The sequence below is a fragment of the Natrix helvetica genome (genome assembly GCF_964273705.1).
Source record: "Natrix helvetica genome assembly, chromosome: 1".
In the NCBI taxonomy this organism is placed as follows: Eukaryota; Metazoa; Chordata; class Lepidosauria; order Squamata; family Natricidae; genus Natrix; species Natrix helvetica.
The window spans coordinates 75,369,163-75,487,151 of record NC_138548.1 but is presented as its reverse complement, the minus strand read 5'-3'; the positions used below and the strand labels follow the sequence as shown (position 1 = coordinate 75,487,151).

The 117,989-nt window shown below is 41.3% G+C and overlaps 7 protein-coding genes across 7 annotated transcripts; all 7 read right to left on the bottom strand.

Annotated features, from left to right (window-relative positions):
* Positions 1–28,008: 28,008 nt before the first annotated feature.
* LOC309384359 (synaptojanin-2-binding protein-like) lies at positions 28,009–43,212 on the bottom strand. Its single transcript, XM_081937781.1, has 4 exons — positions 43,003–43,212; positions 36,443–36,579; positions 34,569–34,664; positions 28,009–30,472 (listed from the first exon to the last, which is right to left on the bottom strand). The coding sequence occupies exons 1-4, from the start codon at positions 43,064–43,066 to the stop codon at positions 30,326–30,328; spliced, it is 444 nt and encodes a 147-aa protein (XP_081793907.1). The 5' UTR covers positions 43,067–43,212; the 3' UTR covers positions 28,009–30,325.
* Positions 43,213–49,395: 6,183 nt separating this feature from the next.
* On the bottom strand, positions 49,396–51,021 carry LOC309387907 (disintegrin and metalloproteinase domain-containing protein 20-like; the record flags this gene model as incomplete). Its single annotated transcript, XM_081944830.1, has 1 exon — positions 49,396–51,021. One exon carries the CDS (start codon positions 51,019–51,021, stop codon positions 49,396–49,398), a length of 1,626 nt encoding a protein of 541 aa, XP_081800956.1.
* Positions 51,022–54,935: 3,914 nt separating this feature from the next.
* Positions 54,936–57,062, bottom strand: LOC309387835 (disintegrin and metalloproteinase domain-containing protein 20-like; the record flags this gene model as incomplete). Its single annotated transcript, XM_081944714.1, has 1 exon — positions 54,936–57,062. One exon carries the CDS (start codon positions 57,060–57,062, stop codon positions 54,936–54,938), a length of 2,127 nt encoding a protein of 708 aa, XP_081800840.1.
* Positions 57,063–66,071: 9,009 nt separating this feature from the next.
* Positions 66,072–90,592, bottom strand: LOC309387780 (disintegrin and metalloproteinase domain-containing protein 20-like; the record flags this gene model as incomplete). Its single annotated transcript, XM_081944587.1, has 3 exons — positions 66,072–66,095; positions 72,723–72,918; positions 88,584–90,592. The coding sequence occupies 3 exons, from the start codon at positions 90,590–90,592 to the stop codon at positions 66,072–66,074; spliced, it is 2,229 nt and encodes a 742-aa protein (XP_081800713.1).
* LOC309384042 (disintegrin and metalloproteinase domain-containing protein 20-like) lies at positions 82,900–84,934 on the bottom strand (the record flags this gene model as incomplete). Its single annotated transcript, XM_081937201.1, has 2 exons — positions 82,900–82,994; positions 83,080–84,934. The coding sequence occupies 2 exons, from the start codon at positions 84,932–84,934 to the stop codon at positions 82,900–82,902; spliced, it is 1,950 nt and encodes a 649-aa protein (XP_081793327.1).
* A 13,061-nt stretch (positions 90,593–103,653) lies between the features above and the next one.
* On the bottom strand, positions 103,654–105,843 carry LOC309387718 (disintegrin and metalloproteinase domain-containing protein 20-like; the record flags this gene model as incomplete). The annotated part of the gene is made up of 1 exon (XM_081944445.1): positions 103,654–105,843. One exon carries the CDS (start codon positions 105,841–105,843, stop codon positions 103,654–103,656), a length of 2,190 nt encoding a protein of 729 aa, XP_081800571.1.
* Positions 105,844–114,748: 8,905 nt separating this feature from the next.
* On the bottom strand, positions 114,749–116,845 carry LOC309383739 (disintegrin and metalloproteinase domain-containing protein 20-like; the record flags this gene model as incomplete). The annotated part of the gene is made up of 1 exon (XM_081936578.1): positions 114,749–116,845. The coding sequence occupies one exon, from the start codon at positions 116,843–116,845 to the stop codon at positions 114,749–114,751; it is 2,097 nt and encodes a 698-aa protein (XP_081792704.1).
* Positions 116,846–117,989: the final 1,144 nt, after the last annotated feature.

Genomic DNA, 117,989 nt, shown 5'->3' with positions numbered 1-117,989 from the left:
TCGGTTTATTTGAAACTTAGTTAATGATTTTATGCACTCTCATTTACACATTTTCTATGTTATTTTGAATTAGCATAGAGAATTAATAACTAATATATCCAGTACAGGACTGGATAATTAATCCAAATGCATACCCTATATATTTAAGCTACCAGAGCATGCTTCAAGTGCATTCATATACAGGTGTTTATATGTGCAACAAACAAGCATTTGTAAGCTTCCTCCATGTCATCTGCTGAATTAAATTTTTAAAAGTAGCTCCACTTTCTTTGATAACTCAATAAGAAAACCTCCAGCAATTGTATTGGAGATGACTTGAATCCCAAACTGCTAACATTCTAGTTCGATACAATTCTCTCTTCCAGCCCCATCCATTAAAAAAGAATAATCTCCTTTTAGGGGAAATCTGATTTCTATAAATCCATAAATTTGTTTTCTGCTTCTCATTCATTTTACTAATATACTATGTTTTGTTACTAGGTTTATGGTAAACGCATAAAATGATATCAGGATCACAGCTATATGTAAAATGTTACTGGAAAATTAGGAAGTTAGCTCATCCCTACATGCATCCTGCTCTCTTGATTTCACAATGGAAGGATTCCGCCACTCTTCTGAAAATCACCACATATACTTAAGCTGAGCATTTTTGGGGGGCATTTTCTAAGGACGCCAACCATAATCTGGTACAATGCAGATAGGTTTTAAATGGGGAAAAAGATTACATGTACTGAAAGTTCATTGAAGCAGATTTCATGGAGAAATGAGTGTGAAAGGCTAAAGAGAAAGTATATAACATTTCCCAGCAAGCCTGAAGACTGGAAAAATCTATCTCTTCAGAGGGTCTTGTATCAGAACAACAACATGTACTATCAGGATATATCTAGAAATAAAAGACCTGGCCACAGGTTCTATCAGCAAAATAAGTTCATTGTTGGAAGCAAATAATTACCATCCAGATTTAGATTTTCATTCATAAACTGGAAAAAATAAGAAATGTGATTGAACAAATAAAAACAAATTATATTTGGAAGATTTAATGTAAGGAGCCACCACAGTCTTTACCAAACCAATTATTGCCACTACATTTTTCCCATTTTAAACCAGCATGGGTTCTTTTCATCCAGCTGACCAACTTCTTAAAATTACACTGCAGGGAAAATGGAAGAAAACATAAAATATTAGGTTTATATTAAATGCTTTTTGAACTTGTCAGAATTATTTTCATAGATTTGGTTGGGTTGGGTTGGGTGTAGCAAAGAGCACAATGAGGGAATGCATCGGGCAGGAATAAAAAGAGGGCAACTGTTCTGTTGTGAAAAACTATAAATTAAATCAGTGGGCTACATGGCCTCCCAGAGCGGCACGCCATATTTCTAGAAAGGTCACAGTAAGTTTATAAGCTTTAACTGCCAGGCTTATGATCAATTTGTCATAATCCTCATACTTGATTCTCTGTGCTAATTTTGCATAAATATTGTAAATTATTGCAATTTACAATAAGTAACATTATTAACACTGTGTTTTGAGAACTTTTCAGATACATCTTTCTTATCACTTCAGCACTCACTGGGCTTTTTGCAAGATGTAAAATGAAAGAATCACCCCGTTAATTTTAAGTGTTATTAATAACTACAGATCTATATATTTGATTGTTGTGCTTGCTGTCCAAAGACCATCATAGATGTTTGATTTGAACCACTCCTATTATGAGTGTCTTCTTTAAAAAAAAAGGATATTGTAGCATTCTACAATTTATTCAAAGCTAGTTTAATAAAGGGGGAGTTAAAGCACAAGAATAGTAACATGTTAAAATTAGTTAGCTTATGTTAGCGTATGGTTGTTAAATATTTATACCCTGTATTTTGCTCTGGGAGGTTGGGGGGAGGGAGGGAGGGAGGGAAGAGGGGTAGGGATGGGGGAAGAGGGAAAGGTAAGGAGGTAATAATTGTAAAGCTTATTAAAAATTTTAAGAATAAATTTTTTTTAAAAAAGGATATTGAAGTATCAAAATTTCAAGGGCTTCACTTGAAGGCTGTTTGTCTTAAAGGTGGCTTTTCTTAACTTAGCTCACTTTAGGAAAGAAATTTCTTCCCTTTGCCTAATTTTGCTCACTTTTGGTTCATCCATATTACAAGAATATTTCCATCTATTTAGATTAGCTTCAGACACAGCCTTAAGTGCTGTTATAATGTTACTTCTACTGTGTTAGTCTTTCCAAAACATTGTAAATTGCCTTGTGAGAAATTGATTCAAAATGCAGGATATAAAAAATTGTACTACTGTTAACTAATAAACAATGAATAGTTGTGTTTGGTTCCTTCCAAAGATAATAATGGAAGTTCAGTGCATCTTTGAATTAAAGTTTATGTCCTGAAAGAACATCCTTCTTTTGGAGCCAATGAATAAGTGTATTGTTGATGAACTGGAACTATCTGAAGCATGAGAGGTGAATGAAATGGAAGCACTTTATGTAAGTAGCTGATGAAAATTCCGAGGATTGAAATGCATCTAAATTTAGTTAAATCTAATTAAATGATCAACATAGTCTAACATCAACCTGAGGATTTTTAATATAACACTGTACAACCTAAGTCCACATTTGTCAAAAGTTTTTTCTCTTCCTTCTTGAAGACCCCTACTCTAATTCTGACTTGAGGCAAAAGTTTTGTTAAAAGAGGTAGCTCAGTTCTCTGTTATTAGTTTCCAATGTCCATTCTGGTCAAATTCAATTCAATCAGTTTTAATCAGGAACAAAGGTGTACTTAGCTCATGACATTAATCTCATGTCTTTGCTACTCTAATTGTTAACCATTTTTGAAAGAAAGGAAATCTTATTCCCCAGAGCACATTCTTCATCTAATTTTAAATATTCCCCATAACTATTGAAGTTCGCATCTACCTAGAAACTCTCAGACTTAGTCATTCTATAAGCTTAAAAGAAAGAAGGAGTGGGGGAGACATGATAGCAGTGTTCCAATATCTCAGGGGTTGCCACAAAGAAGAGGGAGTCAAACTATTCTCCGAGGCACCTGAGGGTAGAACAAGAAGCAATGGGTGGAAACTAATCAAGGAGAGAAGCAACTTAGAACTGAGGAGAAATTTCCTGACAGTTAGAACAATTAATCAGTGGAACAGCTTGCCTCCAGAAGTTGTGAATGCCCCAACACTGGAAGTCTTTAAGAAGATGTTGGATAGCCATTTGTCTGAAACGGTATAGGGTTTCCTGCCTAGGCAGGGGGTTGGACTAGAAGACCTCCAAGGTCCCTTCCAACTCTACTATTGTATTGTATTATACCTTGCAGCTGGACACAGCTTTCAAAATGAGAAAAGTGTGGCAAAGCAAATATTCATGTATTTATTTCTATATTTAAAGCATTTTTAATCACATTTGATCACAATTCTTGCCGTGCGATTTCTGAACAGAAAACTGAAGGAGAAAATGAAAAAACAACAACCCGACACCAATTTAGGGGCAGAAATCCATTCCCTTCTTCTCATTGCCATGCAATTCATCTAGAAAGAACTCCAGGCCATTATCTTTGAACACATTTGCATAAATCTCCCCTTTCCCCCTGTTTACAGTGTCTTTATTCATAGTATCTAAAGACATCTAGAGAAGATTTAATATATTATTCCATAAATGTTTTTGTCACTGTTTCATACAAGTAATCCTCTCATTTAGCAACTGCCTTATTTAGTTAGTTACAGTGGTGATGAAAAAAGTAACCTTATGACAAATCCTGATATTTATGACCTTTGGAGATCGGTAAAGCAAAAGAGGTGGGGACACAGTGGCTCAGTGGCTAAGACGCTGAGCTTGTCGATGAGAAAGGCCGGCAGCTCAGCAGTTTGAATCCCTAGTGCCACGTAACGGAGTGAGTTCCTGTTACTTGTCCCAGCTTCTGCCAACCTAGCAATTCAATTCAATTTATTTGATTTCTAGACCGCCCCCTCTCCCCAAAGGGACTCGGGGCGGTGAGCAGTTCGAAAGCATGTAAAAATGCAAATAGAAAAAATAGGAACCACCTTTGGTGGAAAGATAACAGCATTCTGTGCGCTTTAGCGCTTAGTCATGCAGGCCACATGACCATGGAGATGTCTTTGGACAGCGCTGGCTCTTCAGCTTTGAAATGGAGATGAGCACCGCCCCCTAGAGTTGAGAATGACTAGCACATATGTGCAAGGGGAACCTTTACCTTTACCTGTTTAAAGCAAAGGAAAGCTGAAGGTTCCTAATCATCCAGATAGAGTTGTCTGGAAGGTGACTAATGGCAACTGGGCTTCTTTTCTTGTTGGTTTGAAATGTTTTGCTGCTTATCCAAGTAGCTTCTTCTGTCTGACTTAGAGTTAACAGAAAAACCTGATCATTCCTTTCACAGCCAGGGTATCAAAGAAGCTAACATGGATAAATTTGGAAAGCATCCCATTGTTGTGTTCTTCAAACCCACCAACACACTGAGACAGAGTCCTCAACTTATGTTGTTACCACTCATTGGAGCAAGGACATTACATTCTATGGGCCACTTTTGGGGGCTTTAGCTATCCCTATTTCTTTATAGTGGGATTTATGGTAACAATAAAATTGTCCTAATAATATTAAATGTTTGTATGCCTCCCAGACGTTTTAAGCCTCAAAATCAAGACCATAAGAAATATAAGAAGAGTAATGCAGTTTATGAAGATCAGAGCAGTGAAGAGTGTTTAGAGCTCTAAACACTTTAAAGCAAGCAGCCTTTACACCAGTGCTTCTCAACCTTGGCCCACCTGAAGATGCGTGGACTTCAACTCCCAGAATTCCCCAGCCATCTCTGCTCTGCTGGCTGGGGGATTCTGGGAGTTGAAGTCCACGCATCTTCAGGTGACCAAGGTTGAGACGCACTGCTTTACACAAAAGTGTGGCCCAGCACAGGAGAAGGAACAGCACAGGACCAGAATCAGCAGTATACCTTCATTTAAAAAAAAAAAAAGGTCACTCTTCTGAGGACAAAAATATTCTTATTTGGGGCAGGGACCATAGATGCTTTGGGAGAGGAGTGAAGGAATCAGTTTATGCCAAAGTGAAAAATTCTTCCCTCAGTAGAGATGGAAGCCTCAGACACAGCCTGTACCTCATTTTTTATGCTTCTCTTTCATCAGTTCCCAGGAAGATTAAAATCACTTTGCAGATTCACAAGGGAGGCCACACTTAGTATAAAGGATTTAGGGGTTGGGAGATTTACATCCCAGCGACACTTTACCTACTCATCTAACCAACCTATCCAGATTAGGTGAGAAATGAAAGCTTCCTAGAAGACATATAGCGCCCCCCCCCCATCCCTCCCTTAACCAACTTGCTCAGACTGAGGAAGCTACTTGGATAAGTAGCAAAATATTTAGAACCAAAAGAAACACCCAGTTGCCATGACTCAACTTCCAGACAAAGCTGAAGGAAGCTTATTAGCACAGTTGTGATTTCACTTAGTGACTGCTCCGCTTAATGACTGGGCTATGGTTGCTAAATAAGGATTAACTGTATTACACTACTAATATTGTTAAAATAGTCCAATCTCATCTATATGAAGGAATGTGGTTATATATGAGTCTAATTTAAGTACAGTTAGTCCTCAACTTATGTTGTTACCACTCATTGGAGCAAGGACATTACATTCTATGGGCCACTTTTGGGGGCTTTAGCTATCCCTATTTCTTTATAGTGAGATTTATGGTAACAATAAAATTGTCCTAATAATATTAAATGTTTGTATGCCTCCCAGACATTTTAAGCCTCAAAATCAAGACCATTGGGCTACATGCAATATACAATTAATACTCTAGAGCCGTGATGGCGAACCTATGGCATGCATGCCACAGGTGGCCCGCAGAGTCCTCTCTGCGCGTGTGCCAACCGTTACATCTGCCCAGCTCCACCATGCATGTGCATGTGCCTCTCGTCAGCCAGATGGTCTTTGGGTCTGCTGCGCATGCATGGGGGGGGGCACATGCAAAGGATGCATGCACACATGCGCAGGGGCGATGGACGGGGATGCTCGCATTGCATTTTGAGGGCTCGCACATATGCCCCGCACCCAACTTGCCCATTTTTGGCTTTCAGGTTGGTGCAGAAGGTTTTCCAGGCCCAAAATGGGATATGGGGGGGGGGGCGCGTCAAGCAGCATGCCTGTGCCCTGTGTTGGCTTCCAGGTTGATGCAAGAGAACTTCCAGGCCCAAAATGGGGTGGGGGAGGTACATGCACCCCCCCAGCACCCCATGTTGGCTTCTAGGTTGGTGCAGGAGGCCTTCCAGGCCCAAAACAGAGTGCAGGGGGGTCACACATGCATGCGCAGGGGGTCATGTATGCCTATGTGGGGGCAGGGCACATGCATGGGGGGTTGGGGCATGTAGGTTCACCTTGGGTGTCGGCACAGGCGTCCATGCACAGGCATGCATTTGGCATGCTATGACAAAAAGATTACCCATCACTGTTCTAGAGGACAATTTCCGACCAATTCCCATGGTGGGGGGTTTTAATGAAAGAATAGGAGGTGATAAGCACACAGTAGCAGAATAGTTGAAACTTAATATTGATGGCTTTTTCCTTATACCTTGAAGGACTCTAAAAGTAATCTTGCAAGGCTGAAACCCTCAAAGTTTACTATAAAAGCAGATTTTTTTTAAAAAAAATTGAATGACTCTTGCCCCAAGATTCATCCAGTAATTTTACCTACTTATCAACAAATGGGACAATAATTGACTATTTGTGTGCCCCTTTTGCTAAAATAGGAAAATTATTATGAGGCCGTAGTGACCCCCAATCTATCACATTCCAATAAATTGGCTTTGAAGATAGTGGAATGTTGAAAATAAATAATGACCACATACTTGCATTAAAAATTTCAGGCAAAAAATAAAATTAAATTAAATGGTCCGTTAATTTAACTGATAGTAAGTATTGGTGCAATACTTCATCTGGCAGATATTCAGTTTAAATTGATTAATGTGGTTCCAACTTCTCTAATTATCCTGAACTCCAACTTGTCAAGCAGTGCCTTCTGAAGCAAATGAATTTCTCCACTCCTCCTTGCATCAGTTGGCCTACGTTTTGATCCTATCATGTGCATGCCTTTAGTTTATGCCCAAAGTTTCTTTTATATTCAAATAATGCAAGCAATAATCTATTATTTAAAAACAGGATACTGGGTGTCTTTGACACCCACCTGCAAAAATTATTTAAATGACCAGAAAATAAAATTCCCCTGATATACACGTAATATCCTGCCCCATACATCCCTTCAGCCGATTCGCTCTCACAGAGAGGGACTCCTCTGGGTGCCGTCCACTAGGCAATGCCAGGGGGCGACGCCCAGGAGTAGGGCCTTCTCTGTGATGGGCCCGACCCTCTGGAATGACCTCCCCCCGGACATCAGAACTACCATCGACCTCCGCTCCTTCCGTAAGAAGCTTAAAACCCACCTGTTCAATTTAGCCGGCCTGGCCTAATCCCAATTTTAGTCCCTCAAGTCTACATTTTTAAATATTTAGGGGTACACTTTTTAGCTGATTTTAACTTTTATTATTCTGTACAGCTGAATTTAGGTTTAATTCACTTTTAAGGGTATTTTAAGGGTATTTATCTTTTGTATCTGGTTTTTAATGAGATGCCTGTACACCGCCCCGAGTCCCTTCGGGGAGAGGGGGCGGTCTATAAATCTTGAAATAAATAAAATAAATAAAAACAAAACTGAGTTTGAACATAATTTGAAATGGGTTGCAGTGCCATCCCCCCAAGAGGCACTTACAAGACTATAGTTCAGCAAATGGCATCAGGAACTAGAGAGGGCCAATTTCTCAATAACCCATCTAATATGTGCCTCTGCCCTTGCTCCAAGGAAATTGTAGAAGATTTTATCAATTATTTATTGTATTGTCATATTTCTACTTTCGAACAATGAAAGCTTCTGGAACCCCTCTTGATAAGAAGAGGTTTTGGCTTGATTCATAGAAAATTGAATATCTAATTAATTTAGACAAGGAGAAATTAGCAGTGGAAATTAGCAAGCTTTGCATAGGCTGCTACTAAACAGAAATAATATTTTGTCAAAATTTACTATTTTTTTAAATATTTAAATTGCTGTAATGACACTGTTTTAAAGTTTTATGGGTTTCTGTACATTTTAATGCATTTTATGAATGCTTGACCATTTTTATGCAGGTTTAATCTTATTTGTTACAAGCAGTGTCAACACAATACATAAATTGATTGCTGCTCCAATATTCATGCTCTGATGTGGTGTATGCCATAATCTGCCAGCAATGGCCTATTATTCCATCTTTAATGTTATCAAATCTCTAGGAGATAAGATGTAATCTGACATCAGAAATGCCAAAACTCAGTAAGGAAATGCTTCAGTTCTCCAGAACAGTCTGTCACTACCTCAAAGTAACAAGAAACTAGAAATACTAATTTTAGTATGAAACGGTGGTGTTAAAATTCATTAGAAAATTGAACATCATTTCTCGCCCTCACAGAATAATAATAAAAAAGCTACCAGCATTTCATTTCACTACATGTATTAATTAGCTCCTCAGTGCAAGAAAGCTTTCTTAATTTCAGCAGTCACAATAGAATTACAAAGTGTAAGGGTTGGCAGGAAACTCTGAAACCATAAAGATTTCACCTCTTGCCCAGGTTTCAAGTCACTTTTTATGACCCTGTAATCCCTTAATTTGGGGTAGAGTTGAGATAACTGGATGGACCTGAGCAGTTACTGGGTGGATGCCCTTCCTGACGCTACATGGAGCTCACAGCAAATCTTTTTTTCTTTCTGCTCTAGGAGAGAAATGTCTCCTGTTATCAAGGATTGAACTCTCAACCTTCTGAGTGGGAGGTGAGTGTCTTCACCACTAGCTAGGCCACTATGTCGCTCACCTCTTGCCCAGGTAAACTGCACAAAAACATATGGTAGGTCCAGAAGTGATTCTGGAGAAATGTAAAGATTACCTGTGAAAAAGTCCTAAAACACCATGTAGGAAATGGATCTCTAAATTCAAAACTTTAAATAAGAGTGAGAATAGTGAGGAAAGACTCAGAAAGACAACAAGTTTCCCAAGAAAAGTGTCACAGGAAATTGGTAAATTCAAAAATAAAATAGAAGTGGTTCTATGTGAAAATAAGCGAACAGTATACTTCGCATGCAGAAGTTCATATATAGGTAAGGGGATGTTCTGTCCCGTGATTCTAATGAATATGCAGACACAGGCTTGGCTGTCTGCCACGACTAATTACGGAGATAAAGCCACCCCTTGGCTAGAACATTATCTTCAAGAAACCAAGATTAGACTTACGGAATGCTTTCTCAACGGCTAGTAAAATGGACTGTTGTTTCCTGCAAAGATTCCCCTCCCGTCGCTCCACCTATAAACTCTTTGGGAGGGGCCACAACCATAACCAGCTGTCCCTATTTCCTTCTATGACGCATTCTCCACAGCTGCTCCCTTCTCTTCTCAGCTCTACGCACACGCACATCAGGGACAACCTCCCTCTATTCCTCCTCACTGCTCCCTGACTCAGATGCCACCTGGTGGCCAACAGACCTCTCTAGTTCCTGCTCTGACTCCAAACACCCTCCAGAGTCTTCCTCATCCTCCAGAGCAGTCCCATAATGGTCATCGCTGTCAGAGTCTACCAACAGCTCAGCTGACCGCTGCTGGGCCACAACAGGGGAAGACTATTTATTTATTCTGATATTATCCATGCAAAAATTGACCAAGAACCAAATATTCAGGCTAATCAATTACCTTTAAGAGAATATTGACATTTTCATATAAACATATACTGAAAATTGAATAAAATCAATTTTACTGGGGTCTCAGTGACAGAAAATCAAATGTAAGAAGTCATTTAAGCAATAACTCACAACTGCTTTAAAGCAGTGCCAAGTTCAATACATTTTAGAAATCAGTCTGGTCGTATAAAAGTTGCTGAAAGCATTTTGATTTTTTTTCCTCATCAAAATGGCTATGACAGAGCCATGACAGATGAGGCATCCTGCCCTGTTGAAGAAAACATTGTCATGTAAAAGAAGTTTAAATGCTCTTCATTTGGATATGTGCCAAGTCTTGGATCTTTTTGTAAGGCATACTGACTGGGGCATGCTGGGAGTTGAAGTCCACTTATCTTAAAGTTGCCAAGGTTGAGAACCACTGTCATAAGGCATATGTTCCTCTTCCTGGATCTTTCCTTCAAGCTGGAATGAAGCCCTTCAAGTCATTATTATAGTTATTTTCAAGGTACTTCCCATTGCCTGGACAATTTTCATTCATTCATTCATTCATTCAATTTTTAAGACCATCCATTCACAAAACTCTGGGCAGCTTACACGAGGATTAAAAAATATCAAAATAGAAAACTAGAAAATCAAAACAGCAAAGCAAGCTTGCTGGAGAAAGATAGATCTTGTACAATGTTCTAGGTATGCCAATTGCCACAACCCAGTGCCTCTGGAGTGCATGTACTACAGTCTTTGGGTGTATTTTATAATAATGTAATCTGGGTTTTTTGTAACTATCAATGTTTTATTTCCTACCTTGTGTTATTGTAAAATATGTGGATTTGTGGTGAGTAATAAATCTAATAACATTCCAATGGGATATATTTTTAACACTTAAGTTGAAGTCATATCCCTTCCACATAATCTAGAAAGTGTGGAAAATTTCAGGTTTTGGAATATATGGTAAATGCCTATCGGCATGTGTATATACAGGTAGTCTTCAATTTATGACCACAATTGAGCCCAACATTTATGTTGCTAAGCAAGACTGTTGTTAAGTGAATTTGTCAGATTTTACAACCTTTGTTGGCCCAGTTGGTAAGTGAATCAAGTTAGTAATACCGTTAAGTTAATAACACGGTTAATTTAATAATACGGTTGAGTTAGTAAAACGGTTAAGTGAATCTTGTTTTCACACTGACTTTGCTTGTCAGAAAGTTGCAAAAGGTGATCCCATGACCCTGGGACCGTCATGAATACGAGTCAGTTGCCAAGCATCTGAAATTTGATCACATGACCATATGGATGATGCAACCGTCATGTGAAAAATAATCATATCACTTTTTTCAGTGCCATTATAACTTAGAACCATCACTAAGCAAACTGTTTTAAGTCAAGGACTACCTGTATTGGGTGCATATGTAAGAAAGCAGAAACATAAGGGAAATTTCTCAGGTAGTCAAAAGAGAAGCAGATGGCAATATTTGTAGGCAGGTTGAAGCTGTACAAAGTCACCAACACATAAACTCTAGCCATGTATTCCTGTAAATCCCATGGCATTTATTCCCTAGGAAATGTTAGTTGTTGCCACCAAGGAAAGCCAAGACTGAGGCGGCCTTAGTTTTGTCAGGAGTTGGTCTACATCTAATGATGACATACTATTAGTGGATGTTGTGGTACACCTCTTTAAGTGAATAATAATGAAGCCTGCAATTAAAGCATGCAGCTGGAACTGAGAACTGATTGGATTTGAATGGGAAAGCAGAATTTCCCCTTGAGTGCGCCTTGTGCTCAAACCAGCTGAAGCATCTCTAACGCAGAGGAGCACAAAAAAAGAAAGTGTGACTGATCTTCCATGGTCTCAATAAGCTCCATCACCATTGCCCAGTCTGGTATTCTGCAAGTGGCTGGCATACTGTCACGTGGGAAATACAATGGCATTCTGGAATTTAAATATGGCAAGGCAGCCTTTGCCCAAAAGGAAAACAATCCTTTAAATGTCATTGGTTCCAGAAAGTGACAGCCTTAAATAATAAGGTCAGAGCAGATCCTCCCATTAAGAGAAACACTGTACAGGCATGTCATTTTCTTAACACAATGTGGAAAGGTTTGTCTTTACCTTCTCTTTTTGATGTTTTTCATTTTTCCAATTCAGCCCACCACCCTGGCATTTCCTGATAATCTCCCATCCAAGTACTAATTGGGTCTGGCATTCTTGGTCTTTTCCAGATCAGTCGAAGTATACTACATGCTCTCAGCTGCAGAAATAGCTCTATCAAACTTAGGGCTGCCTCTTTAATTGAGCTTGATGTGTAATGACTTCATAATATGCATCTTTATATAGTACTGTGCAAAAGTTTTAGGCAGGTGTGAAAAAATGCTGTAAACAAAGAATGCTTTCAGACATATAAATAATGATTGTTTATTTTTGTCAATTTTCAAAATGCAAAGTGAGCAAACAAAAGAAAAATCTAAATCAAATCAATATTTGGTGTGACCACCTTTTGCCTTCAAACCAGCATCAATTCTCATAGGTACACTTGCACAAAGTCAGGGATTTTGCAGGATTATAGTCAGGTGTATGATCAACCAATTACACCAAACAGGTGCTAATGATCACCAATGTCACACGTAGGTTGAAACCCAGTCATGAACTGAAACAGAAACAGCTGTGTAGGAGGCATAAAACTGGGTGAGGAACAGCTAAACTCTGCTCCCTAGGTGAGGTTGTGAAAGACAGTTTCATGTCATGGCAAGATTGAGCACAGCAACAAGACACAAGGTAGTTATACTGCATCAACAAGGTCTCTCCCAGACAAAGATTTCAAAGCAGACTGGGTTTTTTTCAGGAGTATCTTCAGACATATCAAACGCAAGCATACAGGGGCCGACAGGAGGAGTGCTGATTGAACCGTCCTGATTCAGAGGAAAGTTTGATGGGAACTCAGACCAGTTAGCCCTATTCCTTGACTCAGCTGAGGCCCACCTGGAATGCTATGGACACCTCTACTCATCCCCCGGAGCCATAGTGAATACTATCGCAGAGGGACTAGAGGGAGAAGCAAGGAAATGGCTAGCAGCCCTCCACAAGAGGAGAGCCCCCCAACTGCAAGGTGTAGATGACTTCCTACGACTGCTAGAGGCCAGATTTGAGGAGGTGGAGGAGGACTTGTATGTGGAAGATGAGCTCAGCGACCTAAAGCAAAGGGGCCACCCCATCAAAGAGCACATCCACAAATTTAGGAGAGTCATTGGAAGGCTACCCCCTTTACCAGAGCGTCTGTTAGTGTATTTTGTCAGAACAAGTCTGGACCAGCACATTGCCCATGTAACTGCCTACCGCGACATTCCAAAGCGACTCTCTGAGTCGGTTATGAGTAGCAATAAAAGTCAACAGCGGGCTGCATGCCAATGACCTGAGAAAGCAATCGGACACAAAAGAGAGAGGTCAACTTGACCTGAAACCACCCAGCCGATGGGGAACCACAGCACCACAGCGGGCCCTGAAACCAGCCCTCCTTCAAAGTCCACTGAAATGGTACAGATGCAAGGGGATGGGTCATATGGCATCTGTCTGCTCGACCCCAACCCTGATGCCTAGGCCAGAGCTACTACCCAGGGCACGATGGGAACGCGGCCACAAACGGGCTACCCACACATCCCAGAAGGCTTTCCCGGCTGCAGAGGTCCCTCCCCAACAAGATGAAAGGGGGGGGAACCAAGACAACAATGACCAGTCACCAGAATCCTTTGACAGTGATGACGAGGGCAAAAATGACCCAATAGTGAGAGGACCAATTTGCCCTTTCCTTTTTCCAATATGCCTCACAGCCCCAAAGACAGGAAGCCAGGGGGATTCTCAAGCCCTAATAGACTCAGGCTGCACTAGATGCTTGATCAACCTGACCACAGTCCTGAAACTGGGGATCAAAGCAAAACAACTGGCCCACCCAATCTGGTTCAAACGGGTCTCGAATGGGGGGAGCCTATGCCACCTACCTGACCGAACCAGTGAGACTAAAGCTACTGGATCACTGGGAAGTAATTTGATTCATAATAGCCCCCAAAATGACAGATGCAGTCATACTGGGACTCTCCTGGCTAGACAAGTGGTGGCAAGGGGGTACCCACAGGTTTTAGATAGAAAAGAGGCCCCAACCCCTTTTCCACCAGCAAGCAGAAGACCACCCAAGCAGGGAACCCCTCAAAAGAGCATACCAGAACATCTGGGAGCCACATCCGACGAAACCCCAGAGACCGAACAGATCCCAGGGAAATATCAGGACCTCACAAAAGTATTAAGCAAGACAGAATGCAACAGTCTACCCCCCCCCCCCCCACTGTGAAGCAGACTGTGCCATCGAAATCATCCCTGGGGCAAAACTACCCAAACCCAAGCTGTATGCCATGATGCCCCGGGAAATGCACGAAATACACAAATACATAGACAAAAATCTAGCACAAGGGTTCATCGAGCCAGCCAAGCCACGGGTTGCAGCGCCAGTCCTCTTCAAAGAGAAAAAAGATGGAACTATGAGACTGTGTGTGAACTTTCGAGGGATAAATGCTGTGTGTGTACACAACCTATACCAGTGATGGCGAACCTATGACATGCGTGCCACAGGTGGCATGCAGAGCCATTTGTCAGGGCATGTGAGGCACATGCGCGTGCTGGCCAGCTGAGTTCATCCTTTTTTAAAACCATTTTTCACCTCCCCAGGCTCCAGAGCCTGGGGAGGGTGAAAAGACCCCCCCGCCCCTCCTGGAGGCCCTCCGGAGGCTTCATGAACTTCCCTGAAGCCTCTGGAGCGCAAAAAATCGGCCCTACAGGCAAACTGGAAGTTCAGGAACGGACTTCCAGTTTGCTCGGAGGGTTGTTTTGACTGCTCCGGAGGCTTCAGGGAAGCCTCTTCAAGGTCTCTGAAGCCTTTGGAGCACTTAAAACGACCCTCTGAGCAAACTGGAAGTGACTTCTGGTTTGCTTGGAGGGTCATTTTGACTGCTTCGGAGGCTTCAGGAAAGCCTCCTGAAGGTCCCTGAAGCCTCCGGAGGGCTTCCGGGGGAGGCTGTTTTCACCCTCCCCAGGCTCCTATAAAGCCTCTGGAGCCTGGGGAGAGCGAAAAAAGCATGCAAAAGTGGGGGGGGGGTCGCGCTTGTAGTGCACGTATGAGCACTGGTAGGGTAGCGCATTGCATTATGGGTGTGGCACGCCTGCACACGACCCCCCTGCGCTCCTCCCACTTATGGCATGTGAGCCAAAAAAGGTTCGCAATCGCTGACCTATACCTTCTCCCCATCATGAAAGATATGCTACCTCACTTTGCCAAGGGAAAAGTCTTCACCAAATTAGACCTCAGAGAGGCATACTACCGAATACGGATTAGGGAAGGAGATGAGTGGAAAACAACATTCAACTGCCCCCTAGGGAGCTTCCAATTCAAAGTGATGCCTTTCGGACTACAGGGAGCCCCAGCAGTCTTCATGCAGTTAATAAATGAGGTGCTGCATGAGCACCTCTACAAGGGGGTCGTCATCTACCTGGATGACATCCTCATCTACACTGAGACTATGGACGACCACATACCCCTGGTCTGCCAAGTACTGGAAAAACTTCTGGCAGTCAACCTCTGCGTCAAGCTATCAAAATGTGAATTCCACCATGAGTGACTAGACTACCTAGGCTACCGAGTGTCAAATGAGGGAATAGAGATGGACCCAGCCAAAGTGCAAGCTGTCCTAAGCTGGCAACCCCCTCGCACCCACAGACAGCTACAAAGCTTCCTAGGGTTCGCGAACTTCTATAGGCAATTCATCCCCTCCTTTGTGAAGATCGCCAAACCCTTGACAGATCTCTGAAGACAGGGAACCCAGGAACAAAACCTTGCCCGGGACAACCTCTACAGTGGGACCTAAGCTGCCAAAAAGTATTTGAGACACTAAAAGAAATGTTTGCAAAGGAACCAGTGCTGAAGCATCCTGACCCCGAGCAACCCTTATTGATCCAAGCAGATGCCAGCGACATGGCAGTGGGAGCAGTGCTACTCCAAAGAAACAATCAAGGAAACCTACAACCCTGTGCCTACACCTCCCGCAAGCTCACAGACACAGAGAGATGATGGGCCGCATGGGAAAAGGAGGCTTTCGCAGTGAGATGGGTGCTGCTAACCTGGAGACACCTGTTGGAAGGGGACCAGAAACCGTTCAAAGTATGGACTGACCATAAGAATCTGGAGGCTCTTAGGACCCGGAAGCTATCACCCAAACAAGTCTTATGGGCTCAATATTTCAACCGCTTTGTCTTCATACTAAAACACATTCCAGAGCAGAGGAACTTTCTAGCTGATGCCCTGTCCCGCATGCCCCAGTACAAATGTGAACGGGAGCAGGTGGTGGACGCCATCATTCCCTCTACCCAAATAGCTGCCCAAGTGACCACCAGATGACAATGCTGGGAACGGCACGACCAACCAGCAGGCGACCTAACCACGAGACTCAAAACTGAACTGCTAGCAGACCCTTGATTCCAAAACAACCAACACATCTTGACAAAAACAGATGACCTTGCATGGAAGGGGATGAAACTCTATGCCCCGGAATCCCTACACACCCTAATTCTCCAGAGGAGCCATGATGCCAAACCAGCAGGCCACTTTGGATTCCTAAAGATGTTACACTTAGCCCAGAGGCAGTTCTGGTGGCCCAAAATAAAGAAAGATGTGGACAGTTACATGAAAAGTTGCACCATCTGTGCCACAATGAAGAGGCGACCAGGAACCACTCCCCCCCAGAGCCAACGAGGTCATGAGAGAGATCGCAATGGACTTTATAGTAGAGTTGCCAAAAAGTGATTTGGACTGTAATAGACCTGTTCTCCAAACAGGCACACTTCATACCCTGCAGCGGACTACCCTCAGCTCACAAGCTGGCCAAACTGTTCCTGAAGAACATCTACTGCCTGCATGGAGTACCTTGAATAATTATCTCAGACAGAGGGGCCCAGTTCACAGCTAAGTTCTGGAGGGAGTTCCTGCGGTCCATTGGGTCATCCCAAGGCCTTAGCTTGGCTTTTCACCCAAGCACCAATGGGGGGGGGGCAGAGAGACTGAATGCTATGGTAGAGCAGTACCTGAGGTGCTATGTGAACTATCAGTAGTCCAATTGGGGAGACCTTCTGACCTTTGCTGAGGTTGCATACAATAATGCTGTTCACAGCAGCACAGGACTAACACCGTTCAAAGTAGTGAGCGCCATGGACTTTGTCCCAATGCCTGAGTATCCAAGGGATCCCCCTTCCTCAGTCAGCTTGACTGACTGGATGTCAATGCTAAAAGCAGCCTGGGAGAATGTGAAAAAAGCTCTAGCTAAAGCAGCACAAACTTATAAGAAACAGGCAGATAAACACCGAGCTCTGCAACGACCATTCCTGGTGGGAGGGAAGGTTTACCGCTCCACAAAATATTTGAGGTTAAGACTCCCTAGCAAGAAACTGGGACCAAAGTTTGTGGGACCATTCCCCATTGTAAAGATCATCAACCCAGTCTCAGTGCAACTGAAACTGCCCCGGCTGCGAGGGGAGGTACACCCAGTATTCCATAGTAGCATCTTAAAACCCGTGGTCAGATCCACTCTGAGACCACTGCCCTGGGAGCCCCCAGGCCCTGTGGTCATAGGGGGCCAAACCCATTATGAGGTGCAACACATCCTTGATTCAAGGTGGCACAGGAGGCAACTCCAGTACTTAATTAAGTGGAAGGGCTATCCCTTGTGAGAGGCATCTTGTGTAAAGAGTAGAAATATCCAGGCTGATCGCCTTATAGAGAGATTCCATGAAAAAAAATCCAAACAAGCCTGGGGGGAGGACGCAGACTTGAATCCCATACTGCTACTCAAATTGTTTTTGCTTGCACAGATTGCCTTTGAAAAATGAGGGGAGCTGGATGTCAACTCTCTGTGTTGACATTCCATGCAGAGCAGCTGTGGAGCCAGATCTCAGATTACAGTAGCTGGGTTGAAATGAATGAAGCTATTGGATAACATGATTTATGACAGGATGAAGGGAGGACAGAAACACGGGCAAAGTTCAAAAGCAGATAAAGAAAGCAAAAAAGATGACTGCGAATAAGAAATGCCTAATGAAGAATGCCTAATGAAGCTGTTAATAAATCACTGCTTTTTGTATTACAATATTGGGTCGTTTATTATGAAGCAGGCATCGTTAGGGTACTTTACAGATATGCTGTCCAAGCTCTTTTGAAGAAGCACAAAGAAACCAGCAAAGTTGAGGATCGTAGATGCAGTGGTCGGCCAATGAAACTTAGTGCAGCAGATGAAAGACACATCAAGCTTATTACTCTTCGAAATCGGAAGATGTCCAGCAGTGCCATCAGCTCAGAACTGGCAGAAATCAGTGGGACCCAGGTACACCCATCTACTGTCCAGAGAAGTCTGGCCAGAAGTGGTCTTCATGGAAGAGCTGCAAGGGAACAAGGCCAAGTGACTAACGTATGCACGAAAACATAGGAACTGGGGTGCAGAAAAATGGCAGCAGGTGCTCTGGACTGATGAGTCAAAATTTGAAATATTGGGCTGTAGCAGAAGGCAGTTTGTTCGTCGAAGGGCTGGAGAGCGGTACAATAATGAGTGTCTGCAGGCAACAGTGAAGCATGGTGGAGGTTTCTTGAACATTTGGGGCTGCATTTCTGCAAATGGAGTTGGAGATTTGGTCAGGATTAATGATGTTCTCAATGCTGAGAAATACAGGCAGATACTTAACCATCATGCAATACCATCAGGAAGGCATATGATTGGTCCCTAATTTATTCTGCAGCAGGACAACGACCCCAAGCATACAGCCAGTCATTAAGAACTATCTTCAGCATAAAGAAGAACAAGAAGTACTGGAAGTGATGGCATGGCCCCCACAGAGCCCTGATCTCAACATCATCGAGTTTGTCTGGGATTACCTGAAGAGACAGAAGGATGTGAGAAAGCCTACATCCACAGAAGATCTGTGGTTAGTTCTCCAAGATGTTTGGAACAACCTACCAGCTGAGTTCCTTCAAAAACTGTGTGCAAGTGTACCTAGAAGAATTGCTGCTGTTTTGAAGGCAAAGGGTGGTCACACCAAATATTGATTTGATTTCGATTTTTCTTTTGTTCGCTCACTTTGCATTTTGAAAATTGACAAAAATAAACAATCATTATTTATATTCCTGAAAGCATTCTTTCTTTACAGCATTTTTTCACACCTGCCTACAACTTTTGCACAGTAATATATATATATATATATATATATATATATATATATATATATATATATATATATATATATATATATATATATATATATATATATATATATATATATATATATATATATATATATATATATATATATATATATATATAATGTACTGACATAGATAGAAGGAGCAACCATGGGATCACCCCTCTCACCCGTCATTGCAAACGTATACATGGAACATTTTGAAACTAACACCTTAGCTGAATCTGAGCACAAACACAAACTCTGGCTTAGATATGTTGATGACACTTTTGTGATTTGGTCACATGGGAAAGAAGAACTGGACAACTTCCTCACACATCTCAACAGCCTACACCCCAAAATACAATTCACTATGGAAATAGAAGCAAACAACCAACTTCCCTTTCTGGACGTCCTAATCTACAAAAAACCCAATGGCTCCTTAGGACACACCATCTACCGGGAAAAAAAAACACCAACTGCTACTTAAACGCACAATCCCATCACCACCCTGCACAGATCAACTCTGTAGCCAAGACCCTCATCTCCAGAACCAAACGCCTAACTGGCAAAGACCACCTGAAAACTGAATTACACACTCTCACAAACGTATTAATCTCCAACGGATTCCAAAGAAAAACAATTACCAACCTAATCCAAAGGGAGACTCCCCCCAAAAACCGAGACACAGAACAGGACAACGGCATCACCTTCCTCCCTTACATCAAAGGCACCACAGATAAAATCAGCAAAATTATCCACAAACACAATATCAAGACAGCCTTCAACACTGACCAAAAAATAGCCAACATCTTAAGAAACCCCAAAGACAAAATCCAGTTAGAAAATCAAGGAGTCTACGAAATACCATGCAAAATCTGCCCTGCAACATACATAGGACAAAGAACAGGAGAATAAATGCACGCATCGCAAAACACAAGAATGCAGTAAGAAAAAAAGAAAAAACTTCCTCCCTTTTCGAGCGCCTTAAAGCTACAAACGGCAAGGGCCTCAATCAGCAGAATGAGTAGATCCTTTCTCATGGGCCAATCAATTCAGCCATAGGTTGCCACTCAGTTCCAACAGGTGTCTTTTGGCATGACCTTGGTTCACATGGCAGCTGGTAGATGTTTTGACTAGCAGCTGAGGCACCCTATTCCTAAGTTCCCCCATCCCTCCCCCCCATGAAGGGCAACCAAGAAACAAAGCGGGAGTAAGCAGGAGAAAGAATGGTTTCAGTTGAAGTTGTTTTATAGGTTGATACAAAGGCTGGTGCACTTGAAAGGTTCGGATGAAAAAGGGTACTTATACTCAACTGAAGGAATCTGAACCTCTCCCCGAATAACTTAGCTTTAACATGGGGGGGGGGGGACTCTTAGGTTCATTGAAAACTATGGCAAGGAGGGTCTGGAGCATCATGTTCAATGTAAAATAACTTTTCTTTCAGGTAATTAGGGCAGTCTCTCAAAAGATCCGTGCATGGGACATACAGTAGGTGGCCTTTACAGAGCAAAATCAATACTCAGTAACAAACAAAAAACTTTTCCTGATGATTGTTGGGTCACTTCAGTAACAGGCATCTGGCTGCCAACATTTGTCATCTATGAGCAGCATGTCAGGCCTGTAGTTATGTTCCTTTTAGGATCTTTGGCCTGCCCCACTTTCTATTATTTCCCTGTGCTGTTTCATTAGTGCAGTAGTTGGGAGGGGGGAATAGAAAGGAGAAGAATTGTGGAATGTGTTGTTGTCATTCTTTTCTAGAAGCCCAAGGCCATCTTTTGTCTCCGCACCTCAACACCTGACCGGAAGCAGCTGGGTGGAGATGCCAGCGTGACCGAAGAAGATTGGACCATGTGATGGATTTATGGGTGTGGGGATAAGATCATGAACTTTCAACTGGGTGGAATCCCAGGAAGTTTTCAGATTTGGGATTCCACAGTTCGTTGCCAACATGTCTGTCTTATTAAATTGGAACTTTAAGGATAGCTCTGCCTTGGACTCTGATTTAATTTTGCATGATATTTGGAACGCTGACACAGCATCTCCAAGTGCTCCTCAAAGGAAAGTCGCTATTTGAATGTATTTCTTTAGTCTAAAGAGAAAACCCTTTGACAAATGATTGAAAAACAACAACCCAGAAGGTAGACTATATTAAATTTTAAAAAAACATGCCTAAGAATTGCTGTATCCAAAAGCAGAGGTAAATATAGAAAATCCTGCAAGCTGTGGTCCTAATCCTTTAAGGGAAATATTCTCAAGCTTTCCAACACCCCCACTCTTTAAAATGATAAACTATTAATCCTTGTGATATACAGTACAATACAATACAATAGCAGAGTTGGAAGGGACCTTGGAGGTCTTCTAGTCCAACCCCCTGCCTAGGCAGGAAACCCCATACCGTTTCAGACAAATGGCTATCCAACATCTTCTTAAAGACTTCCAGTGTTGGGGCATTCACAACTTCTGGAGGCAAGCTGTTCCACTGATTAATTGTTCTAACTGTCAGGAAATTTCTCCTCAGTTCTAAGTTGCTTCTCTCCTTGATTAGTTCCCACCCATTGCTTCTTGTTCTACCCTCAGGTGTCTTGGAGAATAGTTTGACTCCCTCTTCTTTGTGATATATAACTATATAATTAGAATACTGTTCGCTTCACCTGACATCTCCTCCTCTGCCACACTTTCTCTCTTCCATCAGCATGAAGAGTAAAATCCTGGAGAAAATAAAACTGGAAACCCTGAACTCTTATTCAACACAGTCTTTGCTGCTTGCCACAATGTATTCTGCAAAATGCTGTGTCCAACTTCAACACTAGGTACTGTGTTCAAGTTAACCTCACAGAATGGATTGTAGCTATTTCTGACAGGAAATTTTGGATGAGTGGAAAGCTGTGATACATGATCCAGAGCCAACTTGTGGTAGCTGAAAGCAATGTGACAGGACTCCGCCTTCGTTATCTGCTCACAATCCCACAAAGACTCATGACCCACAGTTAGAAAACCCTAATTTAAGCCATGCATGATTCCACTATAAAGAGGCCATAGTCTCATTGTCTGACAGAGCATCCAACATAAAGTCCACCTGGATTTTTATGTTTTGGTCTTTTATTAACTGATCAGGTGGGAAGGTAAAATTACACATCTTATATTTCTTTTCTTTGAGTCAGTGTTTATGACTTCTGGTAACTGGAAAAGTCCCTGCAGTTTTCTTGGTAAGATTTCAGAAATGATTTGCCATTGTCTCCTTCCTAAGTCTTAAGAGATAGTAACTGATCCAAGATTATCCAGCTGGTTTCATGTCTAAAGTGGGACTAGGACTCATTATCTCTAGGCTCATGCCTTAAACCCAATGATCAAACTGACTCTTGCCATTTACGTCTTGGCAGTACTTCATGCAATGTGTAGATCTTCCGCCTGAATGTCTATAGTAGCTTCAGTCCTAATCAATACAATACTGTTTTTGTTTTTCTGTTAATACCTGAAGATGAACAGCCATCCTGGGAGTAATCATTTTGTTTTGCCCCAAAAGAGAGTGGTAAAAATTAGCAAATTGATGCATATTAAAGAAATTAAACTAGTAAAGGAGTTAGATTTATTAAGCAGTACGTACTCTTTGGGTTTAAAGTCAAGTAATTCATGTGTCAAGGCTCTGACTAACAAACCTAAGCAAATCAGAACCCTGAGACATAGCTCATTCTCAAAGGTCTTCTTTATTGAGTACATCATATTGGCACAGCTTCAATGGAAAACCAATTCTAAATCTTCCCCACGGTTTAGGTATAATTAAACTATGAAGTAACCCCATCCCCAATGGTCACAGATGATGTTGGCCAATTGTGTTAATTGGTGGGCTCTCCAGGAATTCCTTCTCCCACCTTATCTGTTTCCAATAGATGACCTTGGTTCTTACGGGATAGCTCTTTGTTGTGCCTAGTTAACCTTTCCAACCGCCCCTTCCTTTCCCTTTCTGTGTGAAAACTGAGAAACAGAAAAATGGCTGCGGCCAGATTCGGTTTGAAGTTGACAGTAATCCTGAACGTTTATGGTAGCTTCAGTCCTAATCAATACAATACTGTTTTTGTTTTTCTGTTAACACCTGAAGATGAACAGCCATCCTGGTAGAGTATTCATTTTGTTTTGCCCCAAAAGAGAGTGGTAAAAATTAGTAAATTGATGCATAATAAAGAAATTAAACCAGTAAAGGTGCAGAGTTAGATTTATTAAGCAGTACCTACTCTTTGGGTTTAAATTCAGGTAATTCATTTTTCTTCCACCTTTTAAAAGTATTTAAACTGTTTTCCTTAGAAGCTGCCTCGTTCTCATGCTTGCAATAAAATTGCCACTGTTGTCCTGTCTCTAGGCCCTAATTTATTACCTTTGCCTCCATTTCTTGATAATTCTTTACAATATGCCTTTTCTGAACCTACTAAAGTTACTGCTGCCAGTACAATATCGTAGTTATTGAGGCCACTTTAGCAGACAAAACAAAATAATAGAAGAGTAGCTGGTGCAATCCCGTTCCAAACACTATTCCGTTGCTACAGTATATTGATTGCCATTTGGATGCTGTAATGGGTCTGAATACCTTAGAGCTCCAAATGATTATCACAAATTAGGGTAAGAAACGGTTTAACCTTCTTTGCAGGCTGTAAAATGTAGTCTTTCAAACCACTGTTTTCAGCCACAGCCCTGATTCTTTGCATTAGGTTTACCGAAACTCTTCTATGAGATTTCACTGTTCTTTGAAATAGAGGCATGGCCTGATCTGTTCTTGGAATATTTTCATTTCACTTCATCCATTGCTTCCCATTGCACTGGGAACACTGCAGCTGCATTGCAGTAAGAGTAACTGGGACATATTTACTGCAAGTGTCTTCATGGTAAAAGGAAGATTTCAACAACAGAGATCTGGATTCCTTCAAAATTTATTTTTTAAGGCAATAAAAATATTTATTTATATACAGTTCTCATTTTCTCATTGCCAATCATTATTATCCCCTTATTTAATCCAGACTCCCAACTCTGCTCTCTTACCCAAAACTAGAGAATTAAAAAAGAAATTCCAGGCAGACATCCTTCATTACTTCCTATATGTTAATGTCAGGTGCAAGGGAGGACATCCAAAATACAGCAATTTTATTCCATTTTATTTACTCTAGTCATTATTCCTCATAGCTGATGCTACAGGAAAAATGTACAATCAGGAATCAAATTTTCTGCCTTCTCGTTTCCAAACCTTTCTGAAAATGTGCACGAGTTCTGTTCCCTATGGCCATCTGTCTGGTAAACTCGCAAGAGCCTCCTAAAGGCTAGGCATGCAATTCTTTTGACAAAAAATGGGCCCATTTTTGCGAAAAATGGGCTGGTTTTTGCTCATCCCCCCCCCCCCCGAGCACTCTACAAGCCTCCTAAAGGCTATTCATGCCTCTTTAAAAAAAACAATGGGTCATTTTTGGGAAAAATTGGCCGTTTTGGGGAGGTCTTCAGAGTGCAAAAACTTTTTTTTAAATTTGCCTCTTCAAAACCTTGGTGCATCTTATACTCCGGTGCATCTTATACTCCGAAAAATACGGTAGTGTACATTCAAAGTACAATAAAGTTGTTCTAAGAGTTTCGGATTCGATACTTAAATATTCATGTATTTCCAAAGCGAGATAAATTTCAGTTCTTGTTATGCCTGTTTCACCTGAAAGGGAAGCAGGAAGGTAAAGGTGGAGAACCTTGTCAGCTCTCAGTCAAAGCTATCATGGCCGGTATCAGAGTTGCAAATCTTCTGATGGCCAGAGTGTTGGGAGCATAAAGCGATCGGAATAAGTCAAGGATATAACAGAGTAAGCTAAGATTTTTGTGGGTTTGGGACTGGAGCATTTGGAAGAGATTCTTACTTTTAAGTGTATTTGAGGTGTTGCGTTTCACTGTTCAGACACTCCCTTAAAATGGTAGGAAAGATTTTTGACACAAGTAGTCCTCAACCTACAACCACAATTGAGGTCAAAATCTCTGTTGCTAAGTGAGACATTTGTTAAGTGAGTTTTGCTCCGCTTTATGATATTTCTTGCCACAGTTGTTAAATGAATCACTGCAGTTAATAACACAGTTGTTAAGTGAATCCAGCTTCCCCCTAGAGAGTGCACTTACAGTCCTTGGTGGCAGACATCCCCATTTCTTTGAATATCCCACTCCCATGTTATTTGTTTAGACCAAACTGTTGTGACTAATATATTTCGTTACTAATACAACTTGTTTTGTCCCTAGGCGAAAGTCCCTTGTTTGCTGAACAAGTTCAGCAGCCTACCAGTTCCCACTATCGAATTGAAATGTTTGGGACCCAGCACAAAATGTTGCAATGTATCTCTTATTCTTCAGATGAACGTTTCGTTTCAGAGCCAGAACATTTGGTCTGCAGGGAACTTCTAAGCAGGAAAAGACTGAGAAAGATCTTTGCCCATTAAAAATTTTAATTTGAAAAGCAGTGGCATCTTCAGCGCCTAATTTCTTTAGTCTGCATTTATTCATCGCCACTCTATTCTCTAATCTTCAGCAACGTTGGAAAATGAGTAAGGCCCCACCCTCAAATTGATCCCAGTTTATCAAACTATGGGATGGCCAACAGGGCACAGTAGAATCTTTGCTTTCAGTAAGGATAAAGAATTTTCCAACATATGTGTGTATTTTACAAGTATGGCCAACAACCCCCCCCCCCCCGCAAAAACCCTTCCTTAGAGATGCACTCGCTACTTCCCAATCCTAAATTTGGTGTATGCAGATAATGTTCATTAATTTCAATAGAATTTTCTTCCAAACATTTGCTGGAATTTCAGAAATTACTACTGGGTCCTAGGTTTATGAATTATCAAATATTTTCCCCATCATTATATTGAAGGAAATATTCCCTGCTCATTTATTTTTGTCTATGCTAGACCTTTCTGATGAATGTGCAGCAAATTCAATATCTGAACTGAAGAATGAAAGCATCTAATAATTCCGGGATCGTGGTCTTTTTCCCTGTCAATCTTCAAATTGCATTTCGCTTTCTTGAGTTCCATTCAAACAAGCGTTTTCAAAAAGGAATCTGCTTTTCAAGGGGTGTGTGCAGGGGTAGGCTGCTATAGGTTCATCCGGGTTCAGGAGAACCTGTAGCTAATGTTATGGCTAGTTTGGAGAACCTCCAAATCCCACGTCTGGCCCCATCCACCCCTCCGCTCCCAGGAGTCTCCACATGACCTGTTTGGATGCGAGGTACTGTGCGTCTTATACACTGAATACAGCATTTTTTGCCTCCCGAAACCCCGCCCCTTCACCAAAATGGCCGTGCAGAGCCTCTAGGAAGGTTTTAGAGAGCTCCTGGGGGCTGGGGAGGGAAGAAACGAGCAAAAAATGGGCCTTTTTTTGCACAATTTTAACCCCCCCTCCCGTCCCCAGGAGCACTCTATAAGCTTCCTAAAGGCTATCCATGCCCTTTTTAAACGAAAAATGGGCCCATTTTCACAAAAAACGATCTGTTTTTTGCTCATTTTTGTCCCCCTCCCCCCCAGGAGCACTCTGCAAGCCCCTAAAGGCTATTCATGCCTTTTTTGGGGGGAAATGGGCCCGTGTTTGCGAAAAACAGGTTGTTTTTTGGAGGTTTGCAGAGTGCAAAAACTTTTTTTAAAAATTTGCCTCTTCAAAATCTTGGTGCATCTTATACTCTGGTGCGTCTTATACTCCGAAAAATATGGTACATGCAGGGCACACATGGAGGCTCAGGGAGTGGGGGGGGGGAAAGGCCTCCTGGAAGTTCCTGGGGGAGGCAGTTTTTGCCCTATCAGAGGCTTGAGGAAAGGTTCCGGAGCCTGGGGAAAGTGAAAACGCCCCCCGCCCCCCAGCCAAGGTGCAGGAGGCTGACTAGGTCATGCCCACTCAGCAACCAGACAGAGAACCCGTTGCTGAAATTTTTGAAGCCCACCCCTGGGTGCATGTGTGAACATTCGCAGCAACAAACTGATTTGGCAAAACCGATCCTGGATACAAAGAGTTTTATATGAAAAGCAGGTTCAACGAACGATGGGACCGAAATCAATTCATTCACCAGATACTACATGTGAGCAGGTTTCTACTAAAGGAGCCATTTTCAGAATGATTCAAGGTAACTGTAATCTAAGACAATTAAAGGACAGGATCTACCTGTTCGTATCAAAAGCAAGAATTTTTTAAAATGTCAGCATCACAGCTGCTCCTATTGGTGGAATCAGACCCCAAATCTTTTGATTTAATCCTTAACATAGGAAAAACATTGGCAGTTGTTATCTAGCATTAACTGTGAAAGAAAGTATGAACCATTTGAATGTCAAATACAAAGTTGTGTACTTAAGGGGGAGGTAGTTGGTGCAACTTTGAGAGCAGAAAAGGAAAGCGTAGAAGTACGCATGTTTTCATATAAGTGGCTAGTGCAGGATTTCTAAATCTGGAGAAGTTTGGAGGGTTTCTTAAAATGTTTTTCTTAGGACTGTGACATCCATCTGGCTACTGAAACCTTTTTGTGGGGAGGTGATTTCTGTGGCTAGACAGAAGAAAATTGTTTGACCACTGAATTTTGGCAGGATGTCTGGAGGGCTGCTAGAAAGGAAATTCATGATTTACACATGCCCTGAACATTGCACATCTTTACATTGTGAGAAGTGCCGGGTTTTTTTTCCACAACTGGAGCAAAGGGATCTGGGAATTTTTACACTCAGCAAAGCTAAGGCAATATAACTAGAAAGCACGGTGTCCTTCTGCAAATAGAAATTCAGAAACAAGTTCCAAAGTGCAAAAATAACTCAATGCCACACACAATTCATTTCTTGTATTTTAGACTTCTGGCTACCACGGGAATTTACAGTGCATCTCCCATGTTGAACAATATAATGCTCCCTAGTATATTGGTAAAACAACAGCACTTCACAAAAGTATACTGTAGAGGAAAAGCAGGTGAAAAATGCAGAAATTAGGCAGAGAAACTGTCCACTCCACAAAGGAATATTTGATCATGGTTTTATTGCAATACATTTAGGGAAAAAGCTCTACTTGAATATGATGCTTTATAGACAGCACTTGAAGCCAGTAAAATTCTGTGACCGTAACCAAATTAGTTTGACCTAATAAATATAGTCACTGACTTACAACTATTTGTTTAGTGGCGACTTGAAGTTATAACAGCACTGAAAAAAGTCACTTGTGACCGATCATCACACTTACAATTCTTATAGCATCCCAGGAGGGTCACATGATTTCATTTTCAACCTTCTCTGGATTCTGATAAGCAAAGTCAAAGGATGAAGTCAGGTTCGCTTAAGGGCGATTCACTTAAAACGTGGCAAAAAAAAAAAAGGTTATAAAATCAGACATGACTCACTTAAGAACACCTTGGTAACAGACATTCCGATCCCTATTGTGATCATAAGTTGAGGATTATCTGTATTACAGAAGATCCACAATACTATAATACTTCCTTGCACATTAAAAGCCTCTGTTATCAGAGTTCCCAGTTTGCACATGTCCACAAAATTATACTGTTGTGATTGTGCTGTACTTGTGGAAATTGTCTTTTCAGTCATAACAATCCTAATAATCCCACGCAATTGGAGAGGTTTCACTGGTGTGGCCAGAGTCCTCATTACTGGAATAGGGCTCCCAATAAGGAATGACAATTTTATATCTCAAGAAAGGCTGGGCACATTCCAGATGAATGTAACTGGAGGGAGGATAGGGATAGAAAGGGGAAAATATGACAGGCAGGCACCAGCATATCTCAAGCATTCTCCTGTACAGAAGTGTTAAGAAATTTAAAAAGTTGAAAAAAAAACCCCACCATTCAGGACAGATTAAAGTTTCAAGAGGTACTGCACATACAATTTTTGGCATTATGCGTTTCTCACACATTTATTTCCTTTTCAAAGTACAAAAACCGATTCCGTTTTAGAATAAAATCAATGATAGTTTAAGGAGTTTAAATCATTCAACTCTGTGATACAGTCAACATACAAGGGTTTGCCATCTAGAAAGTGAAGGCATTGTAGCTTTTCTTTCAACCACCTTGTCGTTTCACAGACTTTTGCTTATATAAACACTGCTGCCTTGTTGCATGGATAGAGAATTCCATACATGTAGTTTACACTCTCCAAACAAAATGAAACAAAATACCTATCATGAACACATATTGCTTTTCACTGGAAAGAGCTAACTGGCACTTTAGCAATTTAAGAAAAAAAATATGTTTCACTACCCAATATGAAACAAGTTATATGGAAGGAAACTCTGCAAGAGTCTACTTTCCAATAACAGCTTTCAACCCATAGATAAAAACAATGCATTCTACCCAATTGTTCAAAATAAACCATCATTTGTGCACAATACTTGAAATTATCTCTTCTTAAAGAGTACAAAGAGACAATATGTCATCTTTCCATGCTCAGATTTGAGGAAATGTTTTGTCTTTTCAGCTAGAGAACCACTACAAAAATACAATTATGTTTAGCCATAATTTAAATGATGTTTAGCCTGCCCTGCCAAAATATTCTACTTGTTAACGAAAGATGTTTTCATTATCACTTTCATCTTTCTTTACTAAGGACAATATTCTTTGGAGAAAACTTAGGGGACAAAAATAAATCTGTATTTTTTTTAAAAAACTCAATACCCTTTTCAATTTCAGACTTGATTCTGCGTCTGAAATCTACAAAGCTCCTTTCGATCAGGCTAACCTGCTTTCTTGCATTTTCAAGGACATTTCACTCCACCTGAGACCCAACCCTCTCCACATCAAAGCATAACTATGCTGCAATGGCTCCGGATGTTCTCTTCATGTTTCAGAAGCAGTTTCGCAAGTGGCAAAACAGATAGTTGTCTCATCTCATCTGCCAGGGGACATAACATACAAGCTTTGCCCCGTTGATTAGCTACATGTGAAAAAATGTTGAGCACAGGAAAACTCACATGATAAAAATTAAATCAGAGAAGACCGGACCAATTTTCTTCAGGGTCAGTGGTCAGATTGTCCAGCTCATCAGTTTTCAGATTCTAAGTGTATGAAATTTGAAACTCACTAAGCAGCCAAAATATTTAGTGTTCTCCAGCCTTTCCCAAAGTGATCCTCACCAGGTTGGAAATAATGGGAGTTGTAATTCAACACCATCTGAAAGGCACCAGGTTGGGGAAGGCTGCACTGACCAATGATTCTCTATTACTCCTCTCCCTATGTCAGTCCAGAATAAGATTGCTGATTTCTTCTGCTTAAATTATTTTACAAATATATATGTTTTCCCAGACACCAAGATCTTTGGAAAATGATGCTCATCACGCCCGCTGTCGATATCGAAGGAAGCCCCATAATAGAGCTGCTGCTGCTGCTATGGCCAACCCTGGCACCAAAATCATAGCCAAAGGAACGCCTCCTGGATCTCCATCTCCTCGGTGGCTTGAGGGGCCATTCTGGGGCAGTAGCTGCAATCAAGAGGAGAGGAAAGGCATTAGCAGTTGAATCAAAGGAGGAGGTGGTTCAACTTTCTAAGGAAGTTTAGAAAATCAAGGATGACTTATGTCTTCAAGCTGGCAAAATTGAAAATTCTCTTCCGAGGACATAATCAGCCAAGCTACTTTTGAAATCTAGTGCATATCCTAATGGGATAAGTGGGATTCCCATGTTGTACTTGAGAAAAAGAGAGAGGCCTTTAGGGAATTACATTTCACCTTGGCTTTATGGAAAATTTAAAAAGATCTCCTTTTCACACCCACCCTATTGAAGAAAGCTCTAACCACCATTTTGATCAATCATTTGCATTTGCAATCACACCAAAGCAAGCAAACAAACAAAGGTTATTGCAATCTTTGAACAGAATCAAATAAAACTCCACTACATGCAACAACAGATGTCCACGTCTATATAATCTCTCTCTCTCTCCTGAAAATGTTTCCAATAAAACTATAAGGATAAGTCCAGGCAGTTGCTAATTCAAAAGTAGCGATCTTTCTTTCTCTCAACGTTAATGAAACCAACCTAAATGGAGATTTTGCTATGGCACACTGTTACAGATAATCCACAACACTTTGCCATTTGGTAGATTACTTTAAGGTCTCCATTTGCTATACATAAAATTTATCAAAATGCCCAGGGATACTTTACAGTACATAACCCATACACAAGAGTACATCAACTTCCCAGACTGCTCTTGTTCAAATGTGTGGGACTACGAAAGTTATTTGCATTCCCAACAAATCTAAAGAACATATCATTGAGGAGATCTGACACATGCCGCTCACATTCAACTTCTGCTACTTATCTGTTATGTTTCTCCCTAGTTTCTCTTCTCTACCTCTTGCCAAACTTACATTACAAGTATCCAAATTTCTCCACACTGTGGATTTTACTTGGAGGGGCTACATGGCAGCAGCAACAGTTCAAATAAGTTTTTTTTTCCAGCATGGTGCTCTTCTTATACAATACACTGCAATTCCCCAAATCCCTCAGTCATTTGGCCTTGAGGATGGGAAAAATAGTAATAGTTTGTTCATCCCAATCTGGAGGGCACCAACTTGGAAAACAGTAGTTTCTAGTAGAGATGTTTAAAATCAATATTTATGAGGCGGGGCCTGACGTCGCTACAACATGACATGCAATCTTGGGGCTCCAGGATTGCTGTCGATTTCTCTGTTGCTGGACGATCCTTTTGGATCTAAACCATTCTGAAGGAATGGTGATAGAGAAGGGCACATCCTGCTGATCTCAGGGGCATTGCAAAGCCTCTGATTGATCCAGGAAAAAGCTCTCTTTGTCGGTTACAATAGAAGCAGCCAAAATAGCTGTAGAAGGTTGGGACACACCCCTGAAACGGAAGCAAAATAGGACAGTGTGTCGAAATGGTGAGAATTTTCCTTATTATTAGAGAAAACTCAAAAGACTTAGAGTTAAAATAAAATTGAAGACAGAAGGAAGCAAGCGGCAAATTAACCCTGGTTTAAAACTATCGTGTTATCTTTTTCACTTTAATTTTGTTTGTTTCCTACGGATGGACTTTTTACAAATGCCTCTTACTTTTAAACTGGACTGGTCTTTTTTTCCCCTTCTTCCTCTATACTTTTTCCATTTTTTGTATTTGTTGATTAAAAGTTTCTTTCCTCACAAGGCTCAGCCGGATCGTAATCTTTAAACATTTTTTTTCTTCTCTTCCGGAGTTTGGAGCTTAGAAAGAGAGGCAAAAACAGAGGGAAAGGATGTAACACTGCCATCTAGAGGCAAGAGGCTTGGCAATATCTGATGATACAAAGCTATTGGCTTTGTTTACTGAAAGGGTCAGTGGAAAATGTCTTGTTTATACAGATGTTTCTTTGAAGGAAAGAGAAAGCTTTGACCTGAAAAACTTTGCTGAATTTGTTTGAAACCTAGCAAAACCCTTGGATGTTTTAGTAGCAGTGTTTATAACCTGGAAAAATGGCCCAATCCGAAGAAGAAAAGGGACTAACATTGTAAAGAATTATGCTAGAAATTCAAAAAGTCTTAATAATCTCAGAGAGAATTGAAAAGAGACTTGAAATTATAGATCAAAATACAGAAAGTACGGAGGGAAGAGTTGAGAATGCTTATAAAACAACAATGAAATTTGAGGACAGAGTTCAAAAAACCACAGAGACATATGAAAGTGATAAGAAAATTGTTGACACTGACAGCAAATCGAGAGTGGAGGGAAATGATAAGTGCGAAATATGGAAAGGAGTGATCGCTGAACTGGAACTCTATCTCAGATGTCAAAATATAGATGAAGAAAGGGGGGGGAAATTTGGCAGAAACAATGAGAATAATTTCGGCAGAAGCACCAGCGACAACAAAAGTCAAGCTGACGAAAGGAACAGATAGAACAGTGATGGCGAACCTATGGCACGCGTGCCACAGGTGGCACACGGAGCCATTTGTCAGGGCACGAGAGGCGCTGCCCTGTCAGCTGGCGACCGTGCATGCGCGTGCTGGCCAGCTGAGTTCACCCTTTTTAAAGCCATTTTTTGTCCTTCCCAGGCTCCAGAGGCTTTATAGGAGCCTGGGGAGGGGGAAAAGAGCCTCCCCCGCCCCCCTCCGGAGGCCCCCCGGAGGCTTCAGGGACCGTCCGGAGGCTTCCCTGAAGCCTTCGGAATGCTTAAAACGACCCACTTCCGGTTTGCTCGGAGGGTCGTTTTAAGCGTTTCTGAAGGCTTCAGGGAAGCCTCCGGACGGTCACTGAAGCCTCCGGAGGGCCTCCGGGGGGGCGGGGAGTTTTTTTTTCGCCCTCCCCAGGCTCCTATAAAGCCTCAGGAGCCTGGGAAGGGCGAAAAAAGCATGTAAAAATGGGGGGGAGTGCCTGTAGTGCGCGCATGCGCACTGGGGGGGTCACACATTGCATTATGGGTGCAGTACGCCTGCACACGACCTCCCTGCCCTCCCCCAACTTGTGGCACACGAGCCAAAAAGATTCGCCATTGCTGAGATAGAGGGTTTCGAATCTTTATAAGACATGCAATGAATAACAAGTTGTCAAGAGAAGTCCACATAAGATTTATCAAGAAAACACTTAGAATACAGATTCTACAAATGGCAAGAGATATTGGACTGCACTATTTCTGGAAGGATACAGGATGATGAAATGAAATGTCACAATAAAATTTAGTTAAATGTAGTTAAATTTTGAGTACTATGTATAAGACAAAGTAATAATAGCTATAGTCAAATAAATGATCAATAATGATAATAAAGCATTTATATATACTAGATTGATAATATGAAATTTTATACAAACGGTAAGTGAGGAGGATGGAGATGATGTTGAAAAACCTTTTTATAAAAGATAAACAATTCTATATAGAATAGAATATAAAGATGCCATATCATTGGATGATTTCAGGATGATGTAATGAAATGCCTTAATATAAATTTACTTCAAATTTAATATGTTTCATATAAAAAGAATGTAATAATAGCTATGCTTAATGGATGTTTAACAATTGTACCAATTTGTATACATGTATATTAGATTGATACTAATAATGGGAAAAAACATGGAATTGAAAATTATTAGAGAATGTTATCAATGCTAAAATAATAGAAAGAATAGGACATAAAAAATTCTTTATTATTTGATATATTGAAGATAATATAATGAATCATTATAATATAAATGGATACATATTTAAAATACCTTGTTTAAAATAGAGAAACAATAGTGATAATCAAACAAATGAAGTATAATAATAATGTATACAAAGATATTTGATTGACAATATGTGAATTTTGATAAAGCTCAAGTGATGACTATGGAAAGGACGCAGAAAGACCTTGTAACCAATCGACCCACTGTATGCAGTTGAAGAGGTTTCTATGTCATATGTTTTGTGTGTTTGTGTTTGTTTGAAAATAAACATTTTATTAAAAAATAAAATAAAATCAATATTTATGTTCCTCATCCAAATCATGCCAACCCAACTGTCTGGTGTAGCTTGGAATTTCCCTGAAGTAAATACTTTGAAGCACCTTGGAGAAGTTCTACCAAGCAAAAACTAAGAAAGAGAGCCTACCTACCCTGTGCTGAATCTTTAATGATACATTGTCTCCAGCTGTCCTGAAAAGTTCCACAACATTCTTGTGTAGCATGTTCTTCAACTCCTTATCATTAACCTGAAAAAAAAAACACTTGTAAAGCCAATTAGGCACTCACCATAAAAGTGCCTGGATCCAAACCATCATTAAAGAACAAAACCCTAATTAGAATGAATAATTCAACTCCATTAGTTAGAATACAATAATTAGTACAGACCGTTTAAGTAACACATTCCAAGTGTTTTAAGGGCTCCAGTTTTTCCCTTATATTTTCATTAACTGCCCGTTTTTCATTAACTTCATTTATAGAATATATTCTGTACATAGAACAGTATAAACCAGAACGGTACCTAAGTATTTAAGAGCATGAGCTAGTATAGAATGCCATCAACTTCAAAGAACTGTAGACATAATGCTGTAAAATAAAGGCAGGTAATTTGTGATTCTTGTAGCTTCTTTTTGTAGCCTTTGGACCTTCTAGTGATGTATACTGAAAACTGATAGCAGCACCCTATCATTATGATAGAGATTACACTTCAATTTTTGCATGTCTCCCAACGTAAACATAGTAAAGAAAAACAACAAAGAAAATCCCAATTCCCTGCAAAAATTCAATCCCACCTACACGTGTGACAGTGGTGGGTTGTAGGCGGTGTGCCCCGGTACGCGCGTACCTGTGCCTGCCAGGAGCACCGGGTACCGTTCCGGTACGGTGCTCCAGAGGGCCCACCCGCCGTTCTGACCTGTATTTGAGCTCTTCCGCGCCTGCGCACGGAACGTAAGGCGCCTGCGCAACATTCTGCCGAGCAGCTGGAGCATCGTGGAGCATTACAGAAAGTAAGAACGCAGTGCGCGTTCATGTGGTGGATGCCAGGCCCCGTTGCACTGTACCGCTTTCAACAGGATCCGGAACCCACCACTGATGTGTGAGATAATTGCAGCCCTTGCAATATTCAAATTAATCCTTCCCTGAATTGCCCACACTCTAATATAAAAAGGACATGATAGATGACTCTTCCTTCAAGCTCTAAATATTTGCTAAAAAACCTCCACATCTGTAAAAGCTGTAGGTTCCTACAATTCAATTAGCACAAGTTTCACAGGATGAAGTACTATGTGCCCATTTCAAAGGAGAACAGTTATACTTGCAAAGAGAAAAGCAGTCCTCAAAGGAAGGGTACATATTTTTCATGGACCAAAGGCCATATATAGCTGTTGATTGGTATGCGAGGACCGCTATACCAAAACACAGACAGTGCGGCCAAGAAAAAGAAATGGCAATAGCATTTAAACTTATATACCACTTCACATTGCATTATGGTACTCTGAGCGGTTTACAAATATCAGCATATTGAGCCGGTCAGAATCGAATTCCTGGCTGTAGATAAAATTAGCTTCCAATACCACTGTGCTATCATGGCATAATACTTAAAATACAGTTAAAGTCTCTGGCAGCATATATTCCATGTGACTTTCTTTCAAGAAAAAGCACAACTAATTACTAAGGTTAATTCTCGTAAACCTGCTAGTCAGACAAGTCACATGACAGGATGGATTTGATCACACCTTTGGACAGAAGACAAATTATTCTTTTCCGTTATTTCTCAACCATTCTGGCTGGGGAATTCTGGGAGTTGGCGTCCACACATCTTAAAGCCGCTAAAGTTGAGAAACACTGCTCTATGCATTTAGGGTTGAGGCAAACACATATTGTGGCTGTGTTAAAGCCTGCCCAGATGTTGTAAGTGTTGCTTTCTTCATCATTCCCATCATACCAATATTAGTTAGAAAAGACCCGTATTAGATTGGGTAAATCTGCATATATAATGGAGTGATGTATCCATTGAAGTATTTACTGTTAAAATCTTGTCTCCTTCCTGAAGGCGGCCATCAAGTGCAGCAGCTCCATTTTCTTTGATCCGGCTAACGTAGATGCCGCTGTCATTGGCAATATACTGCTGATCAGTCCCGCCAATGATATTAAATCCCAAGCCTAAGGAAAAGATCAAAAAGAAAAAGGTTTTTAAAAAATTGAGATCACTCCCCAGCCCAAAACTAGTAAGAAAGAAAAAACTCCAAACAATGCAAACCATTCCTTTCAATTGTAATAAAGCTTCTGGAACCAAAGTAAATAGCAACTGGCAACTATGCATATTTGGTTTTTACTTTCAATACTGTTAATTTTCATTAGCAACAGGGCACAGTCTGAATGGCAGCACTCAGCATGCCCTAGCTGATCCTGCAGGCTAAATTATACTATGTATAGGGCACGGAATGGGCAATTTGCCACGGCCAACTCACCTTGGCCAATTTGTCATGGCTAACTTGCCACAGGCAATTCACCATGGCCAATTCGCCGCAAGACAACTCATCATGGCCAACTTGCCGTGGAACAATTTGCTGCAGAACAATTCAATAATTCAATTGTTATTATTTTAATTTTTGTCACTCATATCTTATTTTGTTCCTCCTCTGGCATACTTTCTTGAATTATTATATTCCATCATTTATTTGATATTAGTGTAAGTCTTGTTCCAAGGCAAATTGTCCCATGGGGAGTTGGCCATGTCAAGTTATCCTGCAGTGAGTTGGCTGTAGTGAGGTGTCCCCCAAACTGACGGCCGGCAGGCCAGATGTGTTACAGGCAGGCCTAACCCACCCCAGCTCCACGAAGTGACGTCCTAGACCCTACAGTGAAATTCGAAAAATTAGAATATGGTTCAAAAGTTCATTTATTTCAGTAATGCAACTTAAAAGGTGAAACTAATATATGAGATAAGACTCATTACATGCAAAGCAAGATAGTTCAAGCCGTGATTTGTCATAATTGTGATGATTATGGCGTGTAGCTCATGAAAACCCCAAATCCACAATCTCAGAAAATTAGAATATTACATGCAATCAATAAAACAAGGATTGTACATAGAACAATATCGGACCTCTGAAAAGTATAACTGCTAAAAGCACCAAAACTTGGTTCAATGACTGTGGGATTAGTGTACTTGATTGGCCAGCAAACACGTCTGACCTGAACCCCATAGAGAATCTATGGGGCATTGCCAAGAGAAAGATGAGACACATGAAACCAAATAATGCAGAAGAGCTGAAGCCTGCTATTGAAGCATCCTGGTCTTCCATAACACCTCAGCAGTGCCACAGGCTGATAGCTTCCATGCCACGCCGCATTGAGACAGTAATTGCTGCAAAAGAGGCCCAAACCAAGTACTGAGAACATATGCATGCTTATACTTTTCAGAGGTCCGATATTGTTCTATGTACAATCCTTGTTTTATTGATTGCATGTAATATTCTAATTTTCTGAGATGGTGGATTTGGGGTTTTTATGAGCTATACGCCATAATCATCACAATTAAGACAAATCACGGCTTGAACTATCTTGCTTTGCATGTAATGAATCTTATCTCATATATTAGTTTCACCTTTTAAGTTGCATTACTGAAATAAATGAACTTTTGCACGATATTCTAATTTTTCGAGTTTCACCTGTATAAGGCAATACTAAGCTAAATGGTTGCTTCAGATTCAAGTTGTGAGATATGAGATACAAGTTGCGTGCCATTTATCTGATTTAACTTTAGTAAACTAATAAAATTTCTATAAAGACGTAAAGCATTGGAAAAATATTTTTCACCTAATGAAGAATACATTATGGTTACAGATAATTTTTGTAGTGATTTGGTTTTAATAGTTGTGATTTTAATATTTTTTATTGTACATTGATGATGTTTTATCTTTTGGTCATGAGCTGCCCAGAGTTTGATACAAGATGGGCAAATATATATTTTGCAATAGTGGCGAATATCTGTAGCTCGGATATAGGATGAGAGTGAAAGTTCATTCCCTGAGTTTGTGGATTGGTTTCCAAACGTTTCATTACCAGCTACACATCTTCAGTGGAGCTTAGGGGATGTCAGTGTTTTTCTGTTTATAAAGGCCTCAGGTGTGGGTATATCAAGTGAGGGTCTTGTGATGGGTCAGCTGTGCATCTTCAGTGAGTCTTGTGATGGGTATGATACACTGGTGGGTTTCAAAAAAATTTAGAACCTCTTCTGTAGGTGTGGTGTGCTTTGTGGGAGTGGCTTGCCAGCCATGTGATGAGGTAGGAGTGGCTTGCCAGACATGTGACCGAGTGGGAGTGGCTTGGCAGTCATGTGACTAGGTGGGCGTGGTCAACTTGTAAAATGTGGTTAAATTCACTTAACAACGCTCTTGCTTAGCAACCAAAATGTTGGCTCAGAAACTCTGGCATTTGAAGCACGCAAGTCTTAAAGCTGTCAAGTTACAAAGCCCTTGCACCCCTAACCCTTTAGAAAAAAAACCCCACGGGTGTTCAAACTTGACAGCTTTAAGACTTGTGGACTTCAACTCCCAGAATTCCAGCTCTCGCTCTTCATCTTGATGATGTTCAGACGGGTGGGGGGAGGGAGTTGGAACCGGTTCTAAACAGCACTGTAGATTTTTGGAACCTCTTCTATAGAACTGGCAGGAACCCATCCCTGGTCTGATATATGTTTTAAATAAATAGATATCTAAAGGCAATGAATACACAAGGTAAAGATGACCAAAGAATGCAGCAATGATGTACTTGCAACAGCCTTGTGAAGAAGGAAAGCGGAGTCATACAGGTGGAAGATATTTGTCCCAAGTAAAAATTGTTAAATGAATTCATATTATTTGGAGTAAAAACAAAGTCTAGCCATTTTTGCCTATTATAAAACTAGAGAAATTGGGAACAATACGGTTGAATTCAGTAGGGAGAAATCATGTTACTGCCATCACAGACTAAACATTCACTTTTAAGACTGCAACACATCAGGTATTCTTTCTACTGGTCACAATGGATTAAAATTTATATTCTTGCATACCTTTAATCTAGGAAATGCTTTAATCTGGGGCAGTAGTATCAAATGACCTCCCCTTTTTTGAGATGGGATATACAATTTTCACTCACCTCTCTTTCTCCTCCCAATAATTTCACTGCTTTATTAACTTCATAATAACCAAAACAATATTCAGCATATATAGACTCCTAACACACATTGAATTAAAAGAGATTAAAATAATCATAAAAACATATGCAGGGATGAAGGCCCTCATTTAGACATTATAAGGCACATATTTATTTCTGGACTAGGATCTGACTAATGCTTGATATTCCACTAGGTGTCACTAATATCCAATAGGGCCTTCATGTATCCCTATTTTTAAACTATAGCTTGCACTTTTAAGATTTTGTTTTTTGTTATTTAGTGGCTACCTTTTTAAACAAAAAACAAAAAAATCATGAATTCTGATAGAGTAAGTGGAATGTTGATATTGAACTTAGCAATTTTGGAAATGCATGGATTGGAATGTAGGTATAAATATATTTAATATAAACATAAATACTGCCATCCCATAGTTTATTACAGAATGAATGAATCAAATTACCCAGACTGCAAAGTAAGAATCCAGCAAAAGTACAAAATTAAAAACTACAGCAACTCCATAATTCATGGTTGGGTTTCCCTTGCGTGTGCTTTTCATCCAAACAAGGATTAAACTGAATTTTTTAAAAAAATATTTGCCCTTTAATTAGAGGATATAATCCCAAGAATGTCTTTATTTCTTCTCTTGCCATGTCAATTCTTTTAACAAAGAAACCTAGAGTGATCCACTTGGAACATAAGAGGGAATACTTGGGAATACTTGGCAGCACAGTGTTAATGAGATCCGAGGGAGAATTTCACTATTGACTTCAAAATGTGTGGAATAGTAATAATATCAAACTTTTTACTCTAAAGGAGTAAACAACAGTATCAAGCATAAGCCATCAGACACAAACTTTTTTTAAAAAAAACCAAAAATCTGAATAGATTAAGCATCACATATATTTTCTTCAAACCTCTGTACGCACAGAGAAAAATAAATGAGTTTTTTCTACAATCAATGACACATTTTTGCTTCAACAAACTTGGAATAGGGCAGACAGGAATCATCTGTTTTTCATGAGAATCATCCATAAGTAGAGTATGAGTAATATATCACTTGAAGAAATGCAACTGTGAAACTGGATTGAGCCTAGAATAAGTCCAGGATGCTATTCTATAAACTGTTCTCACTGGTCAAGTTTTGGAAGCTTCCGAGTGTGGTAATTTTACAACATCTGGAAGACCACAAATTGTTCTACCTTAAACCAGTCCGGCTTGAATCTTGTTGTAATCTCCAGTGTGAAAATCAGATTATATGCTGAGATTCAGATAAAATTCTCTTTCCCACATTTTCTGCATAACCAGTATCTCCCAACCTTCCATTTGCCTTTATAGTGTAAATCCTGTATGCCTACTTTGGAGTAGGCATACTCCAAGTTTAATGGGAACTGTAGAAGCTTCTTGGATGGGAATCGAAATGTCTTCAAGGAAAAACAAGAAAGTCCAGTTGCCTCTTGAAAAAGCACCTTTGGGACAACTATGACCTGGATATCTGAGAATCTCCATAGACAAGTTTAATAGGAATTGTCTATGGAGATTCTCAGTCATCCAGGTTGTCCCAATGGTACTTTTTCAAAAGGCAAATGGCCTTTGTTTTTCCTTGAAGATGTTTTCCTTCTCATCCAAGAACCTTCTTCAGTTCTGACTGAATGGTGTAGGAAGGAAGGATTTATATTTATATAGTGTGCAGCCGCTGCCAAAAAAGCCAATGCAAACCTAAGTTGCATTAACAGAGGGATTAGATCAGGTAAATCACTAATACCACTCTATAAAGCCTTAGTAAGACCACACCTAGAATACTGAATCTAGTTTTGGTCACCACACTATAAAAAAAATGTTGAAACTCTAGAAAGAATGCAGAGAAGAGCAACAAAGACGATTAGGGAACTGGAGGCTAAAACATAGGAAGAACAGTTACAGCAACTGGGCATGGCTAGGCTAGTGAAGCGAAGGACCAGGGGAGACATGATAGTAGTGTTCCAGTATTTGATGGGCTCCCATGGAGAGGAGGGGGCCAAGTTATTGTCCAAAGCACCTGAAGGTCAGATAAGGAATAATGGATGGAAACTAATCAAGGAGAGATTCAAGGAGAGAAATAAAGATAACTTTTCTGACAGAGAGAACAATCAACCAATGGAACAGCTTGCCTTCATCACTGGAGGCTTTCAAAAAGAGACTGGACTGCCATCTGTCAGAAATGATGTAGGGTCTCCTGCTTTCTTAGGGGGTTGTACTAGATGACTTACAAGGTCCCTTCCAATTCTGTTATTCTATATTCCTTGCAGTCATCCAGTTTATTAAGTGTTCCATACAGTGCCACAGCCTCAATATGGCCTCCATCACCCCTAAAAAGCCCTATATTTTCATTTTATTTATTATAATTTGTCAAACCGAAACAAAAACAGGAATCATATAAAAAGGGGGCGTGCATCAGCGTGCCTACCATCCCTGTCCTACTGTTCCCATTTACAATACAATACAATACAATAGTAGAGTTGGAAGGGACCTTGGAGGTCTTCTAGTCCAACCCCCTGCCTAGGCAGGAAACCCTATACTGTTTCAGACAGATGGCTATCCAACATCTTCTTAAAGATTTCCAGTGTTGGAGCATTCACAACTTCTGGAGGCAAGCTGTTCCACTGATGAGTTGTTCTGTCAGGAAATTTCTCCTCAGTTCTAAGTTGCTTCTCTCCTTGATTAGTTTCCACCCATTGCTTCTTGTTCTACCTTCAGGTGCCTTGGAGAAGTATGTACAGGTATATGTTTCTGTACTCATTTCATGTGTTTATGGCTATGTTTTGCTTATTTATATCCATTTATGTGTGCCACATTTTCATGGGTCCATACATTTCATGTATCACTATGTCCATACTGATACTTGTTTCCTTGTACTTGTTGAGAATAAATAAAAGAAATAAAAAGAAATAAAATAAAAATACAATGACAGGGATGTTAGTGCACTTATGCACGCCCCCTCTAAGGACCTCTTAAGTACGAAGTGAGGTCCATTTTTGCATACAACTTTCACAAAGCAAAACAAAAACAAAAAACACCCCAACTCCACAGAGTTCGGTTTGTTTCTTGAAGATTAAAGTCTTTAAAAGTAACCCTGCAGCGCTTGGCTAGAGGGGCTTCCTTTCCTGTGCCGAGGATCCGAAGCAGTCCTGAAAGCTACAGGACTCTTCCCTCTCTTTTCAGGAGAGCAAAAGGGCCAAAGGACGAGAGAGAGAGAGAGAGAGAGAGAGAGAGGAACTGCTGCTAAGCGGCGTGGCTTCCCCGGGGTTTCCCCTTTTCCCCGCCACGAAAAAATCGAGCCTGGCGCTCGCCTGCCCCAGAGCCCAGCCGCAGCCGGAGCACCAGGCGGCGAGGGCAGCCGCTTTGGGGGAAGCTCCCGGGGCTGCCCCCACCCCCGCAGATTCTTATACCTGAAGGTCCTCGGGTGAGATGGATCACTTCCTCCGACAGCAGATAGTCCACCCCTCCGTTCATGCTGCGCTCTCCTGCGGAGTCTTTGCCCCCGGCGCCCTCTCGCTCCGCCAGGCGAGCGCTTGAAGGTGAACCCAGCCAAGCCAAAGTCGAGGAGAGGGAGGCGGCTAGAGCGGCGGAGGGGCGGCCGCGGCACTTTCACTTTCATCAGCTTCGCAACCGGAAGAACGAGGGCGGCCCGCTAAGAATTCTGGGGCTTGTGGTCCTCTCCTTGCAGAGGCGGCTAGCCCAGCCGGTTTTACTGGAGGGGGGGGGGGGGGCAGCGCGGTTATCACTATCACATATTGGCTGCCTCCTAATGCGGTAGTTATTATTTAGTGCCGTCTTCTACACAACTGTATTTTAATTATAGTGTTTGAATTGCTTTGCATCTTCTTCCAAAATGGCTTATTTTTGCATATTATGATAGTGAATTTGATAGTAACAGAATACCCTACTCTGCCAGGCTTGAAATTTTGGGCTTGGGCAACCTAGAACTAATTAAGCCGCTTATGGTCGGATTTAAACGTAGTACACAAAATTATCCGCTACAACGTCTTACCGGTCAATGACCACTTCAGCTTCAACCACAATAATACAAGAGCACACAACAGATGCAAACTCAATGTAAACCGCTCCAAACTTGATTGCAGAAAATGCGACTTCAGCAACAGAGTGGTCAATGACTGGAATGCACTACCTGACTCTGTTATTACATCTTCAAATCTGCAAAACTTTAACCTTAAACTGTCTACTATTGACCCCACCCCATTCCTAAGAGGTCTGTAAGGGGCATCCTTGTCCTACTGTCCCCATTTATTTGTACCCATTTCATTCATACTCATGTTTATTCTTATACCTATTATCTTATAAATGATTGACAAATCAAATAAATAAATAAATAAATAAAATAAAAACACGCAATCTGCGTAGTCTTATATTGTAGCATAGGTTTAAGTGCACTGGTCGCTGTGGTTACTTGCATGATGATACTGTGTTACAATACAGTCCTCACCTTTTGCACTTTATCTGAATGTTGGACACAGCATTTTGACATATTTTGTTATTTGCTCCCCCCTCCCCCGCTCCAGTCAATCATGATAAAACTGCAATTGCCAAATGGTTATATATAATATTATTCTGAGGCAACCCTCTGAAATCAAAGTTGCTTTTTTCCCAGAGAGGACACATATACCTCTCTTATGAAGTTACCATTCCAAAGAAGATCATATGCCATGCTTCCTATCTCCTGCAGCTTTGGAGGGAAAGAGACCTGTACAGTGCATCTCTAACAAAGGAAGGATTTAGTCTCTAAGTATCTCTATTATAGTAAGTGTTATCTAAATGGACCATTGTGGATAACTTTTTATAATGGTTATCTCAAGGTAAGCCACCTTTCTAAGCAGGTTTCGCAAGTCTTACAAGAAAATGAGGCTTGTGGATATTTATTACCTTTCAATGCTTTTGCAGTTAGAATAAAGACAGGGTTTTTTTTTAAAAAAAACCTGGGTTATCAGCTAATGTAAAAGAACCAAAACATCAAGTCAGCCATGATTCAAAAACCAGTAGTAATAGCAGCCATAAGTTTAGAAGCCGAGTGTTAAATGTTGTGATAAAACATTGTTGGAGAAATGTCCATCTGGGTTCAGTTCCAAGTGGAAACATGGAGGCTGATTAGAAAGGTGATTTATTGATGAACAGGACCACGTGGGTTTGAAGTCCTGGGTAACTGACCACATGGAGTGGAGAGTGAGTATTATTTATACTCTTTCTTGGGCTTTGAACTTGAGCTTCCTGTTCCTGTGGCAAGGGCAAGTAACTTATTGGCTGTCAGACTTTGTAGGCTGTCTGTGTCCCAGGCTTGGTTGAATCTTGATGTAATGAAGGGGCTTTGAGCAATTCCTATTGTGGCTGAGGACTAATCCTACCTTTGTTGGATTTTGGGTGAGTGTATTTGCTAATGAATAGAGCTAGCCATTTTTTAATCTCTTAAATGCTGACATCTGCTGTGGAGGATATTAACAGTGTGTCTGCTTCCTGCCTAAAAAACATGTTTCTCCATTTCTCATCCAGGGAAATATAGTAGTCCGCCTTTTTAATATTTCCTAGAAATTTCATTCTTCTAGGAGAGGGGTGGGTGCTAACTTTCTACAACATCAACAGCATTTTTAAGCCCTCTTAGAAAAAATGTTATTTATTTGCTTATTTGTGAGATACAACCACTGTATCCCTGCCATGGAGTGAAGCTAACCCAGAATACAGTATTTGGAATGCTTAACTATGTTTGTACTAGGAACAAAATTAGCAATGGCTGAATTTAACGTGCCTTTTCTTGGTTAGTGATTTTGTCTTTGTATTCATTCTGCTTCCCATGTAAACTTTGGCAGTAGAGAGGAATGTGTGAAGGCCTCCATATGAACTGGAACCCTTAATCTGTGGGATTCAGGATTATGCAGCAACCATCATTTCTTGTGGGTATTGAAAATGTTACTATACTGAAGAAGACTGGTTCATCAGTGCCATCAAATGACTTCACTGAGAAGAATTGTTTGCTGATTGCAAATGATGCGGTGAATGACATTTTTGTAATGGAAAATGGTAAATGAAGATGAGAAGAAATGGATAGCAGACTGAAGTTTATGAGCAGAAGATGTGCAAATGGAAAATTATCCACTAAGGGGATAATAGTTCTTGCGGAGAGATTTTGAGAAAGCTTTCTGGAAAGATGTTAGTAATTGCTGTTACTAAAACTGCTGGGCAAAATAACAGAAAATATACAGATCAAATCAATACATTTCAGAAGCAATATCAGACACAGCTACAGTAATGCAGAAATTATTTAGAAGTCATTTTTTCTAAATAAAGTTTCTAAAAGATCCTCAAGGTACTTCATATCATACAAACATGAATACAATTATCACGTAGCATGAAGGTAGCACTTTTTCATTCTGTTTTGAGACATACTTGTTCCCAAGTAATTAATTTGGAATTAGTTAATGAGGGGAAAACATCAATTTTCTTATAATCTTTATTTTTATACAACATGATTAGGGGAAAGAGTTATTTGTGGCTGAATGTATTCAGTGATCGGAGATGAAAAAAATGAGATGAGAGGAAATGTACAGATGGACCCTTAAGAGCACTTACAAGGATTGGGGGAAATAGGTCCAAATATAAATGTTATTTATTCTCTTCTGTTTTATATAGTATTTCTGCTTTCCTTCATTTTCAATTTGCGAGAGGTTTTTCTTTTTAGTTGGTTCTCTCTTTCAAAATCTTTTAAAAGTCGATTATATTTCTCAGCTTCCCCTCTCCTTACCTTCCCACCTTTCTGTGACCCCTTTCATGCTGTAATTCTTCCAATGTTCATTTCCTTACAAAAAGACTGTAATAGGAACCAAGGTTCATAATTACTGTATTATTGCTACTATTTCTGAGTTGGAGACTTTGGGCACTTCCCTAACATTTTAAGTATTTGTATTATTATTTAAAGAAAAAAAGGAAAAATAATTCTCATATACAGTAAGTACACATTTAAAAGAGAAAAGGAAATGTAGCAGAGAAGAAAAAACACAATACAGATGGATAGGTAATAAATTTTGAATAACTAGCAATTCTAAAGTAACATAAAACTAATACCTCATACACCATTAACAACTTACAGCATTATAAGGCATTTCATATCCATTTCCCATTCAAAACATGTCCCTATTGTATAGTAAAAACATTCAGTTGGCACAATTGAAATCAATTAAAAGAAAGAAAAACTAAACGCAATAAATAATGCATTAAACAAATGCTCAAAGTCAGTGCTTCTCAAACCTGAATAAATTATCCAAAATTGGGTGAGTGTTTTTCCTTTGGGTAACAACACATGGACTCATCAATGATCACAATGGGGACATTTAAGTTGAGTTAAAAGATTGCCCTATATATTAAATATATATTTGAAAATCTCTCAAAGTATCTCATTACCATGAAAATCAATGAAATTACTAATGGTGATTTGACATGAAGGATGATGACTATTCATTCAACAACTATTTGAAGTCACAACAGTGCTGAAGGAAAGGACTTACAACTAGAGCTCAAAGTTCAGTAAGACTTTCTGATAAGTGGGTAATGAGTAATGAAGAGAGAGAGATTGGAACACACTGCTCTAAATAATATACAGGCTATATAACAGAAATTGGATAACACAAGGTCCCCAAAACCATTACTTTAGTGCTTGTTTATTTATGATGTTATTTTTCTGGAGGTTTTTTTTCTGGACTTCTCCAGCAGGACTGAGATAATAGAATTCTAAGGATGAACTGTTCTGCAGAAAACTGAATAAATAGATGGATTAATGCATTCACATTTACTTCAGTTCAAAACCTGTTCTAATGCAACAAAAGCAAAAGTATCAAGTATAAAGAAATACAGCAGAAATTGAAAAAAAAATCCTTAATTTGTGCAAACTAATTACTTTTAAGAAAGAAATATAGAAACGAGATATTAAAACATAGAACAGACTTGTACCAAAAGGCAACAGGAAATATTTATTTAGGAGAAAGTTTTGCATTACAATTCATAGATAATTATAAAATGTAATTAACACTATTACAAAGTACATTAATAGATCCCTCAAAATTTCTGCATCTTTAAAATGAAAACAGAAAAACAACAAGTACTGAAAAACTGACCTTGTTTACAACACACATCCTTGGGAAGGAACTGAAGTGGTGATACGTTATTCCCTAGGTTATTATTCCCTAGGTTACTGAGCACATATTGTCATGTTCCATCATTCAGAGAAATGTGAGGCATTGGGTTAAGTGTGTGGGTTGCATCTTAGATGAATATTTGAAGTACAAAATCTTACATTTAACTATATTCCGATCTCTAACTTATCTGGAAGATGATAAATTCAAATCAATTTGCTTCAAAACAGGATTAAATTAATTCATTAAGAATACAAGAATTCTTGTTATGCTCCTATTCCTTTGCTGGACTTCATCTGACTTTTAATCATTCATGTCCATTTGAGACAAAATCTACAGGCTAAAACATAGCACAATTGATTGAATTCCCTGAAAAATAACTTTCCTAAAGTGGTACTTTGAATGTTGCTTCTCCAAAATATCTAAGTTTAATTCTCAAATGCTCTGATGCTGTATTTATTAATTAACTAAATTTATTTAACACTTTATGTGGCCACCCAAGTCACACACAGTAATTCTTAGCTAGGACTAACCATCTGTGTCTCTCTTTCAGGATGAAAATGAGACTGAGAAAACTGTAGGAGAAATTTGGAAGAATACCGACCTTAGAGTTTAGATATTTGGAAATTCTGGAAGCTGTAGTTCTAATTCATCTACAGCCCCTCTCCATACAACTCCCGGCTCCCCCATCAATTTGTACCTTCAGTCATCTGTCACCAACACACAAGGAATTATCTGACAGGACTTCTAAAATCTCAAAAAATGAATTGAAAGGGATTATTTTATGATGGATCTCAGTGTTCTGTATTAATTGTTTTCATGTTAAGTCATGAAGATAGTGCCTTACCTCTTGAGACAGAATTTTGAAGTATGCCTAGAAAGATTCATCTGCTATCAGAGACAAGGCTGCTGAACTCCCAAGATAATAACACAAACAAACATATCTCCCCCAGCTCTGGTCTTTCCTGCATTTTTATCCAGCAGTTACATCACAAAACAATGAGAGTTTTGCACACCAAAGTTGGGACTTCTTCACGTCATTGAATTGAACACAGAGAGAGGAAGTTTTCAAACATAAAGGTCCAGCAGTTCAGAGCAGCAAAGAAAAGGGCAATAGCATCATCTTCCATGCAACTTCATAGGTGCATGTCCTTGCCCATATTAGCTGCATACAAGAGAAATTACCTTTGAAGTCACATGCATTTCACTCCAATGCATTTTAACTGCCTTTTTTTTGAGAGTCGGATCCAAACTGGGAACAAAAGCTGTGGGCAAAACATTCTACAAATAATGGGCCTTTGAAAGGAGAATAAAATCATAGGCAAGTTAAATGGCAAGAAACAGGAAGTTGCTGCTTTCCCCAGAATGACAAAAGCAACATTGCAATGTGCCACCACAAGCTAGGCCCCTTTGAGGCATGCACACAAGCTCACAATTCACATAGAATAGGACCATGGTTCTTTTGCCAGCATGGCTGTACCATGCTGGTGACATTAATCTGACCCCTGTTGGCATCCCTGCAGACATCAATGCTTACTGAACAAGATACCAGTCTCTTTTGCTCGATATTATCAAATATTATCTTGTTAAAGATGTGACTCATGAACCCTGGTTCATTTCCGTGACCTACTATGAGCTTTTTTCCACTGTTCATTCCTGCTGACTAAATCTTCCCTCAGGCTCCCTGGTTCTATGTACAATTTGATTCATAAAACAGGCACCAGAAAGGACAAGTGCACAAAGAGGAAATACAATTGCTAAGATAATTTTCGTTTTGGGATGAAGTCTCTTGCGTACATACAGAGGTGGTGGGCCACTGTCTATACTGCCACCATTGCCTTCCTCTTGGCAGTCTGGGGGAGCCCAGCCTTGCTCACAGTGACAATGCTTCAAATTGTTACATATGCCATGATTATGGCACTTGGTGACATCACAATCATATCTCAAGAGGGACACATTAACACACTCCCTGTTAATACACATCATGCCATTGCCACAAAGAGTGCCATCTCTCACTGCTCCAATATCGATGATCTTCATCCCACTGTGGTAATCAGTTCCCCAGCATTGTTTATTGCCCTTAGAAGTTTGAACTATGGTGGTGTGATTCTCCAAAGAAGGCAAGCTTTCCACATTTTCACACTGGATTCGACCGCATAGAATATTCTTAGGTATACATTTGTTATAAATTCCATGTATAAGGCCACAGTTGCCAAACCGATCGCCTTGAGTATTCATTTCTCTAAAGCAAACTTCTGAAGCAACTGTTGCTTTGCTGCCAAAGATTGCTTTGCATTGTCTATCATGAGTATTGCAATTCCCCTTATAACAATATGCACCATCATTGCATGGGGCACCATCTTGTACATAAACATCTTCAGGACACCTCTCAGAAACTCCATTACAATACTCGGGAAGATCACAACTGCTTACCTTATTTCGGCAGACTGTTCCAGTAACTTCATACTGACAATTGGAACAACACTGTCCAAAAGCACAAGTGGCCCCTAAATGTAACTTACAGTTAGATTGACAACATGGATCCAACTTGCATTCAGCTTTGGTACCACAGTCACATTGCTCTCCATTATCTACTACTTTGTTGCCGCAGAATTTCAATTTAAATATTTTATTAGGGTCTGGTGGAATTAACAAACAGTTCAAATTTCTTTGATTGAAGTAATCTATATAACTGCAGTTGCTAAACTTATCGGTTATTACTTGTGTTGGGGCCATAATGCATTTTGCTCGTTCACACACACAGTATTTCATATCATGTTGCATGCCAAGATTATGTCCTAGTTCATGGATAAATGTGTTAGAAATACGATACAAATTGGATGTAACATATGATTCAACAGCTGATCCACTGTCATCATCACAAATCTTTCCTAAGTATGCTAATCCTACTACACGATGAAAACTCTTAAATATAAATAAGTGACCAGCATCATTTGGTAAATGAGCAAGTAATGAGTCTCTTCTCCAATTAGCGAATTCTTCAAGGGTTTTATAGATGTCGTCATGAATTGATATAAGATTTCTTTCTGACCATATTTCTAGTCCAGCAATTGATAAATGAACAGAAAGAGGCTCATACAGTATGTTTGCAATGTAGAAGATATCCAAAATATTTAAAGCAGTAAGAGTTTCATTTTTGCCAAATTTCAAAAACCGCTCATGATCAATCACAATAGCAATCTCTGCATACCTCTCGTGCGACCACCAGTTTGCACCACTTTTTTTGTCTGTTTTTTTGTCAGGATTTTGGATCATGGCTTCTTGATGTCTTTGCTCTTCCTGTGTTAGGCCACACATCATTGGAATGACTCCCATCTTTTGTTCTAATCGAAAGACTACATGTTGAAATGTAACGGATTCTGGAAGTGGCTCTATTTCATAAATCTTATTTTTAAATTGCAGTAGGCCCCTGAGTCCTCCAGAGCAAGTGCTGATGATGGCCAGAGAGAAGGGCTCACCCTCTACAATGCCAGCGTAGTAACAGTCATCCCGGAAGAATGGATAATCTAGCTGGAGATCCCCATCCTTACTATAAGTGAAGATGGGCAGATGCTTGGGGATTAAGCCTCTTTTCTGCCTAAGGTGAATTACAAGATTCCTCCCCTCAATTTGAAACAAATAGGTCATATTCTTGGATTTCTGTTGTCCAAATTTGAAGGTTAATGACCTTGGGATGGTTATTTCATAAGAAGCATAAATAAAGCCCGAAGTTGGTTTCTGAAAGGCAGTTTCAGTCAGGAAATTCATCAAGAATGTCATCAAGAGCCAGGGAAAATGAATATTCATATTCTCTGGCCAAGAAAGGAATCCCTTAAAATACAAAATACATTTTCTGACATTTAAGTTCAGAGAAGGACATTCCCAGCAACTGATGAGAATCTAGGAACAGGTTTATAAGCCTGTAAACAAAATGTCCTCCACAAAGACGAAGAGGATTCTATACCAGGCAACTGTAAACGGGGTTTCCTTTGGAATGTGGGTGGAGCTTGGAGATCAAACATGGAAAAGAATGGCAGACCTAGTCAGGCTTCTTTATCAACGGAATTTGTTTTCTAATTCTGGGATTCTTTTTTTTTAGGGAGGGGGTGACTTGTGTTGCTAGCACTTTCTACAGATGGCCTTTTGTAGCAAATGTTTGTTTTTCTTGGTAAATGTAGACATGTCCACCGTCCAATGCACAGGTGCAGCATAGGTGGTACCTTGCTTCATAGTAGTAACTGTGAGAGGGATCTTGGAGTCCTAGTGGACAACCATTTGAATATGAGCCAGCAGTGTGCAGCAGCTGCCAAAAAAGTCAACACAGTTCTAGGCTACATAAGCAGAGGGATAGAATCAAGATCACGTGAAGTGTTAATACCACTTTATAATGCCATGGTAAGGCCACACTTGGAATATGGCATTCAGTTTTGGCCGCTACTATTTAGAAAAGATGTGGAGACTCTAGAAAGTCAGAGAAGAGCAACAAAGATGATTAGGGGAGTGGAGACTAAAACATATGAAAAACGTTTGCAGGAAGTGGGTATGTCTAGTTTAAGAGAAAGAAGGACTAGGGGAGACATGATAGCAGTGTTCCAATATCTCAGGGGTTGCCACAAAGAAGAGGGAGTCAAACTATTCTCCAAGGCACCTGAGGGTAGAACAACAATGAGTGGAAACTAATCAAAGAGAGAAGCAACTTAGAACTGAGGAAAAATTTCCTGACAGTTAGAACAATCAATCAGTGGAACAGCTTGCCTCCAGAAGTTGTGAATGCCCCAACACTGGAAGTCTTTAAGAAGAGGTTGGATAGCCATTTGTCTGAAATGGTATAGGGTTTCTTGCCTAGGCAGGGGGTTGGACTAGAAGACCTTCAAGGTCCCTTCCAACTCTTCTATTGTATTGTATTGAGTTATTTTTAATTCCTTTTGGGACCTGATTTGAACAACTTTCGAGATAAGTCATTTGAAGATTTTGAGTCTTCTCTCTATGAGTTGATGAAGTAAAAGGCTTTTTAAAGGGTGCACAATGATGTATTAATGATTAAGTATTTTGGTATTTCTCATTTGGAAGGGTTTACAAATTATTGTCAGAACTGGTTTTCACCTAATTAAGGAGAGATGAGTTGTGGGAAAAGGCTGCACAAATATTCTGAATTCATAAAAAGGAGTTTTCTTTCCCCTTTGAGACCTGGATTTTTTTAAAAAAAAAACTACCACTTTTATCAGGTGTATGAGAATGACAAATCCAGGGCAGCCCTTAAAGTGGACAATTGAATGCCAAGGGGCATTCAAAAAGCTTAAAAGACTGTTTTCGGCAGAACTGGTACTAAAACAGCCAGATAAACCCTTTGTAATCCAGGCAGATGCCAGAGATGTAGCAATAGAGGGACTCCTCCCAAGGCTATTGCAGCAGCCACCCGGGGGAGCCACTCCCTGCCTCCCCAGACCAGGCCCGCAGCTCATACCAGACTGGGGCCACAGCTGCCCCCTCCCTTTGCCCATCCAGTTGCTGGGAGCAGCAGTAGCAGCACTGGTCATGACTGGGAGCTTTCTTTACAAGCTGGCTGCTGAAAAGTTCTCCCTTTTAAAAGCCTCCAGTGATGGAGCGTTAGGATCAAACCCGCATTTTAACCAACCAGTTGGGGCTTAGTTTGGAAACAGAAGAAAGATCTGGGGAGTGGCTATTCACAGGCAGGGGGGATGTGGGTAGGGTGAGTGGGTGGGTAGGAGGTCTATGAGCGAGCGCCGGGCAAGCAGGCAGTGGATGACCTCGCTTTCCAGTCTAAGGTTTTTCCCTGCACACAATGGCTGAGAGACACTTGCAGTGGTGTGCAATTTGGGGGGTGGCAGGTGAGGCAGGGGATTGGGTGGGGCAGGTGATGAGATGCGCATCTTACCGGAGACTGGCAGCTCTGGATCTTGCGAGTTTTTCAGGGTTTTCTTTTTAAAAAACTGCCTCTCTAGACGAGTTTAAAACCTCTGAGGTTGCTTTGGGAGGGGGCAGACAGGCAGCATCTCCCCCCCTCCCTGGGCACTCGCAGCCTCGGAGCTTCAGAGCATGCAGCCTTGGAGCAACTCCCAGCCCTTGCGAAAAGAAAATCTTCTCACGAGTGTGAGAAGTTGTTAATTGCCTTGCACTCATGAGAAGGACCGAGAGATGCTGCAGGCTCTGAGGCTGCAGGCACCCGGGGAGGGGGGAAAATGCTGCCTGTCTTCCCCCTTCAGAAGCAAACTCGTGCCCCGGCCTCGCATCCCCCCAAAAAACCTTTTTGCCACCATTTCAGTGGGCTTGGTTTGGTGGTGGTGGTCATGTGACTGATTGTGCGTGAGTGACATCAAGTTGGCCATGCCCATTCAGAAACATGCCCTCCCCCATCTAGCCCTGCCTACCGAACTGGTGGTAAAAAAATTGAAACTCATCCCAGATATGAATGTCTTGTGTTCTTGCTCTCTCTTCCTCTCCGTCTCCTTCTTCCTCACACTCTCTCTCCTTCTCTCTCCCCCTCTCTTTTATATGTTCCATGTGTGGTTTTGCTATGTATGAGGAATTGGTAACTGGGTACAGTGATGGCACTGAGAGCTAATATTTCCCATGGAGTAAAAACATAAAGAACTTTTTATTTAAAACAGATCAATCTTAATAGAACTGATGAAAAAAGTTGTAATTGAATAACACAGAGGACCATGTTGGAGATGTTTTTCTCCAATAGTCACTGAGTGGCTTCACAATACTGAACATCCATAATAATTTCATCAATAATTTATTAGGGTGTAGTTAGAGAAGAGTTGGTGTGCAGTGTTATGTTGGCAGCCCATATTCTCTATCATCAACAATGCCTCTTGATCTTTCTTTGACATCCAATGTACTGTTTGTATAGCCAGCAAGTTTAGGCACTTCATTTTCAAGCCTAATTTTTCATTACAAATCAGAAATTTCCTCAACTAATCCTCAGAAAACTTACTTTGCCTAAATCGGAGGATTTCTTCCCCTTCAAACAACCCAGATTTTGCAAAAGGGTATGTGTCTCAGGCACACCTTTAAAATGTTGAAATCTGAAATCTCTTTGTTTTTCAAATGGACTATTCATTCCTTTGCTTATACTGGATTCATTGTGGATTCTTAGCAAGGGGGAGTAATACTAATGTTCCTTCATCTTTTGATTTTGTAGCATGGATTCTTTCCTTAAATTGTCACGATCGCCTCCTTTGTTCATCCTTGGAACAGATAACCAAGCAAGCCCAAACAATTATGAAACATAAAGCACTGAGTATTCCAGTTACAGCTGAGATTTTCAAATTATCTTCAGACTGTTCTGGAGGTGGCCCACTGTCTATGCTACCTCCATAGCCTTTATATTTACAGTCTGGAGGGGCCCATCCAACATTACAGTGACAGTGTTTGAGAGTGTTACAAACTCCCCGATTGTGGCACATTGTGACATTACAGTCATATTTCAGAATGGACACAGGGACACAACTACCCTCAATGCATAACGTGTTATTGCCACAAGGAGTACCATCTCTCACTGCTCCAATATCATTTACCTTCATCCCAGTGTGGTAGTCAGTACCCCAGCACTGATTATCTCCAGTGGAAGTATGAATTATTGTAGTGTGGTCCTCCAAAGAAGGAATTTTTTCACTTTTACACTGGATACGGCCACACAGGCTATCCCCAGTGTCGCATTTCTTGTAAATTCCATGTTTAAGGCCGCAGTTGCCAAAGCGATCACCCTTTTTATTCACTTGTCTGAAGCAAACTTCAGATGCGACTGTTGATCCACTACCGAATATCATTTTGCACTGCATATCATGAGTCGTGCAGTTCCCATGATAACAATACGTGCCATCATTGCACACGGCACCATCTTGCACATGCACATCTTCTGGACAGTGCTCTGAAGTCCCATTGCAATATTCAGGGAGATCACAACTGCTAATCTTCTCTCTGCAAACAGTTCCACGTTGACGATACTGGCAGTTAGCACAGCACAGTCCAAAGGCACAAACAGCAGCAGGGTGCAAGCGACAATTAGCTTGGCAGCAAGGATCTGATTTGCATTGTGTTTCTGACCCACAGTCACACTGCTCTCCCTTTTCCACTCTTTTGTTACCACAGGATTTAAACTTAAATGTTGTGCTAGTGTCTGGTGGGACAAATAAACACTCAGTGTTTCTATAGTGGAAATAATCATTGTAACTGCAGTTACTAAATTTATCAGTTTCTGTTGCAAATGGTGCCATAATGCATTCGCTCTTTCCACAATGACAAAATTGTTCATCATGTTTCATTCCAAGATTGTGTCCCAGTTCATGGGCAAATATTTCAGATATCAAAAACAAACTGGACATTTGATATGATATAATAGCACTTGCCCAGTCACTGCTACATATCATTCCAACATAGGCAAGTCCTAATGTTGTCCCAAAATACTTATATGCAAATAAGTGACTAACATCGTTTTCTAAAATAGGAATCAGCTGGGTTTTTCTCCAAATATTAAAAAATAAAAGTGTGAGCTCTGGTGAAGGGGTAATTGTTATGAGGTTGAATTGTGACCAGATCATTAATCCTGCTATTGACAAATGAACAGAAAGTGGATCATAAAATGAATTTGCAGCGTGGACAATATCTAGAACTCGCATCATAACAACAGATTGATTGCTGTTAAACTGCAAATATCGTTCATGATCAATCACAATTGCTACCTTAACATATCTCGTATGTGGCCACCAGGATTTTCCAAAAACTTCTTTGTTTCCAAGATTCTCTGTTTTAGGAATTATGTCCTGTTGATGGCTCTGCTGTTCCTCTCCTACTCCACAAGTCATTCGGGGAGCCCGTTCCTCTACTTCTAACCGAAACACCACGTGTTGAAAGGTAGAAGATTCCTGAACTGGTTCAATTTCATAGGTCTTATTTTCCATTTGCAAGAGACCTCTCAGCCCTCCTGAACATGTACTGAGGGTGACTCGAGAAGGGGACTTTCTCTGAATAAATCCATGGTAGAAACAATCATCCTTGATAAAAGGATGATCCACCTGGAGATCTCCTGCTGTATCATAGGTGAAGACAGGAAAGACCTTAGGGATGAAGTTCCTTTTTTGCCTGAGAAATACCACATGGGGATTTCCTTCAATGGGCAGGAGGTAGCTCACATCCTGGGGTTCTTCTTGCCCATACTTGGGAGACAGCTTCCTTGGGATGATCACGTGGTAAGAGGCATATCTGAAGCCCTGAGGAGGTGCCTGTCTAGAAGCTGCATTTTGGATGATCTTAAGCAACATCACACTCAACCATGAAAGATAAGTACTCATTTTCGCAGAACAAGGGTAGGAACTGACCCTATCCTAGAAAACGAATCCCAATATGGATGGGCACATGGGAATTCAGCTTATTTGTCTTTAAGAGAGAGAGAGATGTTGGGATTGAATGAGGGTACAAACTTACCCTATTCTAAGAAAGGAAGCTCAATAGAGATGGGAATAGCAGAATTAAAATTGTTTGTGTGAGAGAGAGATGTTGAGACAGACTTAAACATTTGAAATTGAGGATTCTGTACATAGCAACAGAAAATGCAATAGGTTTTAGAATGTAGGCGGAGTTTGAAGAATTAAATATAGAATACAAAAGTATAACAGCTGAGGCTGAGCTCCCCATCCTAGAGTCCGGGGCTGGGGAAAGCCCCTGAGCAAGATAGGAAGTCTGGAATGGGTGAGGGACTGGGAACAGCCCTGACTCCCAAAAACACTGATGGAACCATTATTGGGATCTTTAGAACAGCTGAGTGAGAAATTTGACTGAAACGCTTTTTGTGATGAGGGGCTGTCATGCCGCCCAAAAAGAGAGAGGTTGCAACTGAGAACTTTGAAGAGGGAGAAGCAGACTGGAATGCAGTCCCCCTTCTCCACCCACCAGGGAGAATGAGCGCAAGACTGCTGCTGGTGGCTCCTCCACACAACAGGGAAGCCGCCCAAGATGGACAACCATCCCTCTCTATTAACTAGAGCTGAGGGAAACTGCCAAACACACCAAGCACAGGCATATGTGGTCCAACATGATGTGGGAAGAGTAGTACTGAATGAATCGCCCCGATTCAGGGGGAAACTCGATGGGGACTCAGATCAACTGGCTCTATTTCTTGACTTGCTAGAGTCCACTTAGAGGACTAAGGAAACCTTTACCCATCACAGAGAGCCATAGTGAATAACATCACATGGGGGCTAGAGGGAGAAGCAAAGGAATGGCTAGCAGCTCTCCATAAGAGGAGAGCCCCCTAGCTGCAAGACGCTATGACTTTCTACAAGAGCTAGAAGCCAGAGATGGACTTCCGGTGGCACCGCTGGCCTTAGAGAACACTCCTTCGGGAATGCCAGCCCCATGTTTGAGTAACAAGCTTCCAGGACAGCATAAATCAGCTGTCCAGCGGTTTGAAACCCCCCCCCCCTTGGGAAAAGAGGGGGAGGTGAGCAGTCTGGCATAGGGTAGAGTTCCCCAGCGGCCCCAGAAGTAATTCTGTGGTGTGAAGGGTGTGAACTCCCCAGGAAGCCCGACAGTCTCCTCATCTCCGAACACTTCTGCCTTTGCAGAAACAAAAGGCAGCTACCACTCCTGCTTTTCTAACATTTAATGTACATTTGAACAAGACGCAGGCAGAGCAAATGAGGAGATCAACATAATACAAGTACAAGCCTTAACTCCGTAGATTATATCTCCTTCTGTAAACCTAAAGGGATTTTAAAAAATGGCACTGGAATAATAAAGGGTGTGGTGAAAGCGAAAGTGAAGCGGAAAGCAGAATAGCACTTGTTAAGTGCTTGTTAGTGTTGTTGGAAGACTTGAGAGAATAGGTGGATTTTCTGGACTGAATAAATTGGTTGTTAAAAAGCTTGATTTGAATACTTTGAAATGGCTTCAAAACAAACAAAATTAAGTGTCTCTAAAAGCGCTGGGAGTTCTCCAGCACAGTCGCAAAAGCTGCAATCATTACTACCTCCGGTGGAAACACAAACACAAACCTTGACACTGGAGGCTCTACAAAATAATTTACAAAATGCATTAAAAGAACAGGCAGTTGTCTTGGAGGGGAAAATTTCAAATGCTTTTAAAGATGTCTCTGATGAAATATCTGGAATTAAGGATTTAATCCAAACGTGTAACCAAGAGATAAGGGAGGATATAGTCGATGCATTTAAAGGATTATTGGTTACGTAACATCTCTCGATGAGAAGGTGGAAGAAATTAATGAGTCTAATACAAAGTTGGACAATAAACTTATGGAGGCACAAAGTAAAATTGATAAGGCGGAGGCGGAGCTTACAATGATACAATATAGAACAATGGAATTTGCCCTGAGGATAAGGGGTTTGAAAGAACATAACCAAGAAAACTTAAGAGAGATTTTTGCAGACGCTTTCGCTCAATTAACTGGGGAACCAAAGTCCGAATGTGCCTGGCAAATTGACCAAATTTACCATGTTAATTCATGGATTGCCAGACAAAGACAACTGCCAAGAGATATTGTAATCTATTTTGTCACCAGGAAAATTAGGAATGAAATATTGCAAGCAACCTATAAAAATAAAGTACAAGTGGCAGGTCAAGATGTGATAGTATTAAAGGAAATCCCCTCCAAAATGTTGAGATCTAGAAAGGACTATGCATTTCTAGTGGATGAACTTAGAAATTGCCAAATTCAATACAGATGGTAGACCCCAGCCAGATTGGTGGTGAATTACCTGGGAGAAAGACATCATCTCAATTCTGTCTGGAAGGCAAAAGATTTTTATAGTGTAGCATTAAAGGCAGGATGCCCTCCATCTCCAGGCCCCAAAGAAAGAAAAGAGACAGAGGACCCCAGACAGCAAGATAGTCAGGCACAAACTGGGGTTGTGAGTTTACTGCACGAAATAGAAGAAATTATGGAACAAAGACAAACCCGTGCGGCCACTAAATGTAAAAAACAAGAATTAAAGTCTCAACAAGCTCAGAAGATAGTCCAAGAGAATATAAATATGAACACAGAAGCTGTGGGAGGAGCTAGACCGAAGGTGAAATCCCAGCAAGATTTCCAGGCAGCTCTTAGAAAGCTTCAGCATGCTGAAGATGACAATTAAATTTCTAACTTGGAACGTTAATGGCTTAAATTCACCACAAAAAAGGAAAAAAAATATTTCACTATTTGAAACAATTTAAAAATGATGTAATTTATCGACAAGAAACACACATTAGAACACAGGATCAGAAATACTTGATGAACGCAAGACTGGGACCACACTTCGTAGCATCTGCTCCAGAGAAGAAAAACGGTATAGTCATATATTTAAGAAAAGACTTAAAGGCTGAATTAATTGAAGCAGATCCTCAAGGAAGATATATTGCAATTGAACTATTAATAGAAGGAAAGAAAATACTCTTAACAGGAGTATATGCTCCCAATCAACAACAAGAATTTTTTTTATAAGTTGCTTCACACTAAATTAACACAATGGGGTTATAGATCATATGTTTTATTGGGTGACAGGAATGGAGTACTGGATCCCATTCAAGACAAGAAGAGGCTTTTGCAAAATACTCAAACATGAACAAGATTACCTAAATCCTTTTTTGATATGACGGACGATTTTGAATTGAGAGATATCTGGAGAGAACAGAATGTTAAAGAACTGGATTTCACATTTTTTTCTGATAGGCATCAATCCCTTTCTAGAATTGATTTTATACTAATTACAAATGACTTTTTTTCCAGGGTAAAGACTAAGATATGCCCGAGAATTTTAACAGATCACAACCCGGTTTGGATGGAATTTGAATATGGAGAGTGACCTAGGAGATCTTGGAGATTAAATGAAAATCTATTTAGATATGAGAGAAATGTTACAGAATGTAAAAAACTATTGGAATTTTTTTTTGCTTTTAATATGCATAAGGGGACATCTTTGGAAATGGTTTGGGACACAAGTAAAGCATACATGAGAGGTGTTTTTAATAAATTTGAATAATATTTATAGGCACAGACCAAGGGAGAAACAAAGAGAACTAGAGGAAGAGATTAAAAAAGAGCAGGAGTTAATGTCTAAACCAGATGATAAGAAGATAAAAGAGGTAATTACCTTATTGACCAGATTGCCACTAATCTTTTATATGCTAAATACAAGACTTTTTGCAATGCCAATAAACCAGGTAGATGGTTAGCATACGTGTTAAGGAAAAAACAAATGTCTCGTATTATAGAGAAAGAAGAATACAAAGGTAAAGAAGTTTTTCAACAGGATATGATTAAAAAGACTTATTTAGAATTTTACACTAGATTGTATGCTGGTGATAAAATGCAAGGTTCAGATATAGATAGATATTTGGAGAAAGAGAAAATTCCTAAACTCACAGATGAGGAAAGGGGAAGATTGAATCAACTTGTAACTACAGAGGAAATTTTCCTGGCAATTAAGCAGTTAAAAATTGGCAAGGCTCCTGGCAAGATGGTTTGACAGCAGTTTATTATAAAAAGTTACAACTAGAAATGGTGGAAACTCTTAGGGAATTACTTAATAAAATCCAAATGGAAGGAAGGGTTCCACCATCCTGGAAAACAGCCTTTATTTCCTTGATTCCAAAAGAAGATCAGGATTCTACCCAGCCCAAAAACTACAGGCCTATTTCATTACTTAATACAGATTATAAATTTTTGCTAAAATACTGGTAAACAGGTTAATGCCAATTGTGCAACAAATGATTCATAATGATCAGTCTGGTTTTATATAGGGGAAACAAATGAAAAGTAATGTAAGACAAATTATCAATATAGTGGAATATTTGGGAAAGAATAACCAAGTCCCGGCAGTGCTTTTATTTTTAGATGCGGAGAAAGCATTCAATCAAGTCAATTGGCAATTTTTAATAAAAATATTACAAAAGATGCAGTTCAGAGAGCATTTCATGCAATCTATTAAGGCAATATATTAGAAACAGACAGCACAAATTATAGTTAATGGAGGTTTAACAGAATCTTTTAAAATTGAAAAAGGAACAAGACAGGTGTGTCCCTTGTCTCCATTATTGTTTATTTTAACCTTAGAATTGTTGTTGAATAGAATACGTGGGTCTGATGAACTACAAGGAATTAAGATTAGGTATTATGAATACAGAGTAAGAGCATTTGCGGATGACTTGGTTGTAACTTTAACCCAGCCGGGGGAATCAGTTACAGGTTTAATGAATATAATTAATCAATATGGTCAAGCATCTGGGTTTAAAGTAAATCTAGGGAAGACAAAGATGATAGTTAAAAATATGAATGTAAACCAAAAAGAAGAATTAGAAAGAGTAACAGGATGTGAGATAGTGAAAAAGGTTAAATATTTAGGAATTTATATTACAATTTCAAATGGGAAATTATATAAGTATAATTATGAACCATTATGGCATAAAATACAGATAGAAATGAATAAATGGAAAAAACTACAATTGTCTTTGCTGGGAAGGATAGCAGCAGTTAAAATGAATGTTTTGCCTAAGTTTCTATTCTTCTTTCAAATGATACCAATACTTTAAAAAGATGCAAATTTGGAAGAATAGCAGAAAGGTATTAACAACTTTGGGCAAGGAAGAAACCGAGAATAAAACTTAAAATAATGGAAGATATATACGAAAGAGGAGGTTTAAAAATGCCCAACTTAAAATTATACTATGAAGCAGTAGTTTTAACAACAATTAGCAATTGCATTAACCTAACAGAGGATAGAATATTGAATATTGAGGGTTATGATCTGGTATATGGTTGTATGCTTATCTAATATATGACAAGAAGGTGAATAAGATTTTTAGAAGTTATATTTTAAGGAATGCTTTATTGCGTGTCTGGAAAAAATATCAATATAGGTTAAATGATAAGATACCTATGTGGGGGGTGCCCAGACACGCTATAGAGAACATAAGTATAGAACAAAAACAAGATGTAATTACATATGCAGAACTTCTTAGTATAGATAGAGGTGTACCACAGTTAAAATCTTTGAATGTACTAAGACAGGAAAGGATAACTCAAACCTGGTTTCAGTATGGACAGTTACAGGCTAGATGGAAAAAAGACCAAAAAACTGGTATTATCCAAAATGAGGGTAACTTGGTAAACAAATTAGGGACCAGGGTCAAATGCATATTAAAAGGTTGTATAATGTATTGATAGAAATAGACTCTGAAACAGAATTAGTTAAAGATTGTATGATAAAATGGGCACAAAATTTTGAAGAACCAATAATGATGGAAACATGGGAAGAGATCTGGGTAAGAAATGTCAAATTTACACAAGCTCAGAACTTGAGAGAGAATTTTTACAAGATGCTGTACAGATGGCATTTAGATCCCAAAAAGTTAACCTGTATGTATCTGAATCTACAATCTAAATGTTGGAGATGTGACTGTGTTAGTGCCACGTACTATATCTGGTGGACTTGTAAAAAAGTTAAAGCATTTTGGATAAAAATATGGTAGGTTATTCAAAATATTTTGAAAAAGAAGATAAAGTTTACGCCCCAGTTGTTTTTGTTAGGTATAGTTTCAGATTGTACTGTTATAGAGACTAATTTGATTTTGAACCTAACAACGGCAGCAAGATTGTTGGTGGCGCAGTATTGGAAGAAGGAAGAGTTGCCCACTATCCAAGAATGGACGTTAAAAGTAGTAAACTTAGCAGAGATGCCCAAAATTTCAGCATATCTGAAGGACCACTCAGATGAGAAGTATAAGCTGGACTGGAGAAGATGGATTGACTATATTCAAAACAAATACCGGACAAAAAAATTTCAGTTAGCATATGAATGAGGCATAAGGAATGCTGCAATTTATTTAAAGTTAGTTTAATAAAGGGGGAGTTAAAGCACAAGAATGGTAGCATGTTAAAATTAGTTAGCTTATGTTAGTGTATGATTGTTAAATGTTTATACCCTGTATTCTGCTCTGGGAAGTCGGGGGGAGGGAGGGAGGGAAGAGGGGTAGGGTTGGGGGAGGAGGGAGGGAAAGGGGAGAAATAACAGTTAAATGTATTAATTTTTTTTAATAATAATAAAAAAGAGCTAGAAGCCAGATTTGAGGAGGTGGAGGAGGATGAGTACATGGAGGATGAGCTTTGAAACCTAAAGCAGAGAGTGCGACCTATTAAGGAATACATCTGTGAATTCAGGGGACTCATGGGGAAGATGCCCCCTTTGCCGGAGTGGCTATTAGTTCACTTTTTCAGAACAAGCCTGGACAAGCAAATTGCCCAAGTAACCGCCTATCGGGATATTCTAAACAGCCTTTCTGAAGAATTTCGACTAACCATAAAAGTTGACTGCGAATTGCACATCAACAACATGCAGAAGCAATCAGATACCAAGTGGAAGGACAACCAGACCAGAGACTATCTGGCCAATGGGAGGCTGCACCAAGATAGCCGGCTCCAAAACCATCCCTCCCACAAAGCCAGTTGAAATGCTACACATATGGAGGGATGGGCCACATTGCATCAACGTGCGCAACCCCAGCTCCGAAACCCAGGCCAGAGCCACCACCCAGGACACAACTGGAACGAGGCCCCGGCATGCCACTGACACATCCTGAAAAGCCCTCCAGGCTGTAGGGGTACCCCCCTACCCAGCCAAAATGGTGGGGGAATCCAGCCAATAATGACCAATTGCCGGATCCCTATGACAGAAAGGATGAAGATAAAAGTGACCCAATTGTGAGTGAATGGATCCACCCCTTTATCCTCACAATATGCCTCACAGTCCCAAAAATGGAGACCCGGGGTACTTTTCAAGCCCTAATAGGCTCAGGCTGCACCAGATGCTTGATTAACCACAGTCCTGAAATTGGGGATTAGAGCGAAGAGACTGGCCCACCTGATCAGATTCAAACAAGTTGATGGGTCCCTACTAGGGGGAGTCTATACAACCCACCTGATCAAATCAGTGAGGCTAGAGCTAGCAACCCACTGGGAATCAATCCAATTCATAATAGCCCTTAAGATGACAGACATGGTCATACAGGGGCTCTCTTGGCTAGACAAATGGGGGCTGACAATCTGATGGAAGAGGGGCATCCAGAGGCTGATGATAGCAAGAGGACCCCAACCCCTTCCACTCCAACAAATGGAAACATTGCCCACACAGGAACACCCCCCCAAGGTCCCACCAGAACAATTGTCAGGCTCCTGCAACACAACCCTAGAAGCTGAACAGATCCCCAAAAATATCAGGACCTTTTGGAAATGTTCAGCAAGGCTGAGGGTGACATCCACCCCCGTGACACAAATTATGCCATCAAAATCATTCCTGGGGCAAAACTACCCAAACCTAAACTATACACCACGACACCCTGGGAAATGCAAGAAATGTGAAAATACATAGACAAAAAAAGGCAAGGGTGTTCATCAAGCCAGCCCAGCCATCAGTCACAGCTGAGTTCTATTTATAAAAAAGAAGGAACTATGTGATTGTGCATGGATTTAGGGGGCTAAACTGTGTGTGTGTGTGTGTGTACACAAACTATATCCCCTCCATCTCATGAAGGACATGCTGCCTCACCTACCCAAGGGAAAAATCTTTACTAAATTAGACCTCAGAGAAGCACACTACTGAGTCCACATCAGGCAGGGAGATGAATGGAAAACAACATGCAACTGCCCCCTAGGGAGCTTCCAATTCAAAGTAATGCCTTTCGGATTGCAGGGGATCCCAGCGGTGTTGATGCAGTTAATAGACAAGGTGCTGCATGAGCACCTCTATAAGGGGATCCTTGTCTACCTGAACGACATCCTCATCTACATTGAGACAATGGACGACAACATACCCGTAGTCCACCAGGTACTGCAAAAGCTTCTGGCGGCAAACCTGTACATCAAGCTGTCAAAATGTGAATTTCACCATGCACAGCTAGACGATCTGGGCTACCATGTGTCAAATGCATAGAGATGGGCCCAGCCAAAGTACAAGCCATCCTAGACTAGCAGCCCCCTCGCACCTACAGACAGCTACAAAGCTTCCTAGGTTTCACAAACTTTTACATGCAATTCATTCCTCTCCTTTGCAAAGATTGCCAAACCCATGACAGACCTCCTAAAGACATGGAGCCCAGGGAGGAAGCCCTGCCTGGGACAATCCCTACAGTGGGATCTGCAAAAAGGCATTCAAAACACTAAAATAACTTTTTTTCAAAGGAACCGCTGCTGAAACCTTCTGATCCCGAACAACCCTTCATTATCCAAGCAGATGCCAGTGACATGGCAGTGGGAGCAGTGCTACTCCAAAGAAATAGCCAAGGAAAATTACAGCCCTGCACCTCCCACAAACTTATGGACCCAGAGAGGCATTGGGCTGCAAGGGAAAAAGAGGTTTTTGCTGTAAGATGGGCACTGCTAACCTGGTGCCACGTGCTGGAAGTGGGGCGGGAGGAGAGAAAACATTTGAAGTCTGGACTGACCACAAAAATCTGGAGTCCCTTAGAACCCCATGAAAACAATTGGCCAAACAAGTCCGTTGGGCTCAATACCTCAACCGTTTCAATTTCATGCTAAAACACATCCCAGGGGGAGGAATTTATAGAATACAATACAATACAATAGTAGAGGTGGAAGGGACCTTGGAGGTCTTCTAGTCCAACCCCCTGCCTAGGCAGGAAACCCTATACCGTTTCAGACAGATGGCTATCCAACATCTTCTTAAAGACTTCCAGCGTTGGGGCATTCACAACTTCTGGAGGCAAGCTGTTCCACTGATTAAATGTTCTAACTGTCAGGAAATTTCTCCTCAGTTCTAAGTTGCTTCTCTCCTTGATTAGTTTCCACCCATTGCTTCTTGTTCTACCCTCAGGTGCCTTGGAGAATAGTTTGACTCCCTCTTCTTTGTGGTAACCCCTGAGATATTGGAACAATGCTGTCATGCCTCCCCTAGTCCTTCTTTCTCTTAAGCTAAACATACCCAGTTCCTGCAACCATTCTTCATATGTTTTAGTCTCCAGTCCCCTAATCCTCTTTGTTGCTCTTCTCTGCACTCTTTCTAGAGTTTCCACATCTTTTTTACATCGTGGCGACCAGAACTGAATGCAGTATTCCAAGTGTGGCCTTACCAAGGCATTATAAAGTGGTATTAACACTTCACGTGATCTTCATTCTATCCCTCTATTTATGCAGCCTAGAACTGTGTTGGCTTTCCTAGCTGATGCCCTCTCCTGCAGGCCCCAGTAGAAATGCGAATGGGTGTAGGTATCCATCATCCCCCTACTGAAACAGAAGCCCAAGTGATCACCAGATGACAACACCATGACTGGCAAGACTGAACAGCAAGCGATCTAACCATGGAACTCAAAATCGAACTGCTAGCAGACCCCTACTTCCATGACAACCAACATATCTTGACAAAAAGGGAGAACCTAGAATACAAGGAGATGAAACTCTACATCCCAGAGTCCCTACGCAGAGGAAGAACCACAACATCAAATTGGCGGGCCATCTTTGGTCCCTAAAGACTTTACATTTAGTGCAGGGGCAACTCTGGTGGTCTGGCATGAAGAAAGATGTGGACAGTTATGTGAAAATTTGCACCATTTGTACCACAATGAAAAAGCAACTGTCAGGCCTGCAGTCATATTCCTTTTAGGATTTTTGGCCTGCCACACTCTCTATTATTTTACTATGCTGTTTCATTAGTGGAGAATTTGGAGGGGGAATAATAAGGAGTAGAATGTGTTGTTGTCAAAATAAAACATTCGTTTCTAGAAGCCGAAGGTCATTCTTTCTCTCTGCACCTCTGGGTGGAAATGGGCAGATGGGTGGAAATGCTAGCATGGCAGTGGAAGATTGGACCATGTGATGGACTTGTGGGCATGAGGGAAGAGGATGAACTTTCAACTGGGTGGGAAACAAAGGAAGCTTTCAGATTTGGGTTTTCCACAGATGTACCAGCATGTCTCTCTTATTAAATTGGAATATTGATGAAAGCTATGGCTTGAACTCTGATTTAATTCTGGATGATATTTGGAACGCTGACAGGAACAAGAACCCCCCCACACACACACTGCTACAACCAGTGGCAGAGCCAACGAGGCCATGGGAGGAAATTGCAGTGGACTTGATAGTGGAGTGGCAAAGAGTGTTGGTGGTGGTGGTGGGAACACTGTGATCTGGACTGTGATAGACTTATTCTCCAAGCAGGCACACTTCATACCCTGCAGCAGACTACCCTCAATCCACCACCTAACCAAACTGTTCCTGAAGCACATCTACTACCTGCATGGCCTGCCACGAGGAATCATCTCAGACAGAGAGGTCCAGTTCATGGTTGTTCTGGAGGGAGTTTCTGCGGTCCATAGGGGTGTCCCAGTGGCTTAGCTCAGCTTTTCATGCAGGTAATGGGAAGAATGTCCAGCTAATGGGAAGAACTAATGGGAAGAATGTCTGAACGCCATGGTAGAGCAATACCTGAGATGTCATGCAAACTATCAGCAGTCCAAACCTCCTGCCTTTCACTGAGATCACATATAATAATGCTGTTCACAGTAGCATGGGACTAACTTCGTTCAAACTAGTGTGTGGCCTGAACTTTGTCCAAAGTTGGGATCCAAGTTCAGGGGCCATTCCCCATAGTGAAGATTATCAACCCGGTCACAGTGCAATTATAATTTCCCTGACTGCTATCGAAGATACACCCGGTATTCCATAGCAGCCTCTTAAAACTTGTGGTCAGGTCAATACTGAGGCCACTACCCCATGAGCCCCAAGACCTTGTAGTGATAGGGGGGCTTTAAAGGTATCAACCAGCACCTTGAATTGAACCTGGAGTCAAGTTGGTTAACAATGCAGCTCCTGTGGGAGATGTGATACATGTGCATGTAGAGATCTACATAAAATCATGTGGGCCACTTCATTTTGAATCAACTAGAGCTTCTGGAGGGCTTTCAAGGGCAGCTCCATGTAGAGCGAATTGCAATTTTCAAGACAAGTGACTAAGGCATGATTGAATAGGGATTGTTGGTCCAGGACAGGGTGTAATTGGTGCACAGCTTGTAGTTGTCCAAATGTCCTTCTCCCCAAACCTAGACCATAAATGGTAACTGTCCATGGACCAAAGTGCCCTAAACCCACAGTCAAATGATCTTTCCAGGGTTCAGTTTCAACCTGTTGCTCCCCATCCAGCCCCTACAGCCTCCAGGTACTATTCGAAGGACATCACTGCATCACTTAACTCACCACCGGTAGAAACATATAGCTGAGTATCATCAACATATTGATGATATCTCAGTCCATGTTGATGAATGATAGCACAAAACCCCTAACTCCAAAACCCCTAAGCCACTCCACTCCATGGTATCGACAGCAGTCACGAGATCAAGTAGAGCAAGGATGGAAGCACAATTCCCATCCCACTCCTGCCAGAAACCATCAAAATATGAGAACAGTGGCATTTCTGTCCCATATCCAGGCCTGAATCCTGACTGGTAGAGGTCTCGACAATCCATTTCACCCAAAATCTCCTGGAGCTGCTATACAACTACATTGTCTACAACCATCCCCAAAAAGGGAAAATTGGAGACAGGTCAGAAATTATCCAATAGGGTGAATCCAGCGATGAGTTTTAAGAAGGGGGTGGACCACAGCCTATTAAAATGGGGGCACTATCCATCCCATAAGAAAGTATTAATCACTGCCAGAATCCACCCACATTTCATCTTTCAGGAAGCTTTCACAAGCCAGGATAGACATGGGTCTAAAACAAAAGTGCTTGTGCACATACACCCTAGGAACCTTTGTGTAAGAACATTTGCTGCATGAGTTGTTGACTCACTGCTGGATTTTCTTCTTTGTTAGTCATCTAACTTTCTGATTAACATAAGCACAGTTGGCCAGCCTTGGAAGCAAAAGGGAGAGTTGTCCAGTTAAGACATTAAGGTCTTAACCTTAAGAGGGAGGAAGGGAGGAAGCCACACTGGGGCTCTCCTTATGACTGTGTGATGAGTTTGAGTATGTTTTGGATGTGGCTCGCTGATCTGAAGAAAGCTCTCCTGAACAGCAGCAGGGACGATGACCATTTTTGGTCAGTCACAAGCTGGGACAACTGGGTCACTAAGGCACTAAGCTGGAGTGTTGTGTGGACAGAGCAGTGAAACTGGGTGAGAAAATTTCCAACTTCTATCTTAATGATTTAACATAAGTTAAAAGCTTCAAAAAATGAGCTCCAAATATTTAAAAAGCTGTAATTGGATTTATGGAGGAAGATAAAAGATTTGACTGAGAAGCAAAAGAAAAACCTAAAGGATGATTTAAAATGTAGAGAACTAGGAAAAGCCAAAAACATTGTGAAAAGTGACTATTGGGAGAGATTGCTTTTTAAAATCCAATCTCTAACCCCGCTGACTGGATGATTATCAGCTGTTTTTGACTTTTGCACTTGGTTGAACATTGGAATAAGGAACAGGGTAGTCATCTACTGGGAAAATAATATTACTGTAACACATAGAATTTAAAGCACAGTGATGAGAGAAAGTAAACACCACCTGGAAGCTACTTGATCTTGACTTTATCTTAACAGGCGATTTGATAATAGATAATGCTGGAAAATATCTATTGAACTTTATGAAGATTTATAAAGCAATTTCAATTTCAATTTTATTTGATTTATAGACCGCCCCCTCTCCCCGAAGGGACAGAAAGCAGAAACACTAAACATAAGGTGATCAACCGTCCTCCTTTAGGGAGGACAGTCCTTCTTTTGTAAGTTCTGTCCTCCCTCGAAAAGTGTCCTCCTACATGTCCTCCTTTTTGATATTTGAAGGCTAATCTGTTGTGCGTTATGTGACGTATTTTATTAAACAGTTTTTAATGGTGTTTTTTTTACTTCATTGCAAGTATATTGAACAGATATTGAATCTTGTGTTGAATTTTTATCTAAAGAAATGCTAGACATTAAAATAGACGACAATTGTCTCTTTGAAGAAATTAGAAGACTGAATGTATATTTAAATTCTGAAAAATTAATACAATGGAAAAATCAACATGTTGAAATTGATAAAAGATGGGTGGATATTTTCAGCCATTTCAAAAATGAATATATTCCATGTGAACATTTATGTATACTTGTCCAATTTACGTTGTGCTGCCCTGGAAGTAATGCAGCAGTTGAAAGAGTTTTTTTCAATTGCCAATGATTTTTCGACAAGTGAGAAATCGAGATTGAATGTTGATACTCTAGCTGCAGCACTTGGCGTAAAATTCAATATGAAGGATATTTCTTGTTCAGATATTTCCAATATATTGTTAGAAGATGATACATTGACAAAAAATATTAATTCAATGGAAAAGTACTCATTTAAATAATAATTAACAGGCATGTAAGCATAATTACAATATAAAATGTTGCAAATGTTTTTATTATGCATATATCATATTTTAGTGTATTATTGTTGCAATGAATAAAATATTTCTTTTATTTACGATATATTTTTTCCAATTTATTTGTCCTCCTTTTCATTGTAAAAAAGTTGGTCACCTTAGCATTTTGGACAATAGAACGTGTTTTGTCCTCCTTTTCATTGTAAAAAAGTTGGTCACCTTACTAAACATTAAAACTTTATTGGAACTGCATACTGAAAAGTGGATTGAAAAAAGATTTGAAGAAATCCAGTGGTCTAAGTTGGACTTGAAAAATCAACATCACATAACAGATAATTTTATGAAGCAAAAGAAGAAAAATAGAAGAAGAATTGATAGATAAGGCTTTAATTGGGAAGGTAGAAATTGGAAAACATAAAGACCAAAAAACACAAAGTTATAGCATTTAAAAAGTCGAAAGGAAGGGTACTTGGAGGAATAATTTTGGGATTAATCAAACTTTATTAAGAATTGATTTTTTTCTGGAGTAATATTAAAAATTAGTAAAAAGAAATAGAAATGTAATTTGGAAAAATAGTTGTATGTATGTATGTATGTATGTATGTATGTATGTATGTATGTATGTATGTATGTATTTGTGTTACAACCCCTGGTATGCCCAAATATGGGAGGAAGCTCACTACTCCCTCTTTCTGTCCTTCGGCTCATCACAGAAAACCATGCAGGCAGAAAACCATATTTTTATTTTTAATGTTGCCTTTTTATATTTGTGTTGTATTTGTGCTGACTAGTATAGATCCATTTCAAGCTATAGCTCTCATCAGCTAGCCATACCCTTACTGCGATTCGAACCTGGGCTGTATTACATATTAGCACATATATTTATCAACACACACACACACACACACACACACACACACACACACACACACACACACACACACACACACACACACACACACACATATATATATATATATATATATATATATATATATATATATATATATTTGTTTTCGTAGATTTTCACGGGTGTAGGTATGCTGGTTTTGTTGTATTCGGGTCTTTTCCGAATCAATCTCAACCTTACACGGGAAAAGACCCGAATACAACAAAGCCAGCATATATATATATGCCTAAGATATATACAGCCCGGGTTCAAATCCCAGTAAGGGTATGGCTAGCTGATGAGAGCTAATTAGCTCGAAATAGATCTATACTAGTCTCCCTTTATTTATTTATCAGTACAAATACAACACAAATATAAAAAGGCAACAGTAAAAATAAAAATATGGTTTTCTGCCTGCATGGTCTTCTGTGATAAGCCGAAGGACAGAAAGAGGGAGTAGTGACCTTCCTCCCATATTTAGTCATACCAGGGGTTGTAACACAAATACATATATATATATACTTTACTATATTAATACACATCCTAAAGTTAGGTGGAAGACTCTGATTAGACATATTTAAATGTATTATTATGATTAATAGTGAGCAAAATTTGGAGTTTTAAGCTACAAAATGAAAACAATTTTAATTTAACAAATTGAAATTGGAGATGCCTTTTTTTTTCTTCAAATGCACTGTTAATTCCTGTGATTAAGCAAGGGTAAGTCACACTGGTGTTCCTTTCATCTTTTGACTTCCTAGCATGGACTCTTCCTTGAAATTTTCCAAACTGGTCTCTCAGCCGTTCCTTGAACCAGATAACCAGGCCAGCACAAACGATTGTGAAACAAAGAACAAAGAGTATGCTAGCAACACATGAGGTTTTCATATTAGCTTTAGACTGTACTGTCAGTGTAAGTGGCCCACTGTCTATACCCGTGATGGCGAACCTATGGCACACAGGTGGCACGTGGAGCCATTTCTGATGGCACGCAAGGCATTGCCCTGTCAGCTCCAGTGCGCATGCGTCTGCTGACCAGCTGATTTTCGATAGTTTTTTTTAAATCTCCGGAGGATTCCCTGAAGCCTCCAAAGGGCGAAAAAGAGCCCAATGCAAACTAGAAATGAGGAGACAGCTGCCGGAACGGGGGAAAGACAAGCGGCAAGGAAAGAGGCTTCTTTCACTCATGCTGGCTGCTCTGTCCCCAACTTTCTCCCATGCTACTAAAAAGGATCCTGCCCGATCGCTGGAATCCAAAGGGAAATGAGGAGAGAGCTCCCAGCACGGGGGTAAGACAAGCGGCAAGGAAAGAAGAAAAGAGGCTTCTTTCACTCAACTTGGCTGCTCTGTTGCCGGTTTCTCCATTTCAGTGCTACGCCATCGAGGTTGCCCCACCCACCATCGCCCAGGTTCTCGTTTCTCCCAACCATTTCTTTGCCTACCTGATTTCCAGCTCCATTGCGTCTCTGCCATGCAGAGAAACAAAGTTTGTGGGACTAAAAAAAAAACTTCAATCAATCAATTACAACTTTGGGGGGAGAGAGATCTCGCAAAGTTGGAATTGATTGATTGAAGGGGTTTTTTTTAGTCCCACAAACTTTGTTTTCCTGTCCAAAACGGCAAGAAAAATGATGGAAAAATGCTACGGAGGGGAAATTAAATAGGCAAAGAAATGCTTGGGAGAAGCGAGGATCTGGGCGATGGTGGGTGGGGCAGGCTCCATGAAGTGGTGCTGAAATGCAGAAAAGGGCAACGGAGCAGCCACCTTGAGGGGAAAAAGCTACTTTTTCTTATTTCCTTGCTGCTTGTCTTTCCCTCATGCAGATAGCTCTCTTCTTCATTCCCCTTTGGATTGCAGCAACCAGGCAGGATCCTCTGTGCTAGGACAGGGGAGGGGGGAAACAGAGCAGCCACCTTGAGGGAAAAAAGCTGCTTTTTCTTTTTTCCTTGCCGCTTGTCTTCCCCTGTGCCAGCAGCTCCCTTCCTCATTAGGCCAATTGACTGTAGTGCCCAGGATCCTCTTTAATAGAAGGGGGGAATTTAGCAACTGGACTCACACCTGCCATAGTAAAAGGGGCCCAATCTTTACACAGGAGAATAAAAAGGGAAGGTTTTTTGACACAGGAGCACACTTGAGCATCCCCCCCACCCCCACCCCAATCTCTGCCCGTTTGTGGCAGAGCGACTTCTCCCCTCACTGAGTGTTAGCCAAGGGGAAGCAGCCAGAGCAAAGAGTGGCGAGGAAGCCTTATGCAAAAATGCATGGTCCACACAGGTGAGGGGGGGCATTAAGTTATGTGGGTGGGCACTCGAGTTCGTGTGATAGCGCGCACGCATGTGCTTTTGGCACCCGAGGCGAAAAAGGTTCGCCATCACTGGTCTATACTATCTCCATAGCCTCTATTTCCCTCCGCCTCACACTTCAGTAGTGCAGGTGGGAGGCTCCTGCTCTGTAGAGGACCGAGCAAGGAGGGATTTCCCGACACTGGGCTTCCATGCAGCTGCTGGGTCGTTGAAAGTTTTAACAAGGGAACACCTCATTTGCCCGGAGGGAAGAGGGGGGGGGTTGCTTCAGCGGCTCTGAGATGTCTGTCTCTGCTCAGAGCACCCATGTTAATATTCACAAACGAGCCCCACATGCACCCTTCAGCCCTCCCTCCTTCCTCCCAGTCTTTCTTTCTCCCGCTCTCTCTCCCTTTCCTGGTCGTCTCCTCCCTGTCCTGGCTTCTCACTCTTCTTTTCCTTCCCCCAGAGGAGCTTCCAGCAGATAGGCATGGCAGACAGCTATTATCATGTCTAAAAGCAAGATACTCTTCTCCATCTTTTGCCTAGAGTACCATTTAATCCAGAGCCTGATTTCTGGAATTAAAAGGCTGGTAAAAATGCAAAGACAAGGAGTACAGGGAGCAAATAAAAGACCTTCATGTTGGATCAAATCTTACTTGTGGACAGAAACCAGCTCTCAGCCCCCTTGTGGCTCCTTGAAAGGCAACCCCCTCCCCATGCTCCAATGCCTGAGGATACAGGGGAGGGCTGCAGGCGTTTTGCTTGATCCCAAAGGGGTCTGGGAGTGGGTGTGAATTTCCCCAGACAAACTATCCCACTATCCTCTCCATCTCCTCTTCTGTGAAATTTCTTTCTCCCACTCAGCAAATTCAAAAGAACCCCCAGCTGGGAATCACTGCTGTAGATTGGTTGATTCAGGGAATTTCTTTAGTATTGTTTTAGCAGATTTTTAAATTATTTTTTCCCTTCTACAACACATTACAGTCATTATATCAACATTGTTATGTCATAATATCTGTACATGTATATAATATTTCGCTTCTATATTTACACACCTTTATACACAGTTCTATATATATTTATATATATCGTTTTTTGGCTTAATTTATTTTCTTGTTTTGCAGCCATTTGTACCAATTGTTCCAAATTTCATAATATTCCGACTCTTCTTTATATTTTAATTTCAGTGTTAATTTGTCCGTCTCTGCCCAAACCAAAGTTTTTTTAATCACTAATTCGTCCAAAGGGGTATTGTTTTGTTTCCAGCATTGGGCAAATGCTATTCTAGCTGTAGTTAGCAGATGTGTTAATATGTACTTAATTTTCTTTGTATATTTCCCTTTGATTATTCCCAGCAGAAAGATTTTGGGTTTGTATTTTATCTGTTCTCCTGTAATTTCTTGCACCCATTTCCAGATTTTTGTCCAATATTTTTGTGTTTCTGGTAAGGTGACCAACTTTTTTACAGTGAAAAGGAGGACAAAACACGTTCTATTGTCTGGGCAGGTCCACCATATGTGATAGAAAGTCCCTTGTACTTTTTTACACTTCCAGCAGGTCGGCTTCATCTTTTGGTACATTTTAGCCAATCTTGTTGGTGGTAAATGCCAACGATAAAACATTTTGTACATATTTTCTTTAAGTGCTGCTGATCGTGTTAGTTTATAATTTGTTTTCCAAATTCTTTCCCAATCCACTAGATCTATGTTGTAAGCAAAGTTTTTGGCCCACACTATCATGCAACCTTTAGCTTTTTCTTCTTCTAATGTTACTTCTATTGTATTTGTAAATTTTCATTATGAGTTTATTTTCTGGGCCAATTAAAATTTTATCTATTGTGTATATTCCATATTCTTTTACATCTTTTTTGTATCTTGATTGTAGTTGGAGATATGGCCACCAATCTATATTTATATTTTGCTCCTTTAATTCTTGATTTGTTTTCAAATTCCCTTGGCTGTCTAAAATTTCACTATATCTAACCATTTTTGATAGATCTAGCATATTGGGTGTTTCATGGCTTCCATAGTGGAAAGCCATGTCGGTATTTTCATGTATTGTTTTTCTCTAATTTTATTCCAGACCTGTATCAGTGCATCTCTAATATAGTGTCTGTGAAAGTATTTTTGTTTCTTTTTACTCTCTTCCCATAGGAAAAAATGCCATCCCGTTTGCAAATTGTGGCCATCTAATGTTAGTATTCTTTTATTTTTTTAAATTTATCCAATCCCTGATCCATGTTAGTGCTGCTGCTTTGTAATAAAGCTCCCAGTCAGGGAGTCCCATACCACCTCTGCTTCTGTCATCCTGTAGAGCTTTCAACTTTATCCTGGCTTTCTTCCCTTGCCATATAAATTTTAATATAATCTTATTCAATTCAGTAAAAAAAAAATCCTAATTTTATGGGGACTGTTTGAAATAAGTTTAATATTCTCGGTAGTACAATCATTTTTATCGCTGCTGTTTTCCCTAATAAAGATAGTTGTAGTTTCCCCCATAATTCTAGATCTTTTTTTATTTGTTGCACTAATTTTGTATAATTATTTTCTTTTATAGTTGAGCACTTTGCAGTTAGCCACATTCCAAGATATTTAACTTTCTTTGTCACTTGCAATCCTATTATTCTTTCTAATTCTTTATTTTGTTCTTCCTTCAAATTTTTAGTTATATATTTTAGTTAAATAGAGATTAATAGAGAAAAGATTCTCTATTAATCTTTAACCCTGCTACATCTCCATATTTTCCTAATTCTCGCATTATGCTATTTCCTGTTTCTAGTGGGTCTTCTATAATGAATACCAAATCATCTGCAAAGGCCTGAATTTTATACTCCTCTTTTTAAATTTTAGTTCCTCTTATCTCCAAATTTTGTGTAATTTTTATTAAAAGACTTTCAAGTGTCAGGATAAAAAGCAGAGGTGATAGTGGGCAACCCTGCCTTACTCCTTTCCTTATTTTAAAGGTCTCTGTACTTTCCCCATTTAATAATATATTTGCCCTTTGGGTGGAGTATATCGTTTCTATTAATCTTTCAAATTGATCCCCTAATTTCATATTCTTAATTTGTTGTATCATGAATTCCCAATTTAAATTGTCAAATGCCTTCTGTGCATCCAGAAAGACAAGTGCCACTTGTTTCTCTGGATGCACCTCATAGTACTCTAAAATATTTACTATTATTCTAGTGTTATTCCTGATTTGTCTTGTTGGGAGAAATCCATTTTGGTCTGGATGTATATAGTCATTTAATAGTTTTTTCAATCTCTCCGCTATTATTGTTGTGAATATTTTATAGTCGGCATTTAACAATGAGATTGGCCGATAGTTTTGAATCTGTTTTTTATCTGCACCTTCTTTAAATATTAATGTAATATGTGCTCCCTCCATGAATCCGGTGTTTTTGCTTTCATCGGTGCCTCGTTATACATCTCCAACATCAAGGGTTCTATCGATTCATTCAATTCATCTATTATTTTGTACCATTCTGCTGGGAATCCATCTGGGCCTGATGTTTTATTATTTTTCTGTTTCTGAATCGTCTGTTTCAATTCTAGTTTTGTTATTTTTTTTGACAACATTTCTTTCATATCTTCTGTTATTTATGGGGTTTCTTCTCCATTTAGATATTTATTTATTTATTTTCCATCTACTTGTTCCCCTGTATACAGATTCTCAAAATATTTGTATGCAATATTTTTCTTCCCTTCCATTGTATGTTGTAGTTCACCAGTTTCCTCTTGAAGTTGATATACTAACCTTTTTTCTCTTTCTTTTCTCAATCTATATGACAGCCACCTTCCCGGTTTATTTGCTTGCTCAAAGAAGTTTTGTTTTGGTTAGTTTAAGGCCCTTTACCATTTCTTCCTGGTCTAATATATTTAATTTATGTTTTGCTAACATCCAATTCTTTCTAATTTTGTCACTTTGTGGCTTATTTTGTAATTCTATTTCTAAATTTTTAATTTCCTTCTCTAATATCTTCTGTTGTGCCCATTTTTCTTTGTTTCTTTTTGCTGAATACACTATAATAATTCCACGGGAATAAGCTTTCATGGTGTCCCATAAATTTTGTATAGATGTCTGTTCTTTGTATTGGATGCCTCATTTTATTTTTTAAAAAATTGTTTTTGTACATTCCAAGTCTTGAATATCTGAAAATGAGTGCAGCAAAAAACGCAAAATCAGATAGTAGACAATCATTCCAAGAGGCCTGGACAGAGTCATTTGGAGTGATTGAATGCAGTGGGAAAGCATTACGTACTTTGTGCAATGAAAATGTTGTGTGTCGCACATCACGTGTCAGCACTTTGACACCAACCACAAAAGTGTTGCTAAACTTGGTGCAATTGAAAGAAAAGAGTTTATTGAAAGAAAAGCGAGGAACTTTCATTCCCAGACTCTTCGTTTTTCAAATTACCTGTCCAGAACAAACCATCTGACAATTGCCAGTTTTCAAATTTCACTGTGCCTAAGCAGAACATGGCCCCTCTCTGATGGGTATATTATCAAAACGGCCATGTTGTCTGGAAGTGATTCTCTTTTTCAGGATTTCCCAAGCAAGGATAAAATTATGAAGTGCATCTCTGAGGTTCTATTTAGCAGAAATACTGTTAAAGATCAAATCCAGCGCATGGCAACTGATGTTAGTCAGCAACTCACCTCTGACTTAGAAAAGGCAGCCTGTTATTCCATGAGCTTGGATGAAAGCACTGATGCAAATAATCATGCAAGGCTAGCAGTATTTTTGCATTATGCTGTTGGTGACATCATGAGAGAAGAGCTGGTGAAACTGGTGTCTTTGCCTGAAAGAACACAAGGCATAGATATCTACAATGCTATGATGGAGGCTTTTGTGTCACAAGACATAAGACCAGAAAAAGTGGTTTCAATTACTAGTGATGGAGCACCGTCTATAGTGGGGGTAACATCTGGTTTCATACAGTTGTTTGTTAAAGAAATAAAGCATAGTCATTCTGTTCCATTGTATTATTGTATTGCATTAGAGAAGCTCTTTGTGCCAGGGAAAGCAGCAAAAAAATTAAAGATGTCCTCAAAAATGTCACAAAAATGGTGAATTTCATCATGGCCCGTGCTGTGAATTATCGACAGTTTAAAGAACTCCTTGAGAAAGTTCAGGCACAGTATAATTGTTTACTTATGTACAATAATGTCTGGTGGCTGAGTAGAGGATGAGTCCTGGAGAGTTTTGTAGCCTGCTTGGATGAAATTAGGCTGTTTATGGATGAAAAAGGGCAGGAATATCCACAGCTCACTGATATGGCCTGGTTACCAACCCCACATTTTTTACAGATTTTACAGTACACTTCAATGTACCGAACAAACAATTAAAACATTTTGGGGAAACAGCAGAAAGGATCTTTTGTGATATCAAAACATTTGAGAGAAAACTGGAAGATTTTGAAAATGCATTTAGAAAATTCTACAACATTTGCAGACAATCCTACAAACCATCAGGAAATCAATAAGGAATTTTCTAGCACTGTAGCAGCTGCAAAGGTGAATTTTGTTAACAGATTTTTACAGTTCTGTAAGATGGAGACAATGCTGTATTTTCTTACTTCTCCAGATAAAGCCAAATTTAAAGAACTTGATCTTATATGTTTACACTGGTTAGATTTAGGAAATCTGGAAATGGAGCTATTGAATTTCAAGAAAGCTCCATGTGGAAAAATACATTCTGTGACTTGCATGAAACACTTGAGAAGATAGAAAGAGACAGTGCAGGATTTAAACTACATTTTGTACTAGTGTCTGGTGGGACAAATAAACAGCCAGTGTTTCTATAGTGGAAATAAATTCATTCATTCAACAACTATTTGAAGTCACATCAGTGCTGAAGGAAAGGACTTACAACTAGAGCTCAAAGTTCAGTAAGACTTTGTGATAAAACCTGTTCAAAACCTGTTCTTATGCAACAAAAGCAAAAGTATCAAGTATAAAGAAATACAGCAGAAATTGAAAAAAAAATCCTTAATCTGTGCAAACCAGGGACGTGCGGTCAGGGGAGGCAGGGGAGGCAGAGCCTCACCTCTCATCCTGAAATAATAATATATAATAATAATATCCACGAGGGAGTTTCATATATATAAGAGGAAGAGGAGGGAGGAGGAGAAGCGCGCGCGGGACGGTGCCAGCTGGGCAACCGGCGGAGGCAGGAGGGTTCTCGGAAGCGCCAATAACCTTCCTGCCTCCGATGTACTTTGCGCGCTCCTCGCGACTGCAATAGACGTCGAGAAGTGGCAGGGGCTTGATGATGTCGCCGCAGTTGCCATGCGCGGAAGGACGGAGGTAGCCAAAGTGGCGCCGAGGCAGTCCAGCGGACAAGCGACTGAGGATCAGGCTGCCTGATCCTCCATCGCTCGCTCGCTCGCTCTTTTGTCCGCCTGGACCCCTCGGTGCCACTCTGGTTACCTCCGTCCGGCCGCACCCAGCAGTGACGTCAGCGACATCATCAAGACAAAGTGGCTTGGAGGCGAAGTGCTTTTCAGTGCTTTTCTGTGCATCTGGCATTTAGGTAGATAGCTGGATGTCCTAAACGCCAGACGCACAGAAAAGCACTGAAAAGCAGCTGCTGTTGGGGATCGTGGAGCGCGAGCCGGCGCAGCGTGCTCAGGAAGGCGGGGAATGGGATCACATGTGCTGGAGGATGAGGCAGCCTCAGCCTCCAGCACACGTGGTCCCATTCCCCGCCTTCCTGATGACGTCACCAGCCTCACCAGCCATAAACCTCACCGCACGTCACTGGTGCAAACTAATTACTTTTAAGAAAGAAATATAGAAATGACATATTAAAATATGAAACAGACTTGTACAAGAAGGCAACAGGAAATATTTACTTAGGAGAAAGTTTTGCATTACAATTCATAGATAATTATAAATATGTAATTAACACTATTACAAAGTACAGTAATAGATCCCTCAAAATTTCTGCATCTTTAAAATGAAAACAGAAAAACAACAGGTACTGAAAAACTGACCTTGTTTACAACACACATTCTTGGGAAGGAACTGAAGTGGTGATACGTTATTATTCCCTAGGTTATTATTCCCTAGGTTACTGAGCACATGCTGTCATGTTCCATCATTCAGAGAAATGTGAGGCATTGGGTTAAATGTGTGGGTTGCATCTTAGGTGAATGTTTGAAGTACAAAATCTTACATTTAACTATATTCCGATCTCTAACCTATCTGGAAGATGATGAATTCAAATCAATTTGCTTCAAAACAGGATTAAATGAATTCATTAAGAATACAAGAATTCTTGTTATGCTCCTATTCCTTTGCTGGACTTCATCTGGCTTTTAATCATTCATGTCCATTTGAGACAAAATCTACAGGCTAAAACATAGCACAATTGATTGAATTCCCTGAAAAATAACTTTCCTAAAGTGGTACTTTGGATGTTGCTTCTCCAAAATATCTAAGTTTAATTCTCAAATGCTCTGATGCTGTATTTATTAATTAACTAAATTTATTAAACACTTTATGTGGCCACCCAAGTCACACACAGTAATTATTAGCTGGACTAACCATCTGTGTCTCTCTTTCAGGATGAAAATGAGACTGAGAAAACTGCAGGAGAAATTTGGAAATATACTGACCTTAAGAGTTCAGATATTTGGAAATTCTGGAAGCTGTAGTTCTAGTGCATCTATAGCCCTCCTCCGTACAACTCCCCGTTCCCCCATCAATTCTTACCTTCAGTCATCTGTCACCAACACACAAGGAATTATCTGACAGGACTTCTAAAATCTCAAAAAATAAATTGAAAGGGATTATTTCATGATGGATCTCAGTGTTCTGTATTAATTCTTTTCATGTTAAGTCATGAAGATAGTGCCTTACCTCTTGAGACAGAATTTTGAAGTATGCCTAGAAAGATTCATGTGCTGTCAGAGACAAGGCTGCTGAACTCTCAAGATAATAACACAAACAAACATATCTCCCCCAGCTCTGGTCTTTCCTGCATTTTTATCCAGCAGTTACATCACAAAACAATGAGAGTTTTGCACACCAAAGTTGGGACTTCTTCACCTCATTGGACTGAACACAGAGAGAGGAAATTTTCAAGCATAGTGTACAGAGCAGCAGTACAGAGCCATAGCATCATCTTCCATGCAACTTCATAGGTGAATGTCCTTGCCCATATTAGCTGCATACAAGCGACATTACCTTTGAAGTCACATGCATTTCACTCCAATGCATTTTAACTGCCTTTTTTTGAGAGTCGGATCCAAACTGGGAACAAAAGCTGTGGGCAAAACATTCTACAAATAATGGGCCTTTGAAAGGAGAATGAAATCATAGGCAAGTTAAATGGCAAGAAACAGGAAGTTGCTGCTTTCCCCAGAATGACAAAAGCAACATTGCAATGTGCCACCACAAGCTAGGCCCCTTTGAGGCATGCACACAAGCTCACAATTCACATAGAAAAGGACCATGGTTCTTTTGCCAGCATGGCTGTACCATGCTGGTGACATTAATCTGACCCCTGTTGGCATCCCTGCAGACATCAATGCTTACTGAACAAGATACCAGTCTCTTTTGCTCGATATTATCAAATATTATCTTGTTAAAGATGTGACTCATGAACCCTGGTTCATTTCCGTGACCTACTATGAGCTTTTTTCCACTGTTCATTCCTGCTGACTAAATCTTCCCTCAGGCTCCCTGGTTCTATGTACAATTTGGTTCCTAAAACAGGCACCAGAAAGGACAAGTGCACAAAGAGGAAATACAATTGCTAAGATAATTTTCATTTTGGGATGAAGTCTCTCACGTACATACACAGGCGGTGGGCCACTGTCAATACTGCCACCATTGCCTTCCTCTTGGCAGTCTGGGGGAGCCCAGCCTTGCTCACAGTGACAATGCTTCAAATTGTTACATATGCCATGATTATGGCACTTTGTGACATCACAATCATATCTCAAGAGGGACACATTAACACACACCCTGTTAATACACATCATGCCATTGCCACAAGGAGTGCCATCTCTCACTGCTCCAATATCGATGATCTTCATCCCACTGTGGTAATCAGTTCCCCAGCATTGTTTATTGCCCTTAGAAGTTTGAACTATGGTGGTGTGATTCTCCAAAGAAGGCAAGCTTTCCACATTTTCACACTGGATTCGACCGCATAGAATATTCTTAGGTATACATTTGTTATAAATTCCATGTATAAGGCCACAGTTGCCAAACCGATCACCTTGAGTATTCATTTCTCTAAAGCAAACTTCTGAAGCAACTGTTGCTTTGCTGCCAAAGATTGCTTTGCATTGTCTATCATGAGTATTGCAATTCCCCTTATAACAATATGCACCATCATTGCATGGGGCACCATCTTGTACATAAACATCTTCAGGACACCTCTCAGAAACTCCATTACAATACTCGGGGAGATCACAACTGCTTACCTTATTTCGGCAGACTGTTCCAGTAACTTCATACTGACAATTGGAACAACACTGTCCAAAAGCACAAGTGGCCCCTAAATGTAACTTACAGTTAGATTGACAACATGGATCCAACTTGCATTCAGCTTTGGTACCACAGTCACATTGCTCTCCATTATCTACTACTTTGTTGCCACAGAATTTCAATTTAAATATTTTATTAGGGTCTGGTGGAATTAACAAACAGTTCAAATTTCTTTGATTGAAGTAATCTATATAACTGCAGTTGCTAAACTTATCGGTTATTACTTGTGCTGGGGCCATAATGCATTTTGCTCGTTCACACACACAGTATTTCGTATCATGTTGCATGCCAAGATTATGTCCTAGTTCATGGATAAATGTGTTAGAAATACGATACAAACTGGATGTAACATATGATTCAACAGCTGATCCACTGTCATCATCACAAATCTTTCCTAAGTATGCTAATCCTACTACACGATCAAAAGTCTTAAATATAAATAAGTGACCAGCATCATTTGGTAAATGAGCAAGTAATGAGTCTCTTCTCCAATTAGTGAATTCTTCAAGGGTTTTAAAGATGTCGTCATGAATTGATATAAGATTTCTTTCTGACCATATTTCTAGTCCAGGAATTGATAAATGAACAGAAAGAGGCTCATACAGTATGTTTGCAATGTAGAAGATATCCAAAATATTTAAAGCAGTAAGAGTTTCATTTTTGCCAAATTTCAAAAACCGCTCATGATCAATCACAATAGCAATCTCTGCATACCTCTCGTGCGACCACCAGTTTGCACCACTTTTTTTGTCTGTTTTTTTGTCAGGATTTTGGATCATGGCTTCTTGATGTCTTTGCTCTTCCTGTGTTAGGCCACACATCATTGGAATGACTCCCATCTTTTGTTCTAATCGAAAGACTACATGTTGAAATGTAACGGATTCTGGAAGTGGCTCTATTTCATAAATCTTATTTTTAAATTGCAGTAGGCCCCTGAGTCCTCCAGAGCAAGTGCTGATGATGGCCAGAGAGAAGGGCTCACCCTCTACAATGCCAGCGTAGTAACAGTCATCCCTGAAGAATGGATAATCTAGCTGGAGATCCCCATCCTTACTATAAGTGAAGATTGGCAGATGCTTGGGAATTAAGCCTCTTTTCTGCCTAAGGTGAATTACAAAATTCCTCCCCTCAATTTGAAACAAATAGGTCATATTCTTGGATTTCTGTTGTCCAAATTTGAAGGTTAATGACCTTGGGATGGTTATTTCATAAGAAGCATAAATAAAGCCCCAAGTTGGTTTCTGAAAGGCAGTTTCAGTCAGGAAATTCGTCAAGAATGTCATCAAGAGCCAGGGAAGATGAATATTCATATTCTCTGGCCAAGAAAGGAATCCCTTAAAATACAAAATACATTTTCTGACATTTAAGTTCAGAGAAGGACATTCCCAGCAACTGATGAGAATCTAGGAACAGGTTTATAAGGCTGTAAACAAAATGTCCTCCACAAAGACAAAGAGGATTCTATACCAGGCAACTGTAAATGGGGTTTCCTTTGGAATGTGGGTGGAGCTTGGAGATCAAACATGGAAAAGAATGGCAGACCTAGTCAGGCTTCTTTATCAACGGAATTTGTTTTCTAATTCTGGGATTCTTTTTTTTTTAGGGAGGGGGTGACTTGTGTTGCTAGCACTTTCTACAGATGGCCTTTTGTAGCAAATGTTTGTTTTTCTTGGTAAATGTAGACATGTCCACCGTCCAATGCACAGGTGCAGCATAGGTGGTACCTTGCTCAATAGTAGTAACTGTGAGAGGGATCTTGGAGTCCTAGTGGACAACCATTTAAATATGAGCTAGCAGTGTGCAGCAGCTGCCAAAAAAGTCAACACAGTTCTAGGCTACATAAGCAGAGAGATAGAAGATCACATGAACTGTTAATACCACTTTATAATGCCTTGGTAAGGCCACACTTGGAATACTGCATTCAGTTTTGGTCGCTACTCTGTAGAAAAGATGTGGAGACCCTAGAAAGAGTGCAGAGAAGAGCAGCCAAGATGATTAGGGGACTGGAGACTAAAACATATGAAGAACGTTTGCAGGAACTGGGTATGTCTAGTTTAATGAAAAGAAGGACTAGGGGAGACATGATAGCAGTGTTCCAATATCTCAGGGGTTGCCACAAAAAAGAGGGAGTCAAACTATTCTCCAAGGCACCTGAGGGTAGAACAACAATGAGTGGAAACTAATCAAAGAGAGAAGCAACTTAGAACTGAGAAAAAATTTCCTGACAGTTAGAACAATCAATCAGTGGAACAGCTTGCCTCCAGAAGTTGTGAATGCCCCAACACTGGAAGTCTTTAAGAAGATGTTGGATAGCCATTTGTCTGGAACGCTATAGGGTTTCCTGCCTAGGCAGGGGGTTGGACTAGAACACCTTCAAGGTCCCTTCCAACTCTGCTATTGTATTGTATTGAGTTATTTTTAATTCCTTTTGGGACCTGATTTGAACAACTTTCGAGATAAGTCATTTGAAGATTTTGAGTCTTCTCTCTATGAGTTGATGAAGTAAAAGGCTTTTTAAAGGGTGCACAATGATGTATTAATGATTAAGTATTTTGGTATTTCTCATTTGGAAGGGTTTACAAATTATTGTCAGAACTGGTTTTCACCTAATTAAGGAGAGATGAGTTGTGGGAAAAGGCTGCACAAATATTCTGAATTCATAAAAAGGAGTTTTCTTTCCCCCCTTTTTTAAAAAACCACCACCTTTATCAGGTGTATGAGAACGACCAATCCAGGGCAGCCCTAAAAGTGGACAATGGAATGCCAAGGGGCATTCAAAAAGCTTAAAAGACTGTTTTCGGCAGAACTGGTACTAAAACAGCCAGATAAACCCTTTGTAATCCAGGCAGATGCCAGAGATGTAGCAATAGAGGGACTCCTCCCAAGGCTATTGCAGCAGCCACCCGGGGGAGCCACTCCCTGCCTCCCCAGACCAGGCCCGCAGCTCGTACCAGACTGGGGCCACAGCTGCCCCCTCCCTTTGCCCATCCAGTTGATGGGAGCAGCAGCAGCAGCACTGGTTATGACTGGGAGTTTTCTTTGCCAGCTGGCTGCTGAAAACTTCTCCCTTTTAAAAGCCTCCAGTGATGGAGCATTAGGATCAAACCGGCACTTTAACCAACCAACTGGGGCTTAGTTTGGAAACAGAAGAAAGATCTGGTGAGTGGCTATTCACAGGCAGGGGGGATGTGGGTAGGGTGAGTGGGTGGGTAGGAGGTCTCTGAGCAAGCGCTGGGCAAGCAGGCGGTGGATGACCTTGCTTTCCAGTCCAAGGTTTTTCCCTGCACACAATGGCTGAGAGACACTTGCAGTGGTGTGCAATTTGGGGGGTGGCAGGTGAGGCAGGGGATTGGGTGGGGCAGGCGATGAGATGCGCATCTTACCGGAGACTGGCAGCTCTGGATCTTGCGAGTTTTTCAGGGTTTTCTTTTTTAAAAAACTGCCTCTCCAGACGAGTTTAAAACCTCTGAGGTTGTTTTGGGAGGGGGCAGACAGGCAGAATTTCCCCCCCTCCCTGGGCACTCGCAGCCTCGGAGCTTCAGAGCATGCAGCCTTGGAGCAACTCCCAGCCCTTGCGAAAAGAAAATCTTCTCACGAGTGTGAGAAGTGGTTAATTGCCTTGCACTCATGAGAAGGACCGAGAGATGCTGCAGGCTCTGAGGCTGCAGGCACCCGGGGAGGGGGGGAAATGCTGCCTGTCTTCCCCCTTCAGAAGTAAACTCGTGCGACGGCCTGGCACGCCCCCCCCCCAAAAAAAACCTTTTTTCCACCATTTTAGTGGATGTGGTTTGGTGGTCGTGGTCATGTGACTGATTGTGCATGAGTGACATCAAGTTGGCCATGCCCATTCAGAAACATGCCCTCCCCCATCTAGCCCCGCCTACCGAACCGGTGGTAAAAAAAATTGAAACTCATCCCAGATATGAATGTGTTGTGTTCTTGCTCTCTCTTCCTCTCCGTCTCCTTCTTCCTCACACTCTCTCTCCTTCTCTCTCCCCCTCTCTTTCATATGTTTCATGTGTGGTTTTGCTATGTATGAAGAATTGGTAGCTGGGTACACTGATGGCACTGAGAGCTAATATTTCCCATGGAGTAAAAACATAAAGAACTTTTTATTTAAAACAGATCAATCTTAATAGAACTAATGGAAAAAGTTGTAATTGAATAACACAGAGGACCGTGTTGGAGATCTCTTTCTCCAATAGTCACTGAGTGGCTTCACAATACTGAACATCCATAATAATTTCAGCAATAATTTATTAGAATGTAGTTAGAGAAGAGTTGGTGTGCAGTGTTATGTTGGCAGCCCATATTCTCTATCATCAACAATGCCTCTTGATCTTTCTTGACATCCAATGTACTGTTTGTATAGTCAGCAAGTTTAGGCACTTCATTTTCAAGCCTTATTTTTCATTACAAATCAGAAATTTCCTCAACTAATCCTCACAAAACTTACTTTGCCTAAATCGGAGTGTTTCTTCCCCTTCAAACAACCCAGATTTTTCAAAAGGGTATGTGTCTCAGGCACACCTTTAAAATATTGAAATCTGAAATCTCTTTGTTTTTCAAATGGACTATTCATTCCTTTGCTTATATTGGATTCATTGTGGATTCTTAGCAAGGGGGAGTAATACTAATCCTTCATCTTTTGATTTTGTAGCATGGATTCTTTCCTTAAATTGTCACGATCGCCTCCTTTGTTCATCCTTGAAACAGATAACCAAGCAAGCCCAAACAATTATGAAACATAAAGCACTGAGTATTCCAGTTACAGCTGAGATTTTCAAATTATCTTCAGACTGTTCTGGAGGTGGCCCACTGTCTATGCTACCTCCATAGCCTTTATATCTACAGTCTGGAGGGGCCCATCCAACATTACAGTGACAGTGTTTGAGAGTGTTACAAACTCCCCGATTGTGGCACATTGTGACTTTACAGTCATATTTCAGAATGGACACAGGGACACAACTACCCTCAATGCATAACATGCTATTGCCACAAGGAGTACCATCTCTCACTGCTCCAATATCATTTACCTTCATCCCAGTGTGGTAGTCAGTACCCCAGCACTGATTATCTCCAGTGGAAGTATGAATTATTGTAGTGTGGTCCTCCAAAGAAGGAATTTTTTCACTTTTACACTGGATACGGCCACACAGGCTATCCTCAGTATCGCATTTCTTGTAAATTCCATGTTTAAGGCCGCAGTTGCCAAAGCGATCACCCTTTTTATTCACTTGTCTGAAGCAAACTTCAGATGCGACTGTTGATCCACTACCGAATATCATTTTGCACTGCATATCATGAGTCGTGCAGTTCCCATGATAACAATACACGCCATCATTGCACACGGCACCATCTTGCACATGCACATCTTCTGGACAGTGCTCTGAAGTCCCATTGCAATATTCAGGGAGATCACAACTGCTAATCTTCTCTCTGCAAACAGTTCCACGTTGACGATACTGGCAGTTAGCACAGCACAGTCCAAAGGCACAAACAGCCGCAGGGCGCAACATACAATTAGCTTGGCAGCAGGGATCTGATTTGCATTTTGTTTCTGACCCACAGTCACACTGCTCTCCCTTTTCCACTCTTTTGTTACCACAGGATTCAAACTTAAATGTTGTACTAGTGTCCGGTGGGACAAATAAACACTCAGTGTTTCTATAGTGGAAATAATCCTTGTAACTGCAGTTACTAAATTTATCAGTTTCTGTTGCAAATGGTGCCATAATGCATTTGCTCTTTCCACAATGACAAAATTGTTCATCATGTTTCATTCCAAGATTGTGTCCCAGTTCATGGGCAAATATTTCAGATATCAAAAACAAACTGGAAATTTGATATGATATAATAGCACTTCCCCAGTCACTGCTACATATCATTCCAACATAGGCAAGTCCTACTGTTGTCCCAAAATACTTATATGCAAATAAGTGACCAACATCGTTTTCTAAAATGCGAATCAGCTGGGTTTTTCTCCAAATACTAAAAAAAAAAAGTGTGAGCTCTGATGAAGTGGTAATGTTTATGGGGTTGTATTGTGACCAGATCATTAATCCTGCTATTGACAAATGAACAGAAAGTGGATCATAAAATGAATTTGCAGCGTGGACAATATCTAAAACTCGCATCATAACAACAGATTGATTGCTGTTAAACTGCAAATATCGTTCATGATCAATCACAATTGCTACCTTAACATATCTCGTATGTGGCCACCAGGATTTTCCAAAAACTTCTTTGTTTCCAAGATTCTCTGTTTTAGGAATTATGTCCTCTTGATGGCTCTGCTGTTCCTCTCCTACTCCACAAGTCATTCGGGGAGCCCATTCCTCTACTTCTAACCGAAACACCACGTGTTGAAAGGTAGAAGATTCCTGAACTGGTTCAATTTCATAGGTCTTATTTTCCATTTGCAAGAGACCTCTCAGCCCTCCTGAACATGTACTGAGGGTGACTCGAGAAGGGGACTTTCTCTGAATAAATCCATGGTAGAAACAATCATCCTTGATAAAAGGATGATCCACCTGGAGATCTCCTGCTGTATCATAGGTGAAGACAGGAAAGACCTTAGGGATGAAGTTCCTTTTTTGCCTGAGAAATGCCACATGGGGATTTCCTTCAATGGGCAGGAGGTAGCTCACATCCTGGGGTTCTTCTTGCCCATACTTGGGGGACAGCTTCCTTGGGATGATCACGTCGTAAGAGGCATATCTGAAGCCCTGAGGAGGTGCCTGTCTAGAAGCTGCATTTTGGATGATCTTAAGCAACATCACACTCAACCATGACAGATAAGTACTCATTTTCGCAGAACAAGGGTAGGAACTGACCCTATCCTAGAAAACGAAACCCAATATGGATGGGCACATGGGAATTCAGCTTATTTGTCTTTGAGAGAGAGAGAGAGATGTTGGGATTGAATGAGGGTACAAACTTACCCTATTCTAAGAAAGGAAGCTCAATAGAGATGGGAATAGCAGAATTAAAATTGTTTGTGTGAGAGAGAGATGTTGAGACAGACTTAAACATTTGAAATTGAGGATTCTGTACATAGCAACAGAAAATGCAATAGGTTTTAGAATGTAGGCGGAGTTTGAAGAATCAACTATAGAATACAAAAGTATAGCAGCTGAGGTTGAGATCCCCATCCTAGATTACGGGGCTGTGGAAAGCCCCTGAGCAAGATAGGAAGTCTGGAATGGGTGAGGGACTGGGAACAGCCCAGACTCCCAAAAACACTGATGGAACCATTATTGGGATCTTTAGAACAGCTGAGTGAGAAATTTGACTGAAACGCCTTTTGTGATGAGGGGCTGTCATGCCGCCCAAAAAGAGAGAGGTTGCAACTGAGAACTTTGAAGAGGAAGAAGCAGACTGGAATGCACTCCCCCTTCTCCACCCACCAGGGAGAATGAGCGCAAGGCTGCTGCTGGTGGCTCCTCCACACAACAGGGAAGCCGCCCAAGATGGACAACCATCCCTCTCTATGAACTAGAGCTGAGGGAAACTGCCAAACACACCAAGCACAGGCATATGGGGTCCAACATGATGTGGGAAGAGTAGTGCTGAACGAATCGCCCCGATTCAGGGGGAAACTCGATGGAGACTCAGATCAACTGGCTCTATTTCTTGACTTGCTAGAGTTCACTTAGAGCACTAAGGATACCTTTACCCATCACAGAGAGCCATGGTGAATAACATCACCTCGGGGCTAGAGGGAGAAGCAAAGGAATGGCTAGCAGCTCTCCAGAAGAGGAGACCCCCCTAGCTGCAAGACATCGAAGGCTTCCTACAAGAGCCAGATTTGAGGAGGTGGAGGAGGATGAGTACATGGAGGATGAGCTTTGAAACCTAAAGCAGAGAGTGTGACCTATTAAGGAATACATCTGTGAATGGGGACTCATGGGGAAGCTGCCCCCTTTGCCGGAGTGGCTATTAGTTCACTTTTTCAGAATGAGCCTGGACAAGCAAATTGCCCAAGTAACAGCCTTTCTGAAGAATTCTGAGTAACCATAAAAGTTGACTGTGGATTGCACATCAACAACATGCAGAAGCAATCAGGTACTAAGGGGAAGAACAACCAGACCAGAGACCATCTGGCCAATGGGAGGCTGCACCAGTATGGCCGCCTCCAAAACCATCCCTCCCACAAAGCCAGTTGAAATGCTACAGATGTGGAGGGATGGGCAACATTGCATCAACATGCGCAACCCCAACTCCGAAACCCAAGCCAGAGCCACCACCCAGGACACAACTGGAACGAGGCCCCGGCATGCCACTGACACATCCTGAAAAGCCCTCCAGGCTGTAGGGGTACCCCCCTACCCAGCCAAAGTGGTGGGGGAATCCAGCCAATAATGACCAATTGCTGGATCCCTATGACAGAAAGGATGAAGATAAAAGTGACCCAATTGTGAGTGAATGGATGCACCCCTTTATCCTCACAATATTCCTCACAATCCCAAAAATGGAGACCCGGGGTACTTTTCAAGCCCTAATAGGCTCAGGCTGCACTAGATTCTTGATTAACCACAGTCCTGAAATTGGGGATTAGAGTGAAGAGACTAGCCCACCTGATCAGATTCAAACAAGTCGATGGGTCCCTACTAGGGGGAGTCTATACAACCCACCTGATCAAATCAGTGAGGCTAGAGCTAGCAACCCACTGGGAATCAATCCAATTCATAATAGCCCCTAAGATGACAGACACGGTCATACAGGGGCTCTCTTGGCTAGACAAGTGGGGGCTGATAATCTGATGGAAGAGGAGCATCCAGAGGCTGATGATAGCAAGAGGACCCCAACCCCTTCCACTCCAACAAATGGAAACATTGCCCACACAGGAAACCCCCCTCCCAAAGGTCCCACCAGAACAATTGGCAGCCTCCTGCAACACAACCCTAGAAGCTTAACAGATCCCCAAAGAATATCAGGACCTTTTGGAAATGATCAGCAAGGCTGAGGGTGACATCCACCCCCGTGACACAAATTATGCCATCAAAATCATTCCTGGGGCAAAACTACCCAAACCTAAACTGTACACCATGACACCCTGGGAAATGCAAGAAATGTGAAAATACATAGAGAAAAAAAAGGCAAGGGTGTTCATCAAGCCAGCCCAGCCATCAGTCACAGCTGAGTTCTATTTATAAAAAAGAAGGAACTATGTGATTGTGCATGGATTTAGGGGGCTAAACTGTGTGTGTGTGTGTGTGTGTGTGTACACAAACTATATCCCCTCCATCTCATGAAGGACATGCTGCCTCACCTACCCAAGGGAAAAATCTTTACTAAATTAGACCTCAGAGAAGCACACTACTGAGTCCACATCAGGTAGGGAGATGAATGGAAAACAGCATGCAACTGCCCCCTAGGGAGCTTCCAATTCAAAGTAATACCTTTCGGATTGCAGGGGATCCCAGCGGTGTTGATGCAGTTAATAGACAAGGTGCTGCATGAGCACCTCCATAAGGGGGTCCTTATAGGCATTGGGCTGCACGGGAAAAAGAGGCTTTTGCTGTAAGATGGGCACTGCTAACCTGGTGCCACGTGCTGGAAGTGGGGCGGGAGGAGAGAAAACATTTGAAGTCTGGGACTGACCACAAAAATCTGGAGTCCCTTAGAACCCCATGAAAACACTTGGCCAAACAAGTCCGTTGGGCTCAATACTTCAACCGTTTCAATTTCATGCTAAAACACATCTCAGGGAGAGGAATTTCCTGGCTGATGCCCTCTCCTGCATGCCCCAGTAGAATGGGAGTAGGTAGCCATCATCCCCCCTACTCAAACAGAAGCCCAAGTGACCACCAGATGACAATGTCACTGTGTTTATTTGGTTTGCCAGCTGTGCCTACATTCTGAGTTATACAGCAGAATGAACTGTCTCTTATCAGCAATGATTTACATCACATACCTTCTTGGCTCTTCTTCCTTTGTCTGTATGCCAAGGCAGACGGGGCTCTGCCAAGATGTAATTAAATAGCTTAGTAAGTTTGCATTTTTACTTTCTTTACAATTAAAATGTTTTTCTTAGATTATGCCTCGGGTTTATTTTTCTTTATTTCAAAAGTATACTTCAAGTTTTACCAAGATCCATACATTAATTTCCAGGGCGGAATTCACACCCTGACATATGGTAACAGAGGATGGTTAATCTATGGCTTTTCCTTGCTACTTATTTTTGAAGATAAACACCTAGGCTAATTAAGACAGATGATTTATCTAGCGACCGAGGAACGCTGATTTAAATTGCTTCTACGATGACTAAGAAAAAAAAGCTTAGAATACATTCTGATGACTCCAGCCTCTCTGATGGAGAAGAGAAAAACATTTTACACAGATTTGCAACTCTTGAAGCCCCCTTTGCTCCAGCAACTGGACCCGGTGGAGAATCTGCCATGGGAGAGATGTTCTCACACAGATCTCAAGAAGATAAAGCTGCTTTTGAAGGTGACGTGTTCCGACCGAGGCCAGTAACACCTCTTTATAATTATGCATGCTCCCAAACACTTCTTAGAGATTTTGAAACGCTTGGTGCCAGGCCAAAGCTTTCACAGCGGGAGAAATTTCACTCCAACACAGAGGGAAAAATGTATGATTCTCTCTGAAGCTCTGAGGAAGCTATGGAAAGCTATCATAATCAAATAGAATATTTTGAACACCAGCTGTTCCAGGCCAAAAATGTTTATTCCATGCTCAAGTCACAGAAGAGGGATTCTCATGCTTTTCAAATTTCTGAAAATGCCATCTTGCCTTCTTCTCCAAAGCCTAAGATGCACCCCCTGGAGGATATTGTGTCAGGCAAATCAGAACAGAGAGCTGTGCACACGTCACAATTGCCATGTGATCTCCTTTGTTCTCCAATTGCACATGCCACGCAGGCAGAAATATTACAGCCAAAAGATGTAACCACAGCACCATCTCCTGGCAGAAATAATTTACTACATAGAGCCGATATGCATGTTAAAATTCAGGCTGCAATGCAACAAGTGCCCCCACATGCCCAATTTTAGCGCCCCCTGGTGGTGTTGGAGCCTTCTCAGATGGAGCACAAGAGTACTTAATGCAGCCTCCAGCAAGCCATGCTTTTATTCCTGCTCAAGCACCGGCCCCACAGGTGCAACAACAAGCATTTCAAATGCACATTCCTCAACAGGTATTTTCTGTCGCTCCATTGACTGGAGAGTCAAAACTAAAAATGTCAGGACAGAATTATAAAGCCTGGGTCAGTGAGGTTTCACTTTTGCTTCGCAGAGAAGGTACCCATTGTATAGTGTTTAATCCTCCTGCCCAGCCATGGACTCCTGCAATAAGAGACTTAGAGACTAAGGCTTGCACAACATTATTGATGTCCATGGATACTGAACTGCAGGTTATTTTTCCACCTGATGCAACAGCCCAATAAATTTGGGCCCAATTGGAAAATTGCTACAGGCCCGTTTCAATCGAATCTTCATGTTTGCTCATGTCTGAATTCCATGGTTTGAGATTGAAACCTGGTGAACAAATTGGTGGACATTTGACCAAACTGAAAGGAATGAGAAAAGAATTGGGAGAAAGAGGCCATTTTATTGATGATGTTCAAATGATCAGCATTATCATTCACTCATTGAATTATGAATGGAAAGATGCCATTGCAAAGATTAACCATGTGCCTATTGCTCAATGCACAGTAGATAATATTTGCAGGCTCTTAATTGAGGAGGAAGCTTTAATTTTAGCCATGCCACATTTGCGAGGGCCACGCGTGTCAAGAGCTCCAGCGAGACATCCCTTCCAAGGAAGAACCTTACCTCCAAGGATGCCAAGATGCTACATCTGTAACCATGTGGGACATGACACCCGGGATTGTCCCCAACGAGTTCCAGCTCCCATCACATATCAGCCCACAGGAACAGACTCCAGAGGCAGAGGTAGAGGTGGAAGACAAGATCGTTGTGGTCCAAGGCGTGATCCACAAGCTCCACTCAGCCTTAACCAACGATCCACAACCTGATCCAGAGTATGACAGACGGCTTCTGTGGACTTTGGACAGTGATGCTGCATTGCATGTTACCTACAGAAAGGAAATCTTCACAGAGATGCGCGAGCCTGAACCTGAATTACGTGAACTTTATTCTTTCTTCAATCATCCTTGTAAGGTCATGGGAAAAGGAACTGTTTATGTTGAAGAGCTTGGTGCATTCATCCCTGATGTTTATTACATACCTTCAGCAACCAGTAATTTGCTTAGTCAGTGTCACTTGTCTAGAGTGTTAAAGTTCCAGGTTCACCACCTCGAGAAAACAAGTTACATAGTTAAAAATGGAGATATTGTTGCTGAAACCATGCTAATTGGTGGTGTTTATTACATAAAACCAAAACTTAAACCGCAAGCACAGGCAAATATACAAACTCCAAAAGAGGAGAGCACAGGCCCAGAGAGAGATGCTTCAGTGAGAGATCCTGTTGCTACTCCAAAGGCTCCTAAAGCCAACAAACAGAAAATAAGGAAGCAGGTTGCTCAGAGCAAACCTGAGGTTCCTCATGAAACTATTAATGTTGAAAATTCACTAACTGGTAAACCTTTGCATTCCAGGTGTATCCACAAGTGGCATAGAAGATTGGGTCATGCCAGTTTTCGTGTTCTTAGGAAAATGCTGGAGTTCGCAAAAGGTTTGGATCTAAAGGGGTGTGAGGGGCTTTTGGATTGTGTTGTCTGCAAGAAGGCCAAATCCAAAGCAGCAGCTATTCCCAAACACGCTTTACGCCTATCAACATGCATTTTTGATTTGGTACACACTGACATAGTAGCTCCTTTTCCGCCAACACTTGGTGGTAAAAAATATTTTCTAACAATTGTTGATAATTACTCTAGTTATGGATTTGTATATGCTATGAAAGAGAAATCTGAGACCTTTCAGATCTTTAAAGACTTTGCAGCATTTGTTTCTACCCAACACCAAGTTTGCATCGCCAGAATCCAGAGTGACCGTGGTGCCGAATTCATGTCTTAGCGTTTCCAGGACTGGATGCGTAAGAATGGAATTCTTCATCAGACATCCGCTCCGTACACACCGGCTTATAACAGAATCACAGAACGAAGACAAGGGGTCCTACAAACCATGATGCGTTGTCTCCTAGAAGATGCCAATCTCAGTAACCCATACTGGGGTGAAGCTATCAAATATGCAAATTACATTGTCAACCGTACTTGGAGCAGTGTAATAAATCAGACTCCTTTCTTCATGATGTATGGCTACAAGCCTGATCTCAAGAACCTCCATATTTTTGGATCATGCGCTATGGTGAACATTCCCTTAGCTCAAAGAAGAAAAGGAGGTCCAGCAGCAAAGAGACTGAGATTTGTGGGTATTGATGATAATTCAAAATGGAGCAAATTTATTGACTCTAAACATGTAATTGTGATTTCCCAATCTGCTAATTTTGAGGAAGATGTTGACTGGTCCAGGATTCATTCCAATGATCCTGGAGTTTATTTACCTAGAGATGATATTGTAGATATCATCTGTTTTTAGGGGGTTCTGGGAAGGGGGGGACAACCACGCCGGGAGGGAAGCCAGCGCCAGACGAACGGGTGAGTCCAGGAAGGAAGTGAGCGGGGTGAGGGGGGAGAGGGAACAAGTTATTCCAGTAGAGGGTTGTTTTATTACAACGGTCGCGGGGAGGGGAGGATGTGAGGACAAGAAAAGATCACATGGTCGGTTGGGAGACCGTGGCTGCTGGCTACGCCCGGTCGTTTGCACCAACCCCCACAACCTAGGTGGTCAGGAACTACAGAGCCAGGGCCTGAGGCTGATGCTCTGCAATGCAAGGTCCGTGACCAACAAGGCCCCCCTCATTAATGAGTTGATCTCGGAGGGGGAGCTGGACCTTGCAGGGATAACGGAGACCTGGTTGGGCCACGAGGGTGGTTTACCCCTCGTGGAAATGTGCCCACCGGGTTTCCATGCATTCCATCAGCCTCGGGCCCTGGGTAAGGGTGGTGGGGTGGCGGTGGTTATACGGGATTGTCTAGAGCCGAGGGAGTTCACTGTTCCTCAGATACCCGGGTGTGAGTCACTAGGTATGAAATGGGGCCCAGGGAGGCAGTGGGGCCTGCTGATTGTATACTTGGCTCCTCGCTATACGTCAGCGGCCCTGCCCGAGCTCCTCGAGCTGGTCTTGGAGACGGCGGTTGAGATCCCCAAACTTTTGGTTATGGGGGATTTCAACCTGCCACTGACGGGAGCAGCGTCTGAGGTGGCTCGGGAGTTCATGGCTTCCATGACAGCCATGGGCCTGACCCAATTAATTCAGGGCCCCACACACGAAGGTGGCCACACACTGGACCTTGTCTTTGTATCTGAGCAGTGGACGAATGATCTGGGAATAGGGGATTTAGATATTACTCCCCCGTCATGGTCAGATCACTCATGTCTCCGGCTGGACTTCCCTAGCGCTACCCTCCACCGCGAGGAGGCGGAGCCAGTTTGTTCAAGCTGGTACCGCCCCAAGCACTTGATGGAACCGGATAGGTTCCAGACGGAGCTTGGGCCACTACCTGTAGCCGTGACCCGCGCTCGGTCGGAGGACCTAGTCGACGCCTGGAATAGGGCGACGGCGGGGGCCTTGGACCGGATTGCGCCTTTGCGACCTCTCCTACGGCAGCGACCCACCCAGGCTCCCTGGTACACCGAGGAGCTAAGGGTGATGAAGCGCCATAGGAGACATCTAGAGAGCAGGTGGAGGTCCTCACGCTCCGAGTCTGACCGAACACAGGTAAGAGCCTATTTACGGACCTACCTTGTGGCATTGAGAGCGGCCAAACGTAGACATTGTGCCGCTCTCATTGCGTCTGCGGATAACCGCCCTGCCGCCCTGTTTAGAGTGACCCGCTCTCTCCTGTCACAGGAGACGCGGGGGGCACCCTTGCAGGGAAGAGCAGAGGAGTTTGGGGAATATCTGCAAGACAAAGTCGCTCAGATCCGGAGCGGATGGGCCCCCCTCAGTGGGCCGGATGAGCCGTCAACAGTGAGTCTTGTGAGTCCACTCTGGGAGGAGTTTCACTCTGTTGCCCCCGAGGATTTAGACGGGTTGCGTGGGCGGCTGCGACCCACCACATGTTCAATGGACCCGTGTCCCTCCTGGTTGGTACTGGCATCCTGGGAGGTGACACGAGGCTGGCTCCTGGGCCTGGTGAACGCCTCATTGAGTGAGGGTTCCTTACCGACTGCCTTGAAAGAGGCGGTGGTGAGGCCCCTACTCAAGAGGCCTTCACTTGACCCAACGGAGCTAGCTAATTATCGTCCAGTCTCCAACCTCCCCTTTTTAGCGAAGGTTGTTGAGAATGTGGTGGCGCAGCAATTTCCACGTCGCCTTCATGAATCCGTATATCTAGACCCACGCCAGTCCGGCTTCCGACCCGGGCCTTGGTCGCATTGGTGGATGATCTCTGGAGGGCCAGAGATAGGGGTTGCTCCTCTATCCTGGTCCTATTAGACCTCTCAGCGGCTTTTGATACCATCGACCATGGTATCCTATTGCGCCGGCTGGAGGGGATGGGAGTCGGAGGCACCGTTTTACGGTGGTTCGGCTCCTACCTCTCCGGCCGGATGCAATGTGTGTTGACTGGGGGGCAGAGGTCGACCCTGAGGCCACTCTCTTGTGGGGTGCCACAAGGGTCGGTCCTCTCACCCCTTTTGTTCAACGCATATGTAAAGCCGCTGGGTGAGATCATCCGTGGCTTTGGGGTTGAGTACCATCTGTACGCTGACGATACTCAGTTGTACATCTCAACCCCAGGCCACCCCAACGAGGCTGTCGATGTGATGTCCCGGTGTTTGGAAGCCGTCGGGGTCTGGATGGGGGACAACAGACTCAAACTCAACCCCTCCAAGACCGAGTGGCTGTGGCTACCGGCACCTCGGTTCAGCCAGTTAACCCCATCACTGGCCATAGGGGGCGAACAATTGCCCCCTGTGGAACGGGCGCGCAATTTGGGCATCCTCCTAGATGCCCGGCTGTCAATGGATGACCATGTGGCAGCCGTGGCAAGGGGGGCGTTCCACCAGGTTCGCCTGGTGCGCCAATTGCGCCCCCTTCTGGACCGGGATGCCCTACGCACGGTCACTCATGCACTGGTGACGTCTCGCCTGGACTACTGTAACGCTCTCTACATGGGGCTCCCCTTGGGACGCGCCCGAAGACTGCAGCTAGTTCAGAACGCAGCCGCGCGGGTAGTCATGGGGAGTACCAGGTACTCCCATGTAACACCTCTCCTGCGCGAGCTGCACTGGCTGCCTGTGGTCTTTCGGGTGCGTTTCAAGGTTTTGGTTACCATCTTTAAAGCGCTCCATGGCACAGGGCCTAGCTACCTGCGGGATCGCATCCTCCCACACACATCCCTGCGGCCAATTCGCTCTCACAGGGAGAGGCTTCTCCTGGTGCCATCCACTAGGCAATGCCAACGGGCGACACCGAGGAGTAGGGCCTTCTCTGTGATGGGCCCAACCCTCTGGAATGACCTCCCCCCCGACATTAGAACCACTACTGACCTCCGCTCCTTCCAACAGAAATTGAAGACTCATCTGTTCCGACTGGCTGGTCTGGCATAATTATAACATTTTCCTCCTGGCATACACACTTTTATTGGTTTTTAGAGGGATTGTCTCTTTTAAATTTAATTTTACAGGATATTGGGATTTTAAATTTGTATATCCTGATTTATTTATTTAGCTGTACAGTTTGGCATATCTTTTATCCTCCTCACATATCTATTTATTTAATAATTTTAACTTGTTGTATTTTTGCTATGGACTGTACACCGCCCCGAGTCCCTTTTGGGAGAGGGGGCGGTATATAAGCGCTAATAAATAAATAAATAATAATAATAAATAAATAGATGCCATTCAGCCTGATGACCAAGATTCACAGGCAGATATTCCATCCACTAGTTTTTCTCAATCTGATGTTCTGTCTTCGCGAGCCGCAGATGCTGATGCTAGCAACGAATGTGAGGACGAGGATGAAGCAGAAGAAGAATGGATTGTTGTTCCAAGACTTTACAAGAGGGTCACAAAGGAATCCATCCACAGCGATATTCGTGGCAACTGACAAAAACACCCTTGCCTCTGATTTGCAATGTTACACTTTCTCCTGATACGTTCACACAAATCAAGCATCTTCCTGATTTAGAGCAAGACAAATGGTATGAGGCAATGCAGGATGAAATGGACAGTTTAAAGAAACTTAATGTATTTACACCTGCAAAACCTCCAGCAAACAAAAAAGTCATTGGCACTCGATGGGTCTACAAAATTAAAAAGAAGCCAAATGGTGAGTCATTGTACAAGGCCAGTCTTGTAGCCCAGGGTTTCGCTCCACGTTATCCTGAGGACTACACAAATACCTACTCACCGACAGTGAGAACTGAGAGTGTAAAAATTGCTTTAACCACTGCAACTATTCTTGGTTTAGAAGTTTTCCAGTTTGATGTGGACATGGCTTATCTACATGCTGACCTAGATGAAGAGATCTACGTGAGAGGCCCTCCAGGATTCCGACAGCAAGAAGGGGATACCTGGTTCCTGAACAAAAGTCTTTATGGTCTGAAACAGTCAGGTTTAATGTGGTACTTATGTCTTACTGACAAACTAAATTCAATGGGCTTTATTAAGTCCGAAACTTATGAGTGCGTGTTCACAAAAAGATCTAACAATACATATGAGATAATTCTTGTTTATGTTGATGATATTGTTTATATTGGTCCAAATAAGAAAATGAGTGAGATTTTTGCTAAAGCTTTGCAGAGATACTTCACATTGAAATCTTTAGGTCATATTAGCACTTACTTAGGTGTTCAGATTGACAAAACACAGAAGGGCTTTAATCTTTCACAAGAGGAGAAAATTGACCACATTCTGCATCATTGCAACATGAAGGATGCTAACACAACAAAGACACCCATGCAAACAGATTTTCACAACTTGACACATGAAGCAAGTCCTGAGTTCGAGGATCAAACACTTTATCGTTCAGTCATTGGGTCACTGTTGTATATTAGTAGTTGGACCAGACCCGACATTGCACTTAGTGTTAATCTCTTGTCATGAAACGTAGGGAGGCAAAACAATTTCATTGGATGTGCATTAAGAAGTTATTGAAATACCTGAAACACACTAAGCACATGAAGTTATTGCTAGAACCAAGCCAAATTTAAAGAACTTGATTTTATCTGTTTATACTGGTTAGATTTAGGAAATCTGGAAATTGAGCTACTGAATTTCAAGAAAGCTCCATGTGGAAAAATAAATCCTGTGACCTGCATGAAACACTTGAGAAGATAGAAAGGGACAGTGCAGGATTTAAACTAAATTTTGTACTAGTGTCTGGTGGGACAAATAAACAGCCCGTGTTTCTATAGTGGAAATAAAGACTATATTACTATTCTTCTTTTCATCCTTTCTATTACCTATCACCTCCCACTTATGACTATAACCACTTGCTTGTATTTTTATGGTTTATATTGTTCTGTTTGTTTCCTAGTATGATTGCAACCTATGATTTTCATGAAGTGTTGTATCTTGTGATTCTTGACGAATGTATTTTTCGCCTCTCTTTTTTCTTTCTTTTTCCTTTTATGTACCCTAAGAGCATATGAACCAAAGACAAATTTGTTGTGTGTCCAATCACACTTGGCCAATAAATAATTCTATACTATTCCAAATGTTAGATAGCACATAATAACCTAATTCCACATAATAACAGTTTAGCCAAAGGAAATAACATTAAAAGAGAAAGAAATCATCCTTTGAGTTCCTTATTACCATTTCATTTACTTAGTTTGACTTGTTTTGGATGGAAAACCTCTCTTGGAAAAGAGATGGTTGTCCAGTTAAGATTGCCAATAAAGTGGAAAAGGGAGGGGAAACACACTGGGGCTGTCTTCACTTGTGCATTGAGTTTGAGTATGTTTTTGGAATAACTTATGAAGGGCAAGTTCCATATAGGTGTCCTGAGAAGGGAAGAAGGAAGAAGGAAGAAGCAATATGGCTCTATTTCTTTGCTAAGTTATCATTATAAAGTGACTGATTCTTCTTGTAGCTGTGAGCTAGAGGAGGAATTGGTGGTGGATGAATGAAGGGCTCTTCTACCAGACCTAGCTCTCTATGAGAGTTTGTTTATATGAATCTTTCTCCCCCCCCCTCCCTCCCTCCCTCCCTCTCCCTCTCCCTCCCTCCCTCCCTCCCTCCCTCCCTCCCTCTCTCTCTCTCTCTCTCTCTCTCTCTCGTGTCTGTATGTTTTTTGTAGTGTGTGAGAAAGGGTAGCTGGGCACACTGATGACACTAAGAGCTAGGCTAAAACCTAAACAACCTTTTATTTAAAACAGATCAATCATAGTAGAACAGATGAGACCAGTTGTAACTGAATAACAGAGGGCCATGTTGGAGATGTCTTTCTCCAGTAGTCATTGAGTGGCTTCACAATACTGAACGTCCGTAATAATTTCATCATCAATCTTAACAGAGCAGAATTAGAGAAGGGTTAGTGTGCAGTGCTGTGTTGGCAACTCAAATTCTCTTTAATCAACAATGCCTCTTGATCTTTGTTTCACATCCAATGTACAGTTGGTATAGCTGGCTAATGCTTGAGGTCATCTTCAGTTCAGACGCTTTATTTTCAAGGCTATCTTGGGGAGTTATTTTTCATTACAAATCAGAGATTTACTCAACTCATTCTCACAGAATATATCGCAAGGTTTCTTCACCTTCAAAGAAATGTCAGGGAAATCTATTTAAAACATTGAAGTTTCATTTTTTTTTCAATTTGACTATTAATTCCTGTGCTTATTCTGGATGTGTTGTGCATTCTTAGCAAGGGTGAGTTACATTGGTGTTCCTTCATCATTTGATTTTGTAGCATGGACTCTTCCCTGAAATTTTCCAAATCGGTTTCTTAGCCCATCTTTGAACCAGATAATCAGACCAGTAGAAACAATTGTGAAACAAAAGGCACATAATATTCCAGCTATAGCTGAGATTTTCACACTAGCTTTAGCCTCTAATGAAACAGGAAGTGGCCCACTGTCTATGCTACCTCCATAGCCTATATTGCTGCAGTCTGGAGGGGCCCATCCAACATCACAGTGACAGTGTTTGAGAGTGTTACAAACTCCACGATTGTGGCACATTGTAACATTACAATCATATTTCAGAATGGACACATTGACACAAGTACCCTCAACACACAATGTGTTATTTCCACAAGGAGTACCATCTCTCACTGCTCCAATATCATTTACCTTCATCCCAGTGTGGTAGTCAGTACCCCAGCATTGATTATCTCCAGTGGAAGTATGAATTATTGTAGTGTGGTCCTCCAAAGAAGGAATTGTTTCACTTTTACACTGGATACGGCCACACAGGCTATCCCCAGTATCACATTTCTTGTAAATTCCATGTTTAAGGCCACAGTTGCCAAAGCGATCACCCTTTTTATTCACTTCTATGAAGCAAACTTCAGAAGCGACTGTTGCTCCACTACCGAATATCATTTTGCACTGCATATCATGAGTCGCGCAGTTCCCATGATAACAATACACGCCATCATTGCACACGGCACCATCTTGCACATGCACATCTTCTGGACAGTGCTCTGAAGTCCCATTGCAATATTCAGGGAGATCACAACTGCTAATCTTATCTCTGCAAACAGTTCCACGTTGACGATACTGGCAGTTAGCACAGCACAGTCCAAAGGCACAAACAGCCGCAGGGCGCAAGCGACAATTAGCTTGGCAGCAGGGATCTGACTTGCATTGTGTTTCTGACCCACAGTCACACTGCTCTCCCATTTCCACTCTTTTGTTACCACAGGATTCAAACTTAAATGTTGTGCTAGTGTCTGGTGGGACAAATAAACACCAAGTGTTTCTACGGCGGAAATAATCTTTATAACTGCAGTTACTAAATTTATCAGTCTCTGCTGCATAGGGTGCCATAATGCAAACAGGCTTTCCACAATGACAAAATTGTCCATCATGTTGCATTCCAAGAGTGTGTCCCAGTTCATGGGCAAATATTTCAGAAATTAAAAACAAACTGGTAGTTCTATATGATTCTATACCACTTGCCCAGTGACCGCTACATATAGTTCCAACATAAGCAAGTCCTACTGTTCCCCCAAAATGACTATATGCAAATAAGTGACCAACATCATTTTTTAAAATGTTAAGCAGATGGTTTTTTCTCCAAGTATTAAACAATTTAAGAGTGTCATCTGATGAAGTGGTAATGTTTATGGGGTTGCTTTGTGACCATATCACTAAGCCTGCTATTGAAAGATGAACAGAAAGTAGATCATAAAATGAATTTGCAGTGTGGACAATATCCAGAACTCGCATTGTAATAAAAGATTCATTGCTGTTAAACTGCAAATATCGTTCATGATCAATCACAATTGCTACCTTAACATATCTCGTATGTGGCCACCAGGATTTACCAAAAACTTCTTTGTTTCCATGATTCTCTGTTTCAGGAATTATGTCCTCTTGATGGCTCTGCTGTTTTTCTCCTACTCCACAAGTCATTCGGGGAGCCCCTTCCTCTACTTCTAATCGAAACACCACGTGTTGAAAGGTAGAAGATTCCTGGACTGGTTCAATTTCATAGGTCTTATTTTCCATTTGCAAGAGACCTCTCAGGCCTCCTGAACATGTACTGAGGGTGACTCGAGAAGGGGACTTTCTCTGAATAAATCCTTGGTAGAAACAATCATCCTTGATAAAAGGATGATCCACCTGGAGATTTCCTGCTGTATCATAGGTGAAGACAGGAAAGATCTTAGGGATCAAGTTCCTTCTTTGCCTGAGGAATACCACCTGGGGATTTCCTTCAATGGGCAGGAGGTAGCTCACATCCTGGGGTTCTTCTTGCCCATACTTGGGAGACAGCTTCCTTGGGATGATCACGTCATAAGAGGCATATCTGAAGCCCTGAGGAGGTGCCTGTCCAGAAGCTGCATTTTGGACGATCTTAAGCAATAACACACTCAACAATGGCAGACAGGTACTCATTTTCATACAACGAGGATAGAAACAAACCCTATTCTTAGAAAGGAATCTCAACAGAGATCATTATAGCAGAATTAAAAGTGTTTGTGTGTAAGAGAGATGTTGGGACAGGCTCAAACATTTGAAAATGAGGATTCTGTACATAGCAACAGAAAATGAAATAGATTCTGGAATGTGGGCGGAGTTTAAACAACCAAATGTAGAATACAAGAGCACAGCAAGATTTATGAAATGTTATTATGATGACTCATTGTTTAATTACTTGAAGTTCCCAGGTTAACTCCAAACAGCTTGATTTCTGTTCGTTTCCTACTGTTGTCTAGTTTATCTAGCAGGAATGAACTGCATATTTTTTCCGGTTGGCTGAGGGTGTGAATTGAAGTCAATATGTTCAAGTGAAGTAGCCTATTAGATTAGAAGAGGTGTAGCTTTGTAAGAGCTCAAAACCAACAATTTGAACCTTCTAATTTCGAATTCAAGGTCATTTAATTTTTTCTCCATGCACAAAAGTCATTTTTAGTGGGGTGGGAGCGGGAAGGCTTTTTACATACCAAATGGCCCAATCTTTGAATTAAGAATTTTCATCCTTATTGAAGATACAAAAAAAAAAAACCTAGACAACTAGTCAGGCAGGGAATAGGCAAACAGGGAGGGGGAGGGAGAGGGAGAGGGAGTGGAGGTGGGAGTGTGAGAGGGAGAGGGAGAGGGAGAGGAAGAGGGAGAGGGAGAAAGAGAAGCATGTCAGTCTAACTTATCTCAGATCTTCAAATCCACATCAAATTTATAAGTTAGATTTGCTATTTAGTTCTGATCATCTGGTATGAAGAATCATGACACCACTGAAATTTCATTCAAGTTTTCAGAGCTTTAAACAGAAGTTCTGCATAGGGGAAGATATAGATAAATATCAATTTATTGCCTAATCTCCTGTTGATTTAGCAATAGGAAGGAATAATGCTTGGAATGACTGACAGTAACCAAGAGAAGAGAAGGTTTGGCAATGAAAGTTGTACGGCGATTGTAGAAAACAATTCCGACACTATTTTTCCCTAAAGCTTGTACCTGATGAAATTTACAAGTATTGTGGGGTGAAACTGTATTAAGGACCATAAGCTTGCATTCTTAGCACAAAAACCTCACTTTAAAAGGCTGATCAGACTGAACGCTTCTTCATTTTTGAAAGGGTGGAGCAAGATACAAGAGGAAGAACAATGGCAAAGGTTGTGTCATGTATAAAACGATGTGGTGTTAAACTACATGAAACAGCAACAAGACAAAAAATTGTCCTGTTCAACAAAGATTGCATTGGATACTGCAGTCTATACGCCTCCTGTTAAGTGGGATCAAAAGCCTACTAAAATTGGATTCCAAAAATGAATGTTTTGTTCTTTTAGCTTTCTTTTTAACTTCTTGATGTGTTTGCTGATGACTGATTTGTCTGAATAGCAAGTATGCCAAGATTTCCTTGTACTTTGGGATTTAACTTGGTCGAGGATGCTGACTGTGTCCCCATCCAAATTATGGTCGAGTCGATCTGTGTGTTGTCTGACAAAGGAGTTTTATTGTGTCATTTCACTGAGTGTTGGTATTCATGGATGTGGTGGGCTGGTTTTCTGCTGCCTATCCTACCTAGTGGCTGTTACAATCCTTACCCTGTATATTGACTCCTAGTTTTTTTTACCCTTTGGGGGCTACTGGGTTTTCTGGCTTGCTTGCTTGCTTGTTTGTTTGTTTATTATGTATGTATGTGTGTATGTATTTATTATTTTATATTAGAGAATGTTTATAATCACCTATTCACTCAAAGTGATTCTGGATGACTTACAGATAAATAAACAAACAATGTAATAAAAATAATAAAATAATAATAAAATAGTAACCCCACCCCCCTCAGCCACCACGCACACACACACAAACACATCTCAGCCACTACACACACTAAATCAGCCATTTAAAGGCCTCAATCCCAGGTTCTCCTCATCTGCTAGTGAAACCATGTCTTCAGGGCCTTACAAAAGAGTTTCAGAGTGGGGGCCAGTCTAATTTCTGGAAGGATAACATTCCAGAGGGAGAGAGCCACTATGGAGAAGGCTCTTTTTCTGTGTCCCGTCAGAAGATGTACATCCTTAGAGGACAGGACCCGCAACCTTCTTTTCTTCCACACACTAATGGGTCAGCTGGATGTGAGCGGCAAGAGACGGTCACTCAGATAACCTGGTCCCAAGCATGAAGGGCTTTAAAGGTGACAACCAGAACCTTGAATTGCACCCGGAGCCAAATTGGCTAACAATGAAACAGAAAATCCTCAGTGCACCCCTTCAGGTTTACCTCAATCTCCTTCTTCTCCAGGAGCAGACAGCTCACGTTAAAGAGTGGTGCTGATAAATTATCTGCAGATGCAATTGGTGTGGGGAAATATTTACACTTCACTACACAAATGACTACAGGGTAGGCCGCAGTAGCAGCTCCTACCCATGTTCGGTCAAATTCATCTCTTATCTTCTGCCAGCAGTGCTCTAGACATCTCTTAATCCGTTTCATCCATCTTGGTTCCTCTGTATACCACAGAGGTCAAAGAGAATCAATGGGTGAGCAGAGGGCACATGGACGCAATCCGATCCAGAGCCTTTCTATTACAAAGTGATTAGGAGCACAGCAAGACCATGCAGCAGATCTACTGTTATAGTCCCCAGTTCCTGGTGGAACCCATCTGGATTCATTAGTTGCTGGAGGCAGATCAATTGAACAGGTTCTGCCTTCCTGAAAGGAGGGAGGGTTACAGTTCTCGAGAAACTCATTGCCACCAGACAGTAATCAGGTCAGCCTTCTGTTCAAGAATCAAATCAGCAATAAAGCCAGCCATATTACAGGCTGATCTGACATTTAAAAGCGGCAGCCTAAAACCAGGGCCTCCACAGATCTGCTGACCAGGTAAAAGGATTAGAGGATACACAGAGTGTACCTAACTGAACTTTTGATATTCCTTGCTGCTGAGAGAAGCTCCATTGTAACATAATGCACTACCTGCAAAGATAAAGCTTACTACCAGGTAGGCTAGCTAAGTAACTTGTTGTGAAATGCAAAATGTGAATTCTGCCTGTTGTAACCAGTGACATGCGGTGAGGTTTATGGCTGGTGAGGCACTGATGCAGTGATGGCTTTCAATTTTTTTTAGAACCTATTCTGTAGGTGTGGCCTGCTTTGTGGGAGTGGCTTGTCAGTCATGTGATCTGGTGGGAGTGGCCAACTTGATGTCACTCACCAGGAGATGTCATGGATTGGGTAAAATGTGGTGAAGCTCACTTAACAATGCTCTTGCTTAGCAACCAAAATGTTGGGCTCAATTGTAGTCATAAGTCAAGGACTACCTCTGCCTTCCTCTGCATGGCAGCCTTGTCCTAGTAAACTATTTCTTCTTTCTGGCAATTTTCCTCTCTGTTAGGGGCACCAAAATAATCCATACAATGTAAGGTTTTCTGCTTCAGCAGGGGGTTGGACTAGATGACCTCCTAGTAGTCTTCTAGCCCTAAATTGCTGTGCTGTTTTTCTTTCTTTCTGCTAACAAAGAAACCTGCCTGAGTCTCATTCCACATGCCTGCCAGATAGAGATAATGAGACAATGACCCTAGAGAAAGTTTGGCTCCATTCACAAGCCTTTTAGAAACACAATGCTCATATTGCACAAACCCCAACACTTCAAAAATATAAAACCATATAACATATAACCATATAACCAATTTGTCATTTCCTACACCTTTTCAATTTAAAATTATTAAGACTTGTGGATTTCAACTCCCAGAATTCCACAGCCAGGCATGCTCAGTTCCGATTTAAAGCGACAGCATTTGTTTTTCTCCTTTGCGGAAGAAGTTTCTTTATTTCTTTTTCTTTTTCTTCTCCCTTCCCCTCTTTCCTCCCTCTCTCCCTCCCTCCCCTCCACTCTCAAACACACACTAACACACACAGAGAGAAGTTGGATTGGACTATCTCTCCTATCCCCTTCCCTCTTTCACTCACTCTCTCTCAAACACACACACACACACAAACACACAAGTTGGATTAGATATCTTTTCCACTGGCCTGAAAGCAGCTCCTCTGCCACCACCACCCATTCCCCCGCTGCCTTCCCCAAACACCTCCCCCATTGCAAATGCAACCTGCTATCTGCGTGGGAAATGCCTGGAATGCAATAAAGCCCACCCACTCACCTTCTGCTGGCAGGCTGGGGTGAGAGGAGAGGCAGAGAAGCCAGAGGGGAGCCGATCCAAGCCTTCCAAAAGAAAGAGGCTGGGGGAAAGTGTGTGTGCTACAGCATGGCTCTTTGCCTGGCTTCCTGCCTCCTCCTGTGGTCTCCTCAGTGCTCGCTTGTGCTTTCCCTCCTCAAGTATAGTTCGATTGCAGGTGGAGTCACGTTGCCTTTTCAAACTTGTAATCAGTGAAGGTGGGCTGGATTTTTATATAGTTTTATCCAGCTGTGTGTGTGAGAGAGAGAAGTGGATGGGGGCCTGGGGAGGAAGTCACTACACTTGGGGAGGGGGAGCACCAGTGAGCACTGAGGAGATTACAGGAGGAGGCAGGAAGCCAGGCAAAGAGCCATGCTGTAGCACACACATGCTGTAGCACAGCCCGGAAAGATCCACTATGTAAAAATCCAGCCCAGCTTTATTGATTACAGGTTTTAAAAGGCAACATGGCTCCGCCTGCAATCAAACTACACCTGGGGAGAGCACAAGCGAGCCAGGGTCCTTCCCTTCAGCCTTTGCCCAAAGCCCTGCACAGCACCAGGAGGATGAAGTTTGAATTCCTTCCCCTCCCTCCGATCCACACGTACCTTTTCCAGCTGTTTCAGAGACTTCAACTCTGCTCTTGCCTCGGGTCCTCTGAAGAAGCCCTGCCCTCACTTCCTTCTCTTTGAGAAGTGCATTGCAAATGGGCTACGGGGCAGCAGAGCATACCGGTATTGGGGCGTGGCCACACCTCCGTGGAACTTACTCTGCTGCCACTGAGTCACAGGAAGAACGAGCGCCCTCTACTATGAGGCAGGAGAACTGCGTGCCTCACCTAGTCTGACTTTTTAGGTTTTTAAGCCTCTGCTTAACTCTACTCGTACTGGGCGATCATAAAACACCTGAAAAGTCAGACTAGGTGAGGCACGCAGTTCTCCTGCCTCATAGTAGAGGGCGCTTTTTAGAGGCTTTTTTAAACAGTTAATCAGAGTCATCCACGGTGAGGCAGCAGCTAGCTCAACCTCACCGCAAGCTCTCGCCTGACTAGTTGAACAGCAAATGTGAACATTCTGCAATTTGAATACCAAATAATGTAAAACTGGTGGTTAAATGGAAAATAACTTTATGGTACAGATCAGTAGATAAATATATGCATTTAATTTATTTTTTCCTTTTACATTTTTTTCTTTTCATGATGAGAGGTTTTTGCGCATGGCTTTTGCTTTCTCTCTCTCTCTCTGCCTGCTCTGTTTAAGGTGAGAGATTAAAGGTCGCCCAGTTGTGCTTTGGCTAAAAATAAAACTGATTATCAGTTGCCTCGTATTCAGAGTTTCGTTGGATTTATCAGATTCTGAGCTGTAAGGGGGCAGAACATGAAACAGTACTAAATACCAAGGTTGCGTTCTCTATTAGTACCCCCCTTGCCTCCCATAACTCCCATGTCCAATTACCTGACACCACTGAATTAAACAAATTTTGGATGATCTTAAGCAATGTCAAAATAAACCATGACAGATGGGTATTCATTTGCAGAATGAAGGCAGAACATGATATTATTCTAGAAATGGAATCTCAACAAGGGCAGGGACAGGGGAAAGAGAGAGAAATTGGAAGATTTGAAAATGGGAATTCTAAACATAGCAACAGAAACGCAATAGATTTTTGGAATGGAGGCGGAGTTTAAACAACCAAATGTCGAATGGCTATTATTTGTATCCTACTGCTGTATAGTTTCTCTAATGGGAATGAACTGTATATTTTCTCTTGTTGGTCAAAGGTGTGAATTGAAGTGGATTACTTCATAATTTCAGTGGGAAATGAAGTAGCCTATCACACCAGGAGAAGCATGGCTTTATAAGAGCTGAAATCCAATAACTTGCTGAACCTTCTCGTTTCTAATTAATGATTATTTGACTTTTCTTCCTTTCGCCCAGGAAATCTTTAGCTATAAAGAGATCTGAGGCTTTTTCATGCCAAATGGCTTCGTCTTTGCTTTAAGAATTTTCACAACTATGGGTGGGTGTGTTGGGGGGAGAGAATCTGTTAAAGACCACAACCTTGCACTCTTAGGACAAATAAACACAATTTTAAAGGCTCAAGAAACTGCGTTTTTATGTTGCATGAAACATCAATTAGAAGAATAATTATGTTCCAGAAAGACTGCATTGCGTTCTATATTCATCTGATGTTGAGTGGGGTCAAAAGCCTATTAAAAATAAATAGCAAAAACAAATGTTTTGGTCTCTTTGCTTCCTTTTTAAGTTTTTCATTATCATTTTTTCCAATGGTCTGGAAATATTTTTTTTCTATGTGCCTGTTGATGGCTGACTTTTCTGAATACCAAGTTTTCAAGAATTCCCTTGCAAAGATTGGGATCGAATCCTAAGCCATGTGCCCACCCGCTTGCCAAATGTTCACTCACCAGAAGAATAGACTGGCAAGTACTAGTGCTTCTACTAAATTCCATATTCACCCACCAGCTCTTCATGAGTAGGAATAGTTGTTCCGGAACCAGCTATGTGAACTAGCTTACCACTCCTGCTTCCCCCAACATGATAGATGAGTGAGCTTCTTCCAGGCATCAGGTTTTTTTAAATTAGCAGAAAAATGCATTACTCTTTCTATATATCCGAATAATCTTTGTGGAGATCATTCCTGTCATGCCCCAAAATAGATAAGGAGTAAAATGGGAATGGAAAGTAGCACTGCACCTCTTTTCCCTCTTGGAAGCTGTAGAAATGTTACATTGTAACACTACCAAATTCCATATAGTAACAGTTTAGATAGGGCAGCCATAGGCTATAACAGGGGTGTCAAACTGGTGTCCCACAGGTCGGATGCGTCATGTGCAGGCCACACCCACCCCAGCTCCACGAAGGGGGAAAAACATCATGATATGTCACGTGATGGCAATGTGATGCCGTGAGTTTGACACCTGTGGACATTAAAACAATAGCAATAGCAACAGCACTTAGACTTATATACCATTTCATTTTACAGCCCTCTCTAAGCAGTTTACAGAGTCAGCCTATTGCCCCCAACAATCTGGGTCCTCATTTTACCCACCTTGGAAGGATGGAAGGCTGAGCCAACCTTCAGCCTGGTGAGATTTGAACTGGCAAACTGCAGGTAGCAGTCAGCTGAAGTAGCCTGCAGTACTGCGCTCTAACCACTGTGCCACCTCAGCTCAACAGAAAGAAATCATCTTCTGGGTCTCTTATTTTCATTTCATTTACTTAGTGTGACATGTTTTGGATTTGACAACCTGTTTCTCCGCTATTTAAAAACATGTGAGTAGAGCATAATGCAGTTAAGGACTGGCAATTAAACCTAGTAGTATCGGGATCGTGGTCACCAGAGAGTCACGATGTGGCTTTTTAAAAAGGAAAACCACAAGGTGAGTAAGATAGTAATGGATCAAGGAAGAAACAGATCTTTATGCAAGAATATCTGCTGCATTCAGAGCTGATTCACTGGTGGACTTTCTTCTTTGCCAGATCTCTGTTGAACATAAACACCATTGGCCAGCCTTGAAAGCAAAAGGGAAGGATTGCCATTAAGGTGAAGAAGGCAGAGGGAGCCACACTGGGATTGTCCTCATCTGTGCGGTGAATTTTTTGGAATAACTTATCTGGGAAAAGTTGTCCTGTTGGTGTCCTGACAAGAAAAGGAGGAAGGAAGAAGCAACATAGCTCCATTTCTTTGTTGAGATACCATTAAAATTTGACCGATTCTCCCTTCTGGGTGGAACCCTTCTACAGAGGAGCAGCAGGGAAATGAGTCTATGAGAGTTTGTTTATATGAAAATATCTCTCTCTCTCTCTCTCTCTCTCTCTCTCTCTCTCTCTCTCCCTCTCCCTCTCCCTCTCCCTCTCCCTCTCTCCCCCTCTCCCCTCTCCCCTCTCCCCTCTCCCCTCTCCCCTCCCTCCTTCTCTTCCTCACCCCTTCTCTGTCTGTGTTTTGCAGTGTGTGAGGAAATGATAATTGGATACACTGATGACATTGATAGTTAATTTTTCCAGTGGGATGAAAACCTAAAGAATAATTTATTTTGAACAGATCAAACATAGTAGAAATGATGGGGAAAGTTATAAATGAATAACACAGAGGACAAAACTAGATATGTCTTTCTCCAGTTGTCATTGAGTAGCTTCAAAATACGAAATGTCCATAATAATTTCATCAATAATCATACCAGAGCAAAGTTAGAGAAGGGTCAGGGTGCACTGCTCTGTTGACAGCCAAAATTATCTATAATCAACAATGCTTCTTGATCTTTATTTGAAATCCAATATACTGTTGATATAGCCAGCTACTAGTTAAGGGATCTTCAGTTCAGACACTTCATTTTGAAGGCTATCCCGGAAAGTTATTTTTCATTTCAAATCAGAGATTTCCTGAACTCATTCTCACAGAACTTAGTTTGCATATATCGGAGGTTTTCTTCCCCTTCAAACAAGCCAGATTTTTCAAAAGGGTAGGTATCTCGGACACACCTTTAAAATATTGAAATTTTAAAGCTCTTTGTTTTTCAAATTGACTATTAATTCCTTTGCTTATACTGGATTCATTGTGGATTCTTAGCAAGGTGAGTTACACTGGTATTCCTTCATTTTTTAAAATTTTGTGACATGGACTCTTGCCTGACATTTTCCAAATTGGATTCTTAGTCTATCTTTGAACTAGATAACCAGGCCAATAGAAACAATTGTGAGATAAAAAGCAGAGAGTATTGCAGCTACAGATGAGATTTTCATTTCAGCTTTAACCTGTACTGAAAGTGGCCCACTGTCAATGCTACCTCCAGAGCCGTTACTTCTACAGTCTGGAGGGGCCCATCCAACATCACAGTGACAGTGTTTGAGAGTGTTACAAACTCCACGATTGTGGCACATTGTAACATTACAATCATATTTCAGAATGGACACATTAACACAACTACCCTCAATGCACAATGTATTATTGCCACAAGGAGTACCATCTCTTACTGCTCCAATATCATTTACCTTCATCCCAGTGTGGTAGTCAGTACCCCAGCACTGATTATCTCCAGTGGAAGTATGAATTATTGTAGTGTGGTCCTCCAAAGAAGGAATTTCTTCATTTTTACACTGGATACGGCCACACAGGCTATCCCCAGTATCACATTTCTTGTAAATTCCATGTTTAAGGCCACAGTTGCCAAAGCGATCACCCTTTTTATTCACTTCTATGAAGCAAACTTCAGAAGCGACTGTTGCTCCACTACCAAATATCATTTTGCACTGCATATCATGAGTCATGCAGTTTCCATGATAACAATACACACCATCATTGCACATGGCACCATCCTGCACATGCACATCTTCTGGACAGTGCTCTGAAGTCCCATTGCAATATTCAGGGAGATCACAACTGCTAATCTTCTCTCTGCAAACAGTTCCACGTTGACGATACTGGCAGTTAGCACAGCACAGTCCAAAGGCACAAACAGCCGCAGGGCGCAAGCGACAATTAGCTTGGCAGCACGGATCTGATTTGCATTGTGTTTCTGACCCACAGTCACACTGCTCTCCATTTTCCACTCTTTTGTTACCACAGGATTCAAACTTAAATGTTGTGTTAGTGTCTGGTGGGACAAATAAACACCAAGTGTTTCTACGGTGGAAATAATCCTTGTAACTGCAGTTACTAAATTTATCAGTCTCTACTGCATGGGCTGCCATAATGCATTTACTCTTTTCACAATAACAAAATTGTCCATCATGCTGCATTCCAAGAACGTGTCCCAGTTCATGGGCAAATATTTCAGAAATTAAAAACAAACTGGTAGTTGTATAGGATTCAATAGCACTTGCCCAGTGGCCGCTACATATAGTTCCAACATAAGCAAGTCCTACTGTTATCCCAAAATACTTATATGCAAATAAGTGACCCACATCATTTTTTAAAATCTTAAGCAGATGGTCTCTTCTCCAACTATTAAACCTTGAAAGTGTGCTACCTGCTGTGGAGGTAATGTTTATGGGGTTGTTTTGTGACCAGATCACTAAGCCTGTTATTGACAGATGAACAGAAAGTGGATCATAGAATGAATTTGCAGTGTGGACAATATCTAGAACGTGCATCGTAATAAAAGATTCATTTCTGTGAAACCTCAAATATAGTTCATAATCAATCACAATTGCCACTTTAACATATCTTGTATGTGGCCACCAGGACTTACCAAAAATATCCTTGGTGGCAACATTCTCTGTTTCAAGTATTATGTCCTCTTGAAGGCTCTGCTCTTCCTCTCCTACTCCACAAGTCATTTGGAGAGCCCCTTCCTCTACTTCTAATCGAAACACCACGTGTTGAAAGGTTGAAGATTCCTGGACTGGTTCAATTTCATAGGTCTTATTTTCCATTTGCAAGAAACCTCTCAGCCCTCCTGAACATGTACTGAGGGTGACTCGAGAAGAGGACTTTCTCTGAATAAATCCTTGGTAGAAACAATCATCTTTGATAAAAGGATGATCCACCTGGAGATTTCCTGCTGTATCATAGGTAAAGACAGGAAAGACCTTAGGGATCAAGTTCCTTCTTTGCCTGAGGAATACCACACAGGGACTTCCTTCAATGGGTAGGAGGTAGCTCACATCCTGGGGTTCTTCTTGCCCATACTTGGGAGACAGCTTCCTTGGGATGATCACGTCATAAGAGGCATATCTGAAGCCCTGAGGAGGTGCCTGTCCAGAAGCTGCATTTTGGACGATCTTAAGCAACATTACACTCAACAATGACAGACCAGTACTCATTTTTGCAGAACGAAGGTAGGAATTGACCTTATTCTGGAAAAGGAGGAGAGAGAGGGAGGGAAGGAGGAGGGCGCGACAGACAGATTGACTTAGGGTTTTGAATTTGAAGATTTGAAAATGAGGATTCTGAACATACCAGTAGCAACAGAAATGCAATAGATTTTTGGAATGGAGGCGGAGTTTAAACAACCAATGTAGAATAACTACTGTTCATATCCTAGGGCTTTCTAACAGTAACTCTATTCTAACTAATTTTTTTTTCTAGTTGGCTCAAGGTGTGAATTGAAATTCAATAATTTGAGTGGATATTGAAGTAGCCTATCACACCAGGCGACGTGTGGCTGTGTAAGAGCTCAAAATCAATAACCCGCTGAACCTTCTAATTTCTAATTCATGTTTATTTGGCTTTTCCTCCTTTCCTCCAGGTCATCTTTGGCTATAAAAGGATCTGTGGCTCTTTCATACCAAGTGGCTCAGGCTTTGCTGCAAGAATTTTTACAACTATTGGGGAGCGGGGCAGAATCTATTAAAGACCACAAGGTTGCACTCTTAGCACAAATAAACCCAATTTTAAAGGCTGAATAGACTATTTTTATGTTACGTGAGATAACAACAAGAGCAACAACGTTCAATTGTTCAATTCAAAAATGAATGTTTTGGCATCTTCGCTTCCTTTTTAACTTTTTAATTATCTGTTTCCAATGGGCTGCAACTGTGGTTTTATTTCTATGTGCCTGTTGATGGCTCATTTGTTTGAAACCCAAGTTTCCAAGAATTCACTTGCACGTAGAGAATTAGCTTGATCTAGGATGATAACCATTTCCCCATTCAAATTATGGTTGTGTCTGTCCATGTGTTGTGGGATTGTTTTCATTGTGTCTTCTCGCTGCTAGTTGGTGTTCATGGATGTGGTTTGCTATTAAGAAATATGATGGCAGTTTCTTCTAGGTATTTTACATTATGAAAGAAAACATCAAAAGATACTTTGAAAGCTTTATTTACGTCATGGTTTGCAAATGGGGTGGCATGCCTTCCTAAGGGATGGAAAATATAAAGCCCACCAGTACTTCCAGAGGCATCATATAAAACGAGATTTACTTGATGTCTGGAAGAGGATGAAACAACAAAATTACATGAAACCCCA

Excerpts from the sequence above, each read along its gene's own strand:
- LOC309384359 (XM_081937781.1), bottom strand. The coding sequence starts at position 43,066 with ATGAACGGAGGGGTGGACTATCTGCTGTCGGAGGAAGTGATCCATCTC. Across the intron at positions 36,580-43,002 it reads TCTCACCCGAGGACCTTCAG|GCTTGGGATTTAATATCATT; the intron begins GTATAAGAATCT and ends TCTTTTCCTTAG. Across the intron at positions 34,665-36,442 it reads AAGGAGACAAGATTTTAACA|GTTAATGATAAGGAGTTGAA; the intron begins GTAAATACTTCA and ends TTTTTTTTTCAG.